This window comes from Sphaeramia orbicularis, chromosome 12, assembly GCF_902148855.1.
Source record: "Sphaeramia orbicularis chromosome 12, fSphaOr1.1, whole genome shotgun sequence".
NCBI lineage: Eukaryota > Metazoa > Chordata > Actinopteri > Kurtiformes > Apogonidae > Sphaeramia > Sphaeramia orbicularis.
In genome coordinates this window covers 56,745,547-56,866,667 of record NC_043968.1, presented here as the reverse complement: position 1 = coordinate 56,866,667, position 121,121 = coordinate 56,745,547, and the positions used below count along the sequence as shown (strand labels likewise).

General features: G+C 37.0%; 2 protein-coding genes across 12 annotated transcripts; both read right to left on the bottom strand.

The window, feature by feature from the left end:
* Positions 1-1,014: 1,014 nt before the first annotated feature.
* grin1a (glutamate receptor, ionotropic, N-methyl D-aspartate 1a) lies at positions 1,015-60,745 on the bottom strand. 11 transcript variants are annotated; one of them, XM_030149645.1, is made up of 22 exons: positions 60,022-60,744; positions 55,885-56,019; positions 53,666-53,842; positions 43,792-43,854; positions 42,906-43,003; positions 38,642-38,763; positions 37,518-37,692; positions 34,242-34,386; positions 29,192-29,278; positions 28,687-28,834; positions 28,218-28,345; positions 24,778-24,942; positions 22,759-22,877; positions 22,291-22,403; positions 21,209-21,357; positions 20,508-20,665; positions 19,789-19,950; positions 18,233-18,342; positions 17,774-17,919; positions 10,838-10,864; positions 10,041-10,151; positions 1,015-2,962 (listed from the first exon to the last, which is right to left on the bottom strand). In XM_030149645.1, the coding sequence occupies exons 1-22, from the start codon at positions 60,268-60,270 to the stop codon at positions 2,894-2,896; spliced, it is 2,856 nt and encodes a 951-aa protein (XP_030005505.1). In that variant the 5' UTR covers positions 60,271-60,744; the 3' UTR covers positions 1,015-2,893. The 11 variants fall into 11 exon arrangements, with proteins under 11 accessions (XP_030005505.1, XP_030005507.1, XP_030005510.1 ...); XM_030149646.1 differs by having other exon boundaries at positions 2,894-2,962; positions 28,699-28,834; positions 60,022-60,270; XM_030149647.1 differs by lacking the exon at positions 10,838-10,864 and having other exon boundaries at positions 60,022-60,743.
* Positions 60,746-86,053: 25,308 nt separating this feature from the next.
* LOC115429875 (cholesterol 7-desaturase) lies at positions 86,054-117,953 on the bottom strand. The gene is made up of 7 exons (XM_030149672.1): positions 117,517-117,953; positions 107,365-107,553; positions 103,134-103,312; positions 100,695-100,820; positions 98,773-98,892; positions 94,213-94,389; positions 86,054-86,663 (listed from the first exon to the last, which is right to left on the bottom strand). Exons 1-7 carry the CDS (start codon positions 117,938-117,940, stop codon positions 86,502-86,504), a joined length of 1,377 nt encoding a protein of 458 aa, XP_030005532.1. The 5' UTR covers positions 117,941-117,953; the 3' UTR covers positions 86,054-86,501.
* Between the last annotated feature and the right edge of the window lie 3,168 nt (positions 117,954-121,121).

The window sequence follows — 121,121 nt, the reverse complement described above, 5'->3', positions numbered from 1 at the left end:
AAGAAAAGTAAAGTTTTTTGAGAAGAAGAAGAAAGTCAGCAATAACAAATATGGAGACGACAGAGGTAACACTAATGTAGACATTAATGTTGCAGCATTTTCGCTGCTAAGGTTTAAATGTGATTTTCAGGAGGTAGGGAAAAGATAAATAAGCAATAAGTTTCCTTTTCACTTCTGCAGGTGGCACGGTCCAGACCGCTCCGTACCCCCATAGTATTATAATTAGGACGGAAACCGGCCAAGCCCTGCGTAGTTGTCATAAATATGTCAGTAGTTTTTCAATAACTCACACAGTCGCTCTTTGAACAGATCCTCTACCTCCACGGTTCCCGCGAGCACCTGGAAAACGGATGGAATGTACACAGAGGATGGACAGAACGCTCCGTCTGTATTTTTAATGTTTTTTGTAGTCAGTGTTACTTTTGTCACCATCATTTATTTTCAAAATTCTTCACACTCCCCACACGACTCCTCCGCTGTGTACCTGCTGCACTTAACTGTGAACGTAATGCTGCTGTAAGTGGTATTGGTGCGGTTGTATTGGAGTACTTTTACGAGTATGAGTAAAAGTACACACACTGAGTATCGGGCCCGATACTGGTATCGGTATCGGTGCATCCCTAATAAAAATAAGCCTCTACAACCACTGTCATTGATCCAACTTGATGGGTTTTACTAGTGAATCAATGGTGTAGAAGATGACGGTGTTTCCACATTCAGTACGGAGCCTCTGAACGTCCAAATGGGTCATATCTGATGACAAACTGCATTTTACCTCAGTTATCTACATGTATTGATAGAATTATTGGTTCATAAGTTATTAAACATTTTTAGATCAGTAGATGCTTTAGGTCTGGTTAAGTCGAATATTGGGTTCTTCCATTTTTCCCTGTTTTTACCCAATGTTTGTTGAAATTAAGAGCAAAAATGTGAAGAAGTCAGACATTTGGCATTTCTTGACATCAGCGCATGATGAAAATGAATCTGTACAAATAACCTCAGGCACAGAATTTGTCAGATTTGTCCATATGTAAGTATATTTTATTTACAATTGTATTAACAAAATGTCTCAATGCAAGGTCTTTACTAGGAAAAGGTAAGAAAAATGAGTGATTCCTCCCATATGAGGTTAGTGTGTGTGTGTGTGTGTGTGTGTGTTCATGCATGTCTCTGTATCACAACTCAGTTGTGTGTTTGTGGCTATAGTAAAGACTCAGCTGCAGTCGTAATACAAGTGCAGTACAATCCCCTCAGCATCGTCTACACTGAACCACTCTTATTTACATTTCATTCCATTGCAGTAAGTGCTCCTCTGGTCTCCTATTACTGTACATGGCAATGATGCGCATCCAAAAACAAACTAAAGCACTGGTAGGAACATGTAAGCATGCAAAGGAAAAAAGAAGAATGTGATCAGAAGAAAACTGTCAGTTCAGGATTGAAACTAAACTCTGTCTCAGCGCTTTGTGTGTGAATGTGAACATTTTGTAAATTGGTAAAAACAAACAAACAAATAAAAAAAAAATAAAAAAAAAAACAGTTTGTTGAGATGTTACATGGGTCTCCTTAGCTCTAGTTTGATGGTGAAGTGTATTTATTATTACTATTTATTTATTTTTTTTACAGTTTGGGAAACCCCTCAGCATAAAGTGCTATGCAGTGCCAGACACCAGGAAGTCTACAATAGTCTTTCAAACAAACAAACAACCGAATAGCAGTGGTTTCTCAGCTCCAGAAAATGGGAAACGGCCTGTTTTTGCATCTAACCAAACCTGTAAACAAGCTCGCAAACTGAGCTCTCAACTCACTCGGCTTCCTCCGTGTAAAAGTTCTCCTTCCTGAACGGAGCAGGAAGGAGGTTTTGCATGAAAGACCGAGTGCTGGTTGGGTGAAAAACCTGGCCCTTTGATGCAACCCCTCGGAGACTGGAAATGAGAAAGACTGCTGCAGCGGGAGAGAGGAAGAGCGAGGGCATCCCCAAATGCAACACGGCTGAGTTTCACAAACGTTTAACACAAGCCTGCAAAATTAATCCAGAGGTTCATATGTACACCTGCTTTGAAGTCTCAACAAAAACAACATGCATTTTAGAAGATTAGTAGAAAATTAAAGGGGGATAAAACTGCAGAGTCTGGAATAAAAGCCTTCAGATTCCACATTTCCAGTATTATCATTCAACTACATAAAGCTCTTATGCAAATACAAGCACACACATGCTTCCGTCATTTCCACTAGTTGACAGAGTTAGTCATATTAGTGCCGTTAGTAGTGTTCTCAGATTAAATCTCTAAAAAACCCTCCTATCTAAGCTAAAAAAGTGAGATAAAAACACAAATACATTCTATTCAAATGACTTAAATTGAAATCCACTGAAGCTGTATTGCAGTATATGTTAAGAAACAATAGATAGTACTATGGTGTCTAACTTGAAGTGATATGTTGAGTACAGTATTGCACCAAAACTCTATGAACTTGACTAAATTAAACTTGGCTCGCTAAAGCTGTACAACTGGTCAGAAAGTTAAAACTACATCAAACAGTGAGTAAATTAGTGTGACAAAAGGTTAGCTAATAATATACAGAAGGAAAAGATCAATGGGTTCTTCTGTGCATGCTCAGGGACCCCTACAAACATCTAAGGCCAGGTTGTCCTGACTTGTAAAAGGTGCAGGTTCAGTGTTTCTTCAGCAGGCAGTTTTTTTTTTTGTTGTTTTTTTTTTCCCTCAAAGCTCCATCATCAGCCGGTGAAACCAAAACCTCGGCTCAGACAGCGAAAAACGAATGAGAAGAAGAAGAAGGGGCCTTCACATTCCCATCATCCTCTGCTCTCCTCTCCTCCGTCCTCGTGTCATTTCCTCTCTCCCCATGGCGGCGGACCTCTCCCTCTCCGTCTTCACACCACGGTGCTGACAGACGGGTCCGACAGGTTGAGTTGGCCCGTGATGTCGGTAGGTGGATACTGCTGCAGAGGCGAACACAAATGAAAAGGGAGAAGGAAGAGGAACAGAACAGGGAGTCATTCCAGAACTAAAGCAGCACCAGGAAGATTGTTAAGCAGCACTAAACGGGCCATTCCACCAGATCAGTGCAAACTGGTGCGGCACCATCAAAAAACACATTTAACAGCATTTAAGTACAAGTCTTAGATGTTTATTAAGATCTGTCTATTATCTACTGAAAACAACACTAGAGATAAAAGTGAACCGAATATTTATACATTTATTTATTCATATATTTCTTTATAACAGTTCTCATTAAACCACCCAAATCACACCATGTGTATCTGTATTGTAAATATGTACATATTATTTAAATCTAAATGTATTTAAATATCTACATAAATAGCAGATGTTTTTCTTTTTTTTTTTTAATATATTTTCATATTTCACACTATATGTTTTCAGCCTGTCTTCCCTGCACTTTATGTTTGTAACTTGCAGCTGCCAACTGTTAAATTTCCCCATGGTGGTATCAATAAAGTCTTATCTCATCTTAAAACCATCATTTATAGAAACCATAACATTTTAAACTCAAGTGACGGATATGGAGATATTTATAGGATCTAATCCCCTTGTAGACTACTATTGCAACTGGTCATGGATCAGTTTCAAAGCCCTGTTTCAGTAATGGTTTTGTTTTGTTTGAATTATTGCCTGGAGGACCTGATCAACATTTGTTTTTTTATATTATTTATAATTTATATTATACCAATTATGCCTGATGTCAGTAATTTGAATAATCACTATTTTATGTGTCATATTCACATCAACAGTCTGCACTTAATTCAGCATCTGCTCAACGGTAACAACACAAATAATTTTTTTTTTTTATATAATTGTAAATACATTTAGGCAGTAAGGGATTAATGAGCTTTTTGAGGGTGAATTTTAAAAAACACATTTGCCTTATATTTTCTTATATAAAAAATGTCCAATATTTTCATGTCACGACTGAAACAGTGTAAATTTGAGGCCTTGTCCACACTGATAACACAACATACAACCACTGACGACCAATAAACTGTCATTTCTGGCGATATTTGGAACAACAGTGTCAGTAATATTAGAAATAGCAGCTACAGAGATGTCTGTCTATCACCATCTAACGTCATCTATCTCATATTAAAAACAATTTTACATTAAAAAAATTTTGAAAACATAAAAGTAATCTAGAAAAGATAATTTAAGAAGAGTTAAAAAAAAGATAAAGAAGATTCATAAAATAAAAGGCAAATGGACAACACCAAATACACACATAAGATAAAATATACATATAAAGGTATAAAATGTAAATCAGGATTCTTTCAAAACAGTTTGTAAAAGTAGTTTCACCAGTCTTCTGACTGTCTGTTCCTGCAGCTTTAAGAGCCATAAAGCACCAAAAACCATTTGTATTCATGTGGATCTCAGTCTCCATGAGATTAGACTGATTTTAGCCATAGTCCTACATGCAGATCAGAAGTAAGTCTATGTTCCTTTGTCATAGCTGCAGTGTTCACATATGTCCCATCATTTCAGACTAAATGTGCTCAAACATTGGCTAAAATTAGTGCATTACTTTCACATCACCATCAAACACACATTTTTTTTTTTACATGCTATTACAGAAAATGTCATTTTTATGTGTCCATCTGTTCAGAAACGGGTGCAGTTCACCTGTGTAGCTCCATACACCATGTACCAAACACACCTTCGGTCTATTTCTAGGTGTTTCCAGCTCTATCTGTGACACACCGATGCTGCTGCTGCATTACATCCCTGCTGCCAGCTCCTTAAAGCCTCCTCCGCCACCCCAGCATCCATGTGTAGGCTCCAGATGGGAAAGATACTCAGTCATCACTCCTCAATACCTATATGTCACAGTAGTTGGGTGCTGTGATGAAATATTTCAAGCCTGAACTGTGCCAATGAGCATCACTGAAATAAGCTCAAAATGACCTTCACCCAGAAAGACCCAGTGCTGCTTTTGTGGCAGTTCCCAAATGAAATTTTCTCTATTTTTAACCTTTCTTAAGTGATTTATCACCATTGACTCTAATGTTATGCTCTGTATTTTCCATTTTTAAGTGAAAATTTGGCATTTTCCTACATTTAATGTAGTGATTATGTAGATGTTCATTAAAGCTCAGATTAAAGTTGAGCGTTATAATAATCAAAACGGAGAAAACTGAAGAAAAAGATACATTTTTCCGCAAAATATATCATTAACTGAATATAAAATAATCATTACCAACCACTTATTCATTTTATTCATATTCATTTATCAAACTGGTGAATCAATGTTGTAGAAGATGATTCCCTATGGAGCCTCCAAACATCCCAATGGGTCATATCTGATGACCATGAAAAGATGACAAACTGCATTTTACACCAGTTATTTACATGTATTGATAGGATTAATTGATCAACAGGTATTAAACAGTTTATTTAAATGACTGATTTTGGTCGCCGGTGGATGTTTGGGTCTTTAGGGGTTACACTTGATGCAGCCATAACAAAGGGACACAGATTTCAGTAGTGACATGAAGATAGTGAATTATATTTTTATATTCCTTTACTGTTATTTCAGGTATTAGACTGGGTTCCAGTAGATGACAGATCTGGGTAAATATTAAGATTTGCATGCTCAAGTGCTTGTTAAACATGTATTTTGGTCGAGGGACTGTGTTTGCACCGATCCAGTAAAATGACAGTGTTATACTCGTCTAAACATCCAGAACACCTGTGCTTCATTTCTGCAGAAATTCAGAAGCAGGAGGGTTCATTAACCCCTCTCAGACAGACCTCCAATTTGTGCATTTATTGTCATGGCTTCATATTAAGAGGTGGTTTGGATCTGCCTGAGGTGGGCTAGTTTGGAGCAGACATAAGGTCCGGAGACTCCACACAACAGCACATTTGAATCATTTATTCTCGAGCCGTGCAACATGACGACCGGGTGATAATTTCCTGCCAGGGGTAAAATGGACAGCTCATTTATCTCCTCGCAGTCATTCATGCAGGATCTAATTTTAGCCTTCGCTCTGGAGCAGGAGATGAATTTTAGGCAGATTTCAAAGTGCTGTTCAGCCGGACTCTTACATCCAGTCCTGGTTTCACTGTGCTTCTTTTAAAGCAGAGTGCATTGAATTGTAGGCGTCTATGGCGCAGAGAGGGGAAACATCCTGAATCCATGCAGGTGCTCAGTTTCTATGGCAACAGTGATTGGTTTATTTATTTATTTCTATTGCATTGATTCTTTAGAGAGTGTGGTCTGACAGCAGTAAGCCATATTTCTAATGCTGAGGCTGCTTTTTCGGGTAATGAGCAGAGGTAGAGACGTCTAACGAAACAGTTAAACAGAGTCAATACAGTCAATTAGCTGATGCAACATGCTGTTTTTGTTTACTTCAATCCCTGCATCGTGTTTTGGAACACAGTGAGCTCGGGTGGCGTGATAATCAGAATAAACACAGAATTTATGTCATGTCAATCAGAATCTGTGCGCCTTCACCCTGAGTCACAGCACTTTGTTGAAATGTTTTGTATTTGTCAATATGTGACAAAGTAGGGCAGTGTATGAGGGCCAGTGTGGGCAGAAGTCTGGGGAGTTTGGGTATTATTGTGAGGAACAAACTCTGGGATTAAAGCCATACATTTGTGAGAAAAATACCTGCTTAGACATGCAATACCACACAACATGACATGGTTAAGGGCTTATTTAAGACATTGCTACGCATGATCACTAATGTGTAGGTGGCCATGGTTATTATGTCATAAAACCTTCCCTAAAATTAAGATTCGAAATAAAAATATGTGTATTAATTGACATAAAAAGGCAAAGAAATTAAATTAAAACTACAATCAACAGAGCAAAATTAATTAAAACTATGATGGCTGTTCCTACATCACAGGCTGTATCTCACACAAATGAATGAATGGAAATGTTTTCATCTACAGCTGAAGAAACAGAATACTGAATGCATTTGCAAGAGGAAATGCAACTCCACCACCTCAGTATTAATATTAGAACACATGAATAATGTATGACTTTAATTAAATCATACAACTCAAAAATATCTTTGCTTCAGCAAATACTGTAGAGTTAATATAAAAAAGCTGAGTAAGTGGAGAAAGTAGAGAAAAAAAGACACAATATGTAGATATTAGAGATCAGGGCAAAACAGAAGGAAAAAGGAGGAGATATTACTTCACAAATGACTTTATAATCCCAGTTTTTCTTTGTAAAGTAGTGAGTTGTTTTCTGCAAATATCTCACAGAATATCATGATTTTTGTTTCTCCAAATATTACCCTTCCCCTGAAATTTTTAATGGTTTATTTTTTTACCTGCAATGGCCTTAATATATAAGGCCATATTAGGAACACTGCAGATTAAAAAAAAAGAAAAGAAAAGAAAAGAAAAAACAAACATATGTAACCAGAGGAGGGGGAAATACTCTGAATATACCTGATTATTGACTGTTATTATAGTTATAAATTTGTGAGAAAAGCTCAGGTATTCTCTGAGATTAAAGTATGTAATGTAACATAATGTAATGTGTCTAATGTACAATTTAAAAAAAAAAAACTCCACTTTTCCACTTAAATCTCAGAGACTATCCAGTTTTTTTCTCTTTAATTTCTTACATTATTCTTGGAAATCCACTTTTTTCTCAGATTATTATACCCCCTGTTTTTAATCCACAATGGCCCTGATGCACAGTCATCAGAAAACTGTATTTGTTCACACATCCTTTATATACAGTGGAGTATTAGAACCAAAACAGGAAAGAGTCTTGCCTCAGTATAATTAGTTTTTTTTTTTCTGTTGAATTTATATCAAGCAAGATCTTATATATAATTGGGTGCCTCTCGTTTTAAGCTGATAGAGCCAATACATTCAAGCATGTGAGCTTAAGAAGCTGGTTATGATGCAACTAACATGCTGACAGATGAGCCAACATCCAGACTGAGGATTACAATGTTTGACTTTAGGAGTCAGAGTGGATGTTTCTCATCTACTTGACCCGCGAGTTGCATCATGATATGGCTTACAGCCCCCATTTGAGCCTCCTCATGTCTTGTACCTTGAGGGCCTGCTAACAGCGCACCCTACTGGGGTCAAGTGGACCAGCAGAAGAGAGACACTTCACTGACATCACAACCACAGTTAATGGTTATAAAGCTTAGTCATTCAACACTACTAAGGTGGTTTATCTTAACACATGGCACAAGGTTATTTCTACTTGGTCTACTGTTACTACATCTATGACAGTTACAGTCATTGGCATGCGTTTAGAGGGAGAGAGGAGCAGTGTGGCATGTGGGTGAGGGACACTGACACTCAAGTCCATTGATATCCATTAATATAAAAGAAGAACATTTATATAAAATCAAAATAATGGTCAAAGACTGAGGATGGTAAATCTTTTTTGTTTGGATTATGCTAAATCCTGTTTTGTTTTTCCACCTTGAGGCTTTTTTTTTTCTTTTTCCACTAGGCCTTCCAAACCAGCATCTGTACGCTCCTTCAGACACATTAACAAAGGTGATCCCGCTCTTCTTGTCTCCAAATGTGACCAATTGTATTGAGAAACCTCCAGGGGAGAGTAATAAACAGTTTGGTTCAATGCAGAAACATCCATAAATAAATAAATAAATAAATAAATAAATAAATGAAACACAAGAAAAAGAGAGAAAGACAGGAGATATAAATAAAAACAGACAAAAATTATTAGCTTAGTTGCCAAAGGCTACATCTCCCCTGAGAAACACATTCAGAACACAATGTTAGTAAAAAAAAAAAGCCTCTCTGTGAAGGTGTCTGTGCTATCTTTGTTCTTTTTTGAGGCCCCTGCCAGATTTGGTCAGCGACCAGCTATGTCTGACCAAGCAGCTGGGCACAAATGAATGCGGGTCACTGGTTTTTTCAGAGCACTCCAAAGCTTGTGGAGCACAGCCTCCCAAGCGCAACGAGCAGGGCTTTTCAACTGGACTGTGAAGGAATGGAGAAAACCTGACACTCTCATTGTGCCGCAACAAAAGGGTCAAGTTACGATACACAGCTGTAAATGGTGTAAAAAGAGCTGGATCTCTTGTATTTTCTTGTAACACAGTGAGAGTCTAAGGCTTTGCAGAGTTTGTAGCCCCGAGAAACATAAAAGAAGACTGTCGTCACCTCCTGAGAATGTACCCTGAAAGAGGCATGCACAGTTCAGACCACAAGGACACTGAAAAATAAACAAGAATTATGACAAACAAAATATGACAAAGCAAAATATATTAATATAAATCCATGATCCTGAAAATAGATAATGTTGATAAATAAGATCACACATTTCTTAGTTTTCTTCTCAGGACGACTGGCCACCACCACTACCTTGGAAATGGGTTTTTTGGAAAAAAAGATGACAAAACACCAGCGCATGCTTTTCAAACCAAAAGCAACAGCGGAGGAAGTGCGGGATTGGAAGTGCAAAGAAAAGATGGAGATACAAAGGATCAAGCCTTCAAAACGACGGGACACAAACACAAATATATACATACACGCTTTCGATGCTGTTCACACGTCACAACACCACCAAAAGGGACACAATCGCTAGAAATCCACGTCCAAACCAGAGGCAGGGAGGAAGAGCAGCCCAAGACAAACACCACTGGCAGACTGCTTGCTTTTGTCGCCCCCCTCCTCCAGAAGAACACACCACTAAAAATGTCACCCCCTCCCACCCACCCTCGAAAAAAACCTGGACCCCTGCTGGAAGAGCCCACAACTGTCCCACTCCAGAGCCCAGCTCCTGGCCTGGCCTGACCTGAGTTCCTGCACTGACGCCCTCCAGCCTGTAGAGGGGCTACAGATGCTAAATGGTGATGGCTGATCGATGGTGAACGGACAGACATGTGGCAGAGGTGAGTGAGTGGAAGATGGGACTCCCTCGCCGTCGGATTATGGGATATGTAGGCGAAGAAGACAGAGGAGCGGAAAAAAGAGAAAGCGAAGACAGAGGAGGAGAAGAAGAAGAGAAAAGAGAGGGAACATGTTGCTTCTTCATCTCCTTACCGTGTCTTTGGAGGACCTACGTCTCTTGATGCTGGAGGCCAGGGTGGTACTGATGGACCTAAAAGAGGCTTTCTTTTTGGGGTCGGGCTCTGCTCTACCACTTTTCCTATCCTAAAATAAATATATGTAGAAACATTATTCATGTTCTCTGGCTGGGGTGATAACCTTTGGTTGCAGTTTCACTCATTCTCTCTCCCCACCACCACCACCATCACCACCACCCCAGTAAATTACCTTATTTTTGTATTTTCTAAATAGAGGGAGGGTCCTTGTCAGAAAGACTACAGCATTTGGAAATGTAAAATGCGCAAAGAGGGAGAAAGAAAGGGATAAAGCCTGTTAGATGTGAAAGTTTGTCTGATATGAGGGCATTCGTCTACATTTTATGCAACATTATCACACTTGGACTGCACAAGATGGCATAATAGTCCACTAGAAATGTGCTGACACATTCACTCAGCCCCTAGAAATGCATTGAAATGAGTGATGACTAAAGATGTCAGTGGTTGTGATACATAACATAATCTGTCTGGATTCTTCGCTGTTGCCTGAAATCTCACTTTACAATTTCCTCACCTCAACACACACACAAGCGTTAAGGAATATGCCAAATATGATAGAAATCTAGACAGAAAAAATGAAGAAAAGAAGCAGTTTTAACCATATCCTTAAAAGTTGGCGAGCCAATTTGGTGCCCTCCCTCCCTCATACCATCAGAGTGCCCCACAGCTACTCTCAGCACAATAACTGGGTGTTTGTGTGCACAAAAAAATAAACTCATATTAAGGTATTCTTACATCCTGAGTCTCTAGAGAGGAAGAGGGCTGCATAGGGGGAGAAAAGGAAAAAATAAAATAAATTTCCATCCACTTGCTGTTAGATCGTTATTACTTTAAAGAAGATCCTTAAGCAAAAGCCAAAAGGGAACCAAAAAAGGGCAAATAGAAAAGAAGAAACTAGCAAAGCAAACATCCACATCCAAAGCCAGGCAGGTATAAAAAGTCAGTGCCAATAAAGTGCATATCAAAGAGGAAAAACAACCACAAAAGTCAGTAAATAAAGCCCATTTAAAGTCATTATACCTTGGAAAGTGGTATAATGGAAATTCACCCCACACACAAAGGGATGGGATGGAAATGATAGTGCATAAAAAAGAGAAGAGATGGATGCTACTACTTGCAAAAATAATACCATTAATGTGCATAAAAATAAAAATATGTGATTTTTTTTTGGGACTAAGAATAACTCAAATAAACCTGAGCGTGTGAAAACTAAAAGATGCTATTTCTAAAAATTAAAGGATGTCGATGAGTGACAGTTACGGGGAAGGAGGGCAGTGTGGTGTGAATTTCAACATGCTAAAACATCTCATGGATGGAGGGATAAAGGGGGGAAAACATAGAATAAGTAAACACAAAACAAATAGCAGACGGATCAGTCCTGGCCAGCACCGGCCCCGCAGTGCATCCTTTTTCATCAGGTCACATGACTAGGCTCTTTAGGGCACATTCTGTGTGTACCACCCATCACCCCGCCAACCTTTTCCCTCAGCCCCCTGACGGCTCGATATCAGGTGGTGAGCTGGCATGGAGGATGGATGGGTGCACAACATCACTCGCTTTTAGTGCAGGTGTTAATAAATAAACCGTTTTTCCTGTTGGAAGATGACATCTCATGTTAGTAAAAGATCAACGTCAGCCTGTTTAACAAAGTGCCTCTAACTGTAAAAAATAAAATTAAAAAAATCAATGCCCACGAATGACGTCACTTCTTTACTTTTCCTCATTTCTTAGACGGCCGCTCTGAGTCCTGATGAAGTGCTGCGTGTGCACAGTCCGGGCCATGCAGGGCATGCTGCGCCATCAGATGAAGACTCATTCAGCCGCCGCCTGTTTCCCATCAGAAACAGGAGCGGCCCTCCACAGTGCATCAACATTAAAAACTACCATCATCAGGTTGTAACGCAGTAGGGATTCTGACACTTTGCTTTCATCCCAAACTGACATCACCTTCAGCTTTGTTCAGATGGTGCACTTCTGAGTAACATCTGTTTGAGGAGGCACATGTGTAGCGGCTCAGTGATGTAGTGGTCCACAAAATGTTGGGTAAACCCTCAGCTCAATCATCACAATGTCACAATGACTTCTGTCAAAATTTGACTCCCCCCCCCCCCCCCCCCACACACACACACACACATACACAGTTCAGTCATAGTTTGTAAAATCTGGACAAACATTTGCAGCTCACTGACAGTTCAGACTCAGCTGCCAGACTTTCCCAAATAATTGATGCAACAAGCAAAGTGTTAAGGTCTCAGACTTTGCCGTTCCTCATCTCTACTGCATGTCACGATCCCTTAACTGTTGCTGCCAAGTAAAGTCACGAAAACACCCCCGACAAAGACTTACAAAATTAAGTGGGTCTTTTGGATCCCAAAAAAACAGGGAAGAGATGTTGAGATTGATCACGCAATCTATCCAGTACTTCCTCTAATGAAACATTTGTTAAGCATGTGTACTGCACAACTAAATCCATTATTATATTTTAGGTTTCTTTTTTTCTTGTTTCTAAACCTCTTACCCAAATTAAACTGAGTGAGGAAAGAAGAACTGAAGCACACTGACAAATTTCAAGATAATCAATGCGCCTGCTGTCCTTGTTTTTTTTCTGTTGCGTCCTGTTTGCTCTCTTCAGTCTGAGCTCAGATGCAGCAGTTTAGTGCTGTGTGACGCATACTGAACCCCTTTTCATCCAAATTAATTAGGTTTACCCTCACTACATCCCTGAGGCTACAAGTCTGTACAGCTGGACTATCTTTGGCATGTAATGCCTAACAGTGCATGCACCATTATCTCTTTGTAAAGCTTTGTCAAAGCAGCAGCCAGTGTCATGGCACTTAATGAATGTCTCAGCAAAGGCATTAACAGTCAAATAAGCAATGTACGTGGACAGATTTAAGTTAGTCAAAAGTGCACCCTCTCTGAGGTTTTGAGTGTTAACAGGTATGTACATAGCTTTGCATGAAACACCAACCTGACGCAGTTAAAGCACATAATTACATACAAAGATGCACACAAGCAGTCAAATGATGAAACAGTTGGACAGGATCGGTGCTTGCTGTACTAAGGAAGGAGGAGGCCACATAAACTATGAACTCTGATGTTATGTTCTGATGAGTTCGTGCCCTAAATGACAAACTTGTCATTTTGAATTTGTGACAATTAGACCATGGTGACTAAACAAATCAGTGCACCCAAACAGTGTGAGTAATATCCTGAATAATCCTCACACAGGACAGAACAGATTGGATCAGCCTGACTTTGTGGGCCCCTTCTCGTTGCATGAGACCCCATTACAGCGGTTACACTTAGAGGAAGTGAAGGTTGTGTGAGTCCGACATTTAGCTGCAGGGCCCACAGTGACGGTCGATTAGCAGCATGAACATGGATGAGCCATCTCTGCTCCATAGTGCAGAAAGATCAACGTAATCACAGCTGACATGGATCTAAAACACGCTGGTCTACGGGCAGTTTAGTGTGTCCCTCTCCTTTCTCAGTGACACCCCCCGCCCCCACCCCCACCCCCCCGCATGCATTCGCCTGCTGTTTGGCCTGGAGAAGGCACATCCATATGAGGACACTCACGACAATAACATACAGAAGTCAGGTTGATGGCAGACACTTTGAGAAGGACATTGATTTGCTGACAGGCATTTGAGACTGTGATCTTATACTGTACCTTCTTCTGGCCCCGCGGGGCCACATCACAGACTCACAGTGTTTTGGCATTTAACTGGTTAACCCCTGAACCTCCTGTCTACTCAATCAGGGACTGAAACCATGAAATGTAAAATAGTAGACGTCACAGCAGGTGCATCTCCAACGTTGTGCATTGGATTGCACAGAGTACGAGATGCATGTTCTTCATCGACTGAACACAAAGTGTGAGAGCTCAACTGCAGCTTAAAGGTTCAGTCACTTAAATCACAAAAACCCACATTAATTCCACACAGATGTCTTTGTTATGTCTCTACACTTGAATTTTATGTAATTTGATGAGAATTTATCAACATTAATCAAGCATTGTCATTACTTTAGATTCAGCTAAAGATAGTTAACTGTTAGTACTAAATGGAGGAATGTATTGAATGTAAAGAAATATGTGTTAACATTAATAAAACACAAAACATGTAGAATAATCCAATGATAAATCAATACATGTTTTGCTGTTACATAATGTTACAAGACATTCAAACATTTAAAGTAGTGTGTTATTAATCAGCTCCTTATAAATGTCTTTGAAAAATCTTGTTATCCAACAATAAATGGTTATTAATATTATGACTAAAGTCTTATTATTAACATTAATGTGTCTTATAATACTTACAGGTAAGTAACTGATTATTAACATCTACTAAAAGCCTATGCTGATTAATGATGGTTTATCAGGTTGATAAATGTAAAGGTTTTGGATTGTTGGTTGGGCCCAACAAGTACATTTTATGTTTTAGTTTATAGGTTAAACAGTTAATCAAGAAAATATTTTATAAATCAATTTTGAAGTATTCCATATTGTTACTTACAGGCCTTCTCTTCTGAATAAATCAGTAAAATGAAATTAAACTGAATGAATTTTTATTTCTGGCAAATCATTACACCAACTGGCCTACGATTTTAAACATTCAGGTTATTTATAAGGCACAACAGGAATTAAATCTTCACTTTAAAATGTATTTTAGATAAATTTTGGGGGGTTTTAAGTTACCAATATTCCTCTATTCAACTGAGTTTTATTCAAATGAAAACTGAAACTACACACACTGGAAATGTTTCTTGTAATTTAGGCAAAGTGAACCTTTAAGTTGATGTGTTTTTGCTCTCCCTGTGTTGTGTGAAGCCTCTGGGATGTTTGTCGGTCGTGTTTGGGGCCGTACAGACAGCTGTGGATAAAACGTGAGTATGGATACTATACAATATAGTGTGTCGACATCCGTGGGGAGTCACTGCTGTGTTTTTGTTCCAGGGCATTGATTTTCCTTTTTATGCTCTATTTGTACCATTACCATAGTTTCTTCATGTTGGGTTTTTTTGCTGTCAGAGAGAGACTTTAATGATGACGCGACCATACAGCATTCACCGTTACCGCAGATAAGATTATGTTTCCATATGGACTTTTGTCTTCGTTGATTTTTCCACGTCCACATCATCTGACCTTATGAAGCGTACGTATAAGCGCTACAGCAGCAGCTTAGATCTACTTTTCATGCTGTGGGCATGGAAGGTGAAGTTTTAACTGTAATGTCCATCATATAAAGGTCACAAAGCTATTTATATAATTGTTATTCCTACAGCAAGAAGTGACATGGGAGTATGTTGCAACGCATTATGTAAAAACACCACATTATGCAATAAATAGACAAATACAATGAAATTTCATTTCATTATGTAAAAATACCCATGTTTTCCATTAATTAGACGGTTGAATGCAATATGGTGAAAATTATTGCATATTACAGTAGTTATTACAAAATACTGAGTTGCACTTTTTTAGATGAAATGAACCAAAATAGAAGTCATTATCTGTCTGTGTTACATTTAGGTCATTAGCTAAACTTATTTCACAAATGTTAACGTCATCAGTAAATTGACAATACTGGTTGATTTTTCAGTGGGTTTAACATGACAGGTGTTGAACAGGTGACCACATCTGATTGTATTGACAAAAAAAATCCAAACTCCTCTCATGATGCTGTTAAAGAAGGACAAACCTCAGGAGGCGGTTGGGGACTAATATGGTGTAAAAAACAAACTCTGAGCACAGAGTAGGTGGGTGTTTGTGTCCTGTTTCTAACCTAAAGTAAAGGCTGTAGAGAAGCAGCATTCAGGTTTTACGCACCAAATATTTGGAACCAACTCCCAGAAAACTACAGATCATTCACAACTCTACGTTCTTTTAAATCCATACTGAAAGCCTTTCTGTTTGGTATCACTTTTACCTCTTTTAAATCCTTTATTTTTACACCTATATTTACCATATCTTTTATTTCTGAATGCTTTTTCATAAACTTTGCAAATGTTAATGTTGTTTTATTGTTGATTTTTTAAATGCTTTTTTTTTTGTTTTAAACAGTCTCATTATCTGCAAACTACTTTGAATCACCTTGATAATATATGCTATATAAATGCACTGTTTCTTATTGTCATGCTTTTCATGTAACGTTATTACTTTAGCCCAGTGTTTTTCAACCTTGAGGTCGGAACCCCAAGTGGGGTCGCCTGGAATTCAAATGGGGTCGTCTGACATTTACAGTAATTGATAAAAAATAAAATAAAAAAAACTTACTAATAAAAAATATATGGCGAGTTGAGAGAGACAATCACAATATATAAAAGACATAACAAACTGTGAGTCTGAAACTGAAGCACTGTGGTACTGTTTATCTCTCAAATGTTCATTGTGGTCAGTTTCAGATGCTGCAGCTCTTTCATAATTCATAGTTTGAGTTATTGTTTGTTCAATATTTATTGTCAGCCTTGTAAATACAAGCTGGACTGACTGTACATATCCTGACCAAAGAAAATAAAATTCTCACTTTGTGCAGTAATCTACACCCGGCTTTTCTGCCTCCGTACATAATAATATACATTATATAGACTAAATGTCCTCTAAAATTAATGTTTATTTGCAGCATAGTATAGCAAACTATTACATGATCAAAAACAAATTAATTTTAGCAAAAAAAAAAAAAAAAAGTCTCAGTTTTGAATGTCTGAGGTCACCAGACATTTTTTTTTTTTTTTTTGTTAAAATGGGGTCAGGGGCCAAAAAAGGTTGGGAACCACTGGTTTAGCCCTTAATGTGACTTTTTCCAAAAGTTAACCAACACCTGAACTGGATCGTTATCACAGCCTAAATGCAACGTATGTCTGACTTTTTCATGTTAAGCATTTTGTGGCTGCAAATTTTGTGCATATATGTTGTTTATGCAAAAAACTGAATAACAACTGACCTAATGTTATTTATGTGTGATAACATGTTGAAAGTAGACGGGCATTATAACTGATTTGTACATTGCTGGAATATCCTCATAAGCACTAACCAAACCAGGTTTTTTTCATACTTATCTTGTCTTAACTGCGGCCAAACTTCATGTCAAAAGCCAAACTGGATAAACCCTCCTTTTGATGACTACTGCAATAGATTCTTCAGAAAACCTAAGCTTCTTGAAGTGCAACTCTTGTATATTGTGAAATCTAAGGTAATATGTAGTGATTCCTTATAAAATAGAACACGTACAGTGCAGGTGTTAGTACAAAATGAAGTGAAAATGTCTTAAGTTTTTTCGAGTTATTACATAATGCAGTGTTTTTCCATAATGTGTTGTTACAGGGTGGAAATGACTCTGCTATTTAATTACATACTAATGAGGGGGTCCCGGCCACTGCTTGGCTTCCGGAGGCCTCTTTACTGTCCTGCAGGCACACACAAGAGACACTGTTTGCCTCTGTTAGGGTCTCCAGGATGGCCGCTGAGGATGCCTTACTGTGCATGAAGGCATCTGAGATCACGCATCTCAGACGGTGATCTGGCAGTCTGACCAACACTATTCGTGCAAAAACGAAAAAGCTCAGAAAAGAGGCTGAGAGACAGAACAGGACCCCCATGAGAAGGCGGGCTCTCTCATGCCCGTCTCAGCCCTTCCACCCTCAGTGTGTATCGGGGATCGTCCCTACCTGCAGGTTCTTCCTCCAAACATTGACGGCCGCAAAGGCCAGCTGCATCTGCTTCCTGCGGGCGTCTTTATGGCGCTTGTAGGCGATTTCGATGAAGATGAGGAAGATTCCTGCTGCAATGCCGCCAGCAACCAGCATGAAGACCCCTGTTGGAAAAAAGACAGAGGCAGAAACGTAAGGTACTGACTCATCTACCACTCCCGCTGAGCATCAACGCATGGACTGCCTGTCATGCTCAGCGGTCTCCTTTTTCCAACCAGCTGCTACTGATGATGACGGCTGCAAACCACACAATATCCAACAAAAACAAGTCACGGCACGAGAACACTTCCACTGAGCACCCACGCCGACACTAAAACAACGATTTGATAAAGGTATTGGACAAAAAAGGGCTACAGTACCTTACCACTGCAGTTTTTGTCCAATCACTTTTAACGGTTTTCTCTATAAGGACCATACCTGCCATGTTCTCAAAGGTGAGTGTGGCTGGGGCATTGCTCCTTGAGTCACACTCCTGGTATCTCACCCAGGTTTTATCTAGGTCTTCCATGAAGCCGTTCTCATGAGAACTGCAGGGGGTTGGGGGTGGTGGGAAGAGAAGTCACAAAGTTAATACAAACTGCAAAAGACAGAATATTTGAGCCGCTTACTCCCAGACTAAATGAAACACAGACAGCAGGACAGGTGTGCTGACAAACATGGACAAACATAAACAGACAGTACGGAACCACTTCAGTGCCAGAACTACACAAACTAACTAAATATATGTAACAAATGCTCAGTGGTTCACTAACAAACACAGCCTGGTTGGTAATGCAAAACACCATGACAAACTCATGAATTTTGATTTGCACATAAAAACATACCTATCAAACAAATATGCAACATCTCTGTAATATGACATATTTTTGTGATCACATATTAAAAACACAATTTGTAAATGAATAAATAAATAAAAATTAAAAAAATAGCATGTTCTGATAAATGTTTGGACCCAAAAGAGGGAAAAGGCACCAACAAATTACCGTTTAAACCCTACATTTAGTCATGATTGGTTAAACTTGACTCATGATCAAGGCAGTGTAACATCTAAAGGTTATTGTCATTGGCTGAAGTTATTTCTTCAGTAGTTTCTGTTTTGTTTGTTGGTTCTTCCTGTTGCTTGGGTCGCTGACATGCACATCTGCTTTGACACTGGTATTATCCCTCTGACATGGTGTTAGAGCCGTGGGTGTGATGAATATGGATGAATGTTAGTTGTGTGTTTGATGCTGTGCCTTTTGTGTAAATATTTTAATGTTGTCAGCGCTATAGTAGCCTATGCTAAGCCCTTTTGATGCCCACATACACTATGTATTTTCCCCCTAACTCATTATCATCCCCATTTACATAGCCTAAAATCATGTAGCAGGGAATGTAAGTCTTGGCAGCTACAGAATCAGTCACTACAGGAATCAAATGCAGCTAAAAGTATGAGTAATATAATTTTACTTCTTATAATGTCTGAAAATAAATCTACAATGTAGTATTTCTTGGCAGAATTTGGCATTATATATGTAATGTTGTTTTTGTTGGATGTATTTTTTTATTATGTTATTTTTGTGCTGTTCAGATGCATGCTGTATTTGTCTCTGAGGCAGGATGTAAATAAAAATAATTTACAACAGTTGGATATGTTTTGTATTTGCAAAACAAAATGTCATAGCTTGAAAATGTTTTGTACGTGCCAACCAAACTGCGTGGTAGTGAATCACAGGGCAGCTGTAAAACATGCTTTGTTAGTTGGTGAAGTTTTAGTAGAAAATTAGCTCCATAAGACAGAGACAGAGATAGACAGACATAGACAGAGACAGACAGACAGACAGAGAGGGCAGGAGAGGGGAGATACAGAGAGAAGATGCTTACTTAAGGCGATGCTCTAGATGGATATAAAAAGGTCAATATGTGACCATGAAATCATATTGATAAGAAACAAAAGAAGTCATACGAGTAATGCAGCTTCGGCTGGGACAGACCTGAGAATGGCCAGGGACACATTCTGTTTCCAGGGGCTGTCCTTGCGCATGCCAATGCCAAAGCCCGAACGGAAAAACAGCTCTCCCGTGGTCACCAGGTCGCACTTCTGCGAGGCTTCAAACTCCAGCACCGCAGAGTCCCAGATGAAAGCATGCAGCTTGCTGTGGGGGAGGGGGAGGGGGGAGGAGCAGGAGGAGGAAGGAGGGAGGAGGGGGGAGGAGGAGGGGAAGGAGGGGGTTACGGTGCAACAGTACAATGATTTACATACACATTTACGGCTCCCACCCCTCTCTCTCTCGCACACCAGATCGTGTGTGTCATTCAGCGTTTACCAGCAATCTCTACCGCTGCTTATGGGCCAAATGAAATCCAAAGCCAGATGGGTGAGGGCGCGTCCCCCATTGGATTCCCCCCATCTCAAAGATGTTCGTCTGGATACAACCTGAAAAAGGGTGCTCCTTGACTCAATGTTAGCTCAACCTCACACTGGTGGCAGTGCTGGTGACACACCTGTCACACCTGCTCCTGTCCCTGCTGGTCTGCCTTGGCTGGGCGATGGGCCTGGACCACAGAGGAGCTGTAGTAAGTCCTCCAGTTCCTGTCTGGTCCAGAGGTCCATGTCCCTCCTGAGCTGACTGTGGTGACCCTGACCTATGTGCCTGACAGGTTGAGCAGCCGGCCGACGTGCTCTGGTCGGCCCGGCCTGGCCGAGACTCACTTGTCACGCACGGCCTGGATGGCCTCGGCGGCACTCTCATAGTTGTGCTTCTCCATGTGGCGGTACATGGTGCTAAGCTCCACCTGCCGCCGGAAGTAGATGTCCACGGAGCTCTGCTTCACCGTGGCATAGATGAACTTGTCTGATGGGTTCCTCAGCTGCACAAGGGAACAAAAATGAAACAGTAAAGCTCCTCGGTTTATGCCCAAAAAGTCAAATAAGTTACAGTTTTCAAATGAATCAAAATGTTGCTTTTGATAATCCCAGGTATGAGGAGGTTTTGAAAGTTTACCATTATTGTCTTCAACTTTGATAAATCCTTATTCCAGTTTGAAGTATTTTAGAGTAAATCAAGGTACTGTTGTATGCATTATATAATCCACATGTTATCCTAGTTTCTGACAACCACAGCTTCAGCTAAGACAGTGAACACATCTCAAATTGATGAAGAAAGCACAACACTGACATTCAGCAGCACTAAGAACACTATCATCTAAACAGACCTCCTTTTCAACAGTCACCAAGTATTTCATGTTTGGCCGATACTTAAATATCGGAATAAATTGGTTAAATTGTGTCCTGTGTAAACAACACACAGTAGCCAGGGTAATAGTAGTAATGATGCATAATGAGACATGGAGGAGACTCATAAGAAGACCACTGATACACATAGAACCACAGTCACTGTCATTTTAACTCACCCGTGGATCATTGATGCCGGTGATGCGCTCCTCAGGCCGGTCCAACACCAGGAAGGCAGCCAGGTTGGCAGTGTAAGAGGCTACGATAATCATAGCAAAGCCGGCCCACACCATACCAAGGATTCTCGCTGAGAAGCTTCGTGGTGCACCTGTGCATTAAGTTTACATTTTAATATTTTAGTTTATAGATTTAGAGTGAAGTTTAGTTAGCTAAATATATCCTTCAATGTCCCACTGGTTAAAGAGGTGAGATGAATGAATTGTGGGACCTTTGCTTTATTGTCAGTAACCAACTCAATATTGCCATGTATTTTGCGTTGTAACAGTTCCTTAATGTTGTCTTTTTTAATTTCTGTAACTTAGAAAGAAAACACTTGTAAATTTTTTTTACAAGTGCATGGAACCAACACAAAAATTAAACTAGATTAACCCATAAAGACCTAGTGTTACTTTTGTGGTAGTTCCCACATGACTTTTTCTCTCTTTAACCTTTTCGCCCAGTTATTATAATATTATCCTCTGTATTTTGCATTTTTTTTCTGTGAAAATAACTTATTTTCCTATATTTAATTTACTGATCATGTAAACATACATAAACACTCAGATCAAAGTTGAAGTTTATTATATCAGAAACAGAGAAAATTGAAGAAAAGTGACTTTTTCAGCAAAGATATCAATAACTGAACAAAAAAACAAGCATCTACGTCCACTGTCATTGATCCAACTCCATGGGTTTTACTGGTGAATCAGTGTTGTAGAAGGTAACGGTGTTTCCACGGTAACTACGGAGCCTCTGAACATCCAAATGGGTCATATCTGGTTACCATGAAAAGCTGACAAACTGTATTTCACACCAATGATTTACACATAAAAATAGGTTTAGTGCTTCAGAAGCTATTAAACATTTTAGATCAGTAGATGGTTTTGGTTGCCAGTGGCTGTTTGGGTCTTTGAGGGTTAAAGTCTTTGTTCACAGAATATTTGACAGAAATGATCAGTCATCTAAAATCAAAGCTGTCAACATGATTCCAGGGAGCATTAACTGCTGTGTGATTGATAATGAGAGTGTCAGTAAAGCTCACCTTCTCCAATACCAGAGTTCAGCAACACTCCCCAGGAGAACCACATAGCAGATGACAAGGTGAGGGCATCTTCTTCTTCTTCTTCACTATTTACTTTAAATCTTCCAAATGGGCTACGGAGAAAAGATTGGGAAGGTTGCAGGGGATAAAATGAGAAAGAGCAGACAACCTATTGAGGAGTAAACCCTGCTGACGTCCAGGTGGGAAAGGGAAACTGAACATGAGTGAGCAAAGCAAGAGGAAGACACACTGAACGGAAAGAAAAAGAGACAAAGACGGCTGCACAGGGACAGAGCGGTGGGATGGTTGGAGACAATCTTCCCCTCGTCTGCCTCTGTGTCCACACCCGGGGAAGATCTGCGGAGGTCAGGAGTGCACAAACACACTCACCGATTCACCCGTGAAACACAGAAACACACACTCATGGACATACACACACACACACACACACACAGATCCCCCTTGTACCTGAACCGGTCTAGTAGGTAAAGCATCACCGCCACCACATGTACCGAAAGACCCACCAACAGCCACAGAGTGCTTTGGAACGGCTGCATGAACGAGTCCAGTGTACTGCGAGGGATTTCCTGAAAAAACACACCACAACTGATAATCAACTCATAACTGACAGCTTTGATTATTCTATGAGCTTTTAGATGCTTCATAGTTTCAGATGTAACACCGGTCTATGAGTAATAACAGCAGTGAAACTTTACTAAGTCAGAGTCTCTAATAAAGAAACATTTAGTCCAAATGTTGGTTGGATGTAGTTTCCAATATCCAGTACTGAGTCAAAATGAGAAATTATGAGAATGAATGAGAGAACGGGTTTTACAGAGCTACCAGATCTAAACACACCTTCTATAATACACTCACTTTACAGGATCGATCTATCTATCTATCTATCTATCTATCTATCTATCTATCTATCTATCTATCTATCTATCTATCTATCATCTATCTGTCTGTCTGTCTGTCTGTCTGTCTTATATATTAGGTCAGGGGTTCCCAGTAAAATGTAATTGAATCAAATCGAATCTAAAATATTCTAATCTAATCTAATCTAATCTAATTTATTCTAATCTGATCTAAAATAATCTAATCTAAAATAATCTAATCTAATCTAATCTAAAATAACCTAATCTAATGTAATTTATTCTAATATAATGTAACGTAACATAACATAACATAATCTAATCTAATCTAATCTAATTTATTCTAATCTGATCTAAAATAATCTAATCTAATCTAATCTAATCTAAAATAACCTAATCTAATCTAATTTATTCTAATATAATGTAACGTAACATAACATAACATAACATAACATAACATAACATAATCTGATCTAATCTAATCTAATCTAATGCACAGTGACTACATGAACTTCTCATACTTCTAAGGTTTAAATGCAGACCTTTTACTTGCAGCAGAGTGTTTTCACAGTATTATTATCCAGTCTAATCCACCACTGACCCAGAGTCTTTTAGAGCGTCTGTAGGAAATGCACATCTGGAACTAATTAATTTAATTATGCTAATGCTGTTATTAAAGACACCTGCATACATTAATAATTTCAGAATGTGAACTGTGAAAATCTCCATGTCTTTCCCTCCATATTTTCCCCATGGAGATGCTGCATATTAATTCACCTCCCACTCAGTTACTATTTTCAGATTTTTAATTACTACTAAATGTATGCATGTCACTTTTGTGAGATATTGCTCGAGTCAACAATAATAAAACCCTCTGCTGCCGGAACACGATAGAATGACTATGGAATATAATCCTGTAAAAGAGAACAATCTTATGTTTAGAGTTGAAATAAGCTCTGTCTTGTTCTTAGTCTGAATCTGAATGTGTTGATTGTTACTAGACCATTTCACTTGTTTTAAGAAATCCTCACAAGTGTAATAATGGCAGAAAAATGTGCTTGTCTTATTCCAATTACCTACATTTCTTAATTAAATTTTAAAGAATATTTTCTGCACTGGTCCTGTTGTCTTGACTGTTTAGGAAAAAAAATAAGGCATAAAATGCAATAAAGTGTGAAAATAATATTGTTCAATCCATACCAACTCATCTTGACATCTCACATCACCTCATGGACTATTTAGAGAAAAAAATCCTCTGAAACTTTATGTGAAGTAAATTTTTCTGTGTAGTTTAATACAGTTCTATCATAACATCTAGGAGTAATATATTTCTATACATATCTGCAATAAATATTAGCATTCTGTAAGTGTAAGTAAGAAATTTAAAAAATCTGTTTTGGGATTGAAATAGGACTTTTTCGTCTGTGGGTCTATGTATAATCAGCTCTGGCCTCCACTTTTGTGCAGAATCAACTCACTTGGAGGTCTAGATAAGTTTGTGGAATGACTTCTGTGGGAAAAAAACATTCAAAAAAAGGTTCTTGGCAATTAAAAACAGCCATTTTAATCCATGAAATGATTGTGAAAAGGATGAAACAGGACAGACACTTACTTTTTTAACCAGGATGGTGAGGCCTTGATATTTAAAGGGTTTCGAGAACTCGATGTACTGGGCTCGTTCGTTGTTTATAGTCAGCGGGGCTACAATCATGTCAGCCAGTCCTCCCAGGAGCTCTCCCATCATGCCATTCCACTCCTTTTTGTTACTGTTGTTCACCTGCAGTCCCAGACGGAGGAGGGAAGGTGTGAACATGAGAATCAGCTGACACCCTGCTGTCGTCTAGACCACTCTGCCATTCCAGGTTTTGAGGATTTGGGTTAAGCCTTGTGAGAATCTAAGATGCCAAATATTGTACTCTGCATCCATAAAACTCAGTCTGTTGTTTTTATTTCAAAACTCATCTTGCTGTTTTCTTAAAGTATGCAAGTGTCAAAAGTGCAGAAAATTGTGCTCAAGCATTGCCTGTATAACAGTTTTTTTAACCCGTTTAGCCTGTACGCTCTTGTTTTTTCTTCTTTTCTTGCATCTCCTATATCTCTGAATATACAACATGTTCTGCACAGGCTTGTTGGACACATTTTTTTCCAGGTTACACAACCAGAAAATTGCTGGAGGGGAAGTCAGAGGCCTCGGTAATGAGAAAAAACTGACAAAGAGAAACGTATCAAAAACTACAGGTTCTGGATGTTTTTTTTTTTTTTTTAGTTTCACCTCAGGTAGGGCATGTCCTATTTTTTCAGTGTCTTGAGATTTTTTTTTTATTTTAAAGCACCTTTTTAGTTGTACTTCTGACTGGAAATAACATTCACCTACAGTGGCTGCAGCTGAGACAGTTACTATAGTGAAAACTGCAATTAACACATTTTTATTTTAATGTGATCTGGGTGAGTTTATCACTTTTTTTATTTCATATTTATGCACATGTTTGTTTTGTTTCTTGTGCTGGAGATGTCTGTCTCTTGTACTTATTGCTGCTGTTACAAACCTATTGCCCCTGGGAATTTGTATTACTCATACAGAACATACAATCTTTTATTGGAAGCCCAGAATTTTACTTCATTTTTGGCCATTAGAGGTCTGGGAATAGACTTAGAAGACATTTAAATAGGGATCTATCACATGGTTATGCCTGGACTAATGAGCTGAAAGCCTTATTTAATTTGAGGGATTTGTAAATAATTTTCCAGAACAGATCACTTTGAGATACATACTCAGGAGATCAGGAGCAAAATGTTTCTCATGCAGAAAATATGCTCCAATAAACATGGTCACATTCAAGAACATTACCTTCAGCCATAGACATTAAAGTGCATTAAAGGTAAAATTAGCAATCTGTTTTACGTCATCATTTATCAAAATGCATGGTTCTTAAGCAAAACATCCAGGTTTCTTCCTTGTAGCTTTCATGAGATGCTGAATATTTGTATTTATTATTTTGTTTTATGACAAACCAGTGAAATAACCTGTGATTTTATCCTAAAATGAAAAATCCAAATGAAATGTTCAGCCACTGCCTTTGCATTTCTGGTGTTGGTAGTGTGTTAAACCCAAAATCCAAAGTGCAAAAAATGAAAAAGGGGATTATCTAAAATGTATTGTTAAAAATCCTATTTTAGTTATTTATTTGGCTCATTTATAACAAAAATTATGCTAATGCATCACAATGAGCTGGCACAAATAGACTGTGCAGCCACCCTGGAGTACCTGAGAAATCCAGTAGATCAATGGATAAAAGCCCAAAAATGGGTCCATTATTCTTCAATATGCACCAGATGTTGACTAATTCAGCTCAATATATTACCGGTACATAGAATACACTTATCAAAAATGAGACTCTCCAAGGTCTCCCTACAGTAAATTTGTGACTGTGACACATGTTCTGGATCTGTCCAACCATTTCTTTCTTCTTCATTGGTCAAAAATAGTTCCAACCCTGACAGAGGTTTTAGACAAGTGACTCAACCCAGATCCATTTCTCAATATATTTGGTGCAAAAGTGACTGAACCTGAATTATCTAAAAACAGTAGACTTTGATATATGTTGTGACTTTGTTAGTGTAAAGACTTATTTTGTTAAAATGGAAACAAAGACGCCTGCTGACCCATGTAAATGTAAAAATGAAGAAATGTTCTATGTGGTACAGTAGAGCTTTCATCAACATGTCTAACTCATTGATAGTTTTTAGTAGTAGTGTGGTATCTACAAATGTATTATGTGTAGATGAGTATGTGGATGCACATTTGTGTACTAAAACTCTAATAAAACCAGTTTTTACACATCTGAGGGTTGGACTTAATTATTCTTTTTGTCATATCCCATACTGGAACCACTCACAGACACACCATAATTTCTAACACCCAGTCTTATATTACTACAGGGAAATGCAGAGATTTGGGGCCAATAAAAGATGCTGGTTGAGTGTCACATTTATAATTGTAAGCTTCAAACAGATCTAAATTCTAAAACTTCTTAGGCCTAAGTAGGGATGTAACGATATGAAAATTCCATATCACGGTTATTGTGACCAAAACTATCACGGTTATCATTATTATCGCGGTATTGTTGAAATTGTGCTCAAAATGTTCAAAAAGTACTTATACACACACTGAAATAATTTAACCAAGCTGTATCTAAAAAAAAATAAAAAATAAAATAAAATAATAGGCACTATGTACCTTCTGTTGGCAGAAACATTTAAATATTAACCCTTAGTGGTCTGAGCCTATTTTGTCCATTTTTCAGTCCTTTTGATTTTGCCTTTATATACTATATAAACAAATGTTTACTATACCCATGTTTGGGATCTTTTTTTTTCAGCACGTCTTCATCTATCTCATCTGTCTATTATTCTTTCACTTTAGCCTACTATAAAAACACAAAAGGACAAAGAACACAAAAAAAATATATAAAATCCGATTTGAAAAATGTATATACTTTATTGCATAATTAACACAAAGATGCTTAACGAACCTTTTCAAAGACTTTAAAAGTGAATATTGGTTCTAAATATTAGGTATAGAAAATTAAAATTGTAATAAATTAAAACTATACTCAGATATTTGACATGAAAGCAGATCTTTACAGAGGGTTTTTTTCCCCTAAAAGTGCTGTAATCAAACACAGTTATCATGATAATTAGAATTTAAACAGTAATACTAACCGTCTGCAATTTTATTGCGGTTTATCGTTATACTGGTAATCGTTACATCCCTAGGCCTAAGTCATTCACATGTCAATTTGAAGTCATTGTGTTGAGTGTATGTATCTGAAATATTTTCACTATTTTCAACACATCTACTCCTCTAATGGGTATCATTATCTGACAGATTTGCCACCATTTTTTTTTTTTTTTTTGGTATTCTATAAATTTCAATTAAATAAATAATAAAACAGTTTATTAAAGTACATAATCACATGTGGTTTAGGTTTCATGCAAACACTGACCTCCCAGAAAAGAAGTTTACAACAATTAGTTCAAAGAAAAACTAACCCGCTCTTGAGTTCCAAATTTCCCATCAGCCACCAGATGCACCTCATAGGTGAAATTCATGGTCATAGCCAACTTGATCAGGAGATCAATACAAAATCCGTAACAACACTGAGGTACAATTGGGCGTCCTGTAACAAAACCAGCAACAGCAGCAAGTTACAATCATTCAGGAGGAAATGGGAGATAATTTTTGTTTTTCTAACCCAAAGGCGGCGCATGTAGACGGGACAAATGCGTCACACGATGCGGTGCAGACTCCACATACAGTCATCCTGTTTCCCCGACAGAACACACACACACACGCACACACACACACACACACACACACACACACACACTCCGACACACATCCAGTCACTCTGAATGGCACACTCAGCTACATGCATACATATATAGATACCTACTGCATATATATGTATGCATCTCCAGAGGCGGGTGCAGTAAAAGCACAGTGATAATATAAACGTCCCTGATGTGTTACCTGGGATGGTCTCATTGGGCCCAGTGCAGATAACCTTTTTAATTAAGTCTCCATTTAATGTCATTTCCTCCTTGCATGTTCCATCAGGCATAGTAGGTTTCACATACACAAATGGCTCCTGGTGTATCGTCACTATCTACAACAAACGGACAGAAATCTGTTCATCACAGAGTCAGAGCTGGATCCCATATAATCCTGAGGCACAGCGAGAAAGAGACAAAAGAAATAAGTGGAAGAAGCCGGCAGCAGCAGAGACACAAATAAAGAGAACACAGTCACAAAGATGTGCAGATAAATGTAAAAATAACTGACAAGGATACAGATTCTTTGCAGGCCTGTGATAAATCTGAAGAGATAAAAGTCACAGTAAATATATCACTGCAGGCTCTATGAGGACAGATGAACTCCGCCTCCCGCTGAGAGACAAACATTAGTCCAACATGGGTACATAAGCTCAGGTTTGGGAGTGGAACATCACATTACAGCGGCTTACCTTTAATCGAGTGGACATCTGGAAGCCCTGTGGTTTCTCAGTCTCTCCTCCAGGCCAGATGATCTTCCGCTGATTGTTCATTACCACCTGCAGAGAGAACACACACACCCACACACACATATATGTAGTGTTATAGGTGTGTACTGACAGACGGCGTGATGCTGATGAAGCTCCAACACAGTGGGGGAGCATCGATAATGACTCAGTCTTTATATAACCATAATTTAGCGCTTTAATTATTTATTTCTTTGACCTTTGACTTGCATTTCACACTTGAGGGGTTCAGGGATTTATTATCTTTATTACACTATCACCAGGAAGCTGATGTGCCGATCCTTGCAGTTCTCATTAGTTGCTGACAGGTACATATACTGTATGAAGATGAGCCAACATTATCACTGGCAAACAGCAGAACTAAGACAATAGTGTTAATTATCTTGTATTAACAAAGCATGCAGTCATGAGGGAAACATAACACAGTAAGTGAATATGAGGAAAGTGGATGTGTGGGGAAATGCTGAAGTAGATTGTTATGGCTACACTAACATGAAATATATTGTAACAGTTAGTTTTATATGTTTATTGTTTCGGTTATTATTACGGGTTTTTTTTTGTTAGTTTCAAGAGTGCAAAAGTAGTTTTAATTTCAGCTTCATTTTGAAGATTTCATTTATTTTTGTTTAGTTTTTTAATTAACTATAGTGTTACTATGTTATAATGAGGAGGGCTGATTAAAAGGTCTCATAATGTGCAATATTTTTCACATATTTTATTGATTTATTTCATGTAAATGTGACTGCCTTTGAAAAACCAGTAAATTTACCTATCTTTCAGGGCAAATAGTGATCTATGCTTCCTAATTTATTACATGTTTTCATGACAATAAATGTTCGAATCATTCAAAATGTCACCAAAAACTAAAGATGAGATGTAAAAAAAAATTGAAAATATATTAGTGCATATGTGTTTTTTTCTTCTTTTCTTGCTCACACATAAAGCAGTTCAACATTGATGCTTCACTATAATCTAATCTAATCTGATCTAGTCTAATGTCAGATACAATATCAAACCTATACTTTTGCTATCTTTCACTACGTTTTCCTGCTGATCTTAACTAAGATTTTTCATGAAGGATTTTTACTTGTAGTAGAGTATTTCTGCATTGTTTATTAGTACTCATACACTGTTGCCCCATAAAGTTGAAATAATCTTGTATTCAGACACATTCCTCTTTTTATTCCTATTTCTACACATTTACACTTTACCCAGTTACACTTTACCAAGTATAAATTGCAGTCACTTCATGGGCAGTGTACTTAAGGATCCATTGTACAGTTAATCTAGCGCCAGTCCTCATGTCAGCCTGTGTCATGATCTGACCCCAAAAACTTCAGTCTAATCACAGAATAATGTTCCATGTGTCTGAGATCATCAGTCAGTCTCTGTGTAGACAGTGACGCATGGGCTATGCAGTCACATCACTATGCAATCAGAAAATGTTGATGATTGAATGATTAAATCTCTGATACTGAGCAGAAGGAGGCTCTGGGTAAAAGATAGCGCATCACAACACAATAACCTTCTAACTGCAACTTAAAAAATGAGAGTAAACTCAGCTGATTCATATGTTCATTATATGACCAATACAACTGATTACAGTTAGATTTAGCCACCAAATCCTGTAACCTTATCAAAGAGTAAATGGACATAATGTTTTGACTCATGAATGTATTATAGTGTGTAATATAGATCTGAGTGGATATTCTTAACACAAAACCCACTCAGTCTTAATCTGCAGGTAAAATTCAGAGTATTTTTTAAATAACTCCTGTAAACTTCATCTAAAGTGATATTTGTAAGACACACTGGAACTGTTTTTTTTAACTGTGTGTTAAATCTGATTTGTCAAACTACTCTGCATACCCAATATACTGTGTGTGTATATTTATTTATTTATTTATAAAATGTCAATGCGCTTTTCAAGGTTTGCATTTTACTATTTCACTCCAAACTACAAAAATGTGGCTTCAGTTCTTGCAGGTGAACACTGGTATTTAATATGGACCATTCTTAATAAGGTCTTTAACCTGTATGTTTGGCAGCTGTGTAGTCTATCCTGTTTCTGGATTTTATTTTGATTGTGGGTTGTTGTTAAAGACAGTGCTTACGACATCTCATGAGTGGTAGAAAATGCATATCAGCACTAGCTTTAGGTTTCTGAAGGACTTTGGTGCTGTGATTATAATCAGGGTTATGGGATTTCTGAGAACAAACTACTTTCACAAAGATTGTGACGAGTATCATTACTATATTACACTCAGCAAGAAAATGCTCACTGGTGGGGTATGAACAATGTCCTGTTAATTTTCACATTTTTGTCTTGAATAAAGCAGATTAATCACAAATTAAGTGGGAGAGAGTGCAGCGTACTTCTATTCCTCTTTTCATTTGGCCTATGTGCTATGAAAAAACACTAAATAGTACAGGAATACAATATATAGAGCTCATATAATACAGTAGACATTTATATACAGGTGTTGAGTGTTGAAGATCCATGAGTGCCAATAAAATAAATATAAAAGTCCAACTTGACATTAAGGATGCATAGATTGATTCAGTTGCTGGTAGTGTTTGAAATACACATGGAGTCAGATTTCGAAAGAAACATTAAAACATTACAAAAAAAAAAACAAGACCAATATCCCTGTAGCTTGCCAGGATATTCTACCAAGAATCAATAACAACTTGAATTTGCAAGGTTGTCAGGTTCTACCGCTATGTTTGAGTCCTGTGGTATTAATGCAGGAGATCAATGTCCAGTAGAAGTGGATGGTACTTTCACTGGAGGAGAACTGAACTAATTAAATGAAAGTCCATATATGACTTCCTATCAGTACGCAATAGTAACTACATTAATATCTGTAACCAAATGTTAAATGGTATAAGCCATCAAAATATGGACCATGATAAGTAAAGGCTAATTTGTAATATTTCAAGAATTCAAAATCAAAATTTCTCAAAACAGTGTGACAAACTTTGTAGACATTGTCCCAAGGAAGCTACATAAAAAACTGGAAATTAATCCAACTAGTAGTTTCGTCGGAGAAGATGTTTGAAGAAACTGCTAACGAAGACGACAACGACAATAAGGACGATGATGAACACAGCGCCTTGACAACAGCTCATGGTTTATTGGTTGGTGAGCTAACCAGCTTGTCAAAGATAAAATAAAAGCTTGTGAAATGTTTAGGCTACAGATGAGCTTATTTCTTTACATACAGAACAGGGAAGTGAGATCATACCACAGCAGAGATGAATGTGATGACGCCTTTTAATGCCTTGTAATAAAGGTGTGAACTCATGCACTTAGAGCAGAACACTTCTGAGCTGATGACCTTATATGCACATCCATTTAGATCTGAACAGGACCTTGGTGTCATAACGGCAGGGAAATAAAAGTCATGTATCATCGTTTAGCATAAAAATATCGATATATGGCTTGGTTCGTTTTGTGTGGCCCTCTCTGAAACGAGCGCTCTCCACCTCCTGTGAGCAGCAGATGTTAAGGTCATCTGGCAGAATCCCACAGGACCTTCGATGCCCCCATCGCTCTGCTTGAGTGGTTTCCCTCAGGACAGAGAGGAGAAGGGCAACCGTTGTCACCAAAAGCCAATCAGCTCCTCCACTCTCAGCGGCCCTGACCGTCCGTTCAACCCTTCTGTAACGTGTACACTGACAACGCTGTCACGCCACTGTTTCTGCTGCTGCATCAGGGTGTGAGGCACAGAGGGGGCGCGAGGAAGCTCCAAACAACCAGTTTTTATTTTTCTGTTAATTTTATCACGATGGATCATGTGTAAAATGAGGCTGTTATTAACCAATCTTAAACCAATAAAAATAATGATAAATAAAGGGTAAGTCAAACGCTTTAAAAATGCTGTTTTTAACCATGATATTAAAGGAATGAAAACAGAATAGTGATTCAGTGTTCATTTCAGAATTCAGGTTTCTGTTCAGAAACAACACCATTTATAAAGTCTTGATTTTATGTCTACATTTGTATTGAACGTAATTTCTATTAACAGTAAAGTGTACCATTATTATTAATGGAAAGGACAATATTTATATTCTTAGATTCATATTTTTAAACGGTTTTAAAGATTAACTTCAGTTATTTATGTTCACTCCTTAATCATCAATCATCTCTAAAAGTGCAAAAAAATCTTGACAAGTCAACTTATCTTATAAGGTCGAAAGCTAATTTTTATTCCACTCTATGCTCACTTTGTGTTCCTTTGTCATACTTCTGCATCATTTCCCCTTCTGCAAAATGTTTGACATAAAAAAAATAAAAAAAAAACTAATGGAACACCACCTCTGTTTTCGGAGGATAATTTAATGACTTTTATTGTACTACTCTATGTGTCATGCAACTGACTCTCGGGGACAAATAAAGTGATTAAAGTTGATTGTATAATAATGTTAGTGTTACTTCAATGCTATATATATATATATATATATATACATATATATATACATATATATATATATATATATATATATATATATATATATATATATATATATATATATATATATATACACATATATACATATATATATATATATATATATATATATATATATATATATATATATATATATATATATATATATATATATTTATATATATATATATTTATATATATATTTGAGATACTCAGATTCACTGTACAGACTGTTGCAACATCATTTTAGTTTTTCAGGTTAACTGCAGAGGTTTAGTTCAGTGAAGATGATGGATTCGTCCTACACCGACCGCAGTGACTATAGATAGAAAACTGGAGCTGAATGTCCTGTACGGTCAAAAAGATGGATGACTATGTCCAGACAGTGGGTGTGACGGAAAGTATTTTTTTAATAATATAATTCTTCTTCATAGAGTTGCATCAGATAGAAATAATTCATTTGAGGCATTAAAAGACAGGACATTGCACTTCATTTGATCTATAACAGTCTGATGTTTATGTGTCGGGGTTCGTGACTTTACCTGTGTTCCGTTGTAAATCCCAACTTGAATGAGTCGACTCTTCTGGTAGTTGAGAATACTGTAGTGGGCGTATTTTCTGTCTCCATCGTCATTAAACTCCACGCGTCCTGTGAGGCCTTCTGGGTATTTAGAGGACATCAGGACCCTGAGGCAAGAAAATGAGGTGGATTATATGTGAAGGACCGCACGTGTTCATGCATAGAGATCACTGAGTCTGTCCTTGTGGGCATGTCTCACTTAGCGTCTCAACAGTACAGGACAATGTGATCTCACTTATATTAATACCTCTCATTTTAATGGCGGTCAGGTCTTGAATTATGAGCGACTGTGTTCCATGTTTTAATCATTACTTGACAATGTAGTTATAAGTGTCTTGAATAATGTTTTTTATTAGCATTAACATTCTGTTTTCTTTGTGTTATTGTTCTGTGGCACCTATAAATTGTTTTCATAACCTCAAGCATATTTCTGTTTTTGTGGGTTACTTTGTAATATCTGTCCAGAGATGGCACAAGAAAAATAGCCTCTTGTAACTTGTGGCTACAATAAACAGCCTGGAGCAGTTGTGGCTCAGGAGGTAGAGTGGGTCATCCAAAAACCGAAAGCTGTTCGAATCCCACTCTGTCCTAGTCATGTGCTGTTGTGTCCTTGGGCACACTGGTGTGTATGAATGTCCAGTGGTGGTCAAAGAGGCCCATAGGGGCACATATTGGAAGCCACGCTTCCATCAGCCTGTCCCAGGGCAGCTGTGGCTACAAATGTAGTTTACCACCACCAAAGTGTGAATGTGAGAATGAATAATGGATCAATAATGTAAAGTATTTTGGATGCCTTGAAAGCACTATAGAAATCCAATCTATTATTATAATTATTATTATTGTTGTTGTTGTTGTTGTTGTTAATAATAATAATAATAACAATAATAATAATAATAACAACAACAACAACAATAAATATATTCATAGCAATGTTTAACCCATAAAGACCCAAACATCCACCAGTCACCAAAATCATTCACTGATATAAGATTCTAATACCTGTTGAACCATGAATCCTATCAGTACATGTAAATAATTGGTGTAAAATGCAGCTTGTCATCCTTTCATGGTCATCAGATATGACCCATTTGGATGTTCAGAGGCTCCGTAGTGAACGCAGAAACACTGTTGCCTTCTAAAATCAATCAATCAAAATGAATGAAATTTTATTTATATAGTGCCAAATCATAAAAAAATGATCTCATGACACTTTACATATAGAGAAAACATTGATTCACATTGATTCACCAGTAAAACCCATAGAGTTTGATGACTGAAAGTGGTTGTAGACGCTTGTTTCATGTTCAGTTAATGATATATTTTGAATATCTATATAATCCTTACATTAAATATGGGAAAATACCAGATTTTCACTTAAGCTGCAAAATACAGCGCATAATATAAGAGTAAATGGTGATAAATCACTTAAGAAAGGTTAAAAAGAGAGAAAAACTCATCTGGGAACGGCCACAAAAGCAGCACAGGGTCTTTGTGGATTAAGGTGCATTGGCCCTATTTATTAAACCAAAACACATTAAAGAAGTAAATATATAAAATGTGTGTTGTTTGGAATTGGTCATAAGGTAAATTTGCTGTTTTAGGTAAAGTAAAGAAAAATAATCAGTCATCACAGAAACACATTTACACTGGTTTGATCTATGAATCCTTCAGAAGTGAAGGTACGAGTCCCAGTGGTGGGTTTCAGACGGTAACGTGTCTTGAATTTTCAGGTATGCACATGTTCTGCTAAATATTACAATTTAATAAGATCAAATGTGACTTTGTAATTTAGGAAAGAAGTAGAAGAGGACTGTAGTTATCTGGACTGAAAATGAAAAATCAGCACCTTTAAAAACACCAAACCTTTCCTGTAAAATGACTCTCATTGATATCATGACGACCATCTGTTACAGTTATAAGTTAAAGAGTGTTTGTATCTTTATTTGCATCCAAGTACATCACCCAGCCCTCCTTTTATCTCAGACTGTTGGCCCCTAAATAAACACATCCTTCGGCCTGTTATCATCCTGGTGTGCTGCTGCTGCTGCTGCTGCTGCTGCTAATGACTGGAATTAGTACAAAAACACTCACAGTAGATACATTTATCTAAATCATTGCATTTAAGAGCCTAATGATGCTTGTAGATGTTTTACATCTGCTTGATTAAATGCCATCCTTTTATTTTGTCAATTGACTATACAGAAGAAATGGGTGGAGCTATCCTGGTGTCACCCATTATAGTTTGTGTTTTGGCCATCGCAATGTTATTTGGAACCAGAAGTGAACGAAGATGGAGGAAAGGGGGCGAAATGGAAGATTAACCACAGCTGTCTGTAGAGAAAAAAAATGTTTTATTAAGTGAATGTCCAACTCAGCAAGTGTTTGAGCTTCTATTAGCTATAAAATCGTATTAATGGAGCTATAACTTAAGGACAGACCATCAGTTCACTTCTTAGAAGCTCCAAATAAACACATAAAACTGGCTCCCAGAAAATAAAATACAGACCCATTATTTCAATGTAAATTCAATGCAAGTCTGTGGAAGCCAGGGATTTTTGGAGCAGCATCTAGTGGTCATCAATGGTATTGCACTTCAACGTACAGGGTGGGGAAGCAAAATTTACAATACTTTGAGGCAGGGATTAAAAGACAGTGTATGACCAATTAGTTTATTGAAAGTCATGAGAATTTATTTGTCACAAGAAAATGTACATAATAGAAAATGTTTTTATTCTATGTGTCCTTCTTTCTCAATAACTGCCTTCACACGCTTCCTGAAACTTGCGCAAGTGTTCCTCAAATATTCGGGTGACAACTTCTCCCATTCTTCTTTAATAGTATCTTCCAGACTTTCTCGTAATAGTTTTGCTCATAGTCATTCTCTTCTTTCCATTATAAACAGTCTTTATGGACACTCCAACTATTTTTGAAATCTCCTTTGGTGTGACGAGTGCATTCAGCAAATCACACACTCTTTGATGTTTGCTTTCCTGATTACTCATATGGGCAAAAGTTTCGGAAAAGGTATGGATAATAGTGTTAGGTATGATTATGACATCAATATATGTTTGATTTCAAAACAATTGACGTAGTGCCTCCTGAGAAAAAACAACTAAATGTTCATTGTAAATTTTGCTTCCCCACCCTGTACTTCAGCTTTAGCTTTGCTTTGGAGAGGCCATCTTTTTGCTTGCTTCGATCATAACATCCCCAAATAAACTGAATAAAACAAATGTACCGTTTAAAGAGGGGCCCTGTTTTCCAGATGTTGGTGTTGCCCACGCATCCTCTCGGCGGTTCTGTGATGTTCTCCTTCTCAAACAGTTCTTGGATGGACTGAGCCACCACAGCCACCGCATCATTGATGTGGGCTGACTCATTCTTCCCATTGATGAGCTGGAGGCCAATCAGACCTGAGACCATGCCAACAACACAAGACAATTAGAAAACAGGGTAAAACACAGCCACTCAGGATCCTTTTGCAATGCACACAGTGGAAAAAAACTTATAGGGCCTCAGGTTTAAACATCCTGAATAAAGGTCAGACATCAGCTGTATGATCCATCTTCGTTGCCTGTTGATCTCTTCTAACATAAGTGTAAAACACATTGTGTCATTTATGAGGCAACAGAAATAAATGAATCATTTTTACTGATGTCGTCACTGATGACCTTTTCACAGCATGTGTAAAGAGTCCCTTGAAGTTGGATTTTTTTCCTGAATACTTTAAAGGAATCAGCACAGACAAAGCATTATTTGTGTAGAAATGAAAGCAAACACCATCAGACTTAAACAGATCGACAATCCAACTTCAGCTAAGTTTTCTGATTGCAACCAGGTCCGTCAGCCTTGCAGACTCCTGGAAGAAGCTGCAGCAGAGGTGGAAAAGACTAGACACAGACAGGACAACGAAACAGTCTGCAGGGGTTGGTTGTGTTTGAGTGCCTTTGGGAAAGACGCTTAACATGTGTAGACCACAAAGTGAGTAAATACTGTGAGAGACTTGTGCCAAAATCCAGGAACAGAGAAAAGAAAGGCTGTTGTATCTTACCATTCTATCAGAAAAATCTGCAAAACTCTCCCTTTATGCAATAATTCATTAGAAACCATGGCAACAAGGACAATTATTTTACCCATAATCCTGAACACACAGTGTAGGTACACAACACATTTAGACATTTAAACACAGTGTGCTTAAACGTTTAAATGCTCAACACACAACAAGCGTTCATACGGTTAATTATGTAATGCATCCACTGTTCAACAGTTAATCTCTGTAATCCAGTGTGTGTTCTCATTGGCCTCTGTGTAAAGCCCAGGCTAACTCAGGTAGTCCCACTGATCCCTGCTGGATGAACGTACCGTCTGGAGCCTCACTCAGGGCTTTACCCGACATCTCGCGCTCGCCCACCAGCCACACATATCCCGATCCCGTCATGTTGAGGAAGCGGGCGGCTTTGTACACGGCAGCAGCATCTTCCTCACTGCAAAGACATCATGTCTCAACTTTACGTTTACATATTTTGTAGCTTTAGAATCCAGCATCAGATCTGTACTGTCTGAACTGTCTGTACTGCAGTTTTACTCTTTTGTAAATATGTATATAGTCTATAGACATTTGTTACTTACTACTGTTATTATTATTATTATTATTATTATTATTATTAGCCTTTTGCACTTTATTCTGTTACTGTGTTGACTGGTAAATTTCTCCATTGTGGGATCAGTAAAGTCTAATCTAATCTAATCTAATCTAATCTAATCCCATGTAGATAATACACTTTTATCCCTGTTTGGGCATATTAAAGAAAAAGAACAGAAGTGTAATTGCTTTCATTAGTAATGGCTGCATCCCTTTAGATTGTTTATTGTATCTCGTATGCAATGTTTGTTTGTTGTCATCAATGTATTTATCTTCATTCATTCATTTTCGGAACCCGCTTTATCCTCACCAGGGTCACAGGGGTTGCTTGGAGCCTATCCCAGCTACATACGGGCGAAGGCAAGGTACATCCTGGACAAGTCACCAGTTCATCGCAGGGCTGACTGTATTTATCTTATTGCTTATTATTATATCACTAACATGTATGTATGTGTATATATATATATATATATATATATATATATATATATATATATATATATATATATATATATGTATATATATATATGGATTTATTAATTTGTTTAAAAAATAGAACCACAAAAATAATTCAAAATAATTCACACTGAACATTTTTACCCTCGGCCACACTGGCCACAGGGTATTGTCATCAGTTGGTTGTCCGTCTGTCCATCCATCTGTCCAAAAACTTTGTCATGCACTGATAAATCAGACCAAGGGTTTTCAAATGTGCGCACGTTATGTTTACATCTGCAGTATATAGGTCTTGTCCCATAATTTTAACCCAAAAATAAAAATAAGAATTACTTTTAATCTGTTCTTAGCTTTTTTTACAGTAAAATTACACATATCCATCAGATTATTCGTCTGCAAAGAAAAATCTCCTGATTTATTTCAGATATTGTATGCATATCTGTCATTCTACTGAATTACTGCTAACTGTTGCATCACAACCCCAAACATATGTGAAAAACAATTAATAAAGCATTTCTCACATGTTTATTATTGCCGTTTATATTCCAAGTGAAAGACAAACAAAGAGTTGCGGCAATAGTAAAAGTAATATATTCCAATTATCATTTATAGGGCACAAGAATCCCAAATCCTAAAACACTGAGGGTCATTAAGATGATACTGAAATAATTTAGCAAATTTTTTCTCGTTAAATCATGAAACTTAAGGTAAAACTTTAAATCTATGTGCTGAAATTGATTCACATTTTTGTTCATCAGCTCTTGAAAAAAATGCAGCATTATGCCTAAAATATTTCAGAATTGACAATTATCTTTCAGATTTTCATAACGTCACTAAATTAAGTCCTGGTTTCAGTGAAACTACTCACTGTGATGTGAAAATAGCAAATGTATCAAATATGAAACATGATCATGGCTTTCAATAGAAGTTTCCAGAATTAAGTAATTTTTAAATGATTATTTTTTTCTTCGTGGGATGGTTATAGAAACGTTCATGTATCATAAATTCATGTCTGCCTCAAATATACAAATAATAAAAAGATAAAGATGACAGAATTCTGTCAAAGTAGGAGGTGACCTCTGCCTGCTCAGTGTTTTGGGAGAATGAAATGAGCTCTGTGGGCTGCAGATTTTCTCCATTATGACTGTAACTTTTCCATGTTTTATGATTGACAAACGCTGTTATCTCCTCTTTTTTGTACATTTCCATCCATGCATTTAAAGTTCGCTCTTCTGTGAAGTGTTTCCTGGTAAGAGTCTCTTCGCCTGCCACCAGCACTATTTTCATTAAATATTTACCTCTTTTCAAACATTCTTGAGGCATATACCCAAGATATATGATCTTACTTTCCAGAGGTGTTTCATATTTTAAGTCCTATAAAACAGTCTGTGTCTATTTTAACTTCTTCATTCTGATTTCAACTGATGTGCATATTTAGGAAACATATCTATAATTTTATGTTTTACACTTAATTATACTTTCTAAATCTTTTTTATCTCTAATTTTATGTACATTTTTGTTCATTTCCTTTATTTTTCCTCATAATTTTGTTGATTATTTGTTAAATTGATTAATTATTTAATTCTTTTCCTATTCATTTTGATGATTTAATGTATATTTGGTCGATGTTGATGTTATGCTGTGCTGTCTTTCACAACATTACGTTGCAATGAACAAAAGAAGTTCTTCATGCTTATTTCTTATCTTACCTTTTAAAGATCAGTAAAATGCTTCCATGTAATATGTGGATTAATTTTCAGTTCAAAAAAAGGATGTATTATGATGGCTCATAAACATGTCAAAGTTTGGAGTTTGCAGATGCCACATTTCTCTTTTGGTTCTTGAGTAAAAAACATTAGGGGACCACCTCTCTATGTGATACAGTCTACATAAATAAATTTACACTTCTACCTCATAAAATATATGGATAAAAGTATTGGGACATGTTAAATTTAGGTGTTTCTTTTCTAACAGAGGTCTGGGATACAAAACAGTACTAACTAATGTCATAATATAGTTTTATATTGTGACAAATATCATTGTATTGCATTGCTTAGTTTTGTTTAAATTTTTATTTTTGCTTCCAAAAGGCCTCAGATGGTTTTAACATAATTTCTTTCAACAGTGATTTTGGGGTTTTTTTTGTTTTTTTTTTATCCATGGCAATGATTTTAAATGCTCTACCTCTAAGTTTCTAAAATATTTTTCGAGCTCCGACAGTAAATAAAAATTTTCTACCACAAATCACAAATAACTATCTACTTTCTTCACATCTCATAAGGAAGAAAAACTCTCCCATTAAACTTTAAGGAAATATTGATGTTTCTATCTCAAATCAGCAGCTGTAGCCATGATGTGTCCCAATACTTGTGTCCATATAGTGCAGGGGTGTCAAACTCATGTTAGTTCAGGGGCCACATCCAGCCTAATATGATCTAAAGTGGGCCAGACCAGTAAAATGATATAAATAATAGGATAAAAACTTACAAATAATGTCAACTCCAAAGTTCTTCTCTCTGTTTTTGAGTGAAAAAAGTCAAATTCCGTAATGAAAATGTTTACATCTACAAACCGTACTTGAACATATCACGAACAAATATGAACCTGAAAATTTTTAAGAAAAATAAGTGCAAATTTAACAATATTATGCCTTAGTTTATCATTTATACATTGTGATGGCCCCAGGGCCTCTGTGCTGTCTGTCTATGGATGTGTTTCCTTCTCCTGCAGTAGCTGCGTTGCATCAGTGTGCGTGAGGCGGAGCCTGGGAATCTGGAACACCTGCGGCCGTGGTTCCCAGTCTATAAAGGACGGATGTCCAGACCAGCCTCTCTCTCTGCCACCAGCTGGTTGCTCAGCCCGAGCCACCTTTGTTGTTTTATTGTACTTTGTGTTCTGGTTATGGTTTCATTGGCACCTATTTGTTACTTTGTAAAATAATACGTTAAGCATTGATCCTCCGTCCTCCGTTTGATTGTTTTGTTGTGGTCACTGAGCCAGACCATAACAACATATTCATCACAACTTAGAGATCACAGTGGATCTAAAAATACACAAAATATTAAATAATAGGCAGAATATTGATACAATTCCACATACCTCTCTCAAGAAATTTCAGGTTATTCACATTTTTTGTAAAAGGCTAGTCTGTAAATGTAAACATTTTTGTGTAATTTAACTTTTTTTACCCAACAAAGAGAAAAATTTGTAGTTTTCATTATTATTTATAGGTTATTATGATAGTATTTTACTGGTCTGACCCACTTTAGACTGAAATAACCTAAAATGATTTTAAAATTCTTGATTGTTAATATCTTCAGTGTAATTTCTGCATTTCACAAATTCATCCCAGGGGCCAGATCGGACCCTTTGGCGGGCCGGATCTGGCCCCCAGGCCGCATGTTTGACACTTGTGATATAGTGTATTTGTCATGATTATGTGAAGCAAATCTGAATAATTCTGTTGATCCTGCTGCTTCACGTATGAGTTGTGCTGGTGGTCAAATGTTAAATGTGGTCTTTTCTTACCTGGCAGACAGGATGATGACTCTGGCCTCCAGGTCTTTGGCCTCCAGCAGCAGGGCAGTTAAGTTAGTCTCCTGGCTGAACTGGAGGACTTTCTCTGCCTGTGATCGGGGCATAAGAAAGGTCAAGCCAGCTACTTTTCCCTACCTCAGACACCATGCTGCCTCTTTACCTGTTTGGTTCGAGCTTGGCCGTTTTGTTTTTTTTTTTCAGAACGAGAGACAGAGATAAAAAGGAAAGCGATCCAGGGGAACCGGCTGAACTAAAAAAAAAAAAAAAAAAAAAAAAAAAAAAAGCTTGAAGGGAAAAAAAAAACTTTTGCATTTGTTTGCATGCAAACTGAGGGTTATCAAGGCTCCAAAGAAGGACGTGCATGTGTTAGGTAGGGGAGAGAAGAAGGTCAATGCAACCAGTAACTAAAAACGGGTGAAGGGGGTGAGGGGGACGTTTTCCCCCAACAAAAAAACTGCTGAAAACTAGGGAAGTGCTACAGAACAGGAGGAAGTAGCATCTGGGAAACGGCTTTGTCCCACACTACCGGTTCTCCACAAAGGAATGGACTTGCAAACTCTTTTGTTGAGTGTGAGTGTGTGTGTTTTGAGTACATGCATTCCTTTATTGAAGGAGAAAATGAAAATGATAAAAGCGGGGGGCGCTGCTCACTGATTTCTTTTATTCTGTAATGACCGAAAATTATAGATTTTTCATAACAGAATCATTCTTTGTTAAAATCATAGGGAAATGTCTCAAAGTAAAAAATCAAAAAATAAAAACACGTGCTACCAAGAGAGGGACATTTCTGGGTCGGCTGGTGACTGGTTTGGGCTGGTTTCTAGTTGCTACGTTTGGAAAAGTTGGTGGGCGGCGTGCATTGACCATGCAAATATACCTTAGGTCCTCGCTTGTTGTCATAGGACAGTTGGTCGAGGTTTTCATAGTTCCTTTTTTTATTCTGATGAGTAATGTGCACAGAGAAAATATGCAGACACAGAAAAATATTATAAACAGTTGAAAATGGAGGGCAGTAAAGCATTCCAACAAATCTCCACTTTTCTGCTTCAAATTGGGATCTTTAACAGCAGGGCTTGCAAAGAACATCACTTCATAATAATGCCTTAATCACATTCTTAGAGATAGACGGAAAAAGGATCTGGGCGATTAATTCACTGTATCAAAGCATCGTTTATCAGCTTTGCCAATTCAGCTGTATCAACCAGATCCTCTGGCTTTCGAAACAGGAATGGAATGAGATGCTCTGAACTAAAAAATGAATAAATAAATAAAAATACACAACTGGATAGAAACTTAACATTTCAAAATGGCTCTTAAAGAGGTTTTAAAATGCCAACAGTCCTGGAGCAGAAAGAAGGATGATATTTTATAAAATAGTATGAGTTTAGTAATAACAGAACAATATGTAAACACTGCTGGAAAACTGCTCATTCAGAAAATATGCCAAGACAACAACTGTTCCTTAACACCATTATGTGACCAGTTTCAAACACTACCTGCACTCATTCATTCATTAGTCAAGATTTGTCAAAAACTGATCACAACTCAAGCCACAGCCTAATCAACAACATTTTATCCTTTAATATTGTACCCCAAAGCAGCACTAACTGCAAGCCTTTAACAGATTTAAGATGTAACCACTGGAAATGTGATAAAAAAATGAATGAGCATATTCTTCACCATTGATTAATAAGAATAAATGTTAAAATATACAGGAAAAGGAAGAACTACTCAAGAAGCTTAAAATGGATCCAATGAATACAAAAGTAACCGCCAGAGGTAGAAGTCCAGGTCAAAGTGTTAATACTGAAATACGCCACAGTAAAAAGGAATTCTGCATCTAAACCTAAAACTTGCAGACCTCAACAGTCACGTGTAGTTGTAACCACTAATGTGATCATTACGCTTAAATAACTCAGTTCAAGTACAGTTTCTCATCAGGTTTGTCTCATTTGGACAATAAAACCCATGTAGCTGCAGGTTTGACAGTGAATCTTTTATGAACATCCACAAAGTCAGTCAAATAAATATAGGAAAATGCCTAAATTTAATGGAAAAATGTAGATCATCATTTTATAATAAAGATTTGTAAATCACTTAGGAAAGATTTGATGTAAAGAAAAATGTATTTGGTAGCTTAGTTTTGTATAACACCTACTAGTAGTAAAAAAAAAAAAAATCATTCTTTAACAAAGAAAATGTAAAATTGGAAATTAAAACTAAACCAGATTCTCCAGAATCACATGACATTTCCAACTAACTCTAATTCAAAAAATGGGTAGAAATACAAAAGAAAGTTCTACGTCTTTAATATTTAATTCTTACACAACTTAAGTAAAAATATATTATCAATAAAAAGTACTTGAAAAGTATAAGTACGAAGTCAAAGTGATCATTACATATGTTTTTGATTGATTGAATGTTTCTGCTGCATTCACATCTGTTATATTGTCCAGCTGTGCAGGTTTCAGGTTGACTTCATTTGAAGAAAAGAGAAAAAAAAAAAAAATACATCATATTCTGTAACGTCAACATCTATCCTGTGAGAATCACACATGTCCAAAAGCTGAACTTTTCATCAGCTCAAAAACAAATCCAAGAGGGTTTATTTCACTGAAGAGGGGGAACTGTAAAGTCAGCAGCTGCAGATACATGTTTTTCATTGGACAGAAAGGGGATGAAAAAGTGTAACTGGAACTATAGGGGTCAGACAAATTCCAACTAAAGCCCTTCAGATTTGTGCTTAATTTTCCCATTACCATCCATAAACCCAAGCAGTAAACAGCAGATTACTGTATTTGAACAGAAGCCTTACTCCAGTGAACAGGTATTTGGAGGAGCTGCCTCCACCTTTGGGCCGTGACCCACCAGTTGTGAACCACTGCTTCAGATTACTGGACCTGAGCTGTCACCATATGTGACTGTCGTCCTCAGACTCCAAACAGTCCTGGCTGAGACCCAGAGGCATTTTGCAGGAGAATGCACCACAGTCGTTCTGCTTCACAGGGTTTTCCTTGCACAGCTGCCGTTAACATGTCACACCTCAGTGCACTTCTCTGCCTTCACAAAGCCGATGCTGGGCATGCATCAGTACAACATCCAGACTGAGAAGCAAATGCACAAAAAAAAACCCAAAAGTGCCTCGACTTATATCCACAGAGGGCCTCAAAAACCCGTTACATAAACCAATTCTGTTGTCCTGTGATTTTAACTCATTGTAACTAGAATTACTGAGGGGTAAATATCACCTCCAATATTGTGCAATAACCTGTATAATGCGAATTAAGTGCAATAAGTTCATGCAAAACCCTCTGTTCTTGCAATAATAATGCAATATGTATTCAAACATAAGTGCGCTATTTTTATAGACTTGTTCACAGACACACATACTGATAATATTGTGTCTATTCACACTTTACGAGGGCCGTTCAATAAGTTCATGGCCTCACCCAGAACAACACAGACTGATAATTTATATTTTATTTTTCAACATAATCTCCATTTACAGCAATGCACTTGGTCCATCGATGTTCAAGCATCACTATCCCATCACGAAAGAATGTAACATCCTGTATTATAACAACCAGTATTTCTGGGTGAGGCCATGAACTTATTGAACAGCCCTCGTATTCTACTTTCAGTTCTATTCTTGTATTTTTCTAAAATATTATATTTTATTATTTTGCTTTTTGTAATGTTATATTCGCTCTATTCTTATTTTCTTATATGTTGTTTTTTTATTCATATTGTATCACTGACTGGAGTAGCATTCCTAATTTGACTGCACAAGTAATGACAGTAAAGGCTATTCTGACTCTGATATAAAATTGATTTTACCGAAGCTGATATAAGATATGGATCACTGAACTTTGTAAGAAACACATCACATGAAATTAGACGAACTAAAAAGGAATCCGGAGCAGTTACAAAGGAAGAGGTTTTAAGGCTGGTTGTGTCTAGTGTGTTAATGCACAACATAATGTAAATACCAAAAAACTATGATTGCATCTTCATCTATTCCTGCAAAAATTCTGCAGCACTGCGGACAAAAAAAAAAAGGTCTTTGTCTTTTTTCCCCAGAGTTTTTCTGCACACTCTATTTTTATATCCTCAGTCTGACATTAATATTTCATGTTGTGTTGGTCACGTTTACTCTCTGACTAAGTCCACTGTGTCCAGAGCTTCTGTGCTGCTGGTGACAGTAATCCCCCTATGACTGTGTGACCTCGCTAACAACTTGCCATGAAGCTAAAAATACCCTCTAATTTGACTGCATTTATGCAACATGACTGGATGATTACAAGGATAACACCTCTCTCTTCTAATTAGGGTTTAATGTGTCAGAGCTGTGATCCTTACCAAAATCCTTGGCTTTAACACCTCAGACATTTAAAGCTGTTATGACATTTAGGTACAGTTGAGGTGTTTAGCAGAAGCCAACACCTTCATCCAAACAAACTCACACTGAAAGGGCAGCTGCAGGTTGTATTATCCAGGGGTTGTCAATCAACTTTCACAGCTTCAGTTTGAGTCAGTGGTTTTAATGGAGTTCTACAGCACAATAAAGTAAGTAACAAAATGTCCAAATCCCAAATTTCAAGCGAACAAAGCCAATTTTTTTCTAATTCTCATAGACCATACAAAAAAAAGTATGTATAGGGTCACACATTTGTTTATGAAGAACTGTTTCGGCATCTCAAGTTTGGTATTTTACTTGTTTTTCTTCTTATTTTGAGACAAAAATTACCATATTTGGACAAGAGGGCAAACCTGGAAACAGCAAGTAATGACACTGTGAATCTCCAATTAGAACTGGAATCTGGAGTCCAACATGGTTTCTGTCTCATTGTCTGTATTTAGGTGTCAGTACGTTCAGATCTCTTGTAAATAATATTGTGTTTATGTAACCTTGTCTTATTTTTTTAAGGGGATAGTTTAACATCTGTCCAGGGCAAGGTTATTATCGTTAACAAAAACTAAAGAAATGACGAAAACTAGAATTGTAAAAACATTTTCGTTAACTGAAATAAATAAAAACTACAATTAAAAGAAAAAAACTGTAACTAACTGAAACTGTATTGTGTGTTTACAAAAACTAACTAAAACGTATAAAAGTTATGGTTAAAACTAAGCATTTAGAAAACAACGAAAACTAATAAAACTAGCAAACCTGCTCTAAAAACCAATTAAAACTAACTGAACTAGAAGCACTCGGAGAGCGCAGACCTCCGCCAAGGCTGATCAGTGCCCCCCCCCCCGTGGGCCCCCCCACCCCCGATCACCACCAAAATTTAATCATTTCTTCCTTATCCCATTTCCAACAAACCCTGAAAATTTCATCCAAATCTGTCCATAACTTTTTGAGTTATGTTGCACACTAATGGACAGACAAACAAACAAACAAACAGACAGACAAACAAACCCTGGCAAAAACATAACCTCCTTGGCGGAGGTAATTAGAGAAAGAAAAGTCAAAACTCAATAAAACTAAACTATAATGAAAAATCCTAAACTATTATAACCTTGGTCCAGGGACTGCAGATGAAAAACAGCCGTTTAACCAGTTCTGGTTCATTTACAGAAATGTGAATTAATGTACAATGTCCACGTCAAATAGACCAATAAATAACAATAAAATCCTGTTATTTCCAACTAATAGTTTCTCACTGACACATGCACCAGAGGTGTTAAGTGCACATGCAGACTAGTTTCACTTGACGCCCTCATGCTTTCCAGCTTGACCAAATGGACTCACAATGTACATTTCAATATCTGCTCTTGATGATCAGAAGTACCTTTAATTAAACTGATAATATCTTTTTGTTGTAAGGCAGCAGATGTCTTTTTTAATCATTGTGATCTCTGGGAAATTTTTATTTTTTGGTCCCTGGGGATTTTTGTTTGCACTACTACAAGCGGTCACTAGGGGGAACGTTTGAGCATTAGCACCAGTCAATAAATCCATCAGTGAAACTGGCCATGCCAACACTACCACTATAGGTAGGTGATTTTACAAACTGAGATTGTGATTGGTCTTAATTTGTGTTCGGATTAACTTTTCAGATGAATTGTAGAGATTCTATTAAAAATAAATTGATGAATAAAACTCATACAGGTCACTAGACAAGTGAATTAATTGCCTGTTTCTAGCATTAGTTTACCACCTGTCTACACTTAAGTGCTTGGTTTTAGTCCTTAGTTTGTCAAAAACCAGTCCAAGTGAACATTGAAAATCAAACTAACTACAGACAATGACCTGGACAAATGAAAACATAGACAGGTTTAGTCAGTCTTAACTTGCAGAGTTTGTGTAATGTGTTGCTTTACTGCTGCAGTGAAGTCATGCAGAAGAATTCCTGTAAGCCCGTCATCTGCTGGCCCAGCTTGTGAACTCTGACGTGCAGTGCATCTGATTAATGCAGATGCAGATGCTGCTGTGAAAACCTTTTTTATTTATTCTAAGACTCCAGCAGGACAAATTAAACCACCACAGTCTATGGTAATTCATGCAAACTCTGCAGCTGTATGTACAGAAAATGTGGATTAGCATTTACTTCATCTAGATAGTGTCAATATTCTAATATAATATCGGCCCAGAATACTCCAGGTCAGATAACAAAAAGCATTTACACAGACTATGCCTCCAGAAACTAGACAGTGGAAAAGTTGCTATATTTGGGTTGTATGTCGCCTTTCATTAAGAGGTGTGAAAATCACAAATCGTAAACTGAGATTCTACCTCCAAAGATCGTCATGGGATCTTCTGGCCAGATTCCTGAGCTCTAACTAACACAAACGTAATGAAATGCTGGCCACTGTAACACACAGCTATGTCAATTATAGTATATAATACATATCAGCAATGACACCTTCATGAAACAGCTACTTTATACAGTCCTCTACATTCTTTAAGTTCTGAGCTACAACAGCAGTAGAGCAGGTGAATAAGCTGTCAGTCACACCAGTCAATGAAAACTCATATTTTCTGTCATGAAATCTTATCAATAGAGTAGTCATTTAGAAAAAAAATCAAATAAAGCACATAAGACCATAGGGATTCCTGTTAAAATAAAAAAACGACTCTAGATTTTAAATGTCATTTAGGAGGCAATAGGATATTTTGGAGCCAGCATGTAGTATCTGTCAGTGGTATTTTTATAGCCTTGCACTGGCTTCAATTACACAGAGCAGTTTTTGCACCTTGATTATTCTTTCGGGTCATAAATTGCGATTTCATTATCGCAGCAGCACTTGGGGAAACTGGAGAATGAATAGTTTTGAGGCTCCTAAATAACTGCATCATTACAGCCTCACAGCAGAAGAGTGTTGCGACAACTTCTCTCAGCTTTATTGGACTCGGTGGGACTGACAGATGGGTACATTTTGAGATCCAAACTCTGATTATGCAAACATAAAAAGGAACTTCCTGGATTCTCTTCAAAGCCTTTCAATGCACAAGTTTCTCCTGTGTAGTGCAGGATGTGAGTCATGGCTGGATGATTTGACAAGCAGTGTCAGTGTTGAAACTGCATGTATGAGGGTGTAATGTGATTAATTCAAATATCTGACATGATGTCCTGATGGCTGTTTAACTATATTCAGCCCGGTCACTAAATCTAAGCAGCTTTTACTTCAGCTGTGTTGTGTGTCACGCTCCCGTATCTTCAGCTTCTGATTTAATTAAACCCCTGAATCGGGACTCATTTCACTCTACCACACAATTACAGCACAGAGCCCCAGAGAGGGCCAGGCAGCACACAGTACAAAGGAGAAAAAATATCCCTAGGTAATTTTATCTTATTAAATGGATGAAATAGATGGGAGTTGTTTTTATCCTCTCTTTCTCTCTGTTCCTAAAGGGCACTTTGTCGCAGTCTCAAGTCTGTTTTGGCTCAAAGAAGATCGGCATTTCACTGACCCACATACACAGCTCTGAGCTACACTTAAAATGGATGCATCAGCAGTATCTAAAATGCGAAAATATCTCCCATGTCGTCTGAACACGACCTAACAGACTGCGATAAACAATAGGCCTCTGTGTGAAACAAATCACACAGAGGGAGAAAACAGAAACACGTACGGCCTCTATTACAAAATGAGTTCCACTTAATCTGTCTCTCTGGGTTATTTAGCTTCACTGAGCTTTACTTTGGCCATCCTGGATAATTGGCATCATGGAGCTGAGCACGAGCTATCTGTGTTAATACAGCTGGTGATACTGATTATTCCAGTCTGACCTCACCAGAAGAAGAAAAACCAGCTGCTTAAACCTGCTAATGTTCGCTCGATGCATGTGAAAAAGTAAAACCTCTGAGTGGTCATGCTGACAGGTATGCCAAACAAACAGCCAATGAATTAGCAAAGTACAAAAATTACACTGAAGATATTAAGAGTCAAGGGTGTCAACGGTGTTTTAGTTCAGGGGTTGCATACAGACCAATGTGATCTCAGGTAAAATAATAGCAAAATAGCTTATAAATAATGAAAACTACAAATTTTCTTCTTGGTTTAATGTGGAAAAAAGTAAAACTGTATTATGAAAATATTTACATTTACAAACTATCCTATCGCAATAAAATGTGAACAACCCGAACAAATATGAACCACCTGAAAAATCTGTGTAATTTTAACAATATTCTGCCTGTTATTAAATGTTTTGTAAGTTGTGTTAATAATAAGCTAAGACATGTTAAAATTGCACTTTTTTTTCATTAGAAATTTCAGGTTGTATACACATTCAGGTTATTTACATTTTCATGCTAAAATTGTACTTTTTCCAAAGATAAAAATTTGGATTATTATTTATAGGCTATTATGTCTATTATTTTACTGGTCTGGCCCACATTGGGCTAAACCATTGAACTAAAATGAGTTTGACACCCCTGTCATGGCGTAAATCACAATGTCATTTTATTTTGAAACAATGGCCTTTTATTAAATGGATATTTACAAAAAAAAAATCATCACTGAACCATGTCAACAGTAATTTAACTTTTTTTGTGTTTGTTTCTTAACAGTGATGGTGATAAGTAATATTCTAAAAACCTAAACCTAACCAAACCTCATCTGTGTTTAAACCCAGCCTTAATTAAAGTATTTTCTCAGTTTAAACCCACTCATGATTTAGTACATTTAATCTTTATCGGAAGTATTTTCTGTCATTTGTCTTCATCTGTATTTTAATGAAACTTCTCCTGCTAATTCATGGCTGTCTGGTGGTTTTAGACAAATACATCTGCAATCACTCATATGATTTTATAAACTGTTGATTGATCTTAATATATAAAAGACACATATATTTGTTTCAGTTTACATCACGAGTCCAAAAAAACTCAAGTTTTTCAGTTCATCTTTTCTATTATTGATAGTGATGATCTGTAGCCAGGCCACCCATCCGTCTTTCTCAATGAGAAGTCTGTCTGGAATTGCGGGGCTTGAATCCAAATATGAAGGCAGGACTAACAGTCGCCGCGTAAACCAATCACAAATAAGACGGACATGACGCTTTTGTCAGAAAAACTTGAGAATGCAGGTTGTAATTTGTAATTCAATCCTAATTTTTTAATCAAGTAAACAACTGACAACAGTTGTAAAGAGATGTGCGGACTTGGAACTTTGACTCACAACAAAAACAAGTCGGTGCGTATGACGCATTGCAAAACACCCGCCCCCCAAGACTTGTGATTGGTTGTTATAGAATAGACTGTGCATATTTCACAGCGACTGGCCCAATTCCAGACTGTTTTCTCAGTATTGAATACACTGAGAAATCCGGATGGCTGGCCAGGCTAGGTGATCTGAGCATTCATCTTAAACCACTTAATATTTTAATTCATTCACTATGTAGATATGTTTTGACATGTCCATATAAAACCAACCACCGCCTTATATATGATTCATTTATCAGTATATTTCCCATTTTATTTCTTGAAAAATTCCATAAAGAAGTGGGCTAGAACTTAATACAATCTCTGACTGTGTATTACATTTTTCAGATGCCTTTTCATTTTCTGATCTAAAACTAAACAGCTTATGTCTTTAATTTGCTTTGGCTTCAAACATCACATTTCTCTGTGCTGAAATAATTTAATGACGAACTGCGTGAGTCACCCTTCATGGTTCATGTAGTTGTTGAACTGCATAATTATTAGGTCTTCTTGAGTAAAAGTTTTGACTGTTATTTTCATTTTTATGTATTTATTATCGGTTTGTTTTTGCTCCAGTATTAAGTTTTGTGGGAGTAAGAGAGCGAGCTGTTCTTATCTGTCAAGTTGCAGCGTGTGCATGCATTGCTGTTTTGTCTGTTAGTTTGTTTGTTTTTTTTGTGTGTTTTCTGAGGATGTATTGGTTTATCATCAGTGTCAGCCTCAGTGAAGCCCAGAGGTCCAGACAAAGCCAAACTCACTTCATGATACAGGCTCCAGACCTCCACAATAGAACACTCGAGTCTGTGATGGTTTGCAAAGCCCCACGTTAAAGTCCACTATTTGGCTCCCAATGTGGATAGACACAGGATAATTTGGACTATGGCAAAAAGCAACGTGAAGATGAGCAAATAAACATACAAACTTTTGTCAGATTAGACCACATTAGACGCTGTTGATGTCTCTAGGAATGTTAGCCAGTGTTTACACAATGGTGAGAAAGAGATGTGGCCACACAACAGAAAGGAAAACAGTTACATACATACAAGACCTCTGGGGTTTAAACAACCTTTCACACTCACACTTCTGCCCGCCTGAGCGTCTCACCTTTGTTTCTCTCTCCTCTAAAAGGGTCTCCAGTCGTTTTTGAGCAGCCCGTCCCTCGTGGTCGTCGCTCACGATCAGGATGATGTGGTTCCAGTTGAATTCGCGCATCAGGTCGAACCACACATGGGCCTGGTGAGAATATGGGGGGACTGTCCGCAAAAAGGACAGATGGATACTCTGTGGACGATTAGACAGGAAGTCAGAGGTGGCATTGGCTATTAACCCTTTAAGCACCAAAGTCACAATATTGCAACAAGAAACATAACTGAATGAACCAGGCCACAGCGCTAGATAGAGTTGTCAAAACTTGTTACCACCTCCCACTACATCCAACATTAAATTTCTAAAAATGTGACATTTCAGTTTATGTAAACAAGCAGACTGTGTTTACGATGGAGTCATCTTTGAAGGTGTTTACCATGAGGGAAGGGATTCTGGTGTAGAAAGACTAATAGATTAGTGATAATTAGGCTATCACTCAAGTTTTACAAATTTGAAAAAAGCTTTGTGGTGAAAGTCGTACGCTGCTTTAACTGTCCAGTAATAAGCATTGGGCAGAAAAATAGAGTGTGAAAATGGAGTGTTTTAAAGCTAATCCAAGAGGAATAAGAAGATTTTTGAGTTTATCACAAACATCTAAAAATCACCATATTTAGAGATTTGTGGTGATGAAACATTGTAATGTGAAAAGTAATTGAAGCTGGAAAATGTAAAAAGCAAAATATTTGCCTCTGAGATAAAAGAGTAGAAGGATAAAGCTCCAGTAAATGGAAATACTCCAGTAAAGTACAACAAAATTGCACTTCAGTGTTGTATTGAATAGAAGTAGGTACTTATTATTGCACCACTGCAGGAAACAAAGTGAAATTAACAGCTTTCCATAACAACTTATTCTGCTAAATTTACCACAGAAGAAGTGGCCAAAGCTCGCCAAGAGTGCAGTTTCCTTAAGGTCATATGAGGCTTGAAGCAGAGTTTGTCTTATCTTGACATGCATTGTATGGCTGGAATGTTTGGATTAGAGCCCGGGTAGCAAAATGATCCACAACATCTTTGATTTGATTCTCAGTCAAGGTGACCTTTATGTTTCTGGCATTTTTACTATCCTCCATAAAACATCTCTGTTTCCAAGAAATTACATGTGTATACAGTATAACCAGACTTATTTACATTTAATGAAAGCTTGATCTGCTTTACCGCCAAAGGATTTTTCTCCTCTTGGTTTTGTTTAAGATTTTTCCACTGATTCTCACATTGACTACAAGGAATCGTGGGCATTCATTCAGCCTCCCAGGTATCATTCCAGTTACTCCCAAAGGCCTTGGATGGGGCTGAGGTCAGGGCTTCAGTTTTTTGTTTTGTGTTTTTAACTGACACAATTTCTTACCAGATCTGGCCTGGTTTTATCAAACTGTAGACCTGTTAAGCTCTGGGCCACTTGTTTCCAGTCAGAATCATTTCAATGTAACACAAAACAATAGATTAGCTGATGGCAGAAATTCCATTCAAGAACAGCAAAGGTAAGACCAAAGACCATTTTTAAATGATTCCCATGGAGTAATAAAGGCATTTTATTTTTACACAAATCCTACAGTGTGCCTTGGAATATTTTTTTGAAATCTTGCACATTAATGCGTTTTTTTTGTTTTGTTTTTTTTGACTCCAAATAGTAAGACACACTACAAGTTTCCAAAGAGCACCTGTGGATAATCCCCAAGAAGACCCAGCAGCACTTCTACTTCATTGGTTTAGAGCCAAACATAATCACGTTTGGACTTGACTGGAAATAAAATCATACACATTTTATGATTATCCCTTAATCTATGCACACATCCTCAGGCTCTAAAAAACTGAAAATGAATTTAATGGTTCTGATTGTGCTTGAAATATACTTAAATAGATTTTAATTTCAGTTTGAAAGTCCTTCGTGTTTTATTTATGAAAGTGCTTGAAAGTTTAATTTTATTTGCTTGTGCTTCATAAAAACATTACTCAGGTCACAGATATTATTAATGATGCCCTTTCAATTTCCAGCTGGAACCGCATTTAATTACAGCTCCCCTAATAGACAGTGACGGGACGTTTAATCTATGAAGCTTTTGAAGCCGCCCCAGGGGAGATCTTCACCGCCTTGCTCTCTGTTCACTCTCTTCCCTTTTCCCTCCTTTCCCTCCCTCCCTCCCTTTGCCGTCACCTCTTTTTCCTCATCCATCACTCACCTTGTCGGAGTAGATGGACATGCGGGTGGTGAGTCCCACCACAGGGATGCGATAGAAGCCTGCAGTGTAGGAGACAGGTGTTGGGGTGAGGTGGTCATTGGACTGGGGAGGGTGACTCACCAGGATGGCATAAACCTGCAGAGGCACAGAGGAACACTCTGTTATTCCCACAGTGGAGGTTCAGTTAAAGCAGCAGCTAAAAAAGGCTCAACGCAAGAGGTGTCAAACTTATGGCCTGCGGGCCGAAACTGGCCCACCGAAGGGTCCAGTCCGGCCCGCAGGATGAATTTGCAAAGTGCAAAACTTACACTGAAGATTTTAACAACCAAACATGACAACTCCAAATTTCTCTTTGTTTTTATACAGAAAATGTAAAAAGTAAAATCACATTATAAACATGTTTACATTTACAAACTCCTTTCACAAAAAATGCAAATAACCTGTGAACGTGAAATGCCTTAAGTAAAAAGAAGTGCAATTTAACAGTATTGTGCCTGTTACCAAATGCTTGGTGTTTTTGTAGATCCAATGATATTTGTGAATTGTAATGCACACGTGTAAATGCAAAGATGAGGCATAACATCTTTCACAAGAAATGTCAGCTCATGCATGGTTGTTCAGCTTATTCGCATTTTTGGTGAAAGGATGGTTTGAAAATTTAAACATGTTCATATTGTAATTTTACTTTTTGTACTAAAGCAGAGAGAAACATTTGGAATTGTCATTATTTATATATTTTTACTGGTATTATTTTACTGGTCTGGCCTCGAGACCAAATTCAGATCCTGTCCCTCACTAAAACTACTAATACTATATGCTTACATCGAATACTTCATTTAGGTTTAAGTGTGTATTATCAGCTACATTTACTGAAGTATGAAAAGTCGAGGTGCTCACTGTGCAGTAACATGATTCCAGTCAGTGTTTTACTTTTTTACTACCTGATGTTTTGATTCATTTTATTGCTGCATCAGTGTCTATGTTAAACGTAACTGTTTTAATGTATTTTAGGTTGAGCTCATTTGAAGAATTTTGGCTACTGTTAGACGGTTGAAGCATCTCATTCCATAAGATTATCATATGCTTGTACAGGGTACCAGCAGGTTTAATGAAAGCCAAATTTATGACTTTTTAAGATGTTTTTCCAGGCATCTTTGGTAAAATTTAGGACCTTACATTCACATAAATAACAGTCTAATGGGCCTCACACTTATTATACACCAATATGCTCAAAAAATACACTAAAATGCACTAAAAGTATACTAAATACACAATCAGGGTGTGTACAGGTTTGATGAATCCCAATTTTTGAATTTTTAAGATATTTTTCAGGGTGTCTTTGGTCAAATTTAGGACCTTACAGTCACATAAATAACAGTCGAATGGGCCTCACACTTATTATACACCAATATGCCAAAAAATACACTAAAATGCACTAAAAGTATGCTAAATACACAATCAGGGTATCTACAAGTTTGATGAGTCCAAATTTTTTGACTTTTTAAGATATTTTTTCAGGGTGTTTAAGCTCTTACATTCACATAAATAACTTTTCTCTACATTTTTACTTATTTTGGCACTTTCTCTATGTATCATGTGTTCATTTCTTTAGTTCAGGCACTGTTCTGCTCTCATAAAAGACTATTTTCAGTATTTGAGCAGTGATGACTTCTCTACACCACACCTATAAATACTGTGCACTAGTTCAAAACTGGCTCCAAAGTACAGTATTTGTGAGGATCCTGGAGGTAGGAAGCTGCACACCTTGAAATCAGATTTTACAGAATCAGAGGAATGTGAAGAAGCATCCTGCCATGTACCTCAAACTCAAAGGTTAAAGTGAAGATGCATCATAAAATAAAAGTTTCTAAATAAAGCAGGCCAGGGTAGACAACAGAGCTAATAGACCCTGGAGTAAAGTAATACTGCACTGAGGGTGCACCAATGATTTGGTTGAATAACTGAGTTTGAAAGACCACACAAGATTAGCAGCAATATTAAAGTTAGCAAAGGTGGATTTTGACACAGGATTCCTCTAAAGGACAAAATTCAGGAATCAACAGATGGTAATCCTCCCTTTTTTTGTATTTTAATCCACCTCTAGTGCATGCTAATGCTGCTAAAAGGTTGTATAACAAGCACAAAAGTCTAATTTTGAGCAGTAAATGATGACAGTGGGCAAAAAGGATAAACTCACCAACTATGAAAGAGAAACAAAAGAACAGAAAAACGTTTGTGCAAATTTTTACTCCGTATTGGAAAAGAGTATGAGATCAATTCATGACTGTGTGATTTAGTCTTATCCCTACACAGAGCAAAACTAACGCTGGACAATTACCCAAGAAACACGGGATTTGGCAAAAATGTGTCTGTCTTAAGCACTGCCTTGAGAAATGCTCCAAACAAAAAAAAAGGAGAGAAAAGATAAGGAGGGGAAGGAAGGAAGCTGGCATGGCTGTGCAGGCATGGATTATTTGATACGAGCAGCCCGTATGGTTGGGTCAAAAATGAGGTCTATCATCCAAGAACTGCTCGCGGGCATCTACTCCCCCATCTGCCACCGACTTTTCCTTCTCAGTGAATGTTATTGCCCACAAGCTAATCTCATCTGATTAAACCTTTCATAGATTTTCTGTCCAAATTAGATGTAATTCTGATGAGGGACTGTTGTTTCTGCATCCTGAAAGCTGGATTACCCTCTCATGCTTTGGGTGAATGTGTGACAAGAGATTGCATGCGACAGTATTATTCTACAAGCCTGTATCAATTAGAGTCATTACACTAAGCATAAGACCGAGGACATTGGAGCAGCACTGGAGCTGTGGGTGTGTGTGTTTTTTTATTTCACAGGAAAGCCTAATTATGAGTGTGGGAGAGAAAAGAGCTAGTGAGAGGGACTTCACGCCTCAACATGCTGTGACATAATGTTTCGTTTTAAAAGCCGTGTTACATGAGAGGATGGACTATGCACTTTAATATGCTTCAGTGTTTTAACAACCATGGCGCACATGCTTTCACCATGCATTACTTATGAAATGTATTTGTTCTTTCAAGCCACACAACATATGGCTTAAATCCTTAGATGATGGCTTTAAAATGACGTGCATATAGAAACTCATTGTTATCTACATCTGAAAATGGTTTCCCATGTCACCTCATCAGTGGGATGGAGTTTAAAGTTTGAGTGTATTTATTTATCTATTCATTACAATTTGTTTTTCTATACTTCTTCCATTATCTATCCATCCATCCATCCATGTATCTATCATGTTGTACTGACTGCAGCTGGGTGCAGGCCAATATAGAAACTGTAAGCCTCATCTCGCCAAAAAATCATGCAGTTCACAGGCTACACTGGGAGCCAAGTCATTAAGAGTATTGCACATTTTTAGTCCTAATTGGTTTCTTTGCAGTTCAGTAAATATGCAGCTGTGTGTCAGGAAATGTAAGATTTGCCCCAAACTAAAGTCTATTTTTATGAGAGACAGACCCGTGGGGAGTTTTACTGTTGCACGGATAAGACTGAACTATTTCTGTTTCAGTGTTAACACTATATTGGTTAGTTGTTTTCAGCTGGAAATGGTTTAATCCACAGACTCTTTGATTTTAAGGTTTTTGAACATTGACGTTTGTCTGGTGATGGCTGATGTTCAGGAGAAATGAACCCCCATCGAGAAGTACATTTTAAATAAGTTACTTTACATCCCATTTCTAAATCTCTGCTAATAAACTGTGGAAAAAAGTAGGGTTTGAGTCCATTTGTTGGTTGCTCCACTTTGACTGAATAAGTGCAAATGTCTTGAAGATAATGTAGACTTTCAATAGAAAATCAACAGAAACAACAATGATCTTAAAAGTAGATGTGATAGTATTTGTTTAAAGGCTGGGAGTGAAGCAGTTTTCATTTCCCTCTCCTCCTGAAACCCTTCCAGTCCACTACACACCTCAGTGGCCAACACTGCAGAACAGATTGTAACTTTATGGTTCCTTCAAATGAATTTCCACCAAGGTGCTCTGATTCGAAGCACCAACAGTTTTTGCTGAAAAGTGGAGGGTGGATCATACATGAAGCATGCATAACAGGCTATGATGAACGGTAAATGATGGTCGGGCACCCTGTGAGGTGCAGTGAACTACCTGACTGGAGATGAGGTCCTCGCACACGGACAGAGCCATCTGGATGGCGTTGGGTTTGTGCGTAACGGAGATAGCGGTCAGCTTGAATTTGTCCCTGCCGTAGACCTGGTTGGCCTGGGTCACGGCATCTTTGAAGACCTGCTCGTATCTTTTCTGGCTCAGGACGGCACCGATGTTAACGATCTTGGGCTCGCAGCCGGCCCGCGCGCAGGAGCACGAGAAGAGCACCGCCAGCAGAAACAGACGCATCGTGTGGACCACCAAACAGCACAGTGCAGCCCGGTCGCTTTTCTCCCTGGTGGCGGGTCGGCTCGACCAGCTTCTGGACAGCAGCGCGGCACAGCTCGAATGCGGACGAGATCCAGGTGGGCGGTGTGAGCGGGGGAGGGCGGCCAAAAAAGGAAGAAGAGGGCTGAAAAAATAGGCGGAATTATGTGCAATGCGGAGGAATGTGCATCATATTAGGGGCAGGCTGTTAACCCGGGATGTCCAGACCGCATTTTTGCTTTGCACTGCAGGTTTCCTCAGACGCCCCTGCGGTTGTTTAAGGGGGGAGGGAGGGGGTGGGGTGGGGGTTTAAACCATAGTCCGGGCTCTCAGGCTCTCTGTCCCTCTCCGGGTGATGCGTGGCTGCCTCCGGCCGCTGCTCGGTGCTCTGTGTGCGGACTGACGCCGGTCAGACTGATGCTCCTCCGGGCTGAGCGGCTGCTGTCCTTGGTGCTGACAGCTGTGCATGCGCGCCGCGCCGGTTGCTGCGCGCTCCCGGCGTAAAGGCTCCCCCACTTCGGGTTTGCGCGGTGGCGTGCCGCTGCTGAAACAGAAGCCGATCGAATGAAAAATAAATGTCTACTTCTTCTAAACAGCCCTGATGGCCTTGTTATTTCTAATGTGACATGAAAGGTGGAGATCGGGAACTGCAGAGGGTTCAGTGTTCTGTTGTGCACCTGCAGGGCACAGAAACATTTACAATCACAACTGTTAAGGCGTGTGATTGGAAGTGCGAACCAGCCGGCTGTGAGATTTCCACAATGAGGGGAGGAATAAAGGGGGTTTATTCCACACTGAAGGGTGTCAGGTCAGGGCTGAACACGGGCTTCGGTGTGACAGTATCCACCCCCCAACTGGAAGGAGAGTCCTGTTTGTGATGGGGGTCTCTGCATAGGTGGAGGGAGCTCCGAGTGACAGCCCATTAATCAAACCGCATCCATCTTTCCAGCTGTCACACTTCAGCTCAGAACGGCCCGGTCTGCTTCGTGTCTTTAATCATGCGTGCTTGTTTGGATCATGCGTGTTTGACAGTAGTACAATGAGTGTGGATGATGGCGTGTAATTTCGCTTTGCAGTGTTTAAGTACGAAGTGTTGAGGAGCATCCCTGCAGCTAGACAGCAGAATCAACCTCCTGGTTACCTAGGAAACAGGATTTTTACGCCGTGCACGCGCACATGGGCGCGCAAACACACGGGGGATGAAGCGAGGTAAAGCTGACAGTGAGTTTTTATAATCACAGCAGGAAATGTCCAAAATCACTTCAAGAAAATGGGAATTAAATAGTAGTACAAAAAATGAAAAGATAAAAGATGATGGCATTAGCCAAACCGACATTTTTGCCTTTTTTTTATGATTAAATGTCAAAATTTAAATGGTTTCCCCTGGGGGTTTTAGCCCTGAGCATCAGTGTTTATTCCGTCTATTATTATCATCAACAGTTACTGCATTCAAAAGGTGTTCTGAATAGCGCACTGAATAATAAATCACACAACACAGCAGTGTCTCAGAGAGCTGATAAATTAATCAGAAGCTGAAGAATCCACATCAGCTTCTAGCTGTGTGCTTTAAAAATCCTAAAATCTTAAAGAAAAACACTTGGGCTATATACATCAAACACTTAAGCTGCATTTGACATGAAATACACACTAAACTTTTTATTTAGTGAAGAGTATATCCTATGAATAAGTAAAATTGGTGTATATAGTGCGTATGTATAGACTACTTCAGGGCTGTAAAAATACTCAGAAGACAATCACATTTTTTGTGATGGCGTCTTTTCTCTCTGGTTATATGTTAATGTCAACTATTACAATGTTATATGAGAGATTAAACTTTTAAGGCTTCATCCTGCTTTAGATATTAATACAATATGTTCCTCTGTGACTGAGTGAAATTAATTGAACTTTTGTTTCCTTTGATTTCTTTGTTGTATTTTGTTCTTAGTAGATCTTAAAGAAAATACCACAGTTGCCATCTTGTCTGGCCTTTAGTGTCTTTTCCACTTTCCCGCTGAGCTGATGTGCAGAAAAGGTTTTAATTTAAGGCAATGGCAATTTATTTCTGATAACAACAAACTAAATATATATATATATATATATATATATATATATATATATATATATATATATATATATATATATATATATATATATATATATATATATATATATATATATATATATGTATATTTTGTTTAGGTTTAGGACTAACATGGGTTGGGGAAAGGGGTCAGCAGAAGGGCTAAGATAAGACAGCACAAAATGGACCACAATCCCCGGTCTTCATGCCAGTGTCCAGTTTAAGAGGAAATGTCATTTAAGAGGACTTTCAGCACTGTGCCATCGAACGCCTCTTCATGTTCAACTTTGTACCTGGCACAACTTCAACAGAAAAAAAAAAAAAAATGTGATCATGTCACAACAATGATTAGCATTACTCCAAAAATGATTCTGAATGTCACAGTTGTTCAATAAAAAGGCAAAAGAAAAAGCCAGCGTACACTCTATCACTAAGGACCCTTCACTGTTTTCAGGTACACAGCAGTCATTTCAGACCATCTCTGGCCACAGCAAGACCATGAAACCTTCCCAGCTCATCCTTTCACTCTAAATCAGCCCACATATGTTGTTACTGCCTTTTAATACAGCTCTGGCACCTGCTTTTCATGGAGTTGTTTATATTTCTATATAGACAGAAGTTCCATTTGTTCTGATGGAAAATTGCTGCACACTCACACAAGACATTTCCCATCAACATCACACACTAACAGAAATATTCATAGATATATTCAGTTCTGACACAGCATTACGCAAAAGACTCTCTTTCAGATAACAAGCAGGATCAGAAGAGCAGGGCATCCATTATTCATTTGAAACATTATGGCTTGTGGAACAAATTAAATTCTGCATTTAGTTTTTGTCATTAAACGGGGGCAATATCATCGCCTTTGTCACCCTCAGTGTTATTCAGCTTATTTATCCTTATATGATAAAGTGTTACAACACATACATATTGGTTTATGTCCATTCATGCAATAGATTTATAAATATTCCACTAGAAATAACCTCAAAAATGGATGTATTGTAATGTGCAGTGTTTAGAAGTAGATCTGACATAAACATTTGTTGGGAGTAAAACACATTCTCTTATTAATTCTCAGAATTTCACATTTTGACCCAAGACTGTATCTTGGAAACTAGTGCCAACCAGCAATAGACTTTTTTTCTATTTTTATTAGTGACTCAAACTTGGTTCAGTTTCACTCCTTTTATTCTGAAAGTATTTTAATTGTAGACCAATGTAGTTTACATCACAGCTCTGTTAGCTTAGCTCTGTTTTTACACAGGAAACAACCACCAGTAAAACCACAAATTACTTCCTTTATCTGTAGTCTAGTCTGACCCACATATTAGGACACAGAGACAAACATAATAACATATAATACAGGCACTTTACACTAGGGATGCACAGATACTGATACCAGTATCAGGTATCGGATCCGATACTCAGGGTGTGTACTTTACTCATACTCATACAGGTACCCCGATACAACCACACTGATACCACTCACGGCGGCGTGACATTCGCAGTTAAGTGTTGCAGGTACGCAGCGGAGGAGTAATGTTAGTAGTGTGGAGATTTTTCAAAATAAATGATGGTGACAAAAGTAATGCTGACTACAAGTAATGTTAAACACACAGACGGATACGGAGGGAGAGTTCTGTCCGTCCTCTTTGTACATTCCATCTGTTTTCCAGGTGCTCCCAGATGTGTACCCAGACGGAGAATACCACCAGGAACCGTGGAGGTAGAGGATCTGTTCAAAGAGCGACTGCTTGAGTTTGTGAAAAACTGCTGACAGATTTAGGACAGCTACCCACATCAATATCAGCATTAGTGTCCACATTAGTGTTACTACTGTCATCTCCATGTTTGTTATTACTGACTTTCTTCTCCCTCTTCTCAAAAAACTTTACTCTTCTCCCTGGTATTTGTCCAGTACGGTTAATTAAGAGCGGCGCCCCCTGGTGGATTGATTGAGAAACACTCATTCCAACACATTAAATGTCAGTAGCAGCACCTTGTTCCAGTCAGACTAATGACAACGACAAAAAAGCACATTTACAAAAGTAACGAATAACTGTAATGGTATTAAGTACTCATATCGGTACTCGGTATCGGCAAGTACTCAAATGTAAGTACTTGTACTTGTACTGAGTCTGGAAAAAAGTGGTATTGGTGCATCCCTATTTTACACCATCATAAGCCTCATAACTAAACTCACCTCTGTAGAGGAAATGCTGCCATTTCAGCATCAAACTCTGTTCTCTTCCTCAAGAGCTGTGTCCAGTGGAGAAAATGAAGGCAAGGCTTCTACTTGTATCACTTTTTTTCTTTGACTCTGAAAGTTGTTTCCTTCGGTTCAGATCCTCAACATGACCTTGGTGATAGTTTTCATCACCATAGGAGACCAGCAGAATGACTCACTACTCCCTCTAGTGGTCACATATTCAGTAAAATATGAACCCACTGCTGTGAAAAAATTCAGTTCACATCTCATACATCAGGAATATTAAACATGCGGCCCAGGGGCCAAAACTGGCCTGCCAAAAGGTCCAATCCGGCCCACAGGATGACTGAAATGAAAAAATTACACTGAAATTTTAACAGTGAATGGTGTCAAACTCATTTGAGTTCAGGTTCCACATTCAGACCAATATGATCTCATGTGGGTCTGATCAGTAAAATATTGTCATAATAACCTATAAATAATGACAACTTCAAATTTTTCTCTGTTCTAGTGTAAAAAAGTAAAAATGCACGTATAGATTTACATTTACAAACTAACCTTTCACAAAAACCATGAACAACTTGAACAAATATGAAAATGAAATGTCATTTTCATAATATTTTGCCTGTTACTAAATGTTTTGTGTATTTGTAGATCCACTGTGATCTGTAAGTTGTAATGCACGTGTAAATGATAAACTGAGACATAATACTAAAAATAATATTAAAATTGCACTTATTTTTCTTAAGATATTTCAGGTTGTTCATGGCTGTTCATTTTATTCACTTTTTTTTTAAAGGATGATTTGTAGATGTAAACATTTTCATAATGTTATTTGACTTTTTTCACTCTAAAACATACATAACTGTTTGGAGTTTACATTATTTATAGATTATTATGTGATTATTTTACTGGTCCGGCCCACTTGAGATCATATTGGGCTGAATGTGGCCCCTGATTTAAAATGAGTTTGACACCACTGTCAGACATTAACATATTTGTTTCAGCATTGTAACTCCTACACTGATGATAATATAAGTAATTATTTGATATTTAAAAGTAGAAACACTCAATTAGAGCTGTACAGTATATTGTTTGAGCATTGTCATCGCAATGTACATGTACACAATAGTCACATTACAGGTCCTGCAATGTAGGAGGCAAATGAACTCACATGTTCTCATAATTTCAACCTGGGTACCTGGCACACACTGCACACAGCGATCCACCAATCACAATCAGTTTGCTGAAGCAGACCATGCCCCTGCACATGGAGTGAGTTGCTGGTAACGACATTGAAAAATGAGCAACGAACAAGAGAAAAATCACCAAAATCGAAGATTTGGTGCCAAAAAGAAAAGCAACGTCAGTTATCTGGAATTATTTCAGCTACAAGAAGGATGATACTGAAACATGTGTTCTGTGTCAACAGTGTCTTGCACCTGTCATCACAACAAGAGGAAACACAACTAATTTGTTTGACCATTTGCATCGACACCACATAACTGTTATATCCTCCTGAGCATTTTTTCATATCACAATATATATATCACAGGGTTAAAAAAAATCACAATGTCAGTTTTTTCCAATATCGTGCAGCCCTACACTCAATTTTGCTCATTTAAGTCTGTCAAAAGGATTAAATAAATAAAGATTTTAGCATTATCTTGTTATCCTGGAGAAACAAAAATGTCTAGGCCTCAAAAGGATAACACATAATAATAAAATAAACCTAACCACAGTGGTGTTTAACAAATCTCATCTAGTTACTGTGTCACTGTCACTTTGTATTATAGTCACCACATATTGCAAGGCTCTGATAAGCCTCTCAATAAATCAAAGTTATGAAGCCCAACACTTTCTTGTCACACATTAGTACTTGGACATGAATCTGCACTGAAGCCATTATATGAGTTTGTCTGTTTGCAACTGAAGCAGCACAAGAGTCCTCTAAAGACTCACGCTGAGTCTGTAATGCACAAAAATAAGCTCAGGCAGGCACACAAAGATCAGCACAGGCTTTCAAATACACACTCTTCACACACAAGGACACTTTGAGTTCACACTTTAAGCCGTCCGCCCACACTGGAGTAATACAGACTCATCCACCGCCCACGCTGCCCTCGCCAAGGCCAGGCAAGACACGTTAGCATGGAAGAGAGTGCGCTTGTGTTAGAAACCCACATTCATGAAGATAGATACGATTATTTCACAGCCGAGATCGGTTTAAAATACAATTCAAAGCAAACTCAGCCTGTATTGTAAAATGTTGATAAAAAATACATTTAAAAAGGAAAACAAATGCAAAGGAAATATGTTCATTTACATAAGTACAGACATTTCTTAAACAATAGTTTAATTACATTGATGCAGTTTGATAAGCAAACAATACATTTTTTCCACAACATTCACATATCATAGGCATTAAATTCACTTCCTCTACACTAAATCCTTTTTTCCAGATGAAATGTTCTGTAAAATCCAGTAGTGTCCAAAATCTGGAAATAAAAAGTATGAGATGTTGAAAATGCTAATAAAAGCTAATTAACTCATCAAATTACTGGAAGTCTATTCAAAAAATGCTACTGATGTACATTTTGCAAAGTATATTTATAAATCATCTACAGTGATGGCCAAAATTATTAGAACACTTGGCATTTTTAAGAGGTTTCATCTTTTCATTTCTTTCTCTTTTTTTCTTTTTTTTTTTTAATTGGCCATTAAATTATATGAAAATACATCAAATGAACGAAATATCTGAGTTGTCATTATGCTCTGTAAATCATAGAGTCATTATTAAAATTAAAAGTGGATAAAAACAGTAGGGCCCACTTCTAGTATTTGTTGTGTTCAGATTAGGGATGTAACAATTACCGGTATAACAATAAATTGTTTAAATACTAATTAATATTAAAACCTTGTTCAATTACCACACTTTGGAAACTCACGGCGCGCATGTACAGTTTGCAATGTTTGGCCTGTGAAAACTTGGTTGAAGGAAGCCACACGGACAGTGCTCCAGTGATCCAGGGATAGCGGCCTTCGTGCACATGGGCCCAGTCTGTCCAAGTGCACCGAGACTTGGTTACATTATTTCAGTGTGTATATAAGTACTTTTTGAACATTTTGAGCACATTTCAACAATACCACAATAATAATGATGACTGTGATATGATATTTTCATATTATTACATCTCTAGTTCAGACCATCCATCTGCATATGTCATAAAAATTAAGAAATGAAATCATATTTTGGAGGCAAAAAAAGGTAAGTATTTTCAGATCTGTTAAGTGTTCAGATAATTGGGCCACTACTGTATATATTGCTTATTTTTTCATTAACATAAGAATTTAGTTACTTTATGGTTAGTAAAACAAAAGTAACAAGTGGTGCCAGGCACAACAAACCCTGCCCTCGCATGTAGTGTAGCTTATTTTGGCATCAATCCAGCTGATGTCATCATGTCTATGTGTGTGCTGATGTCAGCATAGACATAGACAAATTTTGGCAATGGGGAGGGGGGGGGGGGGGGGGGGGGATTCATAAAAAATTTGAACTTTGACCTACTTTTCCCAAAATGTAATCACATCTATTCTGGGCCACTGGCAATCTAGAAACCCAATTTGGTATGAATTCAACCAATAGTTTTGCTGCTAAAGTGTTAACAAACAAACTGAACCAAAAACAATACCCCTTGCCCCCCCTTCGGGGGCCGGGGTGATAATGCATTTTAAGAAATAACATTGTATTCATGAGACACATAATTTTCAACAGCCACAAAAACTGACTATATTCAAGGTAATATACAGGGTGGGGAAGCAAAATTTACAATGAACATTTAGTTGTTTTTTCTCAGCAGGCACTACGTCAATTGTTTTGAAACCAAATATATATTGATGTCATAATCATACCTAACACTATTATCCATACCTTTTCAGAAACTTTTTCCCATATGAGTAATCAGGAAAGCAAACGTCAAAGAGTCTGTGATTTGCTGAATGCACTCGTCACACCAAAGGAGATTTCAAAAATAGTTGGAGTGTCCATAAAGACTGTTTATAATGTAAAGAAGAGAATGAACTATGAGCAAAACTATTACGAGAAAGTCTGGAAGATACTATTAAAGAAGAATGGGAGAAGTTGTCACCCGAATATTTGAGGAACACTTGCGCAAGTTTCAGGAAGCGTGTGAAGGCAGTTATTGAGAAAGAAGGAGGACACATAGAATAAAAACATTTTCTATTATGTAAATTTTCTTGTGGCAAATAAATTCTCATGACTTTCAATAAACTAATTGGTCATACACTGTCTTTCAATCCCTACCTCAAAATATTGTAAATTTTGCTTCCCCACCCTGTAGGTAAAAATATTTTTTATAAAAACAAAATGATGAGACTGATGTCATGAAATGGCGTATGTCACACCAGTTCTTATAGCATTTGGTGTGCTATACGTATGCATTTTCAACCTTTCACATGTTATTCAGCACCTTTTGATCATGTGTCAATTTACGCCAAGACGTCTGGTTCACATAACCATAACTGCTTACCCTAACCCTAACCCTCAGTGCACAGTATTTGATGCATCAATTCAGGTTGGACAGGGGACTAATAACGGTGTGAACATAAACGCAGAAAGCTTATAATGCGTACAGATGACATGGCAATTAAAAGTGGTGTGTATATTCATGTAAGTCATGATATCACGTTTACCTGATAAACATTCATAAAATGAAGACTGAAAATCATTCACACGTTTCTACATCAAAGAACCCAAATAATATCTGATTTTAGATCTCTCTACATAAAATAATCAAACCAATATTTGTTTTTACCAGAATTAAACTGATGTTATTCATGGGCCTGGATCATGTCTTCTTCAAAGTTACTGATCTATAAATGATGACAGTGCAGTGAAGGTGAAGAAGAAACAGACTGATCATGTCACACAAACTCCTACATGCTTTTGCGCTTGGCACGACAGCAGCGTTTGTCTGCAAACTCTTCAGCACCTCCTCATGTTGCCTTTTGCGTCAGAACCAGACATGTCAAAGTCTAATGGTGTGAAATTGTACCATCCACGAATGTGAGAGTTTTACTGTAATGAACTATGCAAAAGAGCATCACTTTGCACCGGGTGAAGCCCCTCATTGTCATAGGGGGACAGTGGTATTATCCAGTGGTGGTAAAGGAGGTCACGCTCTGCAGGGCTTTGACATAAACATGGCTGATGAGGTCTTGGAAATGGATTGCCTCAGTGCGTCATGTGCAGATGGATGTCTGCCTATCTGATGTGTTTCTCATGTAGTGTGAAGTCTTTACATAAATTATGGATGTGCGATTCTCCTCGCTGCTCATCTTTACTCAGCTGAAGTATTCATGCTGCAACATAAGCAAAGAATCATCCACATTCTAGTTTCCAGCCTATTTCAACACACAGCAAAGCCCTGTGGGGGGTTCCGGACTGGATCGATATGGATCAATATTTGGTTTCGCAGTATAGATGCCTGTTAGTTTCAGTCACTGAGATGAATACAGAGGAAACAATCTGACAAAACAAGCAAATGAGCTGACTCCAAGGCTGTAAGTACAACATACAGGTACCTCTAAAACATTTGAATACCATGAAAAAGTTCAGTATTTTTTGTCACTCATTTCAGAAAGTGAAGCCCATATATTATACAGAGGTTGGACCAAATAATGGAAACACCTTAAAAAATCAACAAAATATAATTTAATATGGTGTATGTCCGCCTTTTGCGGCAGTTACAGCCTCAATTCTCCGAGGTATTGATTCATACAACTTGTGAATTGTTTCCAAAGGAATTTTAAGCTATTCTTCAGTTAGAATACCCTCCAACTCTTTTAGAGACGATGGCGGTGGAAATCGACGTCTTACTTGAATCTCTAAAACTGACCATAAATGCTCAATAATGTTGAGGTCTGGGGACTGTGCCGGCCATACGAGATGCTCAACTTCATTAGAATGTTCCTCATGCCATTCTTTAACAATTTTAGCTGTATGGATTGGGGCATTATCATCTTGAGGTGAAGGTGTTTCCATTATTTTGTCCAACCCCTGTATACACTCATTACACACTGAGTGAAATATTTCAAGCCTTTATTTCTTGAAATTTTGATGATTGTGGCTTACAGATATTGAAAACCCAAAATTCAGTGTCTCGGAAAATTAAACATAACATAAGATCAATTAAAAAAAGGATATTTTAAACAGAAATGTCAGGCTTCTGAAAAGTCTGTTCATTTCTATGTACTCAATACTTGGTCTGGCCTCCTTTTACATGAATTATTGCATCAATGTGTCTTGGCATGGAGGTGATCAGCCTGTGGCACTGCTCAGGTGGAATGGAAGCCCAGGTTGGTTTGATAGTGTCCTTCAGCTCATCTGCATTGGTGGATCTGGTGTGTCTCATCCTCCTCTTTACAATACTCCATAGATTCTCTATAGCCCAAATCATCACTGACTGTGGAAAGTCCAAAGTCCTCTTTTCAGATGAAAGTACATTTTGCATGTCATTTGGAAATCAAAGTCCTAGAGTCTGAAGGAAGAGTAGAGAGGCACAGAATCCACGGTGCTTGAAGTCCAGTGTGAACAGTTCTGTTTAAAATATCCTTTTTTAATTGATCTTATGTAATGTTTGATGTCTGATTAGAGGAATTAAAATCCTTTCTTTCCTCATGAGGATGTGATTTGATTCCAAAGTCTTTATCATCAGAGCATGAAATATACTGTATATTATTTGTGCATTTACGCAAGGGAGTAGGTTTGATTTTGACACTGGTGGGGACACAAAAGTGTTCCAAGGCAGCACTCCTGAGAGTTGATGTTTTTTTGCATTTGCAATCATAATTTCACATCATGTGGAGCTGATCAAACAAGCAAACAATCATAGTCAGAAAAAAAATTCAGTAATTGACATGTTTATAAAGTATATCTGAATATCTAAAGAGAATACAAGAATTTAATGCATTCTGCAATGTTGTTCTCATGACTAACAAATCCATTATTATTTAACCTCACCTGGGAATTTACAGCCTCTCCTCCTCTGCCGCCTCCTTCTTCTCCTCCTCTACCTCCTCCTGCCTCTCTACCTTCTGTCACCTGACATAAATATGTTGATGTATGACATATGAACAGATTAGGGATACAATGATCACAGAGTTTGATGGTACAGTTACTGCCTAAGCAAAAAAGGTTTTAGTTTCAATTATTACATGTAATTTATTCCCCAAAAATACTGATAAAATTACATCTAGAATCACATTTACCATCTGAGGTTTTATTGTATTTTCCCCACAAATTTTCTTTATGTGTGTTTTTTAAACAGTTGCTCTTCCATAGAAATGCATTAAAATAATAAGTAAAGTAAGTTCTAAAAAGTGTATCTGTTTGGCATTAAATATTCTCTTTTATTCAATATCTGTTTTGAGCCTCTGCAGTTCTATACCCTTAACTAACTTACACTTTGACTCCTAAAGAAGTGTCTTATGACCAGTTTTCTTTTCTTTGACATCCTTTATATCCTAATTGCCGAGCACACATGCACGGGCGTGCGCGCACATGCACGCACACAAACAAACACATGTACAAATGTACATGTAAATGACACCACTGATATTCAAATCCATTTAGCTGATGCGACCCAGGCAGAACAAATGCCAAACATATTGAAAACTTACGTTAGCAGTCCAACTGGCAGGTTCCTTTTACAAGCAGAGGGAGTGACAGCGGGGACGGCCAATCACATGTACATTAGCAAAACCAAATAGCCAATCGGAGAGCAACATTTACATTAGAGGTGGGACTTCTAACAGAAACCGACTGTTAACCCTTTGTGTGCCATAATCATTGACTAAACACTACGGACAGCAGTTGGATTGATAGTGTTGACACAGTAGTGGCTGGATATTGGTAGGGATGTGTCCCTTGCATCCCTACGCAATTCTACGCCCCTGCATTTACGTATTTTTTCTTCTCTGTTTGTTTGTCTTTTTTTTTTTTTTCCACTTCCTTTTGGTCATATTTTGCTGTAAAATTTCTGTGGTCAAATTTATGTCACATGACTAACAGGGTTTTAAAGGGAGCACTTTTCTGTTATAGTTCTGATAAGTCTTGGGAGCGAGTTAAAGCTTCTTTCTTAAATGTGAATTTTAAGTTTGGTGTTGTTCCTAAATTAGGGAGTATTGTTGCATTTTCAGTTTTAAACATAAATGCATATTATATTTAGTAAATGCAATCACGCATGCTACACATTTTCTGAAAAACACATTTTTCTGTACATTCATTCCTCTCATCGACACAGATTTTAAAAGACAAAAAAAAAAAAAAAAGATTTTTATGAGCTCTGAAGTGTAGATTATTAAAACTCTGGTTTGTGTGTATGTGTTCAAGGACAACAGTGATGTCACACTCCATTTTGCTCAATTTTGTCTATTATTGCTTTTTGTAACAAAGCTGCACCTGAAATATCAAATCCAGGTGTATGAATCATGCCATATGCACATGTAGCCTGGCCTCTGAAAAAATGTATATTTTCTCATGCATTTTTGACTTACATCTTTCTTTCTGATTTCAGTAAAACACCACGTAGGCTATTAGTGAATTTTTATGTATTTTAGAATGGCAGAAAAACTGTTGATTTTCTTTCCATCTTTTACTATCAGATTTGGTCAGAGCAAACAGGCACAATGATGATACCTTCTTTATTGGATCTAGATTTATGTCCATTTATTTCTGCTGATTAACTGGAAAGCAAGTCATACACCGTCCATACTAATGCACATATGTAACAGGTCCCAAAAACAAATACAACCCCTGACAAAAAAAAATATGGAATCACCACTCTTAGAAGATGTTCGTTCAATTGTTAAATTTTGTTGTAAAAAAAAAAAAAAGAAAAATCTCAGACATGCCATGAAACTATTTTTAAGTGCCAACCTTCTGGCTTTAAGAAGCACTAAAAAAAAAAAAAAAAAAGAAATCTTTTATAACAGCTTGAATTCTCTGTGGCATGGACTTAAGAACTGGCAAACAGTTTTCTTCATCAATCCAGCTCCAACTTTCTCTTCTTGCATTGCCAGATCAGTTTTGCAGGTTGGAGCCTTGTCATGGACCATTTTCTTCACTTTTCCTTTTTTTTTTTATTAATGTTTCTCAAAGCAAGAAGGTTGGGACTTAAAATAGTTTGGTGGGATGTCTATTTTTTTTTTTTTTTTCCTGCAGAACAGAGTGGTGATTCCAGACGCCTTTGCCATGGCTGTATGGAACCTGTATGAAGCGGATGAAACAGGAGCAATGAAGACACATGTGTCTTGATGCTTTCCAGATCACCTCTCCATATGATTTATTAAACAACTTCAAGTACACACATTGCCTAATGCACTTCATTTATATGTCATTCAGTATCTCATTGAAGCTCAGCAGTGTCCATTTCTTATGTCCAGTCAGCAAAGAATCTCCTTGCTCCTGCATTTGGGTCTTTCCATGAAACTGGGTTTATTTTGGTACCTGGCACTTTGTCAGCTTTTTAGACCCAATAATAAAAGAGAAATGTAGGCATTTCCCCCCCAGTATGTACCTAATGATGACCTCCGATAAATGCAAAAAGTTTTTTATCTTGCTCTGAGCCATCCCAAAATTAATGAATTTTAAATAAAATATTGGGGCCAAAAATAGGACCAAAATTGGGACATTAAAACTAGCTAGGAGTCAGTGCATCTTATCATGAAAACATCACTTGAAATGGTCTTATATACTGCAATAAATAAAGACACTGTGTTTATTTGATGATCCTAGTGCTTTTTCTAACCCAGACATGAGGGTTTTTCATGAATCTCAGTCTCATTCCAGGTTCTGTGTGTAAACCATCATGTCCCCTGGCATTACATGCAGAACCTGCCCATTTAAACACAAATAAATTGCGAATGATTTTGCAACAGCAGCCATTTTTGTGAAACACTCTGCCTTGCATAATTAGTTCAAATCCCAAAATTTACCTGTGAGAGAATAAAAAGATATTCGAAAAAATAGTTGCATGTAATTTTCATGCCCTTTTTATCGTGTTAGTATATGCAGATTTTTGTATGTGCACATCAGATAAAAATGTGCTATATCTGAAATATAGTTTCTCTTTTACCTCAGTAAATATTTATTTTTAAAATAGACCCAAAGTGCTTCATAACAATAATCTACATCTTGTTTGAATTTAGCCCCTCTGTCCTACTTTTAAGTACCAGTTTCACAGAAGCACCCATTTACACATTTTCATCACTTATTCACTCCTAACCTTACAAAAATAGGTTTAGTAATGAAAACCACATTCTTTTTGACAGTTCAACTGCTTTAACAAATTATAAATCAGATACTCAGATAATCAGATATGCATTATCCTTCTAAATTCAGCAGACCTGACAAAGCTTCTGTAATATCTACAGGCATCTCAGATGTACTGACAAGAACATGCCAGAACAAGCACGAAGGTTCCACCTTCTCAATGATCTAAGGTTTTAACAAATAAATGGGAATTTTAAGCTTGGTGTTGTAACTAAATAAGGTAGTTTTAACTTTAGTTCTAATTCTACATGTATACAAATATATTAATACTAAATTTCTTATTTTTGTATTTATATTTCATTTTTCACTTGTTTGTCTTTTCCTCTGCACTTGGTCATTGTATGTCGCTGCTGTTAACTGTGAAATTTCCCCCTCAGTGGGATAAATAAAGTCATATCTTATCTTATGTTATCTAATCTTAGCTTAGCTTAGCTTAGCTTACTTTAGCTTAGTTTTGTCGCATTTTCAGATTTGGGTGCTTCTATGAAACTGGGTTCATTTTGGTACCTGGCACTTTGCCAGCTTTTTAGACCCAATGATAAAAGAGAAATTTAGATGTATTTCCCCCAGGATGTACCTAATGATGACCTCAGATAAATGCATAAAAAAATTATACTCTTGCTCTGAGCCATCCTAAAATTAATAAATTTTTAATAAAATATTGGGGCCAAAAATAGGACCAAAATTGGAACAGGAAAACCTACCTAGGTGTCAGTGCATTTGATCTGGAAAACATGGCTGTAAATGGTCTTATATATATATAAATAAAGACACTGTGTTAAATTTGATGATCCTAGTGGTTTTTCTAATCCACACGTGGGTTTTTCATGAATTAGCAGTCTCATTCCAGGTTTTGTGTGTAACCCATCGTGTCCACTTGTGTTACATGCAGAACCTGCCCAGATAAATGCATATAAATTGTGAATGATTTTTCAACAGCAGGTCATTTTTGTAAAACACTCTGCTTTGCATAATTAGTTCAATTCCCAAAATGTACCTGTGAGAGAATAAAAAGATATTTGAAAAAATAGTAGCACGTAATTTTCATGTCCTTTTGACCATGTTACATGTGGATTTTTGTATTAAATATAACGTAAAATAATATAAAAATGTGTTTTATCTGAAAAAAAAAAAAAATCTCAGTAAGTATTTATTTTTAAAATAGACCCAAAATGTTTCCAAACTTGCTTCATAACATTGGTCTACATCTGGTTTGAATTTTTAACCTCCATGTCCTGTTTTTAGGGACCAGTTTAATAGAAGCACCCATTTAAACATAAATGCATATTAAATTTGGCAAATGCAACTACATGTCACACATATTCTGCAAAACAGATAGTTTTCTGTACATTTATTCCTCTCATCCACTCATAAACGCATGTTGTAATATATATATATATATATATATATATATATATGTGTGTGTGTGTGTGTGTGTGTATGTATATATATGTATATTTATATTTTTATTTATTTATTTATTTATTTATTTATTTTTCATCTGAGATTTTTAGAAACTCTGAAATGTAGATTATTAAAACTCTGGTTTGTGTGTATGTGTGTTCAAGGAAAACAGAGAAATTGAAAACAGTGTTGTCACATTCCATTTGACTCTTGTTTTGTCTATTTTTGTTTTTTGTAATGAAGCTGCACCTGAAATATCAAATCTAGGTGTATATATCATGTCATGTACACACATAGCCTGGTATCTGGAAAAATAACCCAAATATTTTCTCTTGCATTTTTGTACTTCATCCACATGTAAACTTCAGTTTACATCACTGAAAACTATTATTGCCTAAAACTTGGGTCAAAGTGTAGATTTTGAGAAAAAAAATGCATCATGGCCATGTGTGTGACCTTTGTTTATCCTAACCCTAACCCCATAATGGCGTTGATAAGATATTTATATTGGTTCACATGATGAAAACTGGTATGTACGATGCTATTATCAAAAAGAGAGGTGGGGAAATATATGTTTATATACTTGGATAAGTGTAGACATGGCCTTAGTAAAACAGAGGATGTGCAGACAGGAAAAAAATACATCGGAAGACCATGTCTGTTTAGGCCATACTGTGACCAAGAGACACCTGTACAACAGCGTCACTGACTGCAGAGGTTGTCACAGTGCAGTTTAGGTCTGGTGTTTGTACATATAGTCACAGAAAAAATTATTAGACCACCCTTGTTTTTTTTCAATTTCTTGTTCATTTTAATGCCTGGTACAACTAAAGGTACATTTGTTCGGACAAATATAATGATAACAACAAAAATAGCTCATAAGAGTTTAATTTCAGAGCTGATATCTAGCATTTTCCATGTTTTCTTGATAATAACCAAAATCACTTCAGTTCTTACATCAATATCTATGGCATTGTACTGACAAAAACAGTGCTTTTAGACATTCCATGTTTTTTTTTTCTGTCTGTTTTAGTCACATGATACACACAGGAGTTAGTACTTCATTGCATAGCCATTGTTTTTGATGACTTTTGATGGTCTAATAATTTTTCCGCAACTGTATGGTCAGAAGAGAGACTGAGTGCTGCAGAAAGCCACAGCATATTCATATTCATAAATCCAGAGGTGAGATTAGATGTCCGACCATCATCCTGATAGGACACAACAGACAGGTGGAGGGAATATCAGCAAAGAATCAGAATCTGAATACTTTAGTATCCCAGAGGGAATTTACTGATATTAGTGATATGATTTTACAATAATATGATATGATATCATAGTGATTGATATTATTGAAGATGAGCTCAGTCACAGATTTAGATTTAAATACATTTGTAAACAACATTTATTGTGCACATAGGAGTTGTCAATGTATCTGTAAAGCTACATTTACATGGGGTGAGGATGATTAAACACTAGTATGAAGGTGTGTATTTAAATTAGATCAAAATTTCAGGTTAACCAGTCTTCTCAGTTGTCATTAATATACTTTTTTGATGTTTGAAGGTATTAATCACTCAGAATTTTTGTGTAACCAAAGTATGATGGGATGATGGAACTGACTTGCTGTTATTTCTATTATAAAGATGTACGTTTGGAATATGAGTCACAACTATACACTTTAATGGAAAATTTAAGTTTTGATTTATTTACAGTTTTTATCTTCAACAGCATGAGAGTGTTGTGTTTGTTGAACATTAAAATGAATCCTAAGAAATAATGTATATCACACAAAAATTTACTAGACTAAAAAACAATCACAATCAAAACTTCCACACTCACAATTTGTTATTTAGCTGCATAAAAATGTAATTTATAGAAAAACAGAAACTCTGTCCATATAGAAATTGGCCTCAAAGCTCCAGGTTACATGGACTCCACCTGAGATACTTACCAATTTAATCCCATAAATACAGGCGAACAGAAGGTCAGAAGGACACTAATGGCAGCTGTAGCTCTTTGAATAAACAGTATAAAGGATAAAACATCAGGGCCAAGTTTCCTTCACGTGTATGATGAAAGGACATCAAGCTGAGTTTTTGTTGCTAAGAATAAGCAGCAGAGAGCATCCGAGCTGTTCTGATGAGAAGTAGGTCAATTCAAGACCCAGAAAACATGTGAGGTGTTTTGATCCAAAGATGAACTCCCATTATCCTACAAAACTGCAGAGCTCTTCAGAAAGAAGCAAGTCAGAGGACAACGCACTGACTAGAGACCGGGACAACATCTGACATGTTTTATAAGAATTATTAGAAATTTGACAACTCATGTAGCCTGGCCAGCCATCCGTCTTTCTCAATGTGAAATCTGTCTTGAATCACGGGGCTTGAATCCGAATATGAAGGCAGGACTAACAGGCGCCTAGTTAACCAATCACAGATAAGACGAATGTGATTACTGTTGCTTTAGTCAGAGAAACTTGAGAATAGAAGGTGTAATCTGTAACTCAATCCTTATTTTTGAATCAAGTAAACAACCGACAAAAGTTATAAAGAGATTTGCGGACTTGGACTGACTTTGGCAGTGTTTCCACTACATGGTACTAGCTTGACTTGACTTGGCCTTTTTGCATTTCCATTCCGTAAAAGAACCCGGAATCTGGTACCTGGTACAACTTTTTTAGCATTTGCTTGGCCGAGGTTCCAAAACAGGTGAAGAGATACTAAAATGTGATGTGTAAACACTACAGACCACTGATCGGTCAGAGAGTCGTCTCTGCACCATTGTGTCATCAATAAGCGACACATCATTTTTAAAAAAACACATTTGGAAGTTTACAGTGAATATACCGATAGGTTAATCCATGATGACAGCCCACAAAATGACACCATGATCAGTTGAGGAGGTTCAGACTTTTCTGTCCTTGGTGGCCAATAAAAAGATTAAGTGTGAGCTTGACAGGACAACACACAACGAGCGAGTTTATCAGCAACTCTCTGAGCAGACGTCACAGAAGTTATGCGCAGTATCACTATGACAACCAGGTACTCTAAAGTCAGTAGTATCCTGTAATGGAAATGGTCTCTAGGAATAGTACCTGGTACCTGAGGTGAGGTGAGTTGAGTTGAGTCGAGCTGGTACCATGTAGTGGAAACGCGGCATTTGACTTGCAACAAAAAGAAGTCGGTGCATATGACGCATTGCGAAACACCCTCCCCTCAGACTTGTGATTGGTCAGTATTGAATAGATCATGCATATTACACAGTGATTGGCCCGATTCCAGACTGTTTTCTCTGCATTGAATATACTGAGAAAACCAGATGGCTGGCCAGGCTACAACTCATGTACCAGTGTAGGAGTTAGTCAGGCATCTACAAACTCAGACTTGGACTTATTCAACTTAAAATGCAGAGCATATACAATCTAGAGGAGGGGTGCCAAACATACGGCCTGCGGAGCAAAACTGGCCCGCCAGTGGGTACAATCCTGCTTGAGGGATGAATTTGTGAAATGCAAAAATGAAAACAAGATATTAACAATCAACGTGCCAAACCCATTTAAATTCAAGGGATACAGTTTGGTCTCAAGTGGGTTGGACCAGTAAAATACTATCATAATGAATGCTAAATAATGACAACTCCAAAGTTTTCCCTTTGTTTTAGTTTACATGAAAATGTTCAAATTTAAAAATTATCCTCTCACAAAAAATGTGAATAAGCTAAACATATATGAACCTGAATTGTCTTAAGAGAAGTGTAATTTTACCAATATTCTGCCTGTTACTAAATGTTGTGTATGTGTAGATCCATTGTGATTTGTCAGTTGTGCATGTACATATGTAAATCATAAGGAGAGGCATAATATGGTTAAAATTGCACTTATTTTTGTCAAGAGATTTCAAGTTGTTCATATTATTCACGTTTTCTAAGGACACTCTGTAGGTGTAAACATTTTCATAATGCAGTTTTACATTTTTCTACCTAAAACATAGAGAAACATTTGGAGTTGACATTATTTATAGGTTATTATATTATTTTACTGATCCGACCCACTTGAGATCATTATGGGCTGCATGTGACCCCTGAACGTGAATGAGTTTAACACCCCAGATCTAGAACATTAGTAAGACGTTCATATTTGAGTCTAGATTCATCAGTCTTTGGAATAAAAGATGAGAAAGATGAAGGATAAATTTAAAATATAATCTATGAGTAAATAAATGTTTGACAGTGAGCTCAGGTCTCTGTATGTAGCTGATTGTATTTACACAAATGGTATTAATCTGGTATTACTCATTTTAACCTCCTAAAGGTTTTTTGTTCACATTTGTAGACAAGAGATTCACACCTTTAATAATAATTTTTTAAAAAAGGCTGCAAATAATATTCCATCCCGTTTTTGCATGCAGTAAAGCGGAAACTTGTACTGTCCTGGGTCTCAGGAGGTTAACATCCCTTCTATATGAATGCAGATATTTTTCTCCATGTTTGTCTACATGTAAACCTTGTTTAGGACTGACAACGCTTTCCAAAGTGAAGATTTTCCTAAACTCCAGTCTGTGTGTATTAAAGTGGGCAGGGAGAACACACAGAACAAAAACAGTGTAAGTTAATAGATAAGAAATTGATAAGGAAAGGCCTCAGCAACCAATAGCTGTGGTGCTATGACGTTTCCTCTGTTTAATAAGTAGAAATTACCCTATTTAGTACAAAACCTTGTTGTTATTCAATTGTGCTACATTGTACTTTTAATACAAACATTACACTTTCTTAACTGTTTCAACTTAAAAAAGCCTTCTATAGCTTCAGTGGACACAATGTCCAACCTTTGGCACAGGAAAGGTTCTACAAAGTACAGTTTAGCTGAAATATTCAACACACACACCTGCAGTGACCAACATCAGACAATAACACTTCAGAAGACTGATTTACAACAAGGAAGTGTTGAAAATAGCTGGATTATGTATGAATATATTAAATTAAACTGGTAAAAGAGCATACTGTGTGCAATTGGCCGCAGAAGTTTACCTTTTTATATTCCCCCAAGCTTTATTTGTTTGAGGTGACCACAGCCTTTATCAGAGACCATTTACATGACTTATACTTTTTATTTGAGGTAACATGATACCATCAATTAAGTGACACAATTGAACATAATTTCTCAATATGAAGATGTTTCAAGCCTAACCTGCCCTTAGTATTTGAAACACAGTTATGACAGGAATAACCCCAAAGAGGAAACATCCAATCCCCGCCAGGAGGAGCGGCAGGAGGCGTCGCATCAGCCTCAGTCCTGTGACACAGCGTCCACAGACGTTCCTGTGCGTCCACTCGTCCAACCTCCTCCTCAGAGCGAAGCAGCTCCAGGTCGACGAGGCCGGCGCCACCTGAGGTTCCAGACTGATAAGTGGGCCAGGTACCGGGTCATAGAACACCACCCCGCTGCTGTACAACTCCTCCTGTAGCCTCCGGATCTCCCACTGTGGGAAGGGGGTGGTCTGACGGCAGAAGGGGCACCGCAGCCTGCTGGGGTCCCTCGCCCTCTTCAGGATGCCCGTTGTGCAGTGGTGGCACAGGGTGTGGTTGCAGTGGAGGAGGACGGCTTCGTGCTCCCCCTGCCAGTCCAACACCTCGCTGCAGATGGGACACTCCCGCCGGCTGCTGCCACTTCCACTGCAGCCACGATCATCCCCGTCACACAATTCCAGCTCTTGTGGAACAGATGTCTTTTGTTCAGCCCCATCTGTTGCTGCTTGCACGTCTGATTTGTGAATGTCATCGTTGCTGCACTGATGTTTGTCAAGCAAAGGCAGTGTTACTGAGTCGCTTCCTGTTGTGTATAAAACTTTTGTCTCTTCTTTACCTGTTGGGTGATTTTCAACCTCTTCTTCAGCTGCTTCTGCCATCTTTCTTATGTAAAAGACCCACCCTTTTCCTGGTTGCAATTTCACAAGTTAAAGAAAGTGTTTGCTTTCCCTCTCTCAGCTGAGCCAGATGATGATGTAATGCTTAAGTACAACAAAGGCATCAGAGCTCCTTCCACCATAAACCCAGATAAGATAAGCACATTCACAGATAAGGAGCGCCAGCCGATAATATGAGCCTCACAGAAGTGCCACTGGCCAAATTGTACAGTGCACATTTCACTATTCCACTCAATTTAACACACTAACCTATTCAGGGCTACGGAAAGCTTCAGAAATGCATGAGCAAACACATTACAGCAGAGGAGACAGATTTATTCTGCATATTTAAATAAACTTTACATGTGCAGATCAGTCACTTAGAAAAATACACTTAATATTGAGCAGGAATGATAGAGAAGTCCGTATAAAACAGTGTCATTTTTAACTTATTAAATATTCTCTCTATGTTCTTACAACACAAACAACTATTTAGAATTAAATGTAATGCAAATAAGGCAATGCCACACGCACAACCCTCAAAATTAGGATAGTTTAATTTTTTTTCCCCAGTTTATCCTCACTGTCACTCAATGCATTCACCAGAAATTAATTCAGAAAAGAGAAAATACTGTGCACAGACCAAATAAATGTGAATATAATATGTATGATTAGATCAAATAAATGTGACCAGATGTTACATGAAATAAACAATACATTAAGGATAAGAGAATCCAGAGAAAAACATTCTCAGAAATGCAGATCCATGGTGCAATAAGCCTTTAACTAACTGTGTTTCACAAATTTATGGTCAGGACTCACAATCAGACACAGACTTTCACTGCTTTCATTAGGTAGAAAAAAAGATATAACAAGAACAGAAAATGTGGGTTGATTTTCCTAATTAAAACCAGACAAATGTTTTCTCTAGAAGAGTTTATGATTGTTGACCAGAGCCATGTGATGAGCCAAGGAGGCTCAAAAAAACAAAACAAAAAAAAACAAAACAATAAGACAGAAACCATGCAATGGGGGAGATACAGACATACATGCAGCGTTTTATTTTAAAATAATCATAAATGTCCTAAAATGGCCTAAACTGTAGCTTCATTAAAAAATTGCAGCTCTTTTAAAGGAATCATCCACACATTTTGATATTATTGTCACATAATGACAACACTAACTGGTTTGTCTGAACCTTTGGACCTGTTTGGAGTTGATTTTGTGCTGTGTGGACTGAACTTTTTTAAAAATGGAGGAAGAAACTATCTGTTTAAAAATAATATTGTGTTCATGTGAACGGGGCATAAGTTTGAGTCCTGAGGAGATACTAACTCAGTGTTTTTCAGCCTTGGGATCGGGACCCCATGTGGGGTTGCCTGAAATTTCAAGGAGCCATTGCTCTTTGATCAGGCTGCATTTGTAAATAAGAATCTGTTCTTAATTAGTTGCCTGGGTAAATAAAAGTTAAATTAAAAAAATGTTTTAAAAAAATTCAAGTAATTGATTAAAAAAAAAAAGTACCAATAAAAAACATGTGGTGAGTTGACAGAGCCAATCCCAATCCATAAAAGACATGACAAACTTTGAAGCTGAAACTGAAGCACTGTGGTACTGTTTGTCTTTCAAATGTTCATTGTGGTCGGTTTCAGATGCTGCAGCTCTTTCATAATTCATAGTTTGAGTTCTTGTTTGTTCAGTATTAATTGTCAGCCTTGTAAATCCAAGCTGGACTGACTGTACATATCCTGACCAAGGAAAATAAAATTCTCACTTTGTGCAGTAATCTACACCTGGCTTTTCTGCCTCCATCCATAATAATATACATTATATAAACTAAATGTCGCCTAAAATTAATGTTTATTTGCAACGTAGTATAGCAAACTATTACACAATCAAAAACAAATTAATTTGACCCAAAAAAATGTCTCAGTTTTGAATGTCTGGGGTCGCCAGAAACTTATGATGTTAAAATGGGGTCATGAGCCTAAAAAGGTTGGGAACCACTGAACTTACTTGTGTTTCGGGTCTCGAGCTGATAAAGTTCGGAAACTATTGGATTAATTCTGCCTTCACGTGTTATCGGGAAGATGATCCTTTCCACTTGTATATTCGAAATTACGAATGCATTGTGTTCAATTGCTTTTGTCATCCTAGTGAAATGAAAAATGGCTGACATAATTTATCATGACCTGCTACTTAGGTAAAACAGCTTTGGTCATGATAATTTATCTGCTACAGCACTTTTCATGTACATATTTTGTGTATATTATGTGCAAAATCATGAGCCAACAGCAGCATATTGTTAATAAAAGCATTATTTATCATTCGTGGTGAATCCTTCATCGCTCTCTGCCATGTTGAAAAGTTCAAAGGTTATTTTCCATCATGGCAACTCATGTATTCATGTGCGATTTTCAAGTTCGTAACTATTTACCACAATTCCCATAGCACATAAAGGCAGGATAGTTTACAGGTGAAACTATTAAGAAAAAAACCAAGCCACACAAAATAAATATTAGCTTTAACACATTGCTAATTGCTAAAACTTCTTATCACAAAGCTTCTCCTTCTATGTAAAGGGTAAATCTCACATCATATATCACCACTCAAGTCCACTTCATCATCTGCATCATTAGACTGACATGTGGGTGCATGTGCAGGTAATGTTTTAAATATTTTTCTTAGTATATCTGTACTGGTGATCCTTCATGTAATAATGCAGTGTTGAGGTTTTTTTTACACACACTGAATGTAGAGAAATGACACAACCTCCTTATGCTATATGGAAATTAAATCCAAGGTGCCTGATTGTTTTTTTTTAGTATTTCTTCGAATAAAAATTTCATAATTACTTTTCAGTGATTTGCAGATTAAAGTATTACCAATCACTGCTCAGATTCAGTCAGATATGATGCAACATTACATTTATGTTCAATGCACAGCATGTTGATTCTTTATAAAAAAAAAGAAAATGATGATTTTTATGGGATCACATAAACTCAAGGCTCTTACACTCAAGTTTCTATCCAATCATGTTAAAAAAATCAAACCAAATTTCACAAAATCCACAAAAGAAAATGTAAATATTTGAATCAATTTTGAGAATTGACACAACAATGCTTGATAGTGTGCAAAGCGTCACTTTAAAACAACATGTTATTGTTGGTGTAATACTTATATATATTATTTCTGACTGCTCTGTTTATTTTCTGGTCGCTTTTGTTAATTTTTCTACATTTTTTGTCAATTTTTTTGACATTTTGATGGATTTTATGAATTTCTTGTCAATTTTATTATTTTTTTGGTCTCTGTATTCATTTTGCTGTTTGTTCTGTACATTTTTGTTACATTTGTTGATTAATCAATTTCTGGTCAGTTTAATTAATATTTTGGTCCATGTATATATTTTGTAAATTTTTTTTGGTTATTTTTGTTGATTAATGTGATCCATTTCCAGTTTTGTTCATTTTTTGGTGTGTTGAGTTCATTTTGTGGTTATTTTGCTAACTGTTTAGGTATTTTGCTAATTATTTCATTCATTTTTGGTCATTTTCTTAATTTTGTTATTTTGCTCTTTTTTTGTTACTTTAGTAATTTTTTTGTTCAATTTTTGGTCATTCTTTAGATTAATTTGACCAACTTTAGGAAAATTTGTTTATTTTCCAGCATGTTGTATTTATTTTGTGGATTATTTTGTTCAGTTTGGTTCATTTTGTTGATAATTTTTGTCATTGTTTAGACACTTTGCTTTGGTTTTTGATTTGGTTTTCTAACCCCCCCCCCCCCCCCCGCCCCCCCCCCAACCTCATTCAGTCAACCTGCACATTTTAGTGTGGCCTTTTATTGTGGTCAGCCTAAGGTACACCTGTCCATTAATCATGCTGTCTAATCAGCATCTTGATATGCCACACCTATGAGGTGGATGGATTATCTTGGCAAAGGAGAGGTGCTCACTAACACAGATTTAGACAGATTTGTGAATAATATTTGAGAGAAATAGGCCTTTTGTGAACATAGAAAAAGTCTTCGATCTTTGAGTTCAGCTCATATAAAATGGGAGCAAAAACAAAAATGTTACGTTTATATTTTTGTTCAGTGTAAGTCATAGAGAGGAGCGTTAAGCGTTTCAGTCCTACCACTCCACTTCTTGTGTTAATTTATTATGGGTGACAGATAAAAATCAATGGACGACCTGCCTGGGATAAGATTAATGCCAGCGCTGACCTGACATCCTCTCTGCCTCGGTGTAAAGGGAGGTTAGAAGTCCAAAGTGTCGCGGCGGTACTGCAGTCGTGGGCTGTTCTCGCTGTAAAACTGACTGTACCAACGACGGTGTTTCAGGATGGCCGAGTCCTCCTTCACCAGCAGCGGCTTTGAGATGTACTTCTTATTGTTCCAGATCATGATGTCCCGCTCAAACTGCAAAGAAAAATAAAACATTAAGATGCATGACGTAAAGAACACTAGGACAAAAAGCACCAGGATCAAATACTGAGCCATGTGGAATGCTCATAATTGTAATAAAATAGGACAATGAGCCCGTTTACCTGCACGCTAAACTACAATTATTATCTGATTTCTTGAGTTATCAGATTATTCAACTGATCATATAAACATGTTTTATCAGATAATGACAGTAACCTGATTATGAGGGAGAAATCACCTCGATTTCTCCCCAATAATCGGATGTCTTCATGCATGTACATCTGCTCATCTGAGTTATTCCATACTTTTACATCTGCTCATGTGTAAAAACAATTAAATCACAGATAATGGAAGTGATGTAGTCAAATGTGAGCGGAAGACAATAACAGGAAGTTTGATTCTACCATCATTATATACGTACGTACTCTGAAAGAAATCCGATAATGGACTGAAAAATCCAGACCAGGGTTTTCAAATATCGCATTTCTGACGTGCATGTAAACACATCAGATTTGATCATTACAATTATCTGATTACTCCCAGTTATCAGAATTTTATGGTCATATAAATGGGCTTGATGGCAGAAAAGCTATAATCTGGACCTCAGGGTGGAAGAAGTAAGACCATCATGAACATGAAAATTTAAAACAAAGTATTTTCTCTCACTGTAATACAATATTTTCCAGAAAATAATGTCATATGGGATTCAACTGAAATGGGCAGGACTTCTATAAACAGAGTAGAAGAGGCAGAATGTTCTATTGTTGTTTTCCATCTAAAATGGTGGTGACAGATGAATATATTTTTCTCCATGAACATTTTTACCAGACATGTTTTCAGACTTTATTGGACGCAGCAGATCCATCAGCTGATCAGTCATGAGTTAAATGTTCACTATGTCTGGATTAATTCAACAAAGGTGTGTCCATTTCCTCTATACACATTAACTCTTTGAGAAAAATGGAAAAAAAAAAAAAAAACACCTCAAGTGAAATTCAAAAATTTTTTGCTATGCAAGGATATGAAATGTCAAATCACACATTAAATAAGTTCATCCAAAAAAAAAAACAAAAAACAAAAAAACTAATAACACAAATCAGTCAAAGCAGTTTATCCACAGCAATGAAAAGTTTCTGTCACGGGAATCTGGTGGTAGTAGTCTCTTAAATCCGGTTGCCCACAACACTGTCAGTCATTGTTCCGTCTGTGTTGCCATGGTAATGTTACATGATGCTTGTACCAATGTACACATTGTATACATCCACGTAACCAGAGGAATGTCAGCAAAAAGCTCAACAAAACCAACTGTCGAAAACAGAACACAACTTAAACAAGCCCTTAAATGGGATAATATCTAAACCAAGTCGACAGTCTGAGACCAGTGTAGGTCATAAATAATTTAATTAAACAACAGACCATGACCCAAACTTTGCAGCGCTAAGTTAATGTTAAACAGATTCAACAGTACAAATATTATTTGTATACCGATGAAACTCACTGAACAAGACAAAGAATTGTTGCATTATGAAGCAGTGATCATGAATGTTGTCTTTCCTTTGCTGTTTTCTGGTCAGAACTTGTTTTTTTTATGAATTAAACTTCTGTTATTGGTGAATCCATGGTTTTGTGTTACATTGAAATGATTCTGACAGGAAACAAATGGGCCAGGGCTTAACAGACCTTCAGGGCTCAAGTTCTCCATAGGAAGGAACTGTATTTACCACATTTTATAGTGGTGAAAATATTCTAAATATAACCTGCACTTATTGATTTTTAGGTACCTTCAATATGTTTTGCTGTTGCTCCTGTTCACAGAAAACCCTCGTATGAATCAGAATAGGTGTCTTGTGATTCTCTGAAGATTATATTCTGTCCACACTAATATGGATATTTTAGAAAACAGACATTTATAGCTCTCATCTGTAGTATAGAGTTAGCTTTTGTATCTTCTTTCTGTATATTTTGTTCATTTCAGAATTCTAGCATTACTTAGGAACGCATGTGTATAAATATTTTATTCTGAAGCCCTTGCACAGTTCAGTTTCTTAAAATAAAATACAAATATCACAGTGTTATCGTTCTTATACAGTCCCCTTTTGCACGAAGTATCTTGTTGCTAAACTGAACTGAGCTGCTAAACTGATTTTCATTGTTCCTGTGACAGTGACAATAAAGATCTATTCTATTCTATTCTATTCTATTCTATTCTATTCTATTCTATTCTATTCTATTCTATCCTATCCTATCCTATTCTATTCATCTGTACGTTTGAGTATTTCATTCACATATAAACTGCATTTTTGGTCCAGCTAATTTGAAGAGTATACAAAAAAAGCCATTTAACACAAAAACAACCATAGCAAATACATGAAATGCATTTTTATTTTTAAACTATTTTAATCTTTGCAATTAGTCAGTAATTTACCTGCAGTGGATCAGAGTCATGCAGCCTTCTATTTACCCTGAGATCTTAATAATGGAGCAAAAAAATACTTGTGAGAGGATCCAAATAACATAAATATGAAGATATGGATGGAGGGAGGTAACATCTGTTTAGAAACTGATCTGTATTGATGTGGACAGGGTAGTAAAATAGAGGGGATGGTCTTCCTCTGGATAACATAACAGCCATCTTGGTTTATAGTACAACCAGTTGTAATTAGTCCTGCTTTTCTTCTAAAAGACTCGTGTGTTCACTGTAACAATACCCAGGAGCCTTGGATGCTGTTGCCATGGAGAGGAAACGAGCCAGAATCAGCTGAATTACTCAGAGCAGTTGTCAGTAATCAAGAAAACAATCATAGAATAGATGAAACACAGTTATCATCTTCATATTTTCTCGGTTCTGTGTGTAATCAGCATCTTCACTATATATCTTTCAACACTAGCGTACCATACCAGCTTCTTTATATTTAAGCCACTGTTTTACTGCTTCCCCACGCAGCTAATTATCAGTTTTAATGAGAACAATTCACACCTTTTCTGTGACTTTGTGGCGTTACTTCTCGTGGCAAAGTGAAGGGAACTAAAGCCAAAGACATAGTGGGAGGCAGAGACACACAATGAAGTCTGAGAGCAGTTTTTCTCCTGAGGAAAATATCTGGATGTTCCAGTTTCTCCAGCAGTGAGTCTAGTACATTGTCTGCTGCAGCTGGAAATGAGGTTAGAGAGACGAATGAGGCCGAACCGAACGTACTGCACTGAAAATCTAAAAAAAAAAAAAAACATGGCAAAAAGCTCCAGAAAGATGCAGAACTGGTGTTGTTTCTCTTTGGTTTTCAGACAGAACCACAGGGTAGATTCATAAATATCAGGTCATTTTAATAGAATAGTACAGATGTGTGTGGGGTTGATGGTGTCCTCCCCTCCTTAGGCTGTGTGTGCTTGCCCCCCGCCACACACACACACACACACACACACACACACCACCACCACCGCCACCCCCCATAGCCATGTTAATTTGAATTGATTCATATAAACTCAAAACGGATGGTAACTGTTACAAATACATTATTACAAATATTTAATTATTTAACTCTTTGTTGTATCGTGGCTGCCTCCACCGCTACCGCCACCACAATAATACTAACAAATTAGGCTACTGGTATTATTATTATATATTTTGTATTATTACAACAATTATTATTTTCTCCCTCACTCCCCCCTCTCCCTTTCTCACTTTCATTCATACTCCCCTCTTCCCCCTTTTCCCTATCGCCCCTTACCAAGCTATATTGTTTAGTTACTCTTTATATTTATGATCTTTATCATTGTAATATGATGTTGTCATTGTTGTTGTTTGTCATTACTCTGTCACTGTTGTTTTTGGTTTGTTTATTTGTTTGATTCTCCCTTTGTTTATGTGTTGTTGTTGTTGTTGTTCTTCTTCTTCTTCTTCTTCTGTCCACAATGTCTTGTTCAATCACTTGACAATCACTAATAAAAAAATATAATAATAATAATAATAATAATAATAATAATAATACTGTTCCTACATTAACATTGGTGTTTGTTGGTTTAAATGTTCCTCCTGTTCATGGAAAGACCATGTGATGATGAGCTTTTTTTTAATGGAAATTGCATGATCGATTGCTTATGGATGCAAGGTTGATAGTTTTTTTGCGTCAGTGGACAAAAACTCCATAATTACATTTTACTACATTCTAATTCAACTGGTTTGAGTGGACATGAGGTGTCTATATCTACTCCCTGTGTTTTCAAATAGTGTAAAATCTAACCTAAGACACAGTTTAGCAGGTGTTTTCATACAGGTAGGAGGGTTAAATGCATGAGTGACCAAACCGAACAATGACCTGGATGTGACGCCACTGCTCTGCTGTATGATTCAATACATAAGCTTAGAAAAGTGGCTTTGATTCTACCATCATATTTAATCTGTAGTTTTGGATTGAAAAGACAGAGAAAGGGGTATAAAAGAGGAGGGTCTTGGGTAGTGATTGCAGGTCCATAACTTAACATTACTTGTAGAAGAAAAGCTGTTTCAGCTTATTAATTTAAGGTCTCTGCAACAATAAATATTTTTAAATCATTATAATATTAAACTCATCCTGTGTCCTGTTCTTGTCATCATTTGCTGAAGTTGTTTTAACTTTATTTAGTTAATTTTGGTGTAAATACTGTATATTCACTGAACCCATGGTGCTGTGGCCTGACAGACGGAATAAAGAATCACCATGTAGTTACATTTTTGCGCCCTGTAGCCAATCAGAGTTGTTTCTATTTATTTGTTGTTCTCATGTGATTGGCTACTAGATGATGACCTTGAATGGAACACAGACATGTTCAGGACTCCAGAGTGAATATAAACCAGATTGTTAACCTGCTCCAAATGTCTGTTACACTTCTGTTTAGTCGCCTCTACCAGGGACTGTGGTTCACCAGAATATGAGTCCAAACAGGAGTTGTCTATGTAGTAATGTCAGACCCATTTCTAGGAGTTGTTTTGAGTTATATCAGGCACACGAAGTGTTCATGTGTTCATTAAAAAAGAAAAAACACTAAAATGCAGGCTGCTTTGTTGGCTCACCAGGTAGAAAACATCCAACATTGTACACTCTAAGAAATAAAAGGTTGGAATTTGTTTGATTTAATTAAAAATGTTATGCAACTTGTTCCACGACATATGGTTAGGGATGGGAATCGAAAACCGGTTCTTTTTGAGAACCGGATCCCAGTAGATCCCAGTAGTTGCCTGCCTGCTTAACGATTCTGCTCATTGATTACGCCTTCGTTGCACATGTGTGATGACGTCACACGTATGCTGCATTGTTTTGGTCAGAACGTAGCGAACATGGCGTTGAGACAGAAACAGTCTAAAAAGATGACACCAGGTCTACTTGTAACACTTGCAAAGCTTCCATGTCTTCAAAAGGGTGGAATCCCTCCAGTATGTTCAAACATTTGTCCACAGCATGTGATTCATTTACAGGAATGTCATGTAATTGATTCGCCACTTAGTGGCGCTTGTGAATCTAGCGGCAGAGTGAACACCACGCCGTCATCCGGGCCCAGTTCCAGTTCTGGTGCGGGCAACAAACATCGTACCCCCTCAAATACAAGTTTCCAAAGGTATGGGAAAGGAAATGAGGTGCACAAAAACAGGGGACAGGCGGAGTTGAACCGGTTCCACGTAGTAGAAATGTGGCAATAGAGGAATTAGTAAAGCGTCTTTAGTTTCACTTTCACTGTGTGACGCCCCCCCCCCCCAACCGGGTCTGGCATAATCTGTTATTATTATTTGTACATGTTGTATAAGTTATATTTTCTGTACAGAGATGGAAATATAAAAGACAGTTAATGCAAACACATCCGTTTGTACTCTGTTATTTGTTCACCTAATGAGAATCGATAAGAGAATCGATAAGGAATCGGATCGATAAGCAAAATTGATAATGGAATCGGAATCCTTAAATTCTTATCGATTCCCATCCCTACAGATGGTTATTTAAATCTAAAAAGGTGTTGCAGTTAATTGCAAAGATAACCTACTAATAACTCCAAAGTAATTGTGTCAATAAATCTACACACATTTCGTTGTAAATTTAGAGATGGGAAGTCCGATTCTTTTAACTAACTCGATTCTTTCGGTTCATTCGTCTGTTGCAAATCGATTCCCAATTGATTCATTAATTTAAAAAAATATCCTGCATCGATTCGGAATTGATTCGCAAAAGAAAAATGAACTGAAAGAATCAAGTTAGTTAAAAGAATCAGACTTCCCATAACTAAATTCACAACAAAATGTGTGTAAATCCAAACCAACACTGTTGATTAGAAAATGTAATTCTTGAGTTGTAACATTAAAGTGACACCTTTCTTTAGATTTATTGACACAATTACTTCGGATTTATTAGTAGGTTATTTTTGCAATCAACTGCAGCATCTTTTTACATTTAAATAATCATATTTCATGGAACAAGTTGCATAACATTTTTAATTAAATCCAACAAATTCCAACATTTTATTTCTTAGAGTGTGGTGGCCTTGGTTCAGCTGTAGCCTGAAGCTATTTGGTACACATCCATTCCTTACTTTGTTTACCCCTCCTTTTCTGTCTTGCTCCACTGAGTCTATCAAATAATTATTAACCTTTATTTAACCAGGAGAAAATGACTTGTAGAAATTAAAAATCTGTTTTGCAAGAGTGTCCTGGCCAAGACAGCAGCAGCAGAAGTTACAAAAATAGAAATTACAGCCATACATCCACACTGAAAACATACATAAAACATAGAATAAAACTCAGTACATAAAACTCCATACAAAAAACATACATACAGAACAACACCACCCATAATTTAAAAGGTACTGAAAGTATAATCAACAATGTTCCTTAAAAGCATCCCAAAGCAGAGCCTGATTCAATCAGTTATAAAAACATCTACATCCAGATTTATCCTTTTCTCATTAATTTACAATGACTTTAAATGTATTTAAAGAGACCAGCTCCTTCATTTTATCTCCTGTAAGTTTCTCTAGGAAATGAGAGCAGAACATTTAAATGCTTTCTTTCCAGGTTCAGTTCTGACTTTCAGAACACATAGACTATAATTATTCAAGTCGCTCCAACAGATGTAGACAAGTAAAAACTATTAGACAGAACTTTAGTGTTCCCTTGAACAAAGCCTGCATTTCCTCTGGCAGTAGTAGGATTCAAACTAACTTGCCCAAAGAGGCTGGAGCCTTAATTCAGCACCTTAGACTGTTAAGCTGCGCTACCTTATGATAGAAGCAGACCTACAAATACATTTATAAACAAAAGTATACCAGTATTTCAGTCTGCATGTAAAAAGTTCTGTTCTAGAGCTTGAGAGTATAAAACACAGTGACGAGTGTGTGTTTTGAGGTTTGTAACTAATAAATACTGTGATGAAGGATTCATATAAATAACATCCAGCACAAACATGAAAATAAACACAAAATGCCCAAAAAAAAAAAAAATTGGCTATGCACACAAATGTCTAACTGCTGATGCCTCTTGTGTGATGAAGCAGTGCAAACAGATGCCATCTCAGTGTGAATATACCTGAATACACTCTGATTTCAGGATGAATTTGGGCACCACAGGAGGGATGTTGGCCTGATAGAAGATGGTGTGAGAGACGCACTGCAGCAGAGGCTCTACAGGAGTTACACAATGCAAGATCACCCCCCGACCCAAGAAACTGTGGTTAAATAGCAGAAACACCACTCCCGGACCAACCTGAAACACACATAAATCATTAACATTTACTACAAGAGCAGGTTGCTTAAATATGCACTGGAATAAGAACAAAAAGTAATCCTAACAGTGTTTTCTGCAGTCAATTACTGCAATTAATTTGACCGTGTCCCTTAGTGGTAACACTGAGTTTTAAATGAATCTGCTTTTCAGTAGAAATGCTCTGTTATTGATCAAATACTGCTGTATTTTCTCTTCTCCTGAAGCTCAAAGATTAACAGAGCTTTCCGCTGCTATCTTAAATAAAACAAAAGATGAATATGTGATGAGACAGATGTTAAGGCGCTTCATTTCCCTCAAGTTTTCACAGTTAATCTGCCCCCGGTCTCATTTTCTTCCAATGATTAAAGTAGACAACCATGCAAGGTACTATGTTATTCTATAAATATTGAGGTGGTTAACCTCAAGCTTTTATATAGAGGATTATGTGACAGTAACACATTAAATAATATTTAAAAGACATAATAAAGTACATATAAAATAGACATAAAGGACAAAGCTCTGAAGAGGGAAGTGAGGAAAACATCTTAAATTGATATGAAATACATAAAATCTGCAGCTATATCTATTTTTTCTACTCTAAAATGGTCAAAAATGACATAAAAGTGTTGTTGGAGTGTTTAGAAGAAGGAGTTCTAATGTTATATGCATTGTGTTGATATGAACAAAATTTATTCACAGCCAGAGGGAGCTAGAGGGAGTAGTCAGTCACTCTACTGGTCTCCCATGATGAAGAAAACTAGCACCAAGGTTGAGCTGAAAATGAGAACTGGTTAGAAACAACTTTCAGATTCATCAAAAAGAAGCGATAAAAAGAGAAGCATTGCCACTGTTTTCTCCACTGAACACAGCTCCAAATGAAAACAACGGAGTTTGATGAGTGTTTCTTCTGCACTGGTGAGTTTGATTATGAGGCTTATGAAGGTATAAAATTATTATGGGATGTTATTATCTTTGCTAAGTTGCCATTTGTCAATTTACGGTTCAGAATAAACTGTGACAGTTCTGACTCTGTTTGGACGATTCCAAACAGATCTTTAGTTCAGCTACTGACAACACAAACCGAACCAAAAACAGAGGTGGTTTGTAGTTTTACTGTGGCTGTTTTCAGTCTAAAAACAGAGCTAAACTAACAGCTATAATGTAAACTATCAGCTGACGCAGCACATGAAGATTATAAGAGACAGTGTTATTTTGAGTCACTGTCAAAATAAGCAGCCGTGAGGTTTAATTTGAAGAAGAAAACTTATTGATACCATAAGAAAAATAGTTATAAAAAATGATATCACATAATAACTTTATACCTTCATAACCCTCATAATCAAACTCACTTGTAGGGATGGGAATCGAGAAGCGGCTCTTTTTGAGACCCGGTCCCCAGTAGCTCAATTCCTTGGAATCGTTTTCCTGCCTGCTTAACGATTCTGCTTATCGATTCCGCCTTCATTGCGCATGCGAAATGATGTCACGCAAATGCTGCATTGTTTTGGTCAGAACGTAGCCAGTATGGCGTTGAGGCAGAAACAGTCTAAAAAGATGAGACCAGGGCCACTAGTAACACTTGCAAAGCTTCCATTTCTTCAAAAGGGTGGAATCCTTCCAAAATGTTCAAACATTTGTGATTCATTTACAGGAATGTTACATATTTGATCTGCTACTTAGCGGCACTTGTGAATCTAGCGGCAGAATGAACACCAGGCTGTCATCCAGGCCCAGTTCTGGTTCCAGTGCAGGTGTGACAGGTTAAAATGCCTTATTTTTTTGTAATTTAAAAAGCACATTATTTCTTTGAGATGTCATTAATGGATTACTAAGACATCTGTTTGTTCTCAGGTATTGTTACAGTTTTATATAAATTGGTACAGGGTTAGTATAATTACATTTTTATTTAATTAATAAGGGAAAATATGGGTTCATATAAATTTAATTTTACATTTAAAAGTGCAGTAATTAAAATCGTACATATTTTGTTTAAAACTCAAATGTATTTAAATTTTTTTTTTTTTTAAAACAAGTAATGTGCAGTTTGTTCAATGTTTCGTGCCTGATTGATTTATACTGTCTAGAAGGAAATACTGGTGCACATGTGTGCCGTTGAGGTGAGTGTTGTTATGGCGGCTGTTGAATAAACATCGTAGGAGTGAGACAAACGCAGCGAGTTCGTTGTTATTTCAACACCACATACAGCGCAGCCAATTCCCTCAAACGTCCGGGCGGAGAGCACAACATGGGCAACAAACGTTGTACCCCCTCAAATACAAGTTTCCGAAGGTAGGGGAAAGTAAATGAGGTACACAACAACGGGAGTCTGGCCGAGTCGAATGGGTTCCACGTAGTGGAAATGCGGTAATAGAGGAATTAGTAAAGCGTCCTTAGTTTCACTTTCACTGCACACACCTCCCGCCCCGCCCCGCCCCCCCAAACCTGGCCCGGCATCATCTGTTATTTTTATTTGTACATACTGTATATGTTATATTTTCTGTGCAGAGATGAAAATATAAAAGACAGTTAATGCAAACACACCTGTTTGTACTCTTTTATTCCCTCACCCAATGAGAATCAATAAGGAATCGGATCGATAAGCAAAATCAATAATGGAATCGGAATTCCTAATTCTTATTGATTCCCATCCCTAGTCACTTGTGTAGAGGAAACGCCGATATTTCAGCATCAAACTTTCCGAGTGACTCAATACTCCCTCTCGTGGTTACATACATCCTCCAGCCTGTCATTGTCAATTAATGCAGTTCGTATCTCTACAATCCAATACATTGGGATCTTTAGCATGTCAGAACATTTCATTTTAAACACAATAATGATCATTTTAGGTCATTTTTTTCATATTTGAGGGTAAAGGTACTGCATACAGGCAGTGCTATGAGAGTTACCAATGTGACTCTTTTGCATCATATCATGTTATTTCCTCTGTAGAAACAGCCTTCCTCCCCCTGTATTTACCTCACAGTGGTATTGGTTGGCATTTTATGCAACTGAAATTATTACATTTATTTACATATCTGGAACAGAAGTGGAAGATTTTTAAGAAGTAGAAGTTTAGGTGAATTTAAAAGTTAATATAAGTTGCTGTTTTCTACATGAATGGAAGTGAAGGAAGCCTTGATATGATGCAGCTTTTGTAGACTGCTTTTTTTTGCAGACGCTCTAAGAAAGAAGTTACCAATGCAGGAAGTTAAGACACATCAGTGAACCAACATAAATGTCCTCACTTCCAGGACGGCGCTATGGTAATGACCTTCTGAAAAGTGAACAATGAATGTCTGCAGGGAAAGTTTCAAAACTTTGAAGAAATAGATCTATAGTATTGAAAACAGACTGATCACATGGACACTAACATTGAACAAACACAACATTCAGAATAAGAATGGGATGTGTGCAATATAATCATGTGTAATAGTGACAATGGGGTATTTATAATAAAATCATCTGCAAACCTTAATCAGTTTTTGCTTAGTGGCTGCCTTGGTCCCCCTGGTTTTTGTCTGTTTGTGCACACTATGTGCTGTTGCTTGTTTTTCTTTTTGTATGTCTCAGTTCAGTAATGGTTATCTTTAAGTGTTTTTTTTTGTTTTTGTTTTTTTTTTACCTGCCAAAGGGACTCAAGATGGAAATTAGCCATATTGATATAGTCTCTAGTATTTACATGTAATTGTTCATTAATACAAACTTTCTCATTTTCAAAAATAAATAAATAATTCATTCATTCATTCAAGAATGGCTCATATAATAAGTTCAATCACAACAGACTTTTCCAATGAGAAATATCTGTCCATGTCTGATAATAAACATTAGCCATGACTTGATCTGATTTTTTCTTTGTTTATGCTCATGTGTAACTCGTGTGGGGGTCGTATTAGGTCACATGATGAGTTTCCAGGACAGACAGAAAAACTGTGGCAGCAAATCTAAACTAGCCTGTGGCTGATACAAGTCATTTTGTTCAAGACTTTGAGAGATTTAAGGGACATTAAACATCTCAGTGATCAAAATATTTGTGATAATAGACAAATATTTCCCAGAACACACTGTGGGACAATCTTTTTCATCATAATAATAAAACTATCGGAGTCAACTTGCTCTTCTTTCATATTTCTAGCAAAATTACAAATGATTTTGCCCATTGAGATCAAGTGTAGACAGGTCATCACCTTCATTTCAGTCTCAGTCTGACTCTGTGCCAGCTTTCAGAATCATTTAGTGAGAACTGGGTTAAATAGCCTCGTTTCACTTGATAGTTTTACATGATTATGTTTAAAGAAAAACAGCTCTGAACCCTGATACTGTTACAATGTGTTAATGGATTAATTGACCACATTGTTCATTACTGTGTTAAATAAACAGACTCACTTGTCTCGCCACCACGTTGACATCCAGCAGATGCCAGTGAATCCCAAACAGAGTCAGAGCGTGTTTCACCAACATCCGAGAGCAGTGTCTGTTCGGCTCCGGCTCTGGTTCCCATTGAACCTGAAGGCAACACACGGACATTGGCATTTAGACACAAATACACACAGTTTCAGATACACAACACAACTCTGTGAATAAAAAAACAGATTTGACCTTTTTAAAACTTGTAACTGCAGATAAATTATTTACTTCTAATGTAGAAACATATTTTGCATTTTCCCCACACAGCAGAGTATTAGTATCATAGCATCAGTCAGTCATGATCCAAAGACTTGGTAATGACACAAATTGACTCTTTGCAGTAATGTGATTTATTTATTCATTCATTCATTTTCTGAACCCACTTTACCCTCACTAGGGTCACGGGGGTCACTTGGAGCCTATCCCAGCTACTTACAGGCGAAGGCGTGGTACAGCCTGGACATGTCACCAGTTCATCACAGGGCTGACATATAGAGACAAACAATCACTCTCACATTCACACCTATGGACAATTTAGATTAACCAATTAACCTATTAGTGCATGTCTTCTGGATTGTGGGAGGAAGCTGGAGTACCCGGAGAAAACCCACACAGACACAGGGAGAACATGCAAACTCCACACAGAAAGGTCCCACCCCCGTCGACTGGTGTTATCGAACCCAGGACCTTCTTACTGTGAGGCACGAGTGCTAGCCACTGCACCACCGTGTCACCCAATGTGATTTATTTACCAATAAAAGTCCTTTGAAACTAGTAAATTTCTTCAAAATAATTGTCGTTCAATTCACTTCCGCAAATGGATGCCCAGGACATTAATCCATTTCCTTCATCTACAGTTTATTTGACTGTTGTTTGTTTTCATATCCAACTCATTCTGTAAAGCCCTGTGAGGCAACCTTGTTGTGATATAGGGCTCTACAAACAAAATTGAACTGAATTGAACTTCACAAATGTATGGAAGAAAATCTAAAAAAAAAAAAAAAAAAAAAAAAAAAACTTAAGCAGCAAAGTTTGCAAAAACAAAATGCATCACTGTCAAAACTTTTGCCCACGACTGCATTTTAATAAAATTGTATTAGATATTAAAGATAAAAACTGTTTGTGGACATTTATTATTATATATTGATTTTATGTTTGTGGATCAACAACTTCAGTCTCAAAGTTTCAGAAAAACTTTGCTACATCTTATAAGGAAAATTGAAGAAATTCACTAAGAAATAACTGAACTTCAGTATTTAAGGGCATAAATTGGTCTTTTTTTAAACCATGTACATTAAATTTGATGTAATTATTTTAAACATTACATTTCTTGTGAAGAGACTGAATAAGGATACATGAAAATAGAGAATTAATTGCCATTTAAAATTTGATGTAAAAGTATGAGTTTGCAGTTGTGAATTCATGAAAATTGTTGATATTTAGTCATTTTTATTCAAATAACCCATAGATATGCAATGTATGATCCCTTAAAGTTATATTTAAATGATGATATTTTGCATTTGTGCTTATATACTTTTAGTAATACTCAGTATTGGTTCATGTATTTTACACTATACCATCAATACTATACAGTGGGAATAACTGAATACATCTTAATGGAACAAATGTGAAAATGTAGGGTGTAAATGTAGGTCAGTGATTCTGATTCATAAGTCATAGACGGCCTTGTTGGACCTAAAGGACCAACACTGGTACTACTGCTTTAACCTTCTAATTAATTATGCAACAACTTCAGCTCTGTTCATCTTATTGCCTATTTTCCACCTCTGGCTCTCATTTTGTAAAGTAGCAGTAAATATATGAAAGAAAAGCTGTAATTTAATAATGAAATAGGTTTGAAAATGTGTTAAAAGCAGGAGTATGTCTTAAAATCTCCATACCTTCCAGTCATGTCTCATAAACTCCCAGGTTTTGCTGTTTGTGTAGCGTAAATCAACTCCGCTGATCATCCCAGGTGTGTGCAGGTGAGCCAGGTGAGCCACGTCAGCTGCATTTTCAGGAATCTCCTACAGGATGTACAGACCCAAAACTTTTTTGGTGTATACTTTCAAATTAATTTCTTTTACATTAGATTACATTACATTGGATTAGGTTAGATTAGATTAGATTAGATTAGATTAGATTAGATTAGACTTTTTTTTATCCCACAATGGGGAAAATCACCAGTCAAGGCAGCAACAGAATAAAGTGCAAGAAAAAAAAATGTGCATGCAAAAGACAAACAATATTGCAAAATAATAATAGCAGAAATAAACACTCTACAGGCAGACAGCCATCCTTCAGGAGTCTGGGTCTGCTCGAGGTTTCTGCCCATTAAAGGGAAGTTTTTCCTCGCCACTGTCCCCAATCACAAGTGTTTGTTCCTGAAGGATTCTGTTGGGTCTCTGTAAACTTAATTTGATTTGATTTGAATTGATAAAGCACTTTGTGACTCTGTCTGTGAAAAGTGCTCTATAAATAAAATTTACTTACTTTACTTACAGGCTATATTTACATAAGAGTAGAATTGCAATATGTCAGACATTTTTATTCTTATTCTTTTTCTCATTCTTATTTTCCTCTGCATTTTCACTATTTTATATTTAATTTACTGATCATGTGGAAATTCATAAAAGCTCAGAGTAAATTCGAAGGTTATTGTATCAAAAGAAAGAAAACTGATGAAAATTGTCCTTTCTATGGCCTGTACTTTTTCCTGATGATACCAATCCATTTTTGTCACACACCAACTTTAAGGTACTTATGTCTAAAGCAAATTATGATTTAGATAATGTTTCCAAATGGTTTGTACTAAATACATGATCTCTTAATGTTAAAAAATCCAATTTTATCTCATTTACATAAAAAAATATTGCAATAAAATTGCAATATTTTACATCTGTTTATCCATAGGATATGACCCAATTACTCAAGTTTCATGAAAAAGTTTCCTTGGAGTCTTGATTGATGAAAATTTGAGCTGGAGGAGCTACATTCACTTTGTATGAAAATAGCAAAGTCTATTGGCATCACTGGTAAAATGAATCGATTCCTTCATCAGAAGTGCCTCCTAACTCTTTATTATAGCTTAATTTATCTGTGTCTCATATATTGCAATACAATCTGGGAAGCAACTTATCCTACCCATCTTTCTAAACTTTATATGCTGCCAAAGAAATTCTGCAGGATGGCTACATTTAGTGACTTGGCTGTTCACTCAGCCCCTCTTTTCAAACAGCTCCATATCCTCTCAGTTTTTACTTTAAATAAATACCTTATCTGTATATTTCTTCACAAAATCTGGATTCAACCTGCTACACATTCTTTGCCTTGTAAAGCCTTCTTCCAATTTGACAGAGATGTACACAACTTCCATACAAGACATGCCAACTGGCTGCATCTGCTAATGGGCCGTACTGGACATGGTCAGTTCTCTCAGAGTGTCAGGGAGCCTCAGCTGTGGAAAAGTTATATTCAAATTGCATCTCAGTCTACTTCACCTGGTCATAAGTATAAGCTTAGGAAACGTACTGTATGATTAAACAAATTTAAATTTTCCTTATACATACACTCTCCCACCCTTACACGCATTTACACATACTCTTTCTTTTATTCTTTTATATTTTGTTATAATTTGTCTATTATTTTTATTGACTTTCTTTATGCCAATGTTGTAATGAGGTGAGATGAATTTTCTAAACCCCATGGGGTTTTCTGATCTCACCGGCACAATCTGTTTCTTTGCTTGTACTAAAGTTTGATTTGTTATTGTGTGCAAAATAAGTAAATAAAAGAAAGACTTTTTCAGCAAAATATATCATAAAGACAAGCATCTCCATCCACTGCCAGCGATCCAACTCCATGGGTTTTACTGGTGAATCAATGTTGTAGAAGATGACAGTGTTTCCATGTTTGCTACAGAGCCTCTAAACATCCAAATGGGTCATATCTGATGACCATGAAAATATAATGTATTTTACACCAATTATTTACATGTATTGATAGGATTAGGGGATCAGATGTTATTAAACAGTTAAACCAGTAGATGCTTTTGGCTGAAAGTGGACGTTTAGGCCTTTGAGGGTCAAAGTTTGCTGACATGAACTTAGTTTTAAAATTTTTCAGGCCATTTTTAATACATAAATTTTGAAAATTGTTTAAAGTGCATTTTACATTTTTGCATTTTACCTCAAAAATTACAAAAAAATGGCAAAGTAGTTACTGGTTCATTTCTTTTTGCTGACTGTTCTTCTGTGTACTTGTTTCTGTACAGACCTTTTGGAGATCATGAATATCTGAAGGACATGCTACACTAAACATCCTCCTGTTCATACACACACCTGTATGTGAGCATTGATAAAATGTTCAGTTCTTCCCCGATAGACCCACTCCCCATTGGTGATCTCCTGCTGTTCTGGGATGTCCCACTGAGGATCTTCTCCATCACAGTGGAACCAGACCAGTACCTGACCGTTCACCTCACAGCTGGGCCAGCAACGAACACCGGCAAACTCTGGCACTGAGGGAAACATAACAGCAAAATGAGGCACTTCAGTCTGTGAGATGACCATACATCCAAGGAGAGATGTTATCACCACAAACATCATTGTATCAGTCAAAATTATCATCAGGATCAATGTCAGATCATTGGTTCTTTGAGGTTAAAGCCTGGATTTTGAATGAAAGTGAATAAAAGCAGATGATCATATGTGGTTTTTGATTATTTGTAAAACATGTACTTGGTCAAAAACATGTCAATGAGGTAAAAGACATGACAAGATGAAGACAAAACAAGACAAAAATGAAATTAGTCAAAAATAAAACAAAAGATCAAATAAAAGCATTGTTGTCACGCCACTTAGAATTACAGTAAGAAGAGATATTTACACATTAATTTATGCAAAAATTTGTATGAAATAAAAATATCTTGAAACAAGTGGTGCCAGGCACAACAAACCCCACCCCTCGCACGTATTTTGTTCACAAGTAAATAGAAAAAAATAAAAGATGTTAAAAACTCATAAAAAATTTGAACTTTGACCTACCTTTTCCAAAATGTAATGAGATCTATTCTGAGTCACTGGCAATCTATAACCCAATTTGATATGAATTGAACTAATAGTTTTGCAGCTAAAGTGTTAACAAACAAAGAAACAAACCAAACCAAAAACAATACCCCTTGCCTCCCCTTCGGGGGACAGGGTAATTATCATGATATAGTAAGTGAAAACCTGTCTCTGTTTATCTACTCAGAGTGGAAAATGTGGCATTAATGGTCAAATCTGTGTGTTTTGGAAATATTTTGTACAATGTACAGTGAAACAAACACTAATATGTTCATTTTATTGAAAACGAAGCGGCAGATTCATGAGAGTGAGTCTGTTTTTTACAACACAATATTTTCTACACTGACCTTCCCAACCATAACTTTACCCTGAAACAATCCTATGTTATCGATTTGTCCACAGAAACAACACCAGAGGTTAAAGGAGAATAAAGCAGGTGTGTGATTGTAGGGCGGTTATCAGTGGGTGATTATGAAAGAATAAGGATATCAGTGAAGCTAAACCTATGGTGTTTGTATGTTTCTTAGTAACGTGGCTTTTTCCATCCCTTATTTTCAGTCATGACCTTAAAAGCATTTTTTAACTTAAACTGTGGTATTCTGTGTCTTTACTTTCACACACTGTTGTTTTGGGGTGTGTTGGAATCACTTCACTCCAACACAGATGTGGTTATTCAGGTTTAAGGACTGGTTGTCAGCTTATAATCATTTACATCAAAATCAACAAAGCGAGTGAAAGCATGACTGACTGGGAGTGCACATCAGGGTTACAGCCAATCAAACTCAAGACACTCAAACCAAAACTTAACAATCTCAGTTCCCCCGGATGAACAGTCACATATGCTGGTATCAGTTTCTCACTCTAAACATGGGATGATTTCCTTTTTGTTGACTCTGAAACACTTACTACACTAAACACACCTTGGTCTAACCCTTTATTGGGCAAGTGACATTCGACCAATCAGGAGAGACCTGGAACACATCCAACACCCTGTTTTCTGTGAAGTCAGAAAAAGACACTCATGCGGCTCAGCTAACTGTACATTTCCGATCAAAACATCAAAATCAATCATGTTAAGCAGATGAAACTCACACACTTTGTGTTAAATAGTTGTGCTATGTCACAGGTGTCAAAAATGTGGCCCAGGGGCCAAATCTGGCCCGCCAAAGAGTCCAATCCGGCCCGCGAGGTTGAATTTGTGAAATGCAAAAATTACACTGAAGATATTAACAATGACTGGTGTCAAAATCGTTTTAATTCACGTTCCATATACAGACACATACAGTCCAATTAGAGTTCAAGTAGGTCAGAACTAGTAAAATATTATCATAATAACCTATAAATAATGACAACCCCAAATTCTTTCTTTGTGTTTTTTGGTGTAAAAAAGTAAAACTACTTGAAAATGTTTACATTACCAAACTTAACTTTTACAAAAAACGTGAATAACCTGAACAAATATGAACAAAGGGAAATGTCTTAAGAAAAGTAAATGCAATTTTACCAATATTCTGCCTGTTACTAAATGTTTTGTGCGATTGTAATGCACATGTGTAAATGATAAACTGATAAACTGAGGCATAATATTGTTAAAATTGCAGTTGTTTTTCTTAAGATGATTCAAGTTGTTCATGTTATTCAGATTTTTAAGGAAACTTTGTAGATGTAAACATTATCATAATATAATTTTACTTTTTTCACTGTTATTATTTTACTTGTCCAGCCCACTGGAGATTAAATTGGGCTGAATGTGGCCCCTGAACGAAAATGACTTTGACACCCCTGTGCTAAGTGATGACATACAGTATGTGGAGTTTGTGGATGATTTAGTAAAATCAGTGAAATTACAGCATGGCAAATTTGGCCGCCACATTGATCATAAGCCCAGTTCACTTGAAAATTGGAGTTAATTGAGGTAATTTGGCATGTCTGCTTTTGGACATATGCCCGATGCATCTAACAAGCTATATTTACTGCATTTTCTTTACAAATAAGGGAATACTACTGAGGACATCATGTTTAATGTTGACAAAGGTTTTTTATAACACTATACAGTGATTCAGAGAGAATTTTAACCCATTTATAGACACTTTTAAGCTATAAATAGTGAATGAGTGATTTTTGTCAATTTATGACCTTATAACACTTTTATTGCATGTGTTTAATTTTTAACAACTGTCTGCTCAGATGTTTTATTGCAAGAGGACTGTTGTCATGCCAGCCCACCCTGCCATCAGTGATGATGACGAGTAGGAGGATGACGATGTCCAATTGTTACTGGACTAAGGTTGAAATTTTGAATTTCAGAGTATTTCAATGAGTGTCCTGTAAAGGGTTAATATCTCCTGTTACCGGTTACACCAACTCTTGGTTGAAGAGCCTGTTTCTATTGAATCTGCACTTCCTCCTGTCATCACTGGCTGTTGTGTCACAAAAACACAAGATAACACAAGATGCATTCCCATCGTGTTTTAATATTGTCTTTGAAATGTCAGAAAAAAGATCCATAATACTAGATAAGCCCTAGTAATTGTTGTTCACACGAGACTGACCAATCAGTGATCTGCATTATGTTACATCATGTTCAGTATCACTCTGACTCATTCGGAACCTCAGTGATGGTGATACTAGACATAAAATCTGCTAATACCTGCCATCCCTGCTCTTGGATGACAGAAATGTAAAAAATAAGGTAAGCTGAGCTGATACAGTCAGTGGAAAAGTGGAGTAAAGTCTTTAAGAACTTGTGACCAGACCAGACCAGACAAGACAAGACAAGACAAGACAAGACAAGACAAGACAAGACAAGACAAGACAAGACAAGACAAGACAAGACAAGACAAGACAAGACAAGACAAGACAAGACAAGACAAGACAAGACCAGACCAGACCAGACCAGACCAGACCAGACCAGACCAGACCAGACAAGATAAGATAAGATAAGATAAGATAAGATAAGATAAGATAACTTATGAAATAAGATATAAATATATCATATATATAATATATATATATAAATATAAGCAAAAAGTTCAAGAGTGAAATAGGGAGAGAAAAAAAAATGCAGTATCTGCTACTTATATTACAATATATGATAATGCTGCATCTCTATTCCCAGAATGTAAACCTGATCTTCAAAATCTAGGCCTTACTACAACTAGTTCTATGTATAGAATTTACCAAAAACTAAAAGTAATTGTGCTAAATTTGCAGCAGTAAAGAGCTCTGCTATTGTATACTACTATGTATATGTATACAAGCAAGGAATGGATGAACATGTGAATATGAAGTTGGAGATTGCTACTTAAACACAAGCTGTAATTAAAAATAAAGTTGTCCTCCGAAAAGGGGTGGTGGTGGTGGCGGGATTAAGGAAAAAAAAAAAACTGCCATTGTGTAACATATGATTTCAGGTTGGTTCCATTAAACATACTTTTACTACATTGCCTGTATAGTTTAACTGGTGAAAGCTCTTAAAAAGTTACCATTTACCTTCAGTTCATACCTTTTTGTGCATATGGGATCTTCACACATTTGCCATCGTTACCCTGGAACTGCCATCCATGAAATGGGCACTCGATGCAGTTTCCCACTACTTGACCTCCCACAGCCAGATTTGCTCCCAGATGAGGGCAGTAGGCGTCCAGAACATAGGCCTTGTCATCCTGACCCCGAAACACCACCACCTGTTCACCTACAAGGTCCAGGACACACAAGTTTTATTTAGTCTGGAAGCAGTGGGCAATAAAATGAGGGAGGATAAATGTTAATGCTGGATTTCAAGGTTTAAAGAAGTGAATTAAGGCAAATGCCTGATATATGTCACTTAAGTATTGACTGGAAGTCTGACCTTTTAAAATGACTGTAATTGTAAACATAGTGGTTTAAAGGGACCAGTTCCCAAACATCCCTTTTCTCTATCCTCAGGACCCAAATCTACACAAATAAAATCATGATTTCTCAGATTTCCACCTTCAAAAAATAACAATGAGCCTGTTTACATGCACACTAATACTCTGATCATTATCATTATCCGATTTCTGGGGCTTTCAGATTAATATATAAATACATACAATACATAGAAGTGATCATATAAACAGCGTAAACATATACGCATATAAACAGGAGTAATCTAATTAGAAGAAACCACAACCTTTATTTGTCAGTACCAGTATATTATACATGCTGACATGCAACACACACCAAAAGTGACATTAATCAAGAATCAAAGTCAGTTTTATTGTCAAATAGAATATGACTATAAACATAGAATGGGAGATATTAACATTTCATATTATTGCTTTGAATTTGATTGCCTTGATGATGGGAAACTTCTCTGTGACCCACTTTTGCTGATAAAACCGGATCCATTGTTTTCATTGCAAAGTTTTATGATGAATTAGATCACAAGTGTCAAACATGCGGCCCGGGGGCCAAATCTGGCCCGCCAAAGGTTCCATTCTGGCCCACGGGATGTGAGTGCAAAAATGAACCTGAAGAGTTAAGGTTGTCAAAAATCCTTTTGATTCAGGTTCCACATACAGACCAATGTGATCTACAGTAAAAATAACAACACAATAACCCATAAATAATGACAACGACAAATCTTCTTTGTGAAAAATTATGTGGAAAAAATTTAAGTGAAAAAAATAACATTACACTGTGAAAAGATTTACATTTACAAAACTATTCATTCACAATAAAATGCAAATAAATACATAAATAAAAACAAAGATGAACAACCCCAAATGTGCAATTTTAACAGTATCCTGTCTGTTACTAAATGTTTTGTGCATTTATGGATCCACTATGATCTGTAGTTGTGATAATAATAATAAGAGAAGGAATATTGTAGAAATTGTTAAAATTTTAGTTCCAAACTCCAAAATTTTAACAATATTTTGCCTGTTACCAAATATTTATGTAACACTGTGTGTAAATGTACATGTATAAATAGTAAGTCCAGGCATAATATTGTTAAAGTTGCACTAATTTTTCAAATGAAATTTCTGTTTTTTCAGGTTATTCGCATCTTTTTTGTAAAATGTAAATATTTTCATCATTTAATTTGGGTTTTTTTGTACTAAAACAAAATGAAAAATTTGGATTTGTCATTATTTATAGGTTATTAAGTCATTATTTTACTGGTCTGGCCTGCTTGAGATCAAATTGGGCTAAATATGGCCCCTGAACCAAAATGAGTTTGACACCCCTGAATTCGACACTGGTTGGTGGTTGGGCAAATTTCAGAGCCTGTGATACGTCATCCAACCATTAGGGTGTGTCTGACATATTTCAGCTTCACTTGAGACAAGTTTTCCCAACTATTTATTAGTCAAGACCTAAAAAAAATAATTTTATGTCTCAAAGGGACCCAGATTCTCAAATATACATCAATGACTTGCCATGAAACTTTCATTTTTGCAGCATCCTTTAGACTTTTTACTCTTTCATATTATTTTAGTGTTGTTACTTCTTTCATGTCAATTACGTTGCTTTTGCCTTGTTGTATCTGTTATGAATCTGACCTTTCATCTACAATTACACACTTGGAAATAAGAAAATTAATGAATGCGTGATATTGTTGTTCAAAAACAGCTGGCAACCCAACAAAAACAGCTGCGGCCCATTGTGATTCCTGAGCCACAGATTATTAATGAACTGGATTCAAAGATGGTGATTATGGAAAATGAATGCAACTGTGCAATAATTGTAAAAGGTTTGTTTTTCATATTATGAAACAGTTTTGAGGCTATTTAATGTCATAAAATGGTATAAAAACCAAATAAATTCTTTGTATCTTCTCCCCTTGTAGACTGTAGTTGTAATGCACCTCTGTATTCCCTTGTTTTTGTAATCATTTGCTGTTCAACACTCTTTGTGAATGTACATATGTTACCTGGTTATCTATGATCCCTGACATTCATGGATCAGCTTCAACACCCTGTGTCAGTAGTGTGATTAATTTCATGACATTCTATGATTTTTGGATCATTTTTGTTGTGTTTGGATCGATGACTGGAGGAACTGATCAATAGTAGCATCAATATAAAATCATCTATATACTTAAGACTGGAAAATGAGTTTAATTACAATTATGACAATTATACCTAATGCCTCTAATTTGCATCATAATTATTGTATGTGCTACATTAACAATCTCCACTTAACCCTCAAAGACCCAAACGGCCTCTGGCAACCAAAACCATCTACTGATCTAAAATCTTGAATACCTGTTGATATACTAATCCTATTGAAACATGTAAATAATTGAGGTAAAATGAAGTTTGTCATCTTTTATAGTCATCAGATATGACCCATTTGGATGTTCAGAGGCTTTATAGTGAATGTGGAAACACTTATCTTCTACAGCATCGATTCACCAATAAAATCCATGGAGTTGGATCAATGACAGTGGATGGAGACACTTCTTTTTATGTTGTTAATGATATATTTGGTCCAAAAACTTTTTCTTCAGTTTACACTGTTTTGATAACCTATAAGTTTACTATGAGTTTTTATGAACATCTACATGGGCACTAATTTAAATATAGGAAAATACCTGATTTTCACTGAAGAAGAAAAATCTGCAAAATACAGATGATAATATTATAACATAATAAATGACTGAAAACAGTTAAATAGTGAGAAAAATTAAACTGGGAACTGCCACAAAAGTAGCACTGAGTCTTTTTGGGTTAATTTATGCGTATACTTGACAGTAACAGCACAAATAATTTCTTTATATAATTGGAAATAAATTTCAGCAGTAAGGGGTTAAAGTGTAATCTAATAAAATGTCACTGATTTTTGCCTTTTTCAAATGGTGAAATGTGAGGCTGGTGTTCCTGGAGGCCACCTTTCCGCCATGTCACATCCACATCTCCACAGTGTACTGCTGACATTTGGATGACTCTCTGTGCTCAGGTTTCCCCCAGACCAGATTAGCGCAGGCTGGGTGGCTGTGGTTCTGAGTAACCACTGACCTAAATCATGATGTGCCTCGTCAGGATACGTGATGGCAAAATTCTGAGAAATCCAAATTAAGGCTGGTTCCAACAAGGGCTGTTGTGGGGCAGAAATAAACCACAGCGCAAGGTGTGAGAGCAGCAAAGACAGAAAAGCACACTAAGGAGAATTTAATATATGATGTAAATGAAGTAAAAGGATGACTACAGGGAAACGTAAGCAGGCAGACACCGCGGTGTTTCACAGCAGGGTGCACAACGAGGCAGGACAAGTGTTGATGTGGGTCATGGAGACATGGAAAAAACAGACTGTGTTATGTTAAGAGCTGAACAATAAGGCTAAAAATGTAACTGATGATATCGATAATTATCACAATAAATGTTAAACTGTCACATTTATAAGATAAGATAAGATAAGATACCTTATGAAATAAGATATAAAATGTTATTTGTTTAAAGGCTGATTTTTCCTTTTACATATCATTATTGATAATCAAATGGATTGATTATTGTTTTGTATCCCAGACCCCTGTTAGAACAGAAGCACCTGAATTCAATGTGTCCCAATACTTTTGTCCATCTCGTGTATTTCCATGGAGGTGCAAAAACACTGTTAAACCTTTAACATTTCAGATCGGTCGTCCCCGCGGTGGGACTGTTTGATCTGAGTTCACACACATCTCAAAGAGCATCAGCTGCTTTCATGTTTCTGCCTCATCACCTGCTACATTCAACAAACAACAAACACAACACCAAGGTTTTCATACATCATACACAATGTGCATTAAAACAGATTCAAAACACACCTGCTCCTGCAAACCATGCAGTTATATTCATGCAGGAAAACTTTGCATCCCCTTTCATGTTGTGTTTTATCTGGAAAATGGTTGGAATTCATGAAAACTGCCCAACTAACAGTCAAAAAAGGTGAGCTAACCTGCATGCCTCAGATTTTATAATTCACTGAACCTAAGAATAAGAAAGAGTAGATGAATTACATCAGTCAAACATCAGCAAATAATTTAATCTGTTAGTTATTTCATAAACTGAATGAATTTATGCTCAAAAATAGAGTGAAGAAATGAAAGGTTTTGAAACAGTCCAGTTATTACTTTTTTTGTTTCCTGACACAAAACAGAGATAACAGTCACAAGCAACAACAAAAACAAAATACATATCAGCACCTGCTATCAGTCATATTGTTAGTTTATGACAGCTAGTGCATGCCTCGCTTATATTTTAATGAAAATCCTGATTTATTTAATCTCTCTCTCTTCCTCTTCTGGAAAATGGATTGCTAGCAAGACACTTCAACCCTCCTTGCCTCCAGTCGGTGGTGGTCGGAGGGGCCGTAGCTGCAGATTGGCAGCCATGCTTCCGTCAGTCTGCCCCAGGGCAGCTGTGGCTACATATGTAGTTTACCACCACCAGAGAGTGAATGTGAGAGCGAATGAATAATGGATCCACTATACATGCTTTGAGTATAAAAATCTAATCCATTATTATTATTTTCCCAAAAGTCTGCTCTCCCCAGCATAAAAACTTCCACATCTACAACCCGTGGTTCCCCAGTGGTCACATACTAGTCTAATATAAGACTATTATACAGTGTTTGAAAGTTGTGGAAATTATCTTTATGAGATAAACAAAGATTCATGCAACTGTTAATCCACATGTCTGCCATTATTATTAATAGAAGATTATTATATCCTGTGTATCTATACATCTATATCAATGTTCTTATTTCATATATTGGTCGATATATCGGTTATCGGCCAATATATCAGATACTGACTTTTTTTTAGCCCCCAATATTGGTATCAGCATCGTCCCCAAAAATCCCATATCGGTCAAGCTCTGTTCATTTTCTGATGTTTTATACCAGGTTTCATTAAACACATGTCAGATATTTGTAATTCTTTGTGCTGCTTCTTGTCATGGGGTCAGAGGTCACAAAGAATAGTGACTTTAACTCTTAGAACACATTTAGTTCAGTTTATTTGTGTGTCTTTTAGGCTATGCACATATTTCCTGTATTTCCTGTATTCCAATAAGAGTACTGTAAAAGTATGCAAATTTACAGCATGATGAGGGATCAAGTTGTCAAAACTGTACAACTACAAAAACAAGTGTTACTTTTTTTTTTGGTCCTTAAATGAAAATATTGTGAACAGAATCAGGGCTATGAACAAAAATGTCACTGTTGGTCATCACTGTACATGAGCAAGTTTAGGAATTTTATGAGTTTCAAAGACCTTTATAGAAAAATACATCATATTTATGCAAAGAGTCAATTTGTATCGACTGTATTAGGTCTTCAGACTGGTGTTATAGTCCAGTACTGCAGTGGAAATACTTAACTACAATCAGTATCTTTACTTTTTAGGCGACAATGCTGTTCATTTTAGTTTTGATGAATATTTGTTTGTATGAAGAAACAGTGATTCCTGTTCCTAGTTATTGTTCTTCTAGTGTCTTTAACCTTCGCAACCTATTTGGTTCAGTTTTTATGCGTCTTTTAAGCCATATTTCTGGTATTTCCTTGTTGCATCTAAGGAAAAAAGAATGAAAAATAAATATCTATGCTCATTTCAACCCTGACAACCCTGAGTTTTACACAGCACTGTTAAGTAATCAGTTGGTCTAAAACACCATACATAATATCTAAACTGAAAATGATTTTTTTTTTCCTTAAATATGACATATTTGTGTTGAGCCCTCAGACACACTTGGAGTTTGTGTTTCCTGATAAGCTGCAAAACTAAGTGACTGCTATTGTGTGGTTACTCAATAGACATCAGTTACCATAGCAACTGCCTCCATGACACCTTCACGGCAGACAAAGAGGGTTTGTTTTTTTAATAAAAGTGTAACTGGGAGCCATGTGAACGTTCCCTCTGTCGCTATAACAAAGGTCTTTGAGTTTACAGAGAACTATGTGTGAATTAGTTTCATTGTGACTGACAGGAGTCCAACCTGAAGGATTACACAACTCTAACATCATCAGTCACATTATATCAATCACATTATATCAATCACAAATGTCTGTTATGTAAATGTACAAGGAAATTCATGTCCTTACTTGACTTGGGAAACTATTTCCACACTCTTGTTTCCTGTTAACACTATTTACATCCAAAGTTTCTTTTGTTTTCTTTGGTTGTCTGTCTCCTACAGGTTTTTCAACTTCCATATGTAACTCTATCCAGTCACTGGGTAATTTCTTCAGTGTGTTACTACTTAACTCAAGTAAAAGTACCGTTACTGTGGAAGTTTACTGAACTGTTACTGTAAAATAACAAAAAAAAAAAATCATCATAAATGTTATTTTCATAAGTCACCTATTCTAGTTCTGAGATTAATTAAATGTATTATTAGTGATATGAGGAAAAAAGTCATGATAAAAATCTCAGTATAAGTCAACATTATTTATCATTACGATAAAGGTGAAATTATCTTTTTTTTTTTTTTTTTGTCAAGTTTAAAGGCTGATTTTATTTTGTCCTGACAATAAACTGAACATAATCAATGGACAGAAGAATCATGACATCACACACTGGTTTCTGTACGGCCGTTTAGAACCCAGGAGTTTTTTGCAGCTGCCATGTTGGTGTTTTTTGTTTGTTTGTTTGTTTGTGTGATTGATTGCTATTTGTTTTGGGGAGCAGGAAATTACCATATTTGGACAAAAGAGGCATGGCTGCAGAAGTGCAATGATTCATAAGTGAGCTAATACTTAATGTTACCCTACTGATTAGATTAAATTTCATTGTGCACTGCACAATGATAATGTAAGTGTAACCTATTTACAACTACTTCAGTAGAACTGGAAAAAAAGTGTTTTATTAAAGAAAAAAAAGTTAATTCTGACACGGAAGATGAGTAAGCTGTCAATGACACCTGTCAGTCAAAGCCTGAGATTCAACCAGATTTCAGATTAATGGAGGAAAAATTAAAGATGTATCACATCACTTATTAGAGGGTCCAAATAAAACAAACGAATCTTGAACAACCCCTGGATAAAAACTTACTTAGTATTTTTAGAGAAGGTCAATGTAAGTCTACAGGAGCCATACATGGTGCTTTTTGGAGCACCATTTGTTGGACATCAGTGGTATTACAGCATTAAGGCACTAAAGCACTGGCTTCATTTTGGGGATGCTGCTTATGCTTTATGTTTTGAACATGGCAAACACTTAACAAATCACATTTCACAAAGCTAGAGGAAGAACATTCAACTATATTTTATCATAATAATGACAAAAAAAATTCAACACATTATGTGAAAAATTAACTAAAAGAATAAAACAATGAAATATTGTGCAAGTGCTTTAGTTGAGGATAAAAAAAAATGACTCTTAAGGCAAAAGTAGGAAAAATACTGCAACAATCAAAATTATAGATATTGCATTTTAAAGTCTTAGGTTTGGGTGCAGCTTATATTTGGTCCACACAAGAAGATAACTGACCTGATTCTGGGCCCATTCTCCAATTTGAGACATAAAGTACTATAGTATAGTAAAGTATAGTTTGGTAAAGTATAGTAGACAGATAGAGGGGAAAATGGAGGGGATTACATCTGAATAGAATGACAACTAAGAATGACAGAGATGGTAACAGTGTTACCAAGCAACAGTAAATTGTCTCACTATAGACAGATATGAAAACAGACACTCTTATCTTTTACATTATTTTCATCATCACAGTATTTTTGTCCTGTTATGTCGGTTTCATCTTTCACTAATAATTTAGAACATAAAATCATAAGTATATGACTTCAGTATTAATCTAAAAATTCTGGAACCAAAAAGGTTTAACATAAGAATTAATTTATCCATGTCATCATCCAGTTCCAAGTAATCCAAACATGTGACTTGCAATCTAGAAAAATGTCCACTTCATGTTTGTGGCCCATAGATCTACTAACATCTAACGGTTCTTACTTTGAGATATGCTGACATATCTTTAAAAGAACCTCAGTCCATCATCCTCCATTAGGTACAAAAGATGAAGCTCCTTCTTAACATGGATAGATGGATAACATTGGCAAGTTTTTGAGTCCAAAGGTCAAAGGTCAAAGTCACTCTGAACTTTTTATTCATTTATTTTTTTGCTGAGCTCAAGATTTCAGATCGTGATGCAACAATAGTGGTAAAATCTCACCGAACATGTGGCTCTTGGTCCATTTCAGCAATAAACTAAACCGTCAACAAGCTGAAACTTTCTCCATATTTATGACTTCAACTATTTTAACCTGTTTAAATCATTTACATTCTCAGTGCTCATCATCACATCTTCAGTTCGCCTGTTGATGTTTTAAGTGTCTGCAGGCTACTTCCTTTTCATGCCTTTGTAAGTAAGATCACCAAAAACCTTCACACAGAACAGAACAAATTGAATAGTTTGCCAATGTGAAACATCAAGAAACGGACAATATCCCATCTAAACATTAAGTGTACACTGTGGCGTCCAACCTCTCCTCTTGTTGAACTGGTTGTTAATATGATCTCCCGTGGACAGGAATGAATTGTCAGCATCTTTACAAACTTTCCCACTGAAACTTGTATCTGATCATAGAATCTGCTGAGGAAACATCCACAGAAAACTTAACTGATGACAGTTTAAAGTCTATTCTACATTTCATTATACAACGTGTTAATCATCGAACTCAGGTTCGTTTGATGTACTTTGTACTGTCTAATGACAATAAAGGCAATTCTGATTCTGGTTATTTCTGGGTTTATGATCTGTAGATTTTTTTTTATTATTTTTTTTTTATTCTTTAGTATGTTTTGGTTTATTTTATCTTGTACCTTATCTTTTTACAGTGGCCCAGAGGTGCAACAGCCCAAAAAAATTTCCATCATAAGAAAAAAAAAAGAGAACAAACCAAAAAAGTATCCACTATATGAAAAAAAGAGAACAAGCCAAAAAAGTATCCACTATATGAAAAAAAAGAGAACAAGCCAAAAAATTATCCACTATAAGAAAAAAAAGAGAACACCCTAAAAAATTTTCCATTATAAGAAAAAAGAGAGAACAACCCAAAAAATTATCCACCATAAGATAAAAAAGAGAACACCCCAAAAAATTTCCATTGTAAGAAATAAGAGAGAACAGCCCAAAAAATTATCCACTATAAGAAAAACAAAACATCATTCACCTTTCCAAATACGGGGGGCGCTGTTTACCCGAAAGGTCTCTTGCTTTAAAATCAAGGCCACCACAAAAAATAAAAGCATAGAATAAAGTTAAAATAAAGTTAAAAAAAAATAAAGTTATTTTAAAAAGAGTGGTTAATTTTTTGGGCTGATATCTTTTTTTTTTTGTCTTATGGTGGATAATTTTTTGGGCTGTTCTCTTTTTTTCTTATAGTGGATAATTTTTTGGGGGCTGTTCTGTTTTTTTTCTTATAGTGGATAATTTTTTTGGGCTGTTCTCTTTTTCTTCTTATAGTGGATAATTTTTTGGGCTGTTCTCTTTTTTTTCTTATAGTGGATAATTTTTTGGGCTAGTGGATAATTTTTGGGGGCTGTTATACCTCTGGGCCACCGTATCTTTTACATATTTTTTATTTTTGTGCGTAAAGTATTTTGAAAAAAAAATCCAAAATACACTTGCATCTGCACACTTAACTCTTCAAAGTCTATTTATTTATTTATTTATTTTCTGTAATGTCAGTACTGTACCCAGCACAGAGACGTTCCGGACCTCGCCCCTCTGCAGCAGGTGTGAGTCCAGAACCCGGTACCAGCCGTTCGGATACACCGGTGGCAGCTCTCCGGTCTTCCTCCTGCGCCGGATCTCGTTGGCCGCCTGGGCTCTGGAGCGGCCCTCGGGAACAATGTATCCCACCTCGTCGTAACTTTTCAGCAGCTCCAGGGGGCTGAAGAGCACCCGGTAAAGCCAGAGCCCCGCCAGGAAGCAGAGCGCGGCGGTGACGCAGACCACGGCCCGCACCGGTGCGCCCTGCAGCCCGGTCGTCCTCCAGATCCGGTACCTGGTGCTGTCTGAGTCCAGAGTGTATCCGCTGTCCTGGATAATGAACGCCGCACCCACTCCTAACCCGACCACTGCGGCCACCTTCGCCGTGGACACGGATTTGCACTCCATCCTGGTCCTGCGGTCCTGGTCTGACTCTCACAGGTTTTGTTTCCGTGCGTAAAAGGGAGCGGCCTTGGAGATGAGACGGGCCACCTGATTTAAGCCACGCCCATAATGCATCTCACCTGCAGGTAGGTTTTCTTAGTTTGCTGTGGAGCCTCCTGTTTGGTTTTCTGGATCATAGTGGAGTTCAACAATGGGACTGAACCTGGTCTTTGTCTGCTCTTCCTGAACTCACGGGTCCTGACCTCCTGTTACCTGTCATTTAGGGGGACCAGGTGTGTATGAGCCACATGTGGGACAAGGAGTGTGTTTGTGTGGGACACGTAACTGTAATGCTGGAACAAAGTCCAGATTTTTAAACAATGCGCATCTTATTATCGAGCTTAAAAATATGAATAACAACAATTTGATTTGGTTGCACACAGTATGCATATTTCTGCACTGGACATTTTTGGTTGTTTTTTTTTTTGCACAGGTTTCAACAACATTTTTTTGCTTGTAAAAACAAAACAAAAAATCTACTTGTAAAAACTCAAAAAAGAAACCTCAAGTTTCAAGTATTGTAATAAAATACTTTTAGAAAATCAGTTTTTGTTTTTTTCTAATATTTATTTTACTTCATATTTTCAACCCTCATAGGCAAACTAATCTATGTGCAATTAAACAAAAAAGCAGAAGTGACAACATTTTAACAGCTGTTTCCACTTCCAGCCAACTTAAAATTACTTGGACCAAAAACCTTTGTGCATCCAAACACAGAACAGACAAACATTTAGCATTCTAACACAGTACTAAAAATAGAATAAGATAAGGTAAATATCCTGTGGAATTTTGTCAAAAAACAAATATCCACATACTTAACAAAAGCATATTTTGTCACAAGTCTCTTAGTTCAAACTCCAAACTTAAAAATAGGTCAAAGGGAATATGGATCAAATCTAACCAAACATCACATGCATACAGTGTGTCACTTCAAGTCATACTCGCCTCCATGTAGGGTGACCAGGTGCTTAGGAGCCACATGTGGGACAGGGAGTGTGTTTGTGTGGGACAATGTGGGACACGTAACTGTAACGCTGGAACAGAGTCTAGATTTTTAAACAATGTGCATCTTATTATCGAGCTTAAAAATATGAATAACAATTTGATGTGGTTGCACACAGTATGCATATTTCTGCACTGGGCATTTATTTTTTTTGCTTTTTTTGCACAGGTTTCAACAACTTTTTTTGCTTGTAAAAACAAAACAAAAAATCTACTTGTAAAAACTCAAAGAAACCAAGTTTCAAATATTGTAATGAAATACTTTTAGAAAATCTTTTTTTTTTTTTTTTACTATATGTTTTCAACCCTCAAAGGTAAACTAATCTATGTGCAATTAAACAAAAAGGAAGAACTGACAAAATTTTAACAGCTGTTTCCACTTCCAGCCAACCTAAAATTACTTGGACCAAAAATTTTTGTGCATCCAAACACAGAACAGTCAAACATTTAGCATTCTAACACAGTGCTAAAATAGAATAAGATAAGGTAAATATCCTGTGGAATTTTGTCAAAAAACAAATATCCATATACTTAACAAAAGCATATTTTGTCACAAGTCTCTCAGTTCAAACTCCAAACTTAAAAATAGTTAAAAGGAATATGGATCAAATCTAACCAAACATCACATACATGCAGTGTGTCACTTCAAGTCATACTCGCCTCCATGTGCGATGGAGAAATAAGTCTGACATAGTTCCTCAGAGTACCCTCTGTGAATCATCCCCCACCGCTTTCACCCATTCATAAACATACTCCCATTATTTGCATCTTCTTTTTTTTGTGCGGAATTTCCATGATTTCCACCAATATTTGCATGTCGGTGTCTGAGGCGTTTGTTTTTTGTGTGTCAGTGGGCGGAGCTCAGGAGGACACAGGTGACAGGTTGATGGACTCCTGACCCCAGTGTATGTTGGTTGATTGGCAGCGGACACAGCCAATGGTGATAGCGCTGTTTCCGCTATAACGCAGGTGTCAAACGTGCAGCCCGGGGGCCAAATCTGGCCCACCAAAGGGTCCAGTCTGGCCCTTGGGATGAATTTGTGAAATGCAAAAATGACACTAAGATACTAACAATCCTTTTAGTTCAGGTTCCACATTCAGACCAATTCAATCTCCAGTGGGTCAGACCAGTCAAATACTATCATAATAACACATAAATAATGACAACTCCAAATTTTTCTCTTTGTAAATGTCAATATTTTCATGTATTTACACTAAAACAAAGTAAAATTTTGCAAAAAATGTGAATAACCTGAACAAATATGAACAACCTGAAATGTCTTATTTTAACAATTTTAACAAGATTCTGCCTGTTATTAAATGTTTTGTGTATTTGTAGTTCTAATGTAATGTAAATGTAATGTAATGTAAATGATAAACTGAGGCATAATATTGTTAAAATTACACTTTTTTTCAGTTTTTTCATGTTATTCACATCTTTTGAAAGGAGAGTTTGTAGATGTAAACCTTTTCATAATGTAAATTAACTTTTTTCACTCTTAAACATAGAGAAAAGTTTGGAGTTGATCTTATTTATATATTATTATGTTATTATTTTACTGGTCTGGCCCACTTCAGATCAAATTTAGCTGAATGTGGCCCCTGACCTAAAATTTGTTTGACACCCCTGCGCTATAAAATGAAAGTCATGTTTGGAGAAAGGCAACTGTCCTGCACTTTGGAGAGCCAGAGCCAATCGAATGCGGGACATCATCTCAATTTGCGGGATGTGGAAAAAATGGTCATTATGCTGTGCAGTCCCGCACAAAGCAGGACACCTGGTCACCCTACTGTCATTTCATTCAGAGGTGCATGGATCTCGCCTTCATCGTCGCCCCAGACCTCCCCCTACCATCGGGGGGCGCTGTTTACCAATATGCTCCAGGACCCAGTCTGTGCCGTCACCCTTCCTCCAGTAAACTTTCACTTCACCTTCAGTGTCCTCTAGTTGAACTCAAAAGGATGATATTACGAAGCATCAGAGGCTCGGACCAGCTGAGAAAAGTGTAGATTTGCGTCATAACTGCACTATGTTCAACCTCTGAGATGAATAAGATGTGAGATATTGAGGTTTACCAAAGAGAGCACATTATTCTGGTTGCATTGATATAATGTTAATTTGGTACTTATTTTGTTCATTTAA

Bases quoted from the DNA above. Each gene is read 5' to 3' on its own strand.
- LOC115429875 (XM_030149672.1), bottom strand. From the start codon at position 117,940: ATGGAGTGCAAATCCGTGTCCACGGCGAAGGTGGCCGCAGTGGTCGGG. The intron at 100,821-103,133 runs GTGTGTGTATGA...TACATCCTGTAG, and splicing joins TTATCAATGCTCACATACAG to GAGATTCCTGAAAATGCAGC. The intron at 98,893-100,694 runs GTATGGAGATTT...TGTTGCCTTCAG, and splicing joins TTATGAGACATGACTGGAAG to GTTCAATGGGAACCAGAGCC.
- grin1a (XM_030149645.1), bottom strand. From the start codon at position 60,270: ATGCGTCTGTTTCTGCTGGCGGTGCTCTTCTCGTGCTCCTGCGCGCGG. The intron at 43,855-53,665 runs GTGAGACGCTCA...ATTACTCATCAG, and splicing joins TAGAGGAGAGAGAAACAAAG to AATAAAAAAAGGAACTATGA. The intron at 28,346-28,686 runs GGACGTTTATAT...GTTTTGTTACAG, and splicing joins CATCCCAGGTAACACATCAG to GACGCCCAATTGTACCTCAG.